This window comes from Drosophila subpulchrella, chromosome 2L, assembly GCF_014743375.2.
Source record: "Drosophila subpulchrella strain 33 F10 #4 breed RU33 chromosome 2L, RU_Dsub_v1.1 Primary Assembly, whole genome shotgun sequence".
NCBI classification, from domain to species: domain Eukaryota; kingdom Metazoa; phylum Arthropoda; class Insecta; order Diptera; family Drosophilidae; genus Drosophila; species Drosophila subpulchrella.
The window spans coordinates 25,069,903-25,188,431 of record NC_050610.1 but is presented as its reverse complement, the minus strand read 5'-3'; the positions used below and the strand labels follow the sequence as shown (position 1 = coordinate 25,188,431).

General features: G+C 43.6%; 21 protein-coding genes across 32 annotated transcripts; 11 read left to right on the top strand and 10 right to left on the bottom strand.

Annotated features, from left to right (window-relative positions):
* The first annotated feature begins 19,609 nt into the window (after nt 1-19,609).
* Nucleotides 19,610-20,629, top strand: LOC119547566. Its single transcript, XM_037854467.1, has 4 exons — nt 19,610-19,795; nt 19,847-20,059; nt 20,127-20,241; nt 20,409-20,629. The coding sequence occupies exons 1-4, from the start codon at nt 19,683-19,685 to the stop codon at nt 20,583-20,585; spliced, it is 618 nt and encodes a 205-aa protein (XP_037710395.1). The 5' UTR covers nt 19,610-19,682; the 3' UTR covers nt 20,586-20,629.
* Nucleotides 20,630-20,819: 190 nt separating this feature from the next.
* Nucleotides 20,820-22,587, top strand: LOC119547854 (probable ATP-dependent RNA helicase DDX28). The gene is made up of 2 exons (XM_037854885.1): nt 20,820-21,727; nt 21,789-22,587. Exons 1-2 carry the CDS (start codon nt 20,858-20,860, stop codon nt 22,536-22,538), a joined length of 1,620 nt encoding a protein of 539 aa, XP_037710813.1. The 5' UTR covers nt 20,820-20,857; the 3' UTR covers nt 22,539-22,587.
* On the bottom strand, nt 22,577-25,155 carry LOC119547853. Its single transcript, XM_037854883.1, has 5 exons — nt 24,731-25,155; nt 24,528-24,674; nt 23,502-24,471; nt 23,211-23,444; nt 22,577-23,153 (listed from the first exon to the last, which is right to left on the bottom strand). Exons 1-5 carry the CDS (start codon nt 25,085-25,087, stop codon nt 22,717-22,719), a joined length of 2,145 nt encoding a protein of 714 aa, XP_037710811.1. The 5' UTR covers nt 25,088-25,155; the 3' UTR covers nt 22,577-22,716.
* An 81-nt stretch (nt 25,156-25,236) lies between these two features.
* Nucleotides 25,237-27,458, top strand: LOC119547838 (peroxisome assembly protein 12). The gene has a single exon (XM_037854868.1). The coding sequence runs from the start codon at nt 25,313-25,315 to the stop codon at nt 26,204-26,206; it is 894 nt and encodes a 297-aa protein (XP_037710796.1). The 5' UTR covers nt 25,237-25,312; the 3' UTR covers nt 26,207-27,458.
* LOC119547840 (post-GPI attachment to proteins factor 2) lies at nt 26,249-27,164 on the bottom strand. Its single transcript, XM_037854869.1, has 2 exons — nt 26,472-27,164; nt 26,249-26,415 (listed from the first exon to the last, which is right to left on the bottom strand). The coding sequence occupies exons 1-2, from the start codon at nt 27,124-27,126 to the stop codon at nt 26,279-26,281; spliced, it is 792 nt and encodes a 263-aa protein (XP_037710797.1). The 5' UTR covers nt 27,127-27,164; the 3' UTR covers nt 26,249-26,278.
* Nucleotides 27,288-28,853, bottom strand: LOC119547841 (post-GPI attachment to proteins factor 2). The gene is made up of 2 exons (XM_037854870.1): nt 28,031-28,853; nt 27,288-27,891 (listed from the first exon to the last, which is right to left on the bottom strand). Exons 1-2 carry the CDS (start codon nt 28,659-28,661, stop codon nt 27,755-27,757), a joined length of 768 nt encoding a protein of 255 aa, XP_037710798.1. The 5' UTR covers nt 28,662-28,853; the 3' UTR covers nt 27,288-27,754.
* Nucleotides 28,854-29,405: 552 nt separating this feature from the next.
* LOC119546663 (cleavage and polyadenylation specificity factor subunit 4) lies at nt 29,406-30,675 on the top strand. The gene has a single exon (XM_037853122.1). It carries the CDS (start codon nt 29,507-29,509, stop codon nt 30,422-30,424), a length of 918 nt encoding a protein of 305 aa, XP_037709050.1. The 5' UTR covers nt 29,406-29,506; the 3' UTR covers nt 30,425-30,675.
* Nucleotides 30,676-31,369: 694 nt separating this feature from the next.
* LOC119546953 (integral membrane protein 2B) lies at nt 31,370-34,759 on the top strand. Of its 2 annotated transcripts, XR_005219201.1 has the most exons (4): nt 31,370-31,602; nt 33,230-33,941; nt 33,997-34,551; nt 34,604-34,650. XR_005219201.1 is itself a non-coding variant. In XM_037853592.1 (3 exons), the coding sequence occupies exons 1-3, from the start codon at nt 31,495-31,497 to the stop codon at nt 34,134-34,136; spliced, it is 960 nt and encodes a 319-aa protein (XP_037709520.1). In that variant the 5' UTR covers nt 31,370-31,494; the 3' UTR covers nt 34,137-34,759. The 2 variants fall into 2 exon arrangements, 1 of the variants encoding a protein (XP_037709520.1); XM_037853592.1 differs by having other exon boundaries at nt 33,997-34,759.
* Nucleotides 34,753-36,281, bottom strand: LOC119546952 (RCC1-like G exchanging factor-like protein). The gene has a single exon (XM_037853591.1). It carries the CDS (start codon nt 36,214-36,216, stop codon nt 34,852-34,854), a length of 1,365 nt encoding a protein of 454 aa, XP_037709519.1. The 5' UTR covers nt 36,217-36,281; the 3' UTR covers nt 34,753-34,851.
* Nucleotides 36,282-36,388: 107 nt separating this feature from the next.
* Nucleotides 36,389-44,429, top strand: LOC119546919 (cytoplasmic protein NCK1). Of its 2 annotated transcripts, none has more exons than XM_037853549.1 (6): nt 36,389-36,924; nt 40,564-41,081; nt 41,556-41,760; nt 42,181-42,526; nt 42,594-43,049; nt 43,354-44,429. In XM_037853549.1, exons 2-6 carry the CDS (start codon nt 40,643-40,645, stop codon nt 43,561-43,563), a joined length of 1,656 nt encoding a protein of 551 aa, XP_037709477.1. In that variant the 5' UTR covers nt 36,389-36,924; nt 40,564-40,642; the 3' UTR covers nt 43,564-44,429. The 2 variants fall into 2 exon arrangements, with proteins under 2 accessions (XP_037709477.1, XP_037709478.1); XM_037853550.1 differs by having other exon boundaries at nt 40,401-41,081.
* An 859-nt stretch (nt 44,430-45,288) lies between these two features.
* LOC119546579 (arf-GAP domain and FG repeat-containing protein 1) lies at nt 45,289-65,929 on the bottom strand. Of its 3 annotated transcripts, none has more exons than XM_037852983.1 (6): nt 65,428-65,929; nt 48,661-49,499; nt 47,682-48,146; nt 47,331-47,522; nt 46,953-47,260; nt 45,289-46,379 (listed from the first exon to the last, which is right to left on the bottom strand). In XM_037852983.1, the coding sequence occupies exons 1-6, from the start codon at nt 65,595-65,597 to the stop codon at nt 46,341-46,343; spliced, it is 2,013 nt and encodes a 670-aa protein (XP_037708911.1). In that variant the 5' UTR covers nt 65,598-65,929; the 3' UTR covers nt 45,289-46,340. The 3 variants fall into 3 exon arrangements, with proteins under 3 accessions (XP_037708911.1, XP_037708910.1, XP_037708912.1); XM_037852982.1 differs by lacking the exon at nt 65,428-65,929 and adding an exon at nt 56,123-56,230; XM_037852984.1 differs by lacking the exon at nt 47,682-48,146 and having other exon boundaries at nt 65,428-65,740.
* Nucleotides 65,930-66,952: 1,023 nt separating this feature from the next.
* LOC119546877 (WW domain-binding protein 4) lies at nt 66,953-68,305 on the bottom strand. The gene is made up of 4 exons (XM_037853485.1): nt 68,215-68,305; nt 68,079-68,151; nt 67,301-68,025; nt 66,953-67,244 (listed from the first exon to the last, which is right to left on the bottom strand). Coding segments are annotated over exons 1-4 (1,017 nt in total). The 5' UTR covers nt 68,217-68,305; the 3' UTR covers nt 66,953-67,027.
* Nucleotides 68,306-68,616: 311 nt separating this feature from the next.
* LOC119548394 (probable serine hydrolase) lies at nt 68,617-70,655 on the top strand. Its single transcript, XM_037855620.1, has 3 exons — nt 68,617-68,822; nt 68,990-69,076; nt 69,636-70,655. Exons 1-3 carry the CDS (start codon nt 68,753-68,755, stop codon nt 70,472-70,474), a joined length of 996 nt encoding a protein of 331 aa, XP_037711548.1. The 5' UTR covers nt 68,617-68,752; the 3' UTR covers nt 70,475-70,655.
* A 1,413-nt stretch (nt 70,656-72,068) lies between these two features.
* LOC119547805 lies at nt 72,069-72,748 on the top strand. The gene is made up of 3 exons (XM_037854822.1): nt 72,069-72,248; nt 72,303-72,423; nt 72,482-72,748. Exons 1-3 carry the CDS (start codon nt 72,175-72,177, stop codon nt 72,704-72,706), a joined length of 420 nt encoding a protein of 139 aa, XP_037710750.1. The 5' UTR covers nt 72,069-72,174; the 3' UTR covers nt 72,707-72,748.
* Nucleotides 72,749-77,245: 4,497 nt separating this feature from the next.
* LOC119547171 lies at nt 77,246-79,577 on the top strand. The gene is made up of 3 exons (XM_037853901.1): nt 77,246-77,548; nt 78,188-78,781; nt 79,157-79,577. The coding sequence occupies exons 1-3, from the start codon at nt 77,460-77,462 to the stop codon at nt 79,422-79,424; spliced, it is 951 nt and encodes a 316-aa protein (XP_037709829.1). The 5' UTR covers nt 77,246-77,459; the 3' UTR covers nt 79,425-79,577.
* A 101-nt stretch (nt 79,578-79,678) lies between these two features.
* Nucleotides 79,679-87,536, bottom strand: LOC119547169 (epidermal growth factor receptor kinase substrate 8-like protein 2). Of its 5 annotated transcripts, none has more exons than XM_037853898.1 (6): nt 87,450-87,536; nt 82,797-83,190; nt 82,586-82,729; nt 80,419-82,026; nt 80,182-80,358; nt 79,679-80,121 (listed from the first exon to the last, which is right to left on the bottom strand). In XM_037853898.1, the coding sequence occupies exons 2-6, from the start codon at nt 83,139-83,141 to the stop codon at nt 80,029-80,031; spliced, it is 2,367 nt and encodes a 788-aa protein (XP_037709826.1). In that variant the 5' UTR covers nt 83,142-83,190; nt 87,450-87,536; the 3' UTR covers nt 79,679-80,028. The 5 variants fall into 5 exon arrangements, with proteins under 5 accessions (XP_037709826.1, XP_037709827.1, XP_037709825.1 ...); XM_037853899.1 differs by having other exon boundaries at nt 87,398-87,533; XM_037853897.1 differs by having other exon boundaries at nt 87,221-87,529.
* A 310-nt stretch (nt 87,537-87,846) lies between these two features.
* LOC119548509 (KRR1 small subunit processome component homolog) lies at nt 87,847-89,177 on the bottom strand. Its single transcript, XM_037855796.1, has one exon. The coding sequence runs from the start codon at nt 89,114-89,116 to the stop codon at nt 88,079-88,081; it is 1,038 nt and encodes a 345-aa protein (XP_037711724.1). The 5' UTR covers nt 89,117-89,177; the 3' UTR covers nt 87,847-88,078.
* A 232-nt stretch (nt 89,178-89,409) lies between these two features.
* Nucleotides 89,410-90,525, bottom strand: LOC119546297 (metallo-beta-lactamase domain-containing protein 1). 3 transcript variants are annotated; one of them, XM_037852484.1, is made up of 2 exons: nt 90,446-90,525; nt 89,410-90,222 (listed from the first exon to the last, which is right to left on the bottom strand). In XM_037852484.1, the coding sequence occupies exon 2, from the start codon at nt 90,140-90,142 to the stop codon at nt 89,543-89,545; it is 600 nt and encodes a 199-aa protein (XP_037708412.1). In that variant the 5' UTR covers nt 90,143-90,222; nt 90,446-90,525; the 3' UTR covers nt 89,410-89,542. The 3 variants fall into 3 exon arrangements, with proteins under 3 accessions (XP_037708412.1, XP_037708410.1, XP_037708411.1); XM_037852482.1 differs by having other exon boundaries at nt 89,410-90,181; nt 90,446-90,514; XM_037852483.1 differs by lacking the exon at nt 90,446-90,525 and having other exon boundaries at nt 89,410-90,284.
* A 127-nt stretch (nt 90,526-90,652) lies between these two features.
* On the top strand, nt 90,653-97,454 carry LOC119546296 (serine/threonine-protein phosphatase 1 regulatory subunit 10). Of its 2 annotated transcripts, none has more exons than XM_037852480.1 (6): nt 90,653-90,755; nt 91,567-91,801; nt 91,878-91,975; nt 92,041-92,315; nt 92,442-93,785; nt 95,362-97,454. In XM_037852480.1, exons 2-6 carry the CDS (start codon nt 91,799-91,801, stop codon nt 97,074-97,076), a joined length of 3,435 nt encoding a protein of 1,144 aa, XP_037708408.1. In that variant the 5' UTR covers nt 90,653-90,755; nt 91,567-91,798; the 3' UTR covers nt 97,077-97,454. The 2 variants fall into 2 exon arrangements, with proteins under 2 accessions (XP_037708408.1, XP_037708409.1); XM_037852481.1 differs by lacking the exon at nt 90,653-90,755 and adding an exon at nt 91,294-91,500.
* Nucleotides 97,455-97,946: 492 nt separating this feature from the next.
* LOC119547118 (peptidyl-prolyl cis-trans isomerase, rhodopsin-specific isozyme) lies at nt 97,947-99,965 on the top strand. The gene is made up of 2 exons (XM_037853828.1): nt 97,947-98,507; nt 99,049-99,965. Exons 1-2 carry the CDS (start codon nt 98,001-98,003, stop codon nt 99,250-99,252), a joined length of 711 nt encoding a protein of 236 aa, XP_037709756.1. The 5' UTR covers nt 97,947-98,000; the 3' UTR covers nt 99,253-99,965.
* On the bottom strand, nt 99,287-107,634 carry LOC119547117. The gene is made up of 15 exons (XM_037853827.1): nt 107,443-107,634; nt 107,261-107,385; nt 106,777-106,987; nt 106,591-106,723; nt 106,259-106,395; nt 105,550-106,203; nt 105,164-105,365; nt 104,724-105,103; nt 104,120-104,673; nt 103,728-104,027; nt 103,048-103,659; nt 101,689-102,735; nt 100,254-101,224; nt 99,486-99,867; nt 99,287-99,426 (listed from the first exon to the last, which is right to left on the bottom strand). Exons 1-15 carry the CDS (start codon nt 107,585-107,587, stop codon nt 99,373-99,375), a joined length of 5,907 nt encoding a protein of 1,968 aa, XP_037709755.1. The 5' UTR covers nt 107,588-107,634; the 3' UTR covers nt 99,287-99,372.
* Between the last annotated feature and the right edge of the window lie 10,895 nt (nt 107,635-118,529).

Below are 118,529 nucleotides of genomic sequence, written 5' to 3'. Positions count from 1 at the left end.
AATTAGCGTGCAGTTCCTTAAACCCTGTAATTGCACACAATTAGGACGGTGCAGCGTATGGCAAATACCCACTATTAATATTTAAATTGTGAAGTCAGATATACTATACTATAATAAGTAACGAAAATCCCTAGTGCTTTAAATTCACTTATTAAAGTGTCTAGAAGTAGGCAGCGAAAATACTACGATGTCTTTTGGAATAAATTCACAAACTGTTGCATACTTTTAGACACCTTTCAAAGCACCGCCAATTACTCAAAGTGCATAAACATTAAACACAATTACCCCATTAAATTGAGAATAAACTGAAATCTGAAAAGTTTTACTTGCAAACTTAAAATCTTTACAGAGTAATTCCACAACCCAACACTACTATATTCGTATCTTAAAATACCAAAACGAAACAATACAGTTTAAAATCTGTATTTTTAAAAGATTATTGCCTTCCTGTTGGATTTATTGACATGCAATTTACGAGAAACATGTTTCTGTATTTTCAGGCTTACAATTCTGTTCGTATTTATGCAGGGAAATCGGCTATCTCATGTTCAAGATAAGCACTCAAAATTTAACCATTTTTCCGAATATCAAAACGGAGGATGAACTAAATAGGATTTAGAGTGGCAGTGTTGAATTTTACAATACAATTTGTAGTCAAAATAGAAAATGCTATTTGAGTTAAAGTGGAGGCAGAAATATTGTCAATGATGTCAATGAATCAAATTGTGTGCTCCAAAATGCAGGTAAAATAAAACACGCTCTGAATATTTTCACAGGCGCAAAAGATGCGCTTTGAGATTAGTTTTTGCTCAGTGCTCGAAATTCATAAATAAATTCGACCAATTGAAGGGGTAGTGCAGTGGAAAAACACCAGAAGCAAACTTTCAAAGAAAAATACAATGAAATATTTCAGCAGTAATTGGGGAAATTGATTTTTTGGTAGAATAACGACTAGAAAATACTCTGTTTCTGTCAGAGAAACATTGGAAAATCATTAGAAATCATGCATATATTACTTTGAAATACAACCACAGGTAAGTTTTTAAGTTGAGCACGCTTACAAGCATTTCAAACCAGACGAAGATGGATCTAATCAGACCGGAAGTGTGCCAAAGTCAGTACTGCCCTTTAACCCCTTTTTGGCTGCCGTCGAACAACCTTTATTTAAAAATGCAACAAGCAACGTCGAACACTTTTTGTTTCTGATTCGCAGCACAAATCGATAGAAGCAAGCAAAAAGTGTTTGCAGGCCAAAAAAAGGGTGGAGGGGGTGAAAAGGGGAAAAAACTGGCAGCCAAAAATGCCAAACAAATTGATTGGAATCGAAAACGAAACGCAAACGAAAACGATTCGAATGATTGACTGGCTGACTGACTGACTGACTGATGGATCGACGAACGGATGGACAAAATATGATGGCTTATGGAGATGATGGTGGTGTCGCTCCTGTCCCAGTGAAATGTAACCAAAAAGGGCGACTTTGATTGCCCACGTTCGAGGCTCACCTTCAATTTGGTGCACGAAAAGCATTTTAGCCCGGAATTTAATTTGATTGCACGGCTCATGAGTGTGCGAATGAATAAAACGGACAAATGGTCAAATGAACAAACGAATGAATGCCATTCGCCATCCGCTGTTTTTTGACGAATGCAATTACGCAACGGGCTGCAATGCAAATTTGTGCAGCGCCTCCAATTGTTGTTTTCGCTGCTCAGTCATCGAAAATGCATTTGGCATTATTTGCTGGCCGCCGCCCGGAGGAGACTTCCGCCACCATTCAAATCGAATATCGCCTCGCATAGAGCTGAATCGGGCGGAATCGGGCTGAATGGCATCGAATTGAATGCACGGACGTCTCATCCGCAGCGCCCTCCGCTCCTCCGCCCCTCGGACGCTCTTCCGGTACACTAAAAAGCAATTGGGGTGCATTTGGAACACACATTTAAGAAATATTTATCGAGGGGGTAACTAAAATCATCCGAAGTATCTAATAGTATGCAACAATATTTTAAGAATCTTAAAAAGTATTTCATTGCATACTTTCAGGCACCTCTTTAAATGATTTTAAAACGTTTCTTGTTTCAAAACTTTATCATTGTTATATTAAATATTTAATATTCTCTAATCCATTTGTCTCCTAGTCTTTCTCGAAGTGCAGTTCACAATGACAACGGAGGCGAAGGCAAACCCGCAGCTCACAATGCAACTCATGCAATCGACGATTCGACAACTCGACGTGTTTATTCACTGCATTTCCTGTTGATATTCAACAAATGTCAGAGCGCACCTCCATTGCCCCTCTAGTTCGCCGAGTTTCTGGAGGAAACAGGAAGCGCATTTGCAGTGCTTTGCCAGGACATCCCGCCGAGAAAGGGAGGAAGTTCGAGGGGGAAAAGTGGGAAAAGCCTGAGGCGACGCATTGATTTTTGCATTCATCGTTGGCAATTGCATGTTGCCTTGCCACACCAATCTGTAGACCACTTCAAAAAACCCATCTAAAGAGTCTTTTGCCTTTAAAGGTACACTCAGATTTGCTCAATATATTTAAAGCAGCCAAATGCCGAGTATTTACTGGCCTGGAAAGCGCTTTCGGACTGAACTGACCTGGAAAAATCGGTAAAAACTCCTTTTTCAGTACCTCTTTCTTTAAGTCGCAGTCTTTTATTTTTCTGTAAGTATAAAGAGCCTTAATTTCATTATTAAATTATGTTTGGCATAGTGGTCTCACAACTTTCCCAAAAAAAAAATTTAACCTGTTCCAAATTACTTAATAAATATGAAAAACAATTATATTTGAATTTGGAATCTGAAATTGCATTTTCAAGTATTTTTGTGTCATATTACCTATATCAAGTGCCTAAGAATAAATTCAAAAATAGAATGGTAGTGTTTCAGACATAGTTTTTGGTTTATAAATTAGCTAAAAGTGCTGTTAGAATGCTACATTAAATTAAATAGTACCCCAAACATACTCAAATACCGTGTATAATTGTTGACCCAACCAGGAGCAGGCAGCTGCTTTCCCTTTCTGCGCCAACCAAGGCCAATTCCGTTGCGTTCGAAGAAGAATTTAATTTTCATAAATATTTCTCATTCCTGGCAGTCGGAGTTTTAAGCTGCTGTTGCAGTTGTCGTCATCGCCATCGTCGTCGTCGTCGCCTTGCTTTGTGTGGTTTGGTTTCCCTCCGGTTCCGTGGATCCCTGGTTCTCCGGTTCCTTTGGACTCGAAAGCCCGGGTTCTCCGCACAAACATGTGCCGCCCCTCAGGCGGTGCCACGCCCACTGCAAGTGCGTCAATACGGAACAAAAAAAGTATAAAAAAAATACAACAATCGTGGTGTGGTGGGAGTGAGTGGGGTAAAACATAAAAAATTTAAACTAAAAATGTTTTATGCATGGGCAAACCACAACAAAGCGCGTAAATGTCATTTCCTTTTGACTAAAAGGATACTTTGAAATTGAAATTGTGGTATTTTTTACACACACACACCCCGCACACACACAGCTGCACTCTCACCGGGGGGCAGGACCGGCCAGGAGTCCTGCGAGTCCTGCTCCAGGCAAAAAACACGTCAGCAATGCCTTTGTAATAGTTATAGGGTGGTATATGGTATATGCCATATAGTTCCTCCCCCAATTCAGTGCTGTTTCTGTTCTGTTCTGTTTTGCCGGTTGCATTGTGCGGCCATCGAGCGATTTGAGTGGTCTGCTCATGTGAGCAGCCATCAATGGGTTAAAGCAAGTGGTTTCGGCTGGGCATGGGTTAACACAAGTGGCTTTTTTGGCCAAGGACACAGAGAGACAAGTGGCGAACTGGAAAACACGCTCCAGCAAATTCGACACAACTCAGGGCTATCTCTTTACATATATGCAAATTATACTAGACACTTAACTGGCAGATGAGTTTGCAGTTATTGAGAAATAAAATGTAGAAATTTGGTAAATTTGTGTTACAATTTATCAGTAATGGTTGAGATATCATGGGATTTATATCCCTTTGCCCCCCGTAAGCTTAAGCAAAATGTAGTAGGGGGTAGCACTACACTACACACTAATTTAGGATTATTTACTGTATCATAAACTTAGATATCTTAAACTTAAGCTGGATAAATAAAATTTAAGTTGTGATTTTAGTATTTTTATATTTTTAAACCTTATAAAATAAACGACCCTTAAAAATTAACCCAATGACAAAACACCACCCGTTTTTGTCCTGTGTAAGGACATTACTGGTCGAGCCAGGAAATGTCTCAATACCAGCAACTGTGTGGCAAAAGGACTGGCAATGGTGATAGCCAATGTGCAATATTGTTCAAATAGCATACTTTGCGGCTAATTACGCCTGACAAATAGAGGGCGGAATAGAAGGCGGCACAAACGAAGCCTCCGGGCTAGAACTGTTGTTCACACCACTGCACAGTGCTTACCAAAAGTGGCTGACTTTTCCATTTGAGAGGATTCTGTGGAGGGGATTCGGCGGCTTTGCAGCAGGCTTTTATTGCACACTTTCGTAGAAGGGGCTTTCAATTATGTAGAAGGTTACGTGCCTCAGAAAAATGAGCTCAGTTCGCATTGTCCAAATTGCATTTTATTAAAGCTTGTCAAAGGTTTCGTAAAAGAACTAAATGTTTTATTTTTTGAATACAATATTTATATATATTTTTATTTTAAATATAATATTTTCACTTAAGCAATATTGTAATTTTTAATCTCTTAAAAATCGGGAAGTTCGGAAATATGATTTTGCTGCATACTTTTAGACACTTTTAAAGCTTGGCATACAACAGATTGATATAAAATTTTTGAAAAGTCCTTAAAAACATTTTTTAAGACTTTGAAAAGGATTGTAGTGTCATTTACATTCCACAATCCCAAAAATGGAATTTCTGATTGCATTTTGATGATTGAGTCATAAGTTCAGTGATTTCTGTGGCACTTTAGAATTATAATTTAGGAACAATTCGCAAAGAACAAAACGTGTTTGAACCCTGTTTGATTTTCAACCAGGACTTCCCATCCTCCCAGCCATCCACTTATCGACCACTGTGCCGTGAGCTTCGAAAGTCGAGGAAGCAGCTCCGTGGAGGAGGAGCTGTGGCATCGGAGCATTGTGCCTGTGACAACGAGCGACTAAACATCACAATTGAGTGCAAAACGGTCGGGGAAAGGGGACAAGAGAAAGGGGGTGCGGTGGAGAATGCATTTTCCGACTGGCTGCGCAGCACTCACAGGAAAACAGGGGAAAACTTGTCGCTGGCAGGGCGAAGAGTGCCAATTATCGGCATTTTGCATTCGGAATTTGTGGCCAAGGCAGGCGAGGCATGAATTATTATGCCGAAAAACTTTCGAGAGACAGAACTCTTGCATTGGCATTGAGTTGGATTTGGTTTTCGCACTTGGCCCGCCTCTCATCTACTTGGTCCACAAAATCCCCGAAAGCTACTCCTGAAATATTCATGCGTGTGCCGACAATTATGCCCAAATCCCGGGAAAAGAGGGGTACCTAATGCAAATGCACCACAAAAACTGGGCAAATTCAAAGGCAACTGTGCATTGTTTGTACTTCTTCGACACGCCCTTTCCCAGCACTCAAAAAAATATTAAATGCTGGTGTGGATATAATGGGTTTATACCGATGGAAATATTAAATAATATAGCAGTTTGCTTACACAATAACATTAATTTTTCATGGGTAAGACTAAATACAATAGCTTTTGTTCTTTCTGTTTTTTGTTTGGTCTTAAAGAGAAAATAATTTACAATGCTTTGCCATTGCATTACGTATATGCCATGTACTAATAGTGACACATTTATTTTATCAGCAAAATTTATAATATTTTTAACATATCTTGCTTCTTGGCATAAAATATGTATTAATAAACACTGTTTCCCGTTTTACTCCACTGTTTTTAGTCAAAGTATTAAACATTTAAAAAGCGTTAACATGACATTATGTATACGCCACGTGATATTAGAGATACTGCCTTTCAGAACTTTTAGTTCATAATCAAAATGTATCATCAGCAAATGTATAAGATTAAATAAAATTGAAGCCTCTCTGGATTAATAGATTTGTATTATTTCTGTTTCTTATTCTATGTTTATTAAAATAAAATAGCTTTAACTTTCGCAAATATTCCCAAGGTCACAAATCCAAACTTTTTGTAAACAGCCAATGTTTTAAAGCTAAGACCCACCAAGTTTCTCAGAAGATTGCACCTGAGCCCTTTTAACTGTTGATAGGCTAATATTTGTCTCTGTGCATCTGCATCTGCCGGCGTTTCTGGGTTCCTGGGGAGGGTAATTTGCGGTTAGCCTTATAAATTGGTCCGACCGCAACACGCACATAAAAGCGAGCACACAGAGACAGAAATCAACCATTCGCCGCAGGCTGTGCGCGAAGAAAGCGGGAAAAGCGGGGAAAGTGGGGAAAGGCGAGGCAAAACTTTTACGAGCCTCGCAATGAGCGTCCAAAAGTTTGCTTTACGACAATTATGGTGACCAGGGGAATGGCGGGGGGTGAAGTGCGTTTTGGGGACGACAAAGTTCAATTACGGTCAACAAATTGTTTCGCAATTTGAAAACACATTTTCATAGTTTTTCCTGGCCGCCAGCTTCAGGGAAATGAGGGAAAGCCCCCTCCCTTTTTAAAGCCCGCTTACAGCCGCAAAGTATGCAATGGAAAAGCACGCACCAGATTTTAATCGTGATTTGCGCATATTGCGTAAAATTGAATTTTCAAGTAACCGAAAAGTTGCCTCAAGAGTCTCAAGTGGGCGGCATTAGGGGGCGGAGGGGGGAGGGGCGTGGCCAGGAGATTTCTCAATTCAAGTTTCCAAATGAGTGTGTGCACGGCGAAGATGACAACGTGATTTTACACTGCAGCAATGAGATATGATACAATTATTTTGAATTTAGATTTTATATACTTTTTTTGGCCCATTATATAGATTTTATTAAACATATTTTGAAGTAACTCAGGTCTAAAAGAATGCAGAAAAAAAAAACCTTGGTCTTTTGTAACAAATCTGACGAGCTGCCGGACTTCAAAAATAATGTAGCATACTTTTAGACACCTTGATAAGTAATTCTAAAGTATTAAGTATAAGAAAAAAGACTTTAAGTAAACAGAAAAGCATATAATAGGTATTACCTTCAATTTCACCTTACTTTGCTTTCGAAAATACCATAAGCAATGAAATTACCACTATAATCACATCCTGGTTCCGAAATCACGTTTCCATCTCCGAATGACAGTTGCAGTTGGTCGAGCACTCATGGCTCTGATGTGTTTACATGTTGTGCCAGCTGGCCATCCAGAAGTCTACCAATTCGTTTGAATCCTTGCCGCATCCTTGCGTCCTTGCATCCTTGCGTCCTTTCCCTACGCCACTCAGAATGGTCGAAACTCACTATTTGCCCGGACTTAATTGTGGACAGACTGCGGGGAATCCCGGGGAGCTGACCAACAGGGAAACAGGCAAGCTTACATCACTAAATCCTGGCGTGCTGTGGAATAATCTTGAAGTTCCCTCGTTGCCATCCTCCTTTTTTAGCTGCTTCAAGTAGATGCAACTATTTCTCTTTTCTTCTCCGGGCCATTCTGTTTCCTTTGCTGTTGTTCTGGCATTATTATTTTTAGAGAACACGTTTTTAATTTCATTTGAAATTCATGAGCTGCATCTTCTCGCGTTTCGAGCGAAAAGCAGAAGGCAAAGAACCCTTAAAGCTGCAATTGAATTCGCGACGAGACGTCGAATAGCTTTATTCCGGTCTGGCGCAAAATTCAATTTGGGGCAGCTCTTTTAATACGCGGCGTCTTAGGCATTGTTTCCCATTTCCATTCTCCAGCTCCTAAGCGGCTTTCCTCGACCTTCGACCTTCAGGTGGCTCTAGGCTCCAGGCCCTGAATTCCGTCTCTGGTTTCTCGTATTGCCCAGCAGAAAGGCGCTTTTAATTTAATATTCATAAGCAGCAGTTAATGAAAAACACTTGAAGTCATCACAGGGTCGGCCAAAGGGGGCGGGACATGTGTGACGGAACCAGCAATATCTGGCGATATTGCCCTGTAACGTATATAATAAAATGTCAAATATGTTTGACGCAATTTAACCGCACGGCCCCGAACATCCCAAACACACCCAACTTGCCACTCGACGACGCTTAAGGACCCTCAGGTTATCAGGAGGTGGAAGGGGGCTGGTGACAGGGGACCAGGACGACAAGAATATCGCTGAATGGGTCTGCGACAACGTCGATATGGCCGACGTGGCAGGTAAAACGGCAATTCCCGGCTTCAGTTACCCATTGCAGCTGCCCGGGAAACGGAGCACTTCAGCTGATGCTTCCGATACCGTACAGTCTGCACCCTAAAAGGTATTTAGGTAAGCGACCTTTTTCTTTGAACTTTAATAAAATAATATTTAACTATAATATAAAACATATATATAATGCGTATTAAAATACCTTTAAAGGTGTCTAAAAGTATGCAACATTATATTTCGGATCTGGATTGCATTGCTGTATTATTTACTGCATACTTCTAGGCACCTTGATAATTGATAATTAACCTTTTTTTTAACTTTAATAAAATGTTTTACTAAAATATAGAATACATATACGTAATGTTAAAATAACTTTAAAGGTGTCTAAAAGTATGTAACATAATATTTCGGATCTGGAGTACATTGATGTTTTATTTACTGCATACTTTTAACACCTTGATAATTGATATTTAATGAGTTTTTATTAAATTGTCTTTAAATCTGTAAGTGGGTATGTGGTGAAATACAATTTCTTTGAATATTTATTATAAACAACGTTTTTAGCTTGTTAAACTTAAAGTTTGATAGATTTCTGATTATTACAGCCAATAAACAACCATTTTATTTAGCAACCACACCTAATAAAAATATGATTAGAAAATTTAAATGAATTATTCGCATATTATAATGGGTACCTCAACATCCCTTAACCCACAGCAACCTGGCCTGGTATCGCTTTCGCTGTTATTGTTATTAGCATAAAATGTGTACGTGAGCGTGGCTCCGACTGAAGGCCAATCTTAAAGAGCCACACTAACCCAATCACAGCCAAAAAAGGGAGGGAAAATGGGGGCCAAGTCAATCTATCGATTTTTCAGCAGCACATTTTTCACCTTCCAATCGAAGACAAAGGCGATGCACGCCATTTGTTGCGGCCGCAATGAGATATAGCCCAGATATCTGGGGAAAAGGACATTGCAGGCTGCCCGAGAAGGGGAGAAAGGGCCAGGAGAAAGTCGGAGAAAGGTGAGGAGCAGACCTTGTCCCTCCGGCCGTTCAGTCATCCAGCCAAGCAGCAAAACAGTCAATAAAAGTCCACTTACATTTCTGCCGACATCTCAATTATTTTCCTTTCTCTCACACACACGAAAAATGGAGAGGGAAATCCTTCACCTGGTGGAACACCTTTGAAGGCCTCTACGGGTCCGATTTTCCCTCTATGCATTCGTGTCTGCCTGAGACACCTACAAGTTCTCCTCAACGTTGATAATTCAAATTAAATTTCAGCAAAGAGGGGGCTTCATAAATACTTCACAAATTCCTTGGGGAGCTCATAATTTGAGGTGGCAAAGGATAAAGCACTATAATTGATTAATTAGCAGCAGAAATTGATGGGAAATCATAATGGGTGTTTAAAAGAAAATTACATAAATTTATAATGGCACTCCAAAGCTGGGATAATGTGCATTTAAGACCGCTAATTGCTTAGTTTCGTGATTTAATAAGAAAAATTTACCTGAAACATGGCAAAGCATAAAACGCTTTAATAAGCTTTTAAAAGAAAATATCATACATATTTAATGGGATTCCAAATGCGGGATAATGCGCGTTAAGAACCGCAAAATATTTAGTTTGACTATTTAAGCCAGGCGAGTCACAAAAACGACTTGTTGCCCGACAATAATGACTCGGGTAAACGCTCGAAAAATCAAACATTGCCATAAAATGGGTAAATGAATCGGGGATAACGAGAGGAAATGGAAAAGGGGAAAGGAGACGAGAAATGGGGCAAAATGGATCCCCCGAGGAGCTCCAATTAAGCAAGGGAAAATGGCCAAACATTACGGCGAAATCGCTTTATTTTTGAAGTTGTTCGAAAACACTCGAAATGAACAAACCCATTTGAGCAACTTAAGATGATTACGGTCCGTTTTTGAGACGGGAAAACGACAATGCCGAACAATTCATTTGGCGAGCGGATTTCTCTCGCCTCGCTGGGGATAAAGGGAAACGGAGCAGGCGGATTTCGAGACGGAGGATTAAGGAGCCGGATGAAGGAGGAGAATCCCGTCAAGCTGGCATAATCTGCGCTTCGCTTGCTTATTTGCATAAAATAATTGAAAGGCGAAATTTAAAAGAATCAACAAAGGCGCCAAAGCCGGGAAAACAGGGTAAAACAGAGGGAAAACGAGAAAAGCGAGAAACGCACTCGAGAAAATCCCCAGAAAAAGGAGAGCAGCCGAAGCGAGAATTTTCGAACAAAGGAGCACGGTCAAGTGAGCCGGACTGCACCTTCGAGTGCACTAATTACGCCGGATGCAAGGCCTCCGGATAACCGGGCTTACACAGGGAGAAATAGAGGGTCCTGGACTATGGAATTCGGAAAAATCATTTATCAAAGTTCCCAAAAGTTTTTTTGCTTAGGGTCTGTAAGTATGCAGAGGAAAATATATTGTAGCAGTCTTTCTGGCTTAATCAAAAAAATTTATTGTTGTATACCTAAAGACACCTTTATAAGTCCGTAATAATTTGTGCCATGAATTTAAAATCTCTACAGATTTAAGGGGCTCTCCTGAGGGTTACATTTTGTAAACAATATCGCCAGTGCTGTACTATCATCATCACCATCTTTCTTATACCCACAATGGTGGGATCCCAGGATCCGTTTTGTTTTCTGTTTGTATAATTGGGTTCGCCCCGCGAGAACTTTGTTTGCTCTCAATGGGAATCGCGATTGTTGCTTTTCTGTTGATTGACTAATTGCCCCGGAGGATGGCGAATTCCTGGAGGAGCAGCCTAGCAAGTGTCGTGGCAAATCATCCACTTATTCAATTTGCCAACGATGCGAATTCGATTCGATTATATGTGACGGTGCCCCCAGTGACTGCGATTCCGATGGCGATTCCGATTCTGGTTGTGCCGTGCAATTAGTTGCAAAGAGGCACTTCGAACTCGGGAAGGGGGAAATTCAATTGCCGATGCAATCTTCGTCGACCAATTGAATGGAATTAAATCCAGCATACTGGGCCAATAATAATAACCCGACTACACGTGTCCATCCAACGCTCGTTATGTCCATCGATGCTCATAATTGAGTTAACTCCGTTCGTCCTTCGTCCTTCGTCCTCCGTCCGTCGTGGATGAAAGTGGGTGGTGCAATCACTGCACCACCGCCCACCGCTTTTCACTCCATGGTGTCGTTTAATTGACAGCGACGTATTTAAATGGAATGCCCATCCGATGATGGACAACGGATGGAGACGTCGTCGTGGAGCACGGAATCTGATTTTATTGCGACGTTAAAAGCTCCTTAGCCAGCTGGATTTTAAATGTTTGAACAGTGATGCTATCCGGGGATGGATAAATGGCTTTAACGAGGGCTTTCTAAAACTATTAACACTTTAACAATTACTTAAAATTATAGATCTTTGTGGATAAGAGCCAAAAAACCTGAAAGGCTTTTAATTAACTTATGAAGGTGTCTATAAGTATGCAGTGAAAAATACATTTTTGAATTCAATATTGAGTTGCATACTTAAGTACACTTCTATAAGTGACATAAGAATATTTTTAAAAACGTAGCACTATTAAATTTATAGTGATTTCTTGATTATCTTATTTCAAAATTCTAAAATACTTATTTTAGCAATTTTCAGCATTTGATTTGTGGGCAACACTGATGCCGCCTGCTTGACAATTGTCGTTTCATCAGCTTAATTGAATCTGCGCCCAACACTATAGTGGGATGGATGACATCCGGCGAATCGGGACGGAGGTGGGGTGGGTACAGGTAAAACTGGTGTCAGGTGTGGCGGAGTATTGCTTACTCAGCCAGCGGAGCAGGGAAGCGGATGCCTTTGTAATTTAAATTCCCTGTCGGGATTGCTGAGGCGGCACCTCCGCGGGGAACTTTCACCAAAATAAGCGCCAGGTAAACGACATAACGCATACTTTTTAATTATGCAAAGAGCCGGAGAGCGGAGGCAACTGATTGATTGTCGACAAGCTCCGGCTGCTAACGTAACAATTGATGGCGACCGTGGCGGTGAAAGTGATGCTGACTGGGCTGGCTTTCTCCTACCACTCCTTACTCTCCTCCCACTCTCACCTCCTCAAGCGTAAATCTGGCCAAGCCCGCTAATGGCTTCCAATCCGCCGGATTCCCCGGACTCCCCGGCTCCAAAGGAACTATCGATGTCGCGGACTTTTCCATGAACGTCAACAGGAGCCATTAAACTTATTGGAGGACTCGCCTCCTCCTCCTCCAGAAGCTTCTCTGCAGAATCCTTAAGCTCTTTTTGCACAAATGCGAGTCTTTAAAATACTTTAACAATGTGTTGAGGCAAACACGATTCACTAGCAGGAAATGGACGGAAGTCCATCTCGTAAAAGCTTTGCCAACGTATCAATATTTTACAATTTATCTCTGGGAAAACTTTTCGTTAACAGTCTATGGCTTTAATTCCAACTAAAATTTAGGAAAATATATTGGATATCTGAAAGTTACGGGAAATGAAATTTATCATTAAATTCCGTGATATAAATTCTGAAAATAATTGAGTTTTATCATTAAACAGAAAGCTAAAATTCCACGTAACAAATGAGTTTTTGCTACTAATCGACAGTGACGCGTTCATTGGCTTTTATTTAGAGTTGGCTCCAGTTGTCCAATCCTATCTGTAAATCCGACATCACGGGGAGTTTTAAACTTTAATTTTCATTCAATTCACTCAAATTTCACGGTGAATGCTATCGAACGGAATTCGATTTGCCACAAGGACTGCGTCAGCTCCTGCCATCCCCCCAACCTCCCTCCATTCATTGCCTTTTCCGGCAACTGCTGACAAGTTTCGAATTTCCTGGCGCTTCAATAATAATAACCAGCACTCCATCTCGCCGGGACACGGAAAAAGGAGGTGATGCATGGCCTCCAGCTAAGAACCCACTCCCTTTCGGGTTTCCCGATACGATCCCAGAACTAGACGCGAACCGCCTTGGCTTCCTAAGTCCGCACACATCGCTGCACATTTATTTCCGGCAAATTAGGCTCAGCACGGAGCCCGGAGACCCACGGAATCCCACGCCCTCGGAAGCACGGACAATCCATAGCAGTTTTTCCATCTTGCGAGCCAACTTGACGTTGCTCATACGCCCCGTCGACCCATCCGAACGACCCCGAACAACAACCAACCGTTGTCAGTGCGAAAACATGAAAATGATAACGGACAATTTATTGAAGCGCTCAGATATGTTTGTGTGTACATACCAGCGGTCAGGGACTTCGAACCATGGACTTCGGGGGTTCCTCAAAAGTGGCCAACCCAGAATGTACCCACGCAATTCCAGAAATTCCATAAAATGTTAAGATACGGCCAGCCAAATGCGAAAGCCCATGATTATTATGATTTGTCGATTCCCGTTTGCATTGCCTCCTTTTCCGCCCCCACATTTGGGGAGTCAAGGCAACACTTGCCTTGCACCGAAAAAAAATATAATATTTTCAGCTGGAGAACCTTTGAACTCATTGAAGCCAAAAACTTAATTCTGCACTCTTTTTAGATAGATCACCAGATCTAGTGCAATGCACAAGTAAAAGTCCAACATTTGATTTTGGAAGGCTTCAAAGAAATGTTTTTGCTTATCATATTTAATTACCATTACCTACAAACTTACAATGATTTTGTTAAAAATTCCTTAGCGTTTTGAATTCTCTTTTAGAGGTGTCTAAAAGTATACATTAAAATAAGGAACAGTCTGACGTACTTAAATGATATGGTTGCATACATTTTGGAACCCGCTAATAATATGTAATTTTCTCCTCTGTATTTCGAAGGCCTAAACACATTCCATTATCCACACACACACTATCCGCCGTCGCAAGTCAAATCCCAGCTATTTCAGCTTGACAAATATGCATCGCTCTTGAAAGTGAAGCTATTTTGCATGTATTTGATTTCCTCGCCGTCTGGAGGGGAATCCCCCTTCAGTTTGGACGGGGCTACCAACCTTCAGGCGTTGTTTTCTTTTTTTGGCAGCTGCCTCGTGAAGGTCGGAGTTCCCAGGACCCCGACTTCAACAGCTTAGCAGCCCGTGTCAATGGCTCAGTGCGTGAGAATTTGTTGCCCTGCGAGCTTAGGGGGTGGAAAACGGGGGAAAGTGACAGGTGGCGGCGCTCACCTGAGCCACATACATCACTGGGAACCCCCCAAGCCATGTTTAGTAGACAGTTTTATTTACGCTGATGGCCATAAATATTTGAATTACAATATAATATTTAAGCCCAAAGCCAAGGCTCCCTTGCCAGAGAGCTAGAGAGCTAGGGGTGAAAGATTTATGGCTGCCGCAAATCTACGCCAGCCACTTAATGCATTTTAATTTATTAAGCTGTCAATCTGCCGGAGCGGAACAGTCCCACATCCGCGTCCATATCCGCCTATCCATCCGCACAGGTGTGTCCCAGCAGGTGAGGATGGGATTTGGCCGGCGAAGAGTTATGCGATTTCTCCTGGACACGAATGGAATCCAAGTTAACTGCATTAACCAAAGGGCAGAGGTGGAGGAGCTACAAGTTCGATTTGGGAGGGAAGGCGACACAGAAAAAAATATTCGCAAGTAAGACATTTATGATTTCGAGGGTCAAACTGAAATCAGACTTGTACGACTTATAAAGGTGCCTTAAAGTATGCTACATTACACATAAGTCACTCATTCATTTGTAAAGACAGCACCTTTTCCTTGCATGCTGTTGAATACCTTAATGTTTTATTTAAATATCTTACTTTTTAAAACCTTTATTGTTCTGATATAATAATATTAATAAAACATTTTTTTTCAAGAAGGTTTCACGGATGTTTGTAAGGCACTTATAAAGGAGTCTAAAAGTATGCTACATTCATTCATTTGTAAAGACACCTTTTCATTGCATACCTATAAACAATAATAATTTAATTTTTTATAATCCTTCATTGTTCAGATGTGATAATATTAATGGGATAGATTTTTTTTAAGAAGGTTGTACGGAAGGGTAAGTGTGCACAAAAGACATTCATTCATTTGTAAAGATGACACTTTTTTTCTTGCATACTTATTGAAACCTTTATATATTTACATTCTAGTAAGACCTGTTCCATATCACTCCAGCTTTTCTCTCTGTGCAGGTCGGGAGTTGAGAGCCCGTGTCGTTGCTTGCCAGTCACTTGTCGCCTGTCACCCGTCAGTCTTGAGTCTCCATGTCGTCGGTCGCTGGAAGTCGTGTGCCAAATGACCAATTTCAATTAGAGATGCAGAGCCGGAACATCGGGGCTTACAACAAAACACGAGCACACCGCACGCACAGTTTAAGTATCCTTGAGGCTGCTACACAGAGAACCCAAGTGATCCAACTAATTGAAATTCTTTTTCAGCCTTTAAAGCCTGACTAATAAATAGGTTTTCCCATCAATGGGCAGTTAAACATTTTTAAATTGTACAGACGTATTATTCCTTTTTTCGAAAAATTCCCATCAAAATATCTGCTGGCCTCAAACATTTTCAACAGCTTTAAACGAATGTGATTTCCTGCTTTCAATTTGCTATTTATGGTACACAATGGGGAGTAAATGGAATTTTTGCAGTGCAGCCACACACTCAACAACCTGCTGGCTGTTTAAATATGAGCAACAGATTAAAACTTAATTTAAAGTTGACCCAGCCGGGTTTCGTGTTTCCACTTCAAGTTTAATTAATATGTTAAGCCCGTAAAAGCCGCATCGGTAAACTAACCCATCAGCCGTCTTTCGTGTCCTGTGTTTGTTTGTGTTTCTTTTACCCTGCCCCTTCGCAAAGGATACCCTCCTCCAGAAGCTTGAGCAAACAAAAGGTTTTGGGTGGCACATAGCACATACCATATAGCGAATAAAATCCACCCGAGACACAGAAGACGAAGCATCTTCAACGACGGCTTACATGTGTAGCCGAAACTCAGTATGAATACCAATTGTATGGCGGTACTTTCGGCCATTGTACTTACATTTCATCTGCTGGTGCAGTGTTAATCCGCAAAAATCGGTAGAACTGCGGCTGCCATATCCAGATATATGTAGATATGGCTATAGCTGTGGTTTCATCCATTGTTCTAATGCGTGCTTAAAGCGCATTTCCAGCATTTCAAACTCGTCTGCACGCATGAGTGCCTACAGCTGCGGTCACATAAATATGTGATTATAGTTAAACAGTCGGCTATTGCCCATCGATTCCCAGGGTACATTCCAGTTCAATAGTTCTAATTAGTGGAATAACTAATATGTTGATTAACCAATATGTTATTAATCCCCTGACATCAGACATTGTATGAAATGTATCGAAAAATATTCATGCTTTATTTTGCTTAAGTGGGGTGATTTAAATATATGGTGTTGTTGCTTAATAGTTAAACATATACTTTACAAACCAATTTATTTTTTAATTTTTTAAAACTTAATTTCTGGAATTATTTTTATAAATTATCTACAGCTATCAACGGAGAAAACACACTGCTAAGATAACGGTTTTACTAAAAAAATCTAAGCACAAATACCGAAACTCGGATACAATATATCTCTATTTGTGTGGCCTCTGCTGTGGCCTTAGCATCTGAATGCAGCATCAAAAACAAGAACAAAGCACAAAGCGCCACTCGACAAATGCGCTGTAATTTGAGGCGACAAGTATGCAGTGAAAATTTTAAATGCATTTCACGCACTGCGGCTGACGCACCACCACCACTCCACATCCCCCAAATGATCCCCACTAATATTCCCCACTAACCCCGGTAAATCCCAGAATGGTCCTCCAATCCTGTCACGCCCGCAAGTGTCGCAAAGTGATGGCTGTCGCCGACAGGCAGTGTCCACTGTGGCACACGGAGAAAAAAAGATCAATACCAACTGGATATTTACATTTTGCTTATCTTTCTTTTATGTAAATAAACTTTAATCAAGATAGACCATAAAATGTGGCAAAGTCTAAAAAATAGACGATAAAATTGTACATCTTTTTGAATATGCAAATATTGAAAATTAACTTTTTTATGAAAAGCACTTACAATAAAAACCAAAGAACAAATTGTAGTCAGAAATATTATTCAATACTTAAACCATTTAATTGGTCACTGTTTCCTTAAATTATTTCTCCCAGTGCAGATGGCGTTGACGAGATTGGAGTTAGGCTGCAGTGTCCATTGTTTCACCCTTTAATGGCCTCGCTTATCGGCAAAATGGAGCAGCAATTAGAGCCGAGTGATTTATCTGATTTGAAACAGGGGAAACCCAGAACAGGACGTCACGCCACTTTTTGATTAGTAAAATGAAACTCGGATAACTTTTCGGCAGACTCACGTCAAATATAAAACTTTCTTTCTTTTCGATTAGGCCACGCCATAGAAATTTAAATAAATAATGTAGGTAGCATTTAACTTTTCTTGGAGTTGTTGAAGAAAATAAATGTTACAGGTCCAACTAGAAATAAATCTTTTTGCACAGTTTTCTTGTCTAATTTCCCATTAGTTTCATTTGTAAATAATTAAATAAATAATTTTGTAGTACAAAGAAAATGTATCTTAAACAATCTCCACTTTAGTAGTATTTCGTACAAGGCAAACGAAAAGCTCTGGGCAACATATATAGTTATTTAAATTAGAATAATTCTGAATTCAGAAAAGTATGCAAAACTTTTTCTTAGAATTTAAGACTTATTTGCATACCAGCCAGTCGCACCACAAAAAGTCAACATTTTCAAGTTCTTCACACCATGTGCCCGAGTATAAGAATATTAAAATCGCATTTTGCTTGAGGTGTTCGCTTTATAAAGCCATTAGGAACTATCCGGGGGTCGAGGGCGGGGTCTGGGTTTTCTGAAAAGTCCGCATGTGTCGGCCGGCATTTTAACACTTTAATCATTGAAATGCAAATTCAGAGCCGAGTTTTAGCAAGACATGCGTCAGGCAGAGTAGCACATGTATGTTAACACGGCCACCGACTGGCACGCCCCCGAAATCTGGAGAGGACAGCTCAGGATTCTGGACGGGATTTAGCATATTTGAGGGCCAGGCTACACGGGCAGAATATTTAATATCATAGGATGGTCAATTTGATCACTTTACGCATCATTTTGATTAGATACGTTGGAAACATCACTGTAGATTTAAAATCTCGCATGAAAGTGCCTAAAAGTATGCATCAATAAATATTAAACCTGGTCGAGAGACCTGGGTATTTTTTATTGCATACTTTTATACACCTTTAGAAGTAAACTCAAGACTATGATTTTTGTTGCAGATATCATGATTTTTTTTCTGTGCAGGGTAGCACATTTCGAATTCAGCCTACTCCACAGATGAGTTCCTTTTCGGCTCCGAAAATAATGGAAATGCAGGACCCGGCGAGCGAATAAATTAACCTGGATCGCATTTATATTCGGAAGTAGTGGCACGACGATGCTCAAACCTGAATTGCGCGCGGAACGCTTCCTTTATTGCACGTAAATAAAGTCATAAAGTCATCATTACAACCGCGCCAACAAGGAGCACAATAAAGGAGCACAAAGGACGAACTTTTGTGGCCGCGATATAAATTCGCAAATGTGCACAAATTACTCAAAACATATTAAAAACTGCGTCCCCGCCTCAACAATTTGGGCAAAACGTTGCACAAATTAAAAACCCTTCGAAAGAGCGGAGATAAAAGGAAATTCCATTGTGACAAGTTTTCCCGATGTGGGAAAAGCGCAGTACAACTTTTCCTGAAAACTCGAAAGTGGAGTTCTATTGAGTGCCGCAAGACGATGGCAACAAGTTTGCCTTGCCGATAGGACATGTGAAAAGTTTGGTAATTTAGTTGGTGAAATAATCTTTGAATTCGGCACTAGAAATAAATAATAACAAACTTAGGATATTTTGAAGGTGCACGAATAGTATAGTAACTTATATTATTATTAATTAAGAAACCATTTTAAAAATATACATTACTCATCCGGCATGTTGGTTTTATGGGTATTAACTGTGTTTTTTTCCAGATATTCCGCTCAAAGTTGTTTAAACAATAACAAATTTTGTATTATTAAACCATTCTATTTTGCATCTTTAGATATGGTATGTACTGAATATAATAATCATAAGATATTGATGGGAACTGAAAAGTAAGAAATTTAGACTTGAAAGTTCGTACCCTTGATAATAATATCTTATTTAGATTTAGTTGTTTTAACTATGGAAATTTGAAATATATATTTAGTTTAGCCTTTTTCCCGCTAAACTAGCTACTTTAGAGCCCTTTCTCCATATCTACAAACATATTTATGTAGGGGTTGGTATTCTCAAGATAGCTCTAAATGGTCACATATGCTTGTTGGTAAAAATTTTTAAACAAAATAGTTTAGATCAATTTCTTGGGATAGTAGGAAAGTATGGATCACGTGGGTGAGGATACCGAATCCGCCTTCAGGCGCCACCAAGCGATCGTTCCCCAGGTGAAGCGGGCCTACGAAGAAGTCATTGCACAGATATTTGCGGATTTGAGGTAGGCAAGGAGGTTGATACCGAAATGGACTGAAGATCAACTAGTGTTTAGTCCCTCAGATCTAGACTCCTGTGCCGCCATTCTCGAGGAGCACGAGTCCTCAAGCCTGGACACCGAACAGATGGTGAACACCGCCCAAAAGGTCATGACGAAGATCGTCAACGAGGTAAACCAATGCTTCTTCGCAGGCAACGATGTGGACACCAAGCTGACCACTTTGGAGATGCTTAAGGAGCACTTCGCATCCCACAAGGGCAAGGAGTGGTGGGTAGACAGAGTATAGCGTGGTGGTGAAGAACCCCTTTTCAAGGATTTTATTTTAAACCCCCAGGAACTTTAATAGTGTGTCCCCTGAAGAACTCACTCGCCCGCTGCGCATGAACAGTTTGGATTTGAGTATTCGTTTCATGGAGAGACAGCTAAAGACCCAGGAAAAGGAACTTGAGGTATTACTACCTAGTTTAAAGAACATTTAGATACTTAGGTTTATATCAGGATTTGGAAAATACAAAAAATATTTCATGATTAAAGTATCAAAACAGTAACACATAATACTTATGAAATATCAAACAGAATTGAAGAATTTAAATGCAATATATATTTTGTATTCCAGATTGCTATGGCCAAAAGCATGGAAAATCGACAGCGTATTCAAGATGTGCAGGCTGAGCGAGTGAAAGTGGGACACTTAATAAAGGAGAGGATGGCTCAGTACCAGGAAATAAAGCCACAATTAACCGAGATAGAACGGTCCATAAATAACTTGCATATGCCACCACCGGAAGTTTAATTTAATTTTATAAATAAAGATTGTTTGCCATTATTTAAAATAAATGTTACGACACGAATGGTTATATTTTAAGAGATATTTAAAGATAACTAAAGTTTGCAAGCTACCATATATTAAGATATGATAAATAGGCAAGCCCCTGATTAAATTAATTTTAAAGTTCCCGCCACATGTGCAGCATTTCCCAAAATGTGTTTTCCAACACTTGCGATTTCAAAACAGCTGACTCGCCGGCAAATAAAAACATTGGGTAATATATTCCGATCCGAGCCATGCTGAACCTATCCGTGGTGCTCCGGGTGCAATCCTCCCGACAGACGGCTTCCTTTGCCACCGCGGTGGCGGTGAAGACGCAAACGAAACCACCAAAGGCGAAACCAACGAAGAACGAGTCAAAAAACCCGCGGGATCAGCCCCTAATCTCCTGCAGAAGAAGTCAGTTCAATTTAACCCAATACGAACGAACGGATGCCAAGTTCGGAAGTCTATCACTGGCCTCCAAGGGCTGGCTGCACAACAAATCCAAGGGAGACTTCTTCATCCTGAATGCCAGCGTGCAAGGCGAGGAACTCCAGCAGGAAATGCAGGCCATCGATGAGTTCCTTGCCGCCACAGGACTCCAGCTTCATCCGCAACTCCTGGAGAACCTGCAAGGCGAACTGGGCATCAAACTGGTGACGGGAATCCAGAAGCAGGGAATACCCATTGTCCACGGGAAGGAGCACTGCCTGATTGCCGCTGAAACTGGGTGCGGCAAGACCCTCACTTATCTACTGCCCATCCTGGACAAACTGCTCCAAAGGGAATCACTTCCCGATCGAAAACTCAACACTCCCCGAGTCTTGATTCTCACTCCGGGAAGAGAACTTGCCACCCAAATAGCTGGAGTCACGGAGAAGCTCATCCAAGGCACCAATCTGAAGGTGCAATCTCTACTTGGAGGCAACACCAAGCAGCTGATGATGAATCCGCAGTTCGAGGAGGTGGACATACTGGTGGCCACCTTGGGAGCGCTCAGCAAACTGGTGACCACAGGCATCTACCGCATGGAGCAGGTTCGCCACCTGGTTCTAGACGAAGCGGACACCCTGCTGGATGACACATTCACGGATAAGCTGACGTACTTCCTCAGGAGATTTCCCGTAAGTCTTCGATAAGGTTTTCATAGGAAGATTTTTTAATGACCCCTCTCTTCTTCCACAGTTCCATCTGGTGCAAAAGGAGGATGCTGGCACCCAGCTAATCCTGGCTTCGGCCACCATGCCCACGAACACCAGGGAGATCCTGCACAAAGTCATCGATGTGGACACCATCCGAGAGGTCGTGAGTCCACACCTGCACCGCTTGATGCCCCATGTGACGCAAAAGTTCCTGCGCATGTCGAAGGCCGATCGTCCCGCCACAATCCTGTCGCTCGTCAAGCAGGATGTCGCCAAGCGCCGGCCACTAATTGTGTTCAGCAACAAGTCCACCACCAGTGACTATGTCTCCATCTTCCTGAACAACAGCGGGGTGAACTGCTTAAACCTGAACGGGGATATGCTGATGAAGATCCGGCTGGGCCGCTTCGAGCAGTTCCAGAATGGGCACTGCGACGTGCTCTCCACCACCGACGTGGGAAGTCGTGGGCTGGACACCACCCGGGCACGACATGTGGTCAACTTTGACTTCCCACTCCACGTTTCTGACTACATCCATCGGTGTGGCAGGATCGGGCGAGTGGGCAACATGGACAAGGCGCTGGTCACCAATCTGATATCCTCGCGCCGCGAAATCGACGTCGTCCAGCGGATTGAGCACGCAGCTCGAACGGGTGGACTGCTGCCGGATGTAAATGCCAACATCCGGAACATCATCAACAAGCGAATTGTGGCCGAGATGAAGAAGGCTGGAGTACCAGTTCCGGTCTTGGGATCAGGAAATGGTCATCAAGGTCAGGAAGAAGCATTTTAGTCTTTTATTCTTTATGTATTAAGAGTAAAGTTTTGTTTTCTAAAGTAAATGTAACAACTTAATTATTTCTGGAGCAAGTGGACTAAGGAAATCTAAAGTGAAAGATTAGTTTTATTGAGATCCCCAGGTATGCTCCTGGACCCCCTAGGACTTATAATAATATTTCTCTCAGCCTCGTTCAGATTCTCAGGTAGTGATAGCCACTGATGGGCGGAAACCTTTTCACGTTGGTCAGGGGCTTAAAGAGCTTTCGTTTGGCAATGAGGATGTCTGAGCTGGCTCCACCAGCCGCACCACCGTTCGCTGTCGACGAGGGAGAGTCCACGGAATGGGGAACACTGGAAACCTTCGGCTTCAGCAGCATTGGCCTGCAGCCGGCGAACTTGAAGCGGATGTTGCCCGCGCAGTTCAGCTGGAGATTGGGTGACTGGAGTTTGGGGAAAGCCTCGCGGAGAGTGGGCTTCGGTTTGAGTGCCTTGCTAGGATCGTCGCCATGACACATGGCTGCTGCGAGAGTGCTCCACTCCAGCCGACGCACTCCTGGCACTGATTCTATTCTGTAAGCGGGCGGCTTAACCCGCACATACCGCCTGGTTACCATCTTCTCGAAGGCTCCTTTAATTATTTCAAATTACTAAAGAGATCTTACTGGATCATCCAGGTTTTTCTTACTTGCATAGTGCACCATGAAGGGTTGCAGAGCTCCCCCGCATCCGTGCTCCAGCCATTCATAAAGATAAAGATCATCACGTCCGCCCAGAAAGATGGCAGCCGGCGCAAGGTCCTGCCACAGGCTATCCGGGATTTCCTCGACGCGTAGTTTGTAGATGTAGGGAATAAACTCCCGGAAGGCATATTCCCCCAGGGCGATTAACCCTCGCACTGCCCTGCTGATGTATTTAAAGTCTACATAGAGGAATCGAAAAATTAAAAACAAACTAAAACATGGTCAGTATTGTTTACCCCTCTCACTGCAAACATCGCGACCCTCGAAGAATCTCGCCAGACGCCTTTTGATCAGGAAGAGGCACTCTGCCTGCAGGTAACCACTTTGGGATGCCAACTGCCCGATTGTTTCACACAGCTCATCTACCAGGGCATTGCCTACTGGAGTGGCAAAGTAGGTGGACAGATGTTCGGTCTCCTCCTGGGGATTCCGCTCCTCCTCCTCCGTTTGCAGCTTGTAGATGGTGTGTTCCATTGTGTTTTCACTCGGAAACATCTGCGGATCCTGTTCCTGCTTATCTACTTCCATGACTTCCGGATTATCTGGAATGGGAGCCTGCTCCGGTTCAATCTTGAGTGGCTCCTCGAACTCCATTTTGATGCTGGTCGTTTGACCTGGATCTGGGTCCTCGGGTGGAGCCTTGATGGTCTCGTAGGGTGCCATCAGCTGACTGACGAGCACCTCCGCCAAGTTGAAGTACTCCGGCCGACAGGCATTGTGATTGGCAGTGGGGTTGTAGTTGCAGGCACGGAGCAATCGCCAGCACCGCTGGCTCAATTGATCCTGCTGCTTGAAGGCCAGCAGCTGGACCATCTTGCTCACAATAACCCGGTAGATGGAGCCCATCAGGGGCGTCTGAAAGGCGTGGCAGATGGCAGCCGACTGGGATTTGCTGTCCGCAAAGAGGGCAGCCGTCACCAGGCTCTGAACGCACTGCCTTAGTTGATCCGTGTGCTTATCCTCCACTGGGCAGATGCTCTGAAAGTCCGCATCGTCCGGAGAGCAGAGATTGATTTCCTTCTGAAACTCAGCGCTCAGCTCGAAGATCTTGTCTGAGTGGAAGTAAAAGCTGCCGTCGTAGTCGATGCGGTCCCAGTCGCTGTCCATGGCTCCCAGCATAGGCGGCACATCAGCATCCTTGAGCACCTCGTTCACCAGATCGTAAGTCACCACTCCACCCGAGTGGCGGGAGTAGATTTTCACGTTCTAGGGGGAATAGAGAGGTTAGAGAGGTAAAGGAGAATTCATTGTGACTGGCATACATTGATCAGCTCCCAGACTTTGTAGGAGGCATCCTCCGCCAGCTGGGCGCACACGTCCTGGGACAGTTCCACATCCGTCTGGTCATGCTGCTCCCAAAAGATCTTAATGCTGCGCGGATCGAAGCCGGCATAACTCTTCTGATGGCCCTGCAGTAAAGGGGAGTATTAGCAAAGCAAGATTAGACTTTAGGGTAACCCCGTACCATTCGACTGGAGTTTCCGGAGGCTTCTGCTCCCGCGATTCCGCCTACATTTCCATGGCCACCGCCTCCTGCCACCGCAAATGAGGCATCAAACATGTTATAGTTGCCCATACTGGAAGTCGGCGTCGTGGGCGTTGTAACCATGTTCAGGTGGGTGGGCGTGGCCGGTAAGCTGCCCAGTGCCACGCCCCCGCCCACAGTGGAGGCGGAAGAACCAGAAGCGGATGTCGAAATGGAGTTCTTGCCAGCCAGCTCCAGTTTCGCTGTCTTGGAACGCGACTTGGTGGACTTCTTGCTGACCTTGCTGTGCGATGACTTGTTCAGCTCCTCGGGATTGCCGGCGCCAGAGGTTTTCATTGTTTCGCTTCAATATTATGCATAAATGTAAACAAATCCAGCAAAAACCAAAACAATTTTTGCAATAGAGATATCGATAGTGGCGATTACTAGCCAGGCCAGTTTTTTAAATTTGGCTTCTTTCAAGCCAAAAACCGATAACAACGAGGACTGATAAGAACAACAGCACAGTTCAAAACTATTTATTTATCCCGACTTTTTTTAATGTAATTAGTCCACTAAAAAATGGCTGAAGCCGCGAATGTGCGTCAGAACCTGCAGAATGTGCCGTCAATCTTCGAGATCTCGGCGGCGGAGACGCTGGACAATCTGATTTACCCGGCGCTGAGCAAGATCTTTGACTACTTTGGATTGCGGCTGGACTTTAAACTCTGGGGGAGCTTGAGGATCCAGGAAGAGCTATCGCCGCTGCTGACCTGGCTGCTGCAGTACTTGTACCTGCGGAAGAGGGCCTCCTCCTTCGGGGAGAGCTTCTACGGACTGCAGAGGACGGCCACGGAAACGGGGGATCTGCTGAACCGGCGGCAGCAGTTCGCATCCGCCACACTGTTGACCTTCGTTCCCTACGTGGAGAGGAAGCTGAGGAGCAGGATCGCCAGGCACGAGGACACAAATCCCTGGGAGCAGCGATTGCTCAGCTCCTTTCACGCCTTCCATGCCGCCAAGGCGGTGCACACATTCCTCTACCTGGTCAAGTACGCCTCCAACCACTCGCCCATCTTCCGGGCCTTGGGCCTGACCCTGCGCTATCCCAGCGAGCCTCCCAAGGAGGATCAGTGGACCTATCTGGTGCTCAAAATGCTCGAGGTGCTGGCCTTCTTTCTGCAGTTCGTGCAATGGTGGTACTCCAACGACCAGCGGCGCAAAGTGGGTGGCACCCTGGTCAATCCGGAGGCGATGCCCGAGAAGGAGCTGCCCAAGGAGGTCCAGAAGACCCTGCCCAAACGGGGAGAGTGCCCCGTTTGCCTGCTGCCCATCCAGACGCCCACTGCCTGCTCCGTTTCCGGCTACGTCTTCTGCTGGAAGTGCATCGTCAGCCACATGAAGGAGCACGGCAGCTGTCCAGTCACCCAGTATCCCATCAGCCTGGATGACCTGGTGCGCATCTACGAGACGTAGTATTAGCCCTTTTTGTTATCTTTTATGTGGTATTGTTCTGTTTAATACATTTTATAAGGAATCAATAACTGTTTAGATCTCGCTGAGAAAGAAGCCCAGTCGCTGATCGTAGCATATGTAGACGTGGTAAAAGTCAAAGTAGGCCAGGCACAGATAAATGCAGAAGCACTCGCAGGAGACGAACTCGCCCATGCCGAATATGGAGTAGGCTGTAGGGGATTCCTGGATTAAAGATATGAACCACTGCCTCCATTGGTCAACTCACCCAAGGGAAGGCAAAACTTCTGGTGCACGTAGTAAAAGAACCACATGATCACCACGGACACGTAGTAGGTGAGGACCAAACCACTCTTTAACCTGTAGGAGAGCTCCTCCTGCAGCTGCCTATTCCTGTCGCGCATATAATACTTGGCGCACACAAAGGACCCTCCCATGTAGACGGCACACGACACAAACAGGGACAAAGCGATGGATATGTGCAGCAATGAGTCGCCATCCGCCTGGGCAAAGGTGCCCCACAGCAACATGCTGGTGCTATTAACCGCTAAGAAGATGGCCATCAGGCAACCAAAGCTCCGCACCGGCTTGGGCAGAGTCCTCCGGTTGAAGCGGAACTGCAGCCAGGCACTTGCTATGAGGAAGGGGAACTCCAGCCAGCAGACCAAAGCCCAAATTGTGTGTTGCGACTTGGCAGCCGCCGACGTGGTGGGGAAAAAGTTGAAGGCATGGCAGGATGTATAAGTAGTCGACTTGAAGTCCGTGCTAATAGCCATCACCAGGTTGTAAGCCATGCAAAGAGGCACCTGCAAAAGGCCCAGGGCAAGGAGGGGACCTACCGTAATACGAAAATGGCGCCTCTCTTGAAAATCCTTCAAGGAGCATGGCAACAGCTTGGTTTGATCCTCGACGAAGTGCTTCATTTCAGGACAAGCAAACTCTCGGAAATGTCAGCGATTTTTTCACAAGGTAAAACACTCAGAAATTGACAATTTGAACTAAGAATCAAAATCTGTATAACTCCAAAAATGTAGTTTTCATTATTGCATAAATATTAAGGTGATAAAAATCGTTTACAAAATAATTTAATAATTTAAAAAATTGCGGAGTTATTTTATTATTAAAAATTTCAAAGTCGGCATTGATCGGAATTCAAATAAATACAATTTTATGCTTACAAAATACTAGAACCATAGAGCCAATTGCAAATCGAGTGTGTATAAATATAACCTTATTAAAGTCTTGTTCTTAATTAGAGCGTGTGTATAAATAATGCGTTACATAATCATGGAACTCGGTTCGAATTTACCTAAATCCTTCAGACACTTTAAATCTTACGTAAAATCGTGTTAAAGCCCTAACTAAAAGCGTGTGTATGCATCAGATCCGGTCATACTGAATCGTTTCCTGTCGGAATCCCTCGGAAGCAGTTTCCTTCTGGTAAAATTAAGTAAACTTTGAGCTTAAGCTAATACCGCGTATGTACAGAGTACTCGGGTAGGACTGGCTGGATGATATGGCGGCGCTGGCGGGGATAGATCTTTAATTTGTCTAGATTTGTGATAGGTAAAGGCCGTGCTTGGCATCGCAGACCACGTTGAGGGCGTAAAAGTCCCAGTAGGAGGTCATGTGGAAGCCCATGTTGGTTAGCACCACGATGTACTCGAACAACGCGAAGAAGGTGTAGACTGCAGAAATAAAAGTTGATTAATAACTGTATAATAGGATTATCTTATTAGGATATAAATTTTCTATAGATGTACTTCAAGGAACATCTATTTAGAACTCAATCTTTATAAAGTCGGATCCTAGAATCCATCCACTCACCTCCCGCCTCGCAATGTGAGTTGTGCCGCACGAAGCAGTACCCTGCCAGTCCAAAGGCCACCACATTCACCAGGAAGAGGTTCCTCTTGTACCGCAGTGACTTCTCCTCGTGCGGCAAAAGCACGGTTTTCCGGATATTTCTGTTCAGCAGATAGGACATCAGCATATAGCACTCCGAGCAGGCGATAAACACCACAAAGGCGTTCCTGTGAGTCTCATAGTGATCCGCAGAGGTCCAGAAAGATAGGCAGAAAAGGGCCAGATCCTCCACGACATTCAGGAAGCAGGCCAGGATGCCCAGCAACCTCCTGCTCCGGCGGATATGTTCGCGGTAGTGCTCCAGGTAGATTTTGGCCACCGCCAAACGGAGTGGTAAATGCAGGAAGATGGCCAGCCTCCAAACGGTTTTCTGGGGCTCATAGTTCCCTATGGCCGCCGAGACGGAGGGCAGATAGTTGGTCACATCGCAGTGGGTGTAGGTGCTCCTGACGAAGTCAAAGGTCAGCGACCAAATCACGCAGAAGAAGAATCCTCCCAGGGGCAAGCTGAGAGCCACCAGTGCCAATCTTGCGAAGGGTAGTCGGAAAAAGACGCTTTTGGGATCGCTAAAACGCTCGTAAGTGGGCAGCATTTGACCTTTGGAGTGGGTGGACGTTGTGGGTGGTAGGTTGGGTGGTTCCTTCAACTAAGCTCGCTCCTCATTTTCCGGTTCCTCGCTCCCAAGTTGACTAATCTTAGTTTTTTACGCGGATTGCTTACGTTTTAAACATTGCGAAAAGAAGTTGTAAACAAGTGATCGATACCAGCTGACTATCGACCGCTGGCGGGGGTGGATGTTGATTATCGAATTTACCTGAATTTACTTCTTAAATTTATTTAGCGGAAAGTATAGCTCTTATATAACTGATTATCTGGCATTTGGCTAGTCCAAATGCAGATAGCCCATTTTATCATCAACACTAACTAGGCGTATACTTAATTTCATTGCCACAATGTAACCGCCAACAGTGCTGGCCAAAAGCGATTGATTAAAGTAGCTAAATAGCTAACATTTTTTTAAATGGCTAAATTTTAAGTCAATTAAAAACTACGATAATGTTAAGTTTTAAATAAGTTTATATAAAAAATTATTTTTGTTTAAGAGACAAATACAATATTTAAGCAGTAATATATTAAATATTTTATGGGTACATTGGTTGTTGGTGTTCAGCTTGTTCATAGTATCTCCGATTAACATTTTTTAATAGATGATTTTGCAGTTATTAATTTAGCTTGTTTTAAATTTTCAAAAAAATAGCTATACTAAACTTGGCTATAAAACAGCCAAATGGCCGCCCGTGCCACTGCCACCCGGCAAGCTATCGATATCGATAACGCCGGCTGCGCACTAGAACAACAAAACACGCGCAAAAAAAGAGAAACTGCATTGTTTACTAGAATTTAAAGCGAATCCGAGAATCCCAGAATTCGGCAGAGATGGACATCCTCCTGGCCAACGTGAGCGGGCTGCAGTTCAAGGCGGAGCGGGACCTGATCGAGCAGGTGGGCGCGATCCCGCTGCCCTTCTACGGCATGGACAAGTCCATCGCGGCGGTCTGCAACTTCATCACCCGGAACGGCCAGGAGTGCGACAAGGGGAGCGCCTGTCCCTTCCGGCACATCCGCGGCGACAGGACGATCGTGTGCAAGCACTGGCTGCGCGGACTCTGCAAGAAGGGCGACCAGTGCGAGTTCCTGCACGAGTACGACATGACCAAGATGCCCGAGTGCTACTTCTACTCGCGCTTCAATGCCTGCCACAACAAGGAGTGCCCCTTCCTGCACATCGACCCGCAGAGCAAGGTCAAGGACTGTCCGTGGTACAAGAGGGGCTTCTGCCGCCATGGGCCGCACTGCAGGCACCAGCATCTCCGGCGAGTCCTGTGCATGGACTACCTGGCCGGCTTCTGTCCCGAGGGACCGTCCTGCAAGCACATGCATCCGCACTTCGAGCTGCCCCCGCTGGCGGAACTGGGCAAGGATCAGCTGCACAAGAAGCTGCCCACGTGCCACTACTGCGGCGAGCTGGGACACAAGGCCAACTCGTGCAAGCAGTACGTGGGCAGTCTGGAGCACCGCAACAACATCAACGCCATGGACCACTCGGGCGGACACTCCGGTGGACACTCAGGCGGTCACTCGGGCGGGCATTCGGGCTACTCCGGCCACTCCGAGGGCAACGACAACGACAACCCACCGAGTCACCACAGTCAGCCGCACGGACCCGGTTTCGTCAAGGTGCCCACGCCGCTGGAGGAGATCACCTGCTACAAGTGCGGGCACAAGGGACACTACGCCAACAAGTGTCCCAAGGGCCATCTCGCCTTCCTCTCCAACCAGCATAGTCATAAGTAGGATGCGCTGCTCTGTATGATTAGATATGATTAAGAGTGCAGAAATAAAGGTCGAAATGTGGTTCACATGGCCCACTGAATGGCCCGGAGATCGCAAGGTCCCAGCTGCCGCAGGTGAACGTTTTGATTATTTTCAGATTAGAGAGTATGCTAGGAAAGCCGGCTCGCATTTTCCGAAAATGTCTCATAAACTGCCAGTAGAACGTATTTTGTTATCAGCGAAATAAACTTCCATAAGAATCTAAACAAATATTTGTCAGTCTTGTTTTAAATAACTTTTGGAATATATTTGGAAAGCAATTGGTTTTAGAAAGAAGTATAACATGACCACTTATTAAATATTAAATATCTTAAGTCTTTATCATTATTAGGGAGTTAAGTAAAAATTCAGTCAATACAGGAATATATAGATCATTTGTGAATTTCTGAATATCATTTTATATAGTTTTTTTAAATATTTTATTAATGCAAGAAGACTATTAAAAGGCCAAAATATGAGAATCTGATAAAATTATTTTATTTTTACCATACTCAACCTATAACATATTTCCCAATTTGATACTTAACATTTTTTAACTTTCAAGTTGTGGTAGATCTCACAAACCTTGTGTTTATAACAAATTATTCCAAAAGATAATAATAGCTTAAGAAAATTTAATTAAAATGTGTATCAAAAGAAAAGTGCTATTAATATCTCGGCATCATTATTCCAAAACAACTATCGGGGGTCTATAAATACATAACATTATTACTTTTAAGAAAGTGTCATATTATAGACTTTTTTGACATATGGATCCATATTTTTCATCCTTAACTTCAGTTAACTAGTTTCATTTTTTAATTTAGTTTTTGGCGGGCACAACGGTCTATCCGAGTTCCCCACCAGTTCCGCATCGATACATCTGGGCAACGGTATTCCAACTGCCGAGAAACGGGCACACTGGACGATTGACGATTGTCTGGATCGAGATTTCAGTTCGTCAACAATTGCGCACTAAATTTTCCGTTAAAACAAACAAAGTCGACCGTGTGGAGGCATCGAAAAAGGAGAATAAACAGCCAAGAGCAGCCATGACAATTCTGGGAAAGTTGCGGGGGGAGATCACGGACCAGGAGAAGGTTCCGCTGCCGATGAACCTGAACGACGAGGCGCTGATGCACCATGGCTCCCTAATCGCAGTGAGTTTGCTTGCATACTTGCATCCCAGAGATGTGGCCTTATTTTGCGCAATCGTTGCGGGGGGTGTCCTTGCGGGGTGTCCATGATGTCAACCCCCCCTCGACATGTCCATGTCCGTCGTCCTTCGGCCCCGAGAGCCACAAGTTTCGTGATGCGAGTGGGCGGTGCTGGGCGGCAGGTGACTCAGATTCGGAGTCCGAAATCAGAAATCCGAAATACAGCCTCAGCAGCTCGGCCTGCAGGCCATCGATTTTTCGCGCTGGAATTCCCGCACTCCCTGGCGTCCTTGTGCCCCCGCCCGCGTCCCCAATCCCCTCCTGCGAGTGACGTGTGCCCATTCACTTTCCTGGGCTCTCCCCGTCAACCGTCAAGGACTAGCTCGCTGCCTGAGGTCAGCGGTGGGGCTGGTCTTCCTGTTGCTGGTGGAGATTGGCCCTGACAGCTGGGGAAACCCAATTCCAGCTGCCTCTGCTCTTTGGCCCCGCACAGTGACCTCGATAAGTGTGTACACTGTACAGTGTGGGTATCCGAAGAAAGTCGTGCCTTATCAGGTGGCCAGTCATAAACACCCCGTCCATTCCGAGTTCTTAACATATTCCACTATACTATATGCCTTTATCGGGTGGCCACGATTATGCACAGTCAGCCATCACCTGCATTCAACGGAGTTTCTTTAGTCTATATTGCAGTTTTGACTTGCGCTTCTAGTAAATACCCAATTTTAAATAGGGACCTTAACTATTATTAATGGATTTTTTATTTTTATATTTTATCTAGTAGATAATTTATACCTCAAAAATAAATTTTTTTTTTGGTATATCTAAGCAATATTTTTTAAAAATTAAAGTTTCTCAAGCAGTTTTTGGGTAATATGTTTAGATTTTAAAGAGCCCACATTTTTATAGGTTTTATGTTCTCACCCAATAATAGTTTTCATTTATAATTTTATATTTAAAACCCAGTTTATGCAAAACTGAAAACAAATATTTTCTTTTGACCTTTTATCCAGTAACCTAGTAAGGTCCACTCTAATCTGCATGCAAATGCTTTCAATTGATTAAACGGTTGCAAGGGGAACTTTTTTTGACCCGACAAAGTAATCTCTTGCTAAAGGCGTAGTTTCGCAATGAATATGGATTAGACAGAGGGATGCAGTTTGGATTGCATTAGTCATAGGACTGCAAAATACCATTTTGCGATGAACAGACAGAAAAGTTAAAGTGCAAAGCTAGTCTTTAATTTTTTATTATTCAGCAAATTCAATTTTTATGTCCCCCTATTTACAACTGAGTCAGTTATTTTTTTGTTTTTTTTTTCTACGACTTATCGCTCTTTTTATGACTCCTAACTGGAACAAAAAATGTAGTTATATATGTTGATAAGAAACAAAGATAGCACAACAACAGCCAATCTAAGAATAGTTAATGTAATTGCTATACATCGACATTCTGATAGTATTTACTTATCCAATTTTAAGGATCATTGTAACAATTATTTTTATTATAAACACCCTTTCTGCCCAAAAACGTATCATTCTTGATAGATCTGTTAACTAACAACCTACCTTTAATTGCATTTCCCTCGTTTTAAAATCGCCTTATTTAAAACCCCATTTCCCGCCCACAGCCCAAGGTCGTCTACAGCGACAATGAAGCGGATGCGGAATCGATGGTCTTTAACCGGCCGCAGCACCATTGCCTCAAGTCCTTTCTGCTGTTCCTGATCGCCGTGGTCGTGATGCTCCTGGGCGTCCTGGGCGGATGGACCCTCTACCGGGTGTACGCTCCCTCGCACGGCAGCATGCGTTACCATGCCCTCTGCGAGATTCCCTATCCGGAGGACTCGATGGAGATGGCGCGGGTATATCCTCGCAGCGAAGGACCCTTCTCCCTGAACTGGCGCTCGCTGCTGCCCGAGTTCGGACCCTCAATGCCGAACAGTGGATCCCTCGAGGACAACTACTTCCGCGAGGACATCGAACTGGATGGCGACAGCGACGAGGAGGGCTACGCCCGCGTGGATGTGCCAGACTTCAAGGATGGACGCCGGGGTCGCTTCATGCACGACTTCAAGGAGAACCAGTCGGCCATCATTGACACCACCACCGGCAGGTGCTTCATCATGCCGCTGGACCGGGACACCACCCTGCCGCCCACCAGCTTCGTGGATCTCATGAAGAAGATGAGCACTGGCTACTACAACATCGACACGGAGCGCGTGCGGCGCCAGATGCGCGTGGTCACGCCCCGCATCACCGATCTCTCGCTCATCTCGGAGCGCATTGCCAACGAGTGCTACGACATGAAGGTCTACATGATGGAGAAGTTCATCTCGGGGGGTGAGTACTTCCTGGCTTACTGATACGCCCTGTACTATGTCCATTTCCATTGCAGTCTCGAAGAGATCGGCCGATCCACTGCCCGATGCCGGCAAGTACGCCCAGTTCATGGGCAAGGGCGTCATCGAGTACGACCTGGCCAACATTGCCGAGGTGGAGGCCTACGAGGCCAACGAGGCCAACCAACAGGCCTGAGCAGCTCGATGGTTCGGCGGAGGAGGATCGATCTTTTAAGCTACAACACCCCATATGAATACACAACCTAAACAAATTATTACTTAGAATCGATTTATACATTTAGCGAAGCGAGCGAATCGAGGAGATCTGTTCGGCGAGCCATGCCTAGATCTGGTTACCACTGGTTAGCAGGACACACACCCCAATCCGGGTGGATATATCATCATTGGCCAAGCGAGTTTAGCGAATCATAGACCATAGACCTAGTAAAGAAGCGTAACGAACATGTACCTAGAACGCAATCAAAAGCGATCGACGAAATTGTGACAAATACGAGCAATGTATTAGCCTCGAGTGCGGAATGAAAACGGACGAGTTGAGATTGGATTGGATTAGGTATCGGTACACACCCAGACACACTGCGGCATTCCAAGTACATATTTTATATATATGCTCTTTAACTATTCTAACAAATTAATGTATAGAACGGATTCAGATCGAAGCTATTTACTTGCCGACCGAAAACTAAAACCAAAAACCAACCGGAAAACTATCAGCATGCGTCGCGAGACAGAAACAAATTAATCTAAATGTTCTTTAAAACTACTTAAATGTATTAAACGCGAATTTGTGATCTTTAAGAGTTTTCTTTTTAATGGCTGGGCCTTAAGAATACTAGACTAGAATGTACTTTACATTAAATTGAATGATTTGCTAGTTAAAACAGCCTAATCTAGAAGTAGGACTTGCACAGAGCAATGGTGTGGTCCACGCCGTAGGCCACTTTGGTGACCTTTCCGTTGATGGCCGCCTTGAAGGGGAAGAACTGATCCTTCTTGTGTCCCAAGCCCAGGTGGCCGAATCGGTTTTTGCCCCACATGAAGAGATCTCCATCCGAGTTGACGGCGCCCATGTGAAAGACGCCGCATCCGATGGACACCACTGTCGTCGCGTTGCTGAAGTCATTCCGACCGAAAAGCGGGGGCAGTAGATGCTGCGGCTTGGATGTCTGCTCCACAAAGGGCCCGAAGCCAAGGATGCCAAAGCCCCAGGTGTACACCAGGCCCTGGTCATTGAGAGCCATGCAAAAGGAGCCGCCGGCAGCCACATCCTTTATTTTGCCAATGGATTTGGTTAGCTTCAGAGCTCTGGGGGTGTTTATTTGGGTCGCGGCGTGCTCAGAGTCGTCCAGCTGTCCGTACTCCGAGTTGCCCCAACCGAAGGCATCGCCTGCTTCGTTGAGGGCCAACACGCAGTCCGAGGAGCAACTAAGTCTCACAATCTTTTCCTTTTCTATATCGCCTCCGATCAGGGTTATTTGTCCAGCTGTGTGGTAGTTTCCCTGTCCTGTTTGGCCATCCGCACCCCAGCCACAGGTGTAAACGCGTCCGTTTTTCGTGAGAAACATGCTGTGGTCCTGGCCGCACTCCACATGGACCACTTGGTCCTCCTTGCCGCAGATGTCCTCCTGGGAGATCCTGTGGATCAGGGCACTCTTGCTGTAGCGCTCCTCCTCGATGATGGAGCGCCCGCACTGGCCGTATGAGTTGTTTCCCAGCGTGAAGATGGTTCCGTTCTGGGTGAGGACCACCAGATGAGCCCTGCCCGCCGACATGCTCTTCACCTGCATGTCCTCGTCGGTCTCTCCCTGCACCCTTGGTAGCTTGATGGCCGTGGGGTAGATGATCACATCCAGGTTGGCGGGGTCATTGGGATGCCCCTTCACCTGGAAGCCCAGTTGTGAATCTGTGTTCAGCCCGCTTCCGAAGAGAGTCTCCCCATCGTCTCTCTTCACGGCGTAGGCTGTGAAGCCGTAGCCGGCGGCCACATCCCGGATATCGTTGTTGTTGGAGAACTGCAGCCGGGTGGGGTGGTGCACCATCTCCGTGTAGCGCTCCTTGGCCTTCTTCACGCTGGTCTGGAGCCCCAAGGCGCCGGTCTCCTGGAATCCCCACACGTAAACGCGGTACTCGTGGTTGTCCGTGGTCTTCGGCGAGTACTCCTTGATCTTCGACTTGTCCTGCGCCAGGACACTCCTCTTGGTCTTGGCGGTGTAGGATCTGCTGATGCCTAGGGCAATTCCCCGGGTTTTAAGCATTTTGAAGGCTAAAAACCATGTAATCCAAAATCACAACAAATAACGACGAAATCGATATCGATAAAACGGAAAAACGATATCTTCAACCAGTGCTGCAAAGTGCTAGGGACACACATCTGCTTGCACCACCTGGCAACCCTGCTCCTTAACCAATCGGTGTTACGGAAAAGAAGTATCGCAATCGAAATCGAAATCGGACGGGACGAGAAAGAAACGGCTCCGGCAAAATCGTTATAAATTAATTAATAAACCGCAAATCAGCGCTGCAAAAGTGTGCAAAACACCCGCTAATTAACGTAATAACGCTTGCGGTGCTTAGGAGCCTGGAAAATCGTTAGTTTGCCAGGACTTGTGTGTTTTTCCATTCGCCGCAGCAGCATATGTACACACACACACGCGCACCCCCGCCCAACACACACACATACACGACTAGGTGTATTAAAATTAAAGTTGTGTTTTCGAGTGTGTGTAAAGTGCAATAGCCCAGTGGAAAGTGGAAGTGAAATAGAGTGCGTTCCAGTTCCAGGCAAGGAGTTCCCTTCCAGGAGTTGAGTGTCTTAACCCATGTCTGCCCCGATTGCCATTGCCAAGGATTGCTAAGGGTTAAGGCTCGAGGATAAGGACACGGATAGGGATACGGATAAGGAGTGCCAGGATAAGAGATCCAGGAGGAATATAGGAGTTGCCAGTCCCATCGCTTCGTCTCCGGTAGGTACACACAAAATATTCGGCTGCTCCTTTTAGCTCCTGTTTGTGCCACTCTCCGGGTCTCTCTCTTCGCTCTCTCTCTCGTCCTGCGCGCTCTCTCCGTCCACCACCCCAGTGGGTGGCGCTGCCGGGCTGCAACCCTTAACCCTCGCCTCCCCATCACCTTTTTTCGGGTAACCATGGTCGTGTGTTTACCGCTAACTGTGCCACCAGCTGTCAGTGCTGCAGAGTACCTAAAAGGTGTAGTACCTGGTATTCTCTAGCTAATATCAATTTGATTACAATTGTACTGTATTTACCTTGCCTAAAATAAACCCGTAACATAGAATTCCTTTATATTTAGCAATATAATTTGGAAAATGAGTACACATATCTTTTTGAATTCCACATTTCTATTAAATAGGAAATGATACACAAGTTCTATAAAATATTTTGTGTACCTAGCTAATAACATGGTTTTTTACCTTACTAAGATCTAGGGATATTACCTAGGTACCTTATTTTGCCAAAACCTCTCCCAGGTACCAAAAGCGAGTACTCTCAGCAGCACTGACCATCCTTTTGCAGGACGAGAAGTCCACCCTCTCGCTGCCAAAAAGCCACCACCTCGCAGGGATTTTGCGCAGCATCTCTGCGAGGAATCTAATCGAAACGAACCGAAACGGCCGGCAAATGTCGCAGACTCCCTCGGCAACAAAGCCCAAAAAATACGAAAAACAAAACCGAAACCGAAATCCCAATCCCATTCCCATTCCCCAGCCGAAAGCATCTACTTAATCAACCTGGGAGTGAAGTTGCAGCCCACTGAATGAGTGATCTTATGTAAACAGGCTGCCCCTTGCCTCCCACGCCCCCAGATAAGACTGCCCCACTTTCAGTTCCTCCTGCCTGTCCCCATCATCCCATCACCCCAACTCATAACTCAATGTTATAGACCCAAATGCTCCCATTTCGGGGGGCCACCAATCTGCTTGTGATGGCTTCCAGAGGGTCTAGTGGCTACACTCCCTCGTCTGGAACCGATCTTCAAGCAATACAATGGAGGGGAAACCAAACTTTCCGCCTCATAAACTCGTAGGCTTGCCTGTCCCCCAACAGCACGTGCAACTCTTTCTTTTCCCCGACGAAAGACGAATTGTTGTCAAGAAAACAATGAACCAGTGCACAGCGAAAAACCTCGATACTATCATAAGTATTTATAACACATGAGTCACTTTAATTGTTTTTTGGAAGTCACACCAAACATTTATGCAGTCAGCGGAATTCTTTGAAAACAAATGTAGAAGTATATTTTCCATACTTTTATCTGAAATTGTTTACATCATGTTTCTTGATAATAGCATCATAATTAATCTTATCAGGTTGGATCCAGTTCATAGCATATGAATAACATATGTTTATTTGATAGGAATGACTTAATCTTATCAGTTAAATTCAAGATCATATCATAGAAATAACTTTTGTAAAATTGGAATGATGTGTATACGCATGAATTATAAGTTTTAGAGATATCCTAATGAGATCTAACATTGATCAGATCAGATTAATTCAAGATCTTGTCGAATATGGATAGTAAGACATAGACATAAGATTTAAAGAAACAATGATCATATCAGTTCTTTTAGGAGCAAATAACCTACTTTCTTAAAGTTCCCATCAAGCGAATACCCCAGATTCGATTGAAATCACTGTTCCCCCGATTTCGCTGACTTTTATCAGCAGTGTAATGTCAATGTCTCGGCTGTTGGGCTTATGCAAGCGCAAACAATAACAAAACAATCGGCAGGCAAAGAAAATCCACATCCAAATCCAACGGTGGTGCATTTCAGTTCATTGGCAGCCAGCCAGCCAAGCGTTTCATGTTTACCAAGGCCCAAACCCAAACCCATCCCATCCGAACCGCCCCCTTATCACTCGAGCATTTGCACAAACATAATCTTTTTTGGGTTCTTTCTCCGTTGCCATCTGGGTTCGGTTACGGTTACGGTTTCACTCCCCGCTTTCTCCTCTGAAAAACAGAAAAGAGCAAGGAAAACAATAACTCAAGCAATATCTGACAGTGAAACGCTTTGCGACAAGTTCTGGGCTTCCACTTATATAGGGAATTTTCTCGTATCTCGGGCAGTGGCAAAAACCATTGACTAATCGATGGCAAAATAAACAATAACACTTGTTATCACCATGCACTTATGACGAAATTTCATACAGGAAGTATAAGAATAAATATTATATTAACAAAGACCAATGCAATAACCTACAGAAGTTATGAGCTTTTTAACTTGGTATTTATTTGTATAAAACAGTTTATATAATAGAAAATCTGATAGGGTTTTCAGTGATCTGTATTATGCTCATATATCTTATATCACACGGAGTATCTGATTATTTTGACAAAGCAGAATATTTATAGAGATGTTTCCATTTTACGAAACAACCATCTCATATGATACGGTTTTCTGTACAAAAGTAATGGCCGTTTTTAATTGATATTTCTTGGTATTATAATCTCAAAATATTATATAGCTTTCGTTAGCATTTTCTGCTGACTCAGATTCTCGCTTATGATCTAACAATCTGGGAAAAGTGAAACCAAAAGTGGCTCAGCGTCAAAGTCTCGGCTTGGCCGACACTTATTGATTTTTAATTACCCCGAGACAAGATGGCCCTTGGCTATGACATTGACTTTGCTCTCTGCTGGCCTGCGCCGACCTGGCCAACGAACCCGTGGGCCGCTCTAGAGATCTCTGGCCGGAACAGCCTTCTCCGCCGCCTTATGTCACTCGATAAATCTCGGCTAAGTAGCCGATTTCCCAATTCCGCCTCCAATTCCTGTTTGTGACTCATTGCGGTCGATTGGCTCAGTTGGTTTCTGTGTATTTCTTGGCCAGAGATTTTGGGTCTTGGGTTCTCCAGCCTCTGTGCACACACAATCGAATCAATAGCCGATGGATACCCATTCGCTGGCCCGGCAATTGGATTCAATTGAGTGGAGTCAGGCGGAGGCAGCAACTTTCACTTGCACAGATTTTAATTGCCCCACAACTGGACTGGCCCGATCCCTCGGTTCCCCCTCAGACCCCTGCCAACCCCCATTATCATCATCATCATCACGATCATCACACAAACACTCCACTCATTCATCTTCATCGCCGGCTCGCTGACCCCAAAAACCAACATTCATCTCTCGGCTAATTTTTGAGTTGAGTTTGAGTTTCCTATTTGGTATTCGGTATTTGATATTTCGTGTTTGAGTACTTGCATTGTATGTTTTTTGAGCTAATCATTTTCACGCTTCTTAGCTTCTTCAGTGCTAAACAATTAAGCCTAATTTGCATATATCATTTTTCTTTCTTTCTATCTTTCTTTCATTCATTTTGCGTTATTGCGTTGCTTATGCTTACGTTTGCCACGCCTACGCTTCCGCCCACGCTCACGCCCATGCCTCCGCCCCCTGAAAAAAAAACCACGCCCCCTAGCAACTATGCATTGGCTAGGGGCGATTTGCAGCCAGCTTAGAGCGCCAGCGAGCAACTGCAGCAACACATAACCAAAACAACCATCAACCTCCTCATCAACTTGAACTTCAACTCCAAACCAAGTCCACCAACACTGAGCCACCCCAACGCCTCTTGCCTCCAGGAGCAGCGCCAGGAGCACCAGGGCAGTCCCAGCTGGAGGAGCAGGAATCCCCCCGCGGCGGAGGAGCAGCCAGTCTGGAATGTTGGAACACCCCCAGCGGTTCGTGCGCAACATCCCCGACTCCTCAGCCAGTTCGCAGCAGTATCCGCAGCAGCAGCAGCAGCACCAGCATCCGCCCCAGCTGCCGCAGCACCAGAATCTGAATCTCAACCAGAACCAGAACCAGAATCAGATATACCAGTACCGTCCCCAGGTGCCCGTGCCCGTGCCCGGCTCGCCTGCCCACCACCAGCGCCACTCGTCGCTCTCCCAGCAACAGCAGCTGCACCACCACCGCACCCTGTCCACCGCCTCCTCCTGCAGCGCCCAGCACAAAAGTGTGACCTTCGGCCAGCCAGCGCTCGACTGCGGCGGCAACGGCAGCGGAAGCGCCAACGGAAGCGGTAGCGGCAACTCTTCCAGTGGCAGTGCCGCCGGCAACGCTGGAACCCAACCAATGGCGGGCAACATGAAGCACGGTGAGCAACTGCACCAAGATAGCTTGGCAGCGGGAAGAGCATGTTAAAACTAGGATCATTCTTATTTTAAAAGGTAGTTGAAAACGGTGCAGGGGCAGACAGACTTGAACGCTGCACCGTTTTCAACCAGTTTGTGCTGAAGAATTCGCGTTACTTTTATGAAAAAATTAACTATTCTGAAGAATTCGCGTTATTTTTTTCTGTAATTAAGGTTAGAACATGTTTAAATTCCTGTGATTCTAGGAAAAGTTACTTTTCAAACTGTGCGAACTGTGTACTTTTCTTAAAATCAAACCGTTAAAAACCGATCTAGAATCTAAAGAATTCGCGTTCCATTTTTGTTCATTACTTGAGCGCAAAAGATGTTTATATTCCTATGATTCTAGGCCATTGTGCTTTTCTTGCTGTGTGTACTTTATACCCTCCCAAAAACTATCGAACCAAACTAACATTATTAACTTTTCCCGCCCCCAGGCAAATCTCAGGAAGACGTCTGCTACGTGGTAGCCAAGTACGACTATGCGGCGCAGGGTGCCCAGGAGCTGGATCTGCGCAAGAACGAGCGCTATCTGCTGCTGGACGACTCGAAGCACTGGTGGCGCGTCCAGAACAGCCGCAATCAGTCCGGCTACGTGCCCAGCAACTATGTGAAGAAGGAGAAGCCCTCGCTCTTCGACAGGTGCGTCAGCTTCCTGGCCCGACTAAACCTAAGCGTTCTTCTTGCTCTGATTTCAGCAGAATTAAGCCCTCTATATCTGTATCTGAAACTGTATCTGTATCTGTACCTGTAGCCGTAGATGTATCCGTATCGCGTTCGAATCCCCGCCTCCTCCTTTTGCTTTGGTTATCGTAATTTAACTTTGAACTGCTTTCGGCTTTTGTATTTTGTATTTTGAAACAAATAAATTCGTTTTGATTTCGTTGTCTGTCGAGCCCCTGCCCCTGAAAACTTATAGCCCCACTAACACCCCCCAAAACAAACTAGGTCTAGTCTAACCCACCTCAGAATCCCCCAGAGAAATCTAACCAAATTCAAATCATTATCTTAAGCCGTCTTTTTTCTGACAACCAATATCTTTGATCTCTGATCCCCGTGCAGCATTAAGAAGAAGGTGAAAAAGGGCTCCGGATCGAAGACGCTGCCCAATTGCTCGCCCTCGCGACAAATCGAGAGTCCAACCATGTCGCGCCGACTGCCCCCCGATCCCGCCGAGGCCATCGGCACTGCTGTGGTCAAGTACAACTACCAGGCCCAGCAGCCCGATGAGCTGTCGCTGACCAAGGGTACGCGGATCCTCATCCTGGAGAAGTCCAACGACGGCTGGTGGCGTGGGCAGAGCGGCAACTCCGTCGGCTGGTTCCCCAGCAACTACACAACGGAGGATTGTGATAACGACGGCGAGATCCACACCTACGCCATGGCCGAGAACGTGCTCGATATTGTGGTGAGTATGGGAGGATGACTAGCTCAAGATTCCATAAGCTAATAATATTGTGTTCCCATCAACACAGGTCGCTTTGTACAGCTTCACGTCGAACAACGACCAGGAGCTGTCCTTCGAGAAGGGCGATCGGCTGGAGATCGTGGATCGGCCCGCCTCCGATCCGGACTGGTACAAAGCTCGCAACAATCAGGGCCAAGTCGGTTTAGTTCCACGCAATTATCTCCAAGAGTTGAACGACTACCTGGCCACGCCCTATCGCAACACGAGTGCCAGCGCCGGCAACGGAAATGGAGGAGGCAGCAATGGCGGAGCAGGCGGCGCAGGTGGAGGCGGAAACGACTCCATGGAGCGACGCAACGAGGGCAATAAGCCGGCGGCGCAGTCCTCCGGCCAGCCTATTGAGCGGCCCAATCTGGCGGGCAAGTCGTGGTACTATGGAGCCATCACCCGGAGCCAATGCGACACGGTGCTTAATGGCCATGGGCACGATGGCGACTTCCTCATCAGAGACAGTGAGACTAACGTGAGTGGAATCCACGATTGGGCTGTCACAACATAACTAGAGCTTTCCCTTTCGCAACTTATATTTCAAGCATTTGTTATTTGAATTGCCATATAAATCGTTAGAGAAATGTAAACTAATGTACGATTGCTACAAGAAAATGTTTAACTATAAAATGTTTATGAGGCACTCACGCGGTTTTTTTTGTGACAAAGGTAGAGCCATAGGCCATAAATCAAGAAAAGTCTATAAGATATGTTGTGGTAGTTTCCTTTCCAGCTGACTATTAAAACAAAATATATTAACATATATCCATTCCTTGCAGATGGGCGACTACTCGGTTTCGTTGAAGGCCCCCGGGCGCAACAAGCACTTCCGCGTGCACGTGGAGCAGAACATGTACTGCATCGGGCAGCGGAAGTTCCACTCGCTGGACCAACTGGTCGACCACTACCAAAGAGCGCCCATCTACACAAACAAGCAGGGCGAGAAGCTGTATCTGGTGCGGTCGCTGCCGAAGGCCAATGGGACGTAAGCAGGGTCCAGGACCAGGGCGGCGGAATCTCAGCACCCATATTACCCGTATTCAAGCAACACACATATGCAACACAAAGATATACCAAGGCTAACTTGTAGGCAGCTCAGCTCAGCGCGACGTGTAGTTCAATGTAGTTCGGTTCCGTTCGTTTCCGTTCGGTTCGGTTGGGATCTTCAATTATGGACTCAGTTTTGGATTAGATCAGATCAGACCAGCGTGTGTATATAGATCGGTTGGTTCGACGCGACCCGTACATATAGCCGCGGACAGAGGACCTTTTTGTACTTTTATATCATTGAATTAACTAAATTACCGCTTAATTATCGCATTGGCTATGTTAACGAGGAACAGTAAACGATAAACTAAAGAACTCATCATCGCATTCGATTCGATTTGAGCAATTCTAGATGTCAACATGCAATACATTTACATATTTACATACCATACATGTGCACATATTATACTATATTCTAAAGCAAAGTTGTAGCAAACTTATGTACACAGAGAGGAGAGTAAGAGTCCGCTTTTAATCAGAATCAGAATCAGAACACTCGAACATGTAATATGAGATATGATATATGATATTTGATATGATACGATGTCTATTATCCACGCGCTAACCGTAAGCATACTGTGTACGATCGTAACCAATCCGCAAGATATCGATTTCGTGTATGTACATACATAGGTGAGGCATCCTGATCCTGGATCCAGGACACTCAACCCACACAGCCAGAGTGAGGAATACGCTCCTACAGTCATTTTTGTTATTTATCCATTAACTTATCGACTACGATATAACCACGCAGACCGCAAAACAAATACAATTGATATCTCCGGGCGGAGTCCTGCCCCGCGCATAATTATACACATAATCTAATCGTTTGCTGGCGTGGCGGAGGAGGGAACGGGGCGGCGACTTATACGCGTATAAGCCATACTGTACAGTTGATGCAATGCTAACCTAGGCACTCTTTCATCTCTAGATATACGTGTACTCTTATTTACGATTACGATTACGATAGTAGAACGCAGCGATTCCAGCTTTAACTTTTGTTTTGAATTATTGCTATTATTTGTTTTTCTACGTTTACGATTTATTATTACCTTATGATTATTATTTTGTTTTTATTTAGCTCTAGGAAAGTAATTAGCGAAGGAACGAAACGAAACGATAGGAAGGAGTGGCTGCCAGTTAAATGACTTTCGACTTTTCTTTCATACGCGAATTTTTAAATTATAAATCTATATTATACGAGTACGTAACATAACTTAAATAATTTATAGTAATTTAAACAATTGCTAAACCAACTAGTACTAAAGACGAAGAGAACAAACTAGAAATTATACCGAAACGGAAATGAATAAAAATACATTCAAATAAAACATAGAGCGCTTGCATTTTGTACTTACCCATTTGGATATTGAAAACTTTGAAATGTTTTTGAATAGCATAGCATACTTTTTGGAATCCATTTGGAGTCTTAGGATCGTCTTATTTTAAAAAAGGGTAATCTTACATCTCAAAGATCGATTTTAAATATCTGATCGTTATTTTTCTGACCTGTCAAAATTTAGTAAGTCGGTTGTTACTTGGTTACTTAACTCTATCCTAAAAGTATGCCAGTAATTCATTCATTTTTTGAAATTTTCCGTTGTTTCGACAACGAAAACTCAGAAGTTCAGGGGAAAGCTACAGCAGGAATAAGAAGAAAACAGTGATAGCGATCTTATTTGTTTTTATTGAAATTTTCGTAGTTTAAATAACTTTAAGGCTTCGATAATGTTTGACACGTTAAGGCTAAAAATGGAAAAATTCTTGCTTCTTATCTGGACATGGACATGTGAGCAGTGAATTGAGTCATGGATTCGGGGTTCGATGGATGGATGGGTGGGGCAAAGGGACTGGTGACAATGGAGGTATTACACGGGGCTTACAATCAGACAGTATATGTACAAATGTCTGCCGTGGGTGTGGGGTGTAGGGTGTGAGGTGTGGGTGCAACCAAACGAGGTTTGACTCGCGAGTTGAGCAATCTATCTGCACGGCCGATATCGCACGTACTAATATATAAACTTAGCACACGGAAAGCAGACGATTAGCAATGAAAACAAGAAGCAATTACACAATTCATTAGGTACAAAAGCATAGTTGTATATATCTGTATCTGTATCTGTAATCTGTATCCGTATGTATAGTAGTACGTTATAATATATAGTTTATAATCTTATTAAGGCCACACAATCAATAACTGACAGAGTTCTTATCCGCAACGAAAGTGCTAAATGGGACAAAGACATTTACGAGGACAGACAAAGCAAATAACAGAATCTGGGCCAACTGCATCCTGCACTAGGATTGGGATTAGTAGCTATGTTAGTAAGTGGATGATGGGCGCGCTTAGTACAAGTAGAGAGTTCTAGGGCAAACGGCAAATACAAACATCCGTATCCGTAAACGTTAGAGTAGAGTTACCATGTAAAAGAATATATCAACGCCCCAGCCCGCTGCCGCTGTGCGCCGCCCCTCTCCAGGATTAGCGTCAGCGTGGCGGAGCCCTTCGGGGTGTACATATTTGAGCTATGTACACAGAGACTGTGCTCCGGCGTGTATTATGTATATATAGATTAACGCTATTGTTCGTAAAATGGACTAATTTCGGTTCGGCTCCTCCGCTTCTGCTGCTGCTGATGCTTCTGCTCTTTGTTCGCTGGTGGCTGGTGGCTCAGCGCCTCTGCCAAGTGGCGAGTGGCGAATTCTCCCGGCTCGAGTCTCATAAGAATGGATTGTTGGTGTTCATGGCGCCGCTGGCCTGTGAATGAAAATCAAGAAAGGGAGTCTTTAGCAAACATCGATCCGGACCCAACCAGTCCTGGCTGGTAATCCAACGACTACCGTCTACCGTCTACTGTCTACTGTCTGGATTTAATGTGGCTAGGGAACGTGAGAATCAGACAAACGTGCAAATGATTGCTTGTTTGCTTGATTAATATTTATTAAAGAGAATTACGCAGCTCTGGGATATTGTTTATCACTATGGGTTGAATCACGTACACAATTGTTAATTAGAGAAATTGGTAAGTGATATGTATCTTCTATATAACGTATAAGATTCTCAAATTAATCTTGTAAGCACTTAAACTTTTAAAGATGAGCACCATACAAGATTTCAAATTAAATTTCAAAAAGAGATCGAAACAAAATATTCTATACAAGAGATCAAATTTTAGCGCGAATTCTTTAGCATAATTTTAAAACTTTTCCGATAAACCCGTTATTTACTTCTCTTTCAACACAAAACTAGTTGGTTTCGTATAAAAAGGGTTTCCCTGCCGACACTTCTGCTTTTATCGAACTAATCCACGCAGTCGGTCGTCATACTCACTGCAAACGGATTGTTGGCCATCACCGGAGCGGGTTGCATGCTGCCAAATCCGCAGCCGTTGGGCAGGCCCTGTGAGACGGCGAACCCGTTGTTGTTGAAGTTGAAAAAGCTCTGTTGCTGGTGCTGCTGCTGCTGGAGGAGATGGTGGCCCATCTGCTGCTGGGGACTGCTGCCGTAGGCATTTGGTATGAGCGTCAACTGGCCATAGAGATTCTGCTGCTGCTGCTGCTGTTGCTGCTGGAATGGATTCACCACATGGCTGCTGAGCTGCTGCTGGCCCTTGAAGGGATTTGGATTGTTGTTGAGGGCTGAAAAGATAAGAGCCCAATTAGCGAGGCTCAAAAAAAGGGAAGGACTCTGTGGGGGGGGGGGACTCACCACCAAAGGCATCTGTGGCCTGGCCGTTGCCATTAGTGGGCGTGGGTGCCTCCGGGGCAGATTCGCTGGCCTTCAGCTCCCTCAGCTGCTCGTCGAGATCCTTGAGAGCAGCATATCGATCCTCACTGGGCGCCATCGCTGCACTTCCGCCTTTGGGCGGACTTGTCGCATGGCCGTTCTGCAAGGGCGCACCTGTAAAACAAGAAGACCAGTTAATAATCTTGCTAGGACTACATTTCTTTAGTAAAAACCAAACACAAACTTAACACAGCATCAATAAAAAGAGCGAGCCAAATGCAACAGAAACCATAACAGAAAACTCAACTCAACTCAAGGCAATTAAGAACTTACTCCACGTAAAGAAATCATGGAAATTGGCATTTAAAATATCCATCTCATGATCTTCCACCTGAGGCTCTTCTTGGGAACTGTTTGATATGGAGCTGAACAACAAATACGAATAGGAGGGCTTCTCTGGAGGATGCGGATGCTGCTCCTCATTGCTTAAGTAGGGCAGGAAGGGATTCGAGGGGGAAAGGGGCGGAGTGCTATTGAAAAAGGAGTAGCTCAGCTCCTGCTGTTGGGATGGTTGGGACTCCTCATCCTGCTCCTCTATTCGCATCTCCTCCTGCCAGAAGTTCCACGCCAGCTCTGGTTCCTCTTGGACGGTTGGCAGTGGTGATGATACAGCGGGAACTTGAGCAGGCACTGGAACCGGAGGAGCTGGCCCTGGTGGCGACTCATCGCAGTCGTCGAAGGGATCGTGGAAGCCCCGCCTGCTCCAGTCGCTGATCCAATCGTGGAAAGTTGGTGGAGCTGGATTCAGCCAAACAGTGAGTTATTAGAGAGTGGATACGAACGGGGACTTCTTTGTGTAGGGTGCTCGAAGAGGAAGGCGAGCGAAGCTGCAGGATCTTTCGGGAAGCCAAAGCTAGTTTGCATTGCTGATAATTCAAGCCGCGGGTGCAGGAGCAAAGGGGCTGTCTTTTTGAGCCAGCCTCTTATTTACAAACCAATGGATCTTGGTACTTAAGAAATTTTTTTTGAAATAATCCTATATGCTGATGCGTTATGATGTGATATATGTATGAAATATACTCGCTGAATAATTAATTAAAATCAATATTCCAAAATAAAATCAAATAGTATACTGAAAACTAGCATCTTTCCCATATAAATCTTTACAATATGAATACTATAATTGAGTCACATTCTAAATAAACTAATGCCTTTTCTTGAAAAGAGCTATATGAACTGAAGATCGATTCAACAAAGGATTAAAAGACCCATTGAATGGTGAGGAAATCCTGCTCTCGAGATGGACACTTACCCACTGCATTGAAGATGGGTGCATGATCAAAGTCGGCAAAGTTCTCAGCACCCTGGTGACCATTTCCGTTTCCATTGAGGAGCTGCTGCTGCAGTTGCTGTTGCTGCTGCTGGAGATGGGCTGCCCGGAGGGGCTGCACCTTGGCGTAGCCATTGCTGGAGCCCACCGAGGAGACGGAGGACACCGCCGGCGATCCCGTCGAGCGCGCTGATGTGGCATCGAAGATGTTGGCCGAGCCAAAGTCGGCCACGAAGTCGGAGTCCGCACCGAAGCCATTGCTGGCACAACTGCTGGTGTCCGAGAGAGCTCCCGTGGATGTGGAGCCGGCGCTGTTGAGGCTGCTCAATCCTCCAGTCAGACCAAAGGCATCGTGATTGTTGTTTTGGCTGTTGTTGTTGTGATGATGATGATGATGGTGTGGTCGGCTGATCGAGGAGGAGGAGTTTACCGAGGAGCTGTTGCTGGATGAGTTGCCCATTTTCTGCAATCCATTGGCCGAGGTCCTCTGGGCAGCCGGAGGCGTCAGATGGATGCTGGCATAGCCATTGTGGTGGCCATTCTGAATGTGATTCGTTACCGGAACGGATGACTTCAGGTTGACCGCATTGGCCAGGGACTTCAGAGGACTGGCCGGCTCCAGGTAGTACCTCTTCCGCTCGTACTTGTCCATCATCAGCTCACGCTGCTCCTGCTGGTGGACAGCCCGCTTGGGATCCCACAATCCCAGCCAGGTCTTGGCACACAGCTCGTTGCCGTGGGTGCGCAGGAAGTCGATCTCGTCCTGTGTGAATGTGGCCATCGATATGGATTTCACCCGATGTGGTGGCGTTAGACCGCGTCTGCAATGGAAGATATAATAGATTATTATAAGAAACATATATTTTCTATTTAATGTGGATACATTTATCATACTATAAGAACATGAAGAAAAGCATTCAGAAAAGTTACTCTTCGATAAATTATTACTATAACTATTACTTTGTAAGGTAAATTGGAAACTACAGTCTTAAGTGGTGTAATTGTAAATAAAGACTGCCACTTTATTTAAGCTACTGCCCAGCTGCTTAATTCCACAAAGTAATTCTTCTCTATTTTGGAAATTGCTCAAGATTTACCCACTCGGTCGCCCATTTGTGGTCAGGTGGCGAAGATGGTGGTGGTTGCTTGACCCACTTGTACCCACCAGAATGACCCGTCAAATGGGCGTTCAATTTCAGTTAATTGCGCAAATTAATTGCGCTGGCCTTGGGGCCGAAAGCAATTGGAGCACTTTGGAGTGCCCAGAACGGCATGAAAAATGAAACCCATAAACAAACCGAAGAGGCGCTCTGGCCTGCCTTGGTGGAGAGTTTTCCAGCAAATTTTACCCCACAACGATGGCTAATTTCGGTTTTTCACGAATTTCCCGAACGAAACGAGTACACACGGGCACAACAGCAACAAAAACTTGGCCACAACATGGCAACAGCAACGGCAAAAGGCTGAAAAACAACACCAAAAGTGGCAAAAGTGGCAGAAGAGGGCCAAATATGCATTGCAGGGGGAAGTGGAAACTGGACGTTTCACATGAACGCTTCGCTGGCTCCAGTTGGTTGTAGGTTGTTGCTAGCTGGTTAACTGGTTGCCGCATGGAAGAGATAGAACCAGAGGTACCGGTCTAGAGAACAGGAGATACCCTGCACTCTTCGGCAGGTAACTTACTTTCGAAGAACATTGTGAAAAGCAAAACGTGAATTCTTTAGAGACAGAGGATTGATTACGAATAAGAAACTATATAAGCGAATTCTTCAGAACAAGAGGGTTAGCAAAATATTTATGGATTAATCCCTGTTAATTCCTGAAGAATTTGCGTTTTCATTATTTTAAAATAATTTGATGGTGATGATGCACTCTATAGTAGATAACATACTGTCGAAGCATATTATAAAAAGCAAAACGTGAATTCTTTAGAGAAAGAGGATTGATTACGAATAACAAACTATAAAAGCGAATTCTTCAGAACAAGAGGGTTAGCGAAATGGTTTAATCCTTGATATTTCCTGAAGAATTCGCGTTTTAATTATTTTCAAATATTTTGATTAGATCTTTAAGTAAATGAACCAGTATAACCCCTCCCCATATAGGGTATCAAAACCGGCAGGCTGATGTGGCACATGCAGCGAAACTTCTAGAAGCTGCTGATTGCTGGCTAATGACATTACAGCCATCTGAGCCCAGGGAATGACGTCCTTTGTCATCTCATCTCGACCCTTCCCGTGTTTCTTATGCAATTGTGACTCAATTTGAGGACGGTAAATGGATGCCCACTGTTGAGAAAATAGCGGAGGAGGAAAAGCGGAAGTCTTTGTGTGTCGTCTCACCAGAAAACAATCAACTCTCACTTAAGTGGGACTCTCAGTGGAGTGGATCGAAGTGAATTGAAAAGAAGTGGAGTGGCGGGGCCTGGATTAGAGGGGCTCCACCTCCCACAACGGCTGACCCGTGACCAACGGAGCAGAGCTGAGCAGCTGAGGACGACTTCCGCCGGCGGCTAAATGATCTGTGAAGCTGCAACTCCGCAGCGGAAATCAACAGGAGGTTGTCTGACCTTACACGGCTTGTAAGCCATCTCAAAACAGAAAGGCCATCGGTACACAGGCAAAAAAACGAGATAATCTGCAACTAAGTTTGAGACCACTTCAAAGTTACACATTGAAAGACCAGGTTCGAATACCGCCTTGGATTGAACATTGTATTAATTCTACATTCCAATATCTGGTACAAAGTGGTTTGTAAAACCATTAAATTAATCATCATAAACTTGACTGCGGAATATCTTATCAGAGCACAATTGAAATTACCATTAGTCACTATCTTAAATCTGTTAAACCAAAATGCGTAATACGAGATATGATGACCACATATGAAGTACTTGAAATGATTACGCTATGCTTGAAATCACTCAAACCTCCCGTCTTAAACAGAAAAGGTTTCAATGAATAAAACCAGTAGTCTTGAAATATATAATCCTCAAAGAATGAACTCAATCTTTGCTCTTTCTGATTGAATAAAACACTTTAATCCTTTTGAAATACAAAGCTAAGAAGTGCAGGCCACAGGAAAAGCAAGTAGCTGTGAAACACTAAACCAGTGAACGAATATCGCTGTTAAATACAGATTTGCCTGCATAATTTATTCCGTTTTAATCCTATTAAAATATCAACTTGGCATTTGCCGGATTAAGGCGAGAGCAATAAGTAGTACGTGATGTTTTTTTGTGTGTGGCAAACACCACTCAAGTGGTGCCCAGTTTTCCGAGTGGCCACATCCACAAGAGCACGCACAGGCAGTTCGTTAGGGGGTTGGAGGAGGCGGAGGAGGAGGTGGTTGTGGACGGGGATGTGGCTGCAGTGGCAGTGGCAGCTGCAAGTGGCAACAACAGAGACCAAGGCAGAATCATGCGCCATGTGGCAGTGGCTATTTTTGAAATCCAGCCACGGCGGAGAAAGTGAAAGTTGCCTCCACACAAAATGTGGAAACAGTGGCGGCATTAGAGGCACTCACTCGGCCACGCCCACCGTTTATGGCGTGCATTTGAAGAGGGCAAAAAGTGGGTGGGGGTAATTGACAATCACAGCAGTAATGACTACAAATTTCCATGCAGCTGAGGCTTTTGTTAATGCGAAAAAAAACCAATAAGCGCGGAGAGGTGGGAAGCAGAAGGTGCTATTGCTGGCCCACCCCCTTCAAATGCGGTTCTGGGAAATAAATCACTTAGAATGCGCCAGCTGGAAAAATATATTAGTGCCAATATATGCTTTCGTTCAGCTGCCAAACAGATTTGACTGCTGATGAGGGAGAATGGCTCCCACGAGAAATATATGTCTCAATTCATTAGGTTCAACAGGAAATAGCATACCTAAAAGATAGGATATCATAGGGTTTTAGGGGTTTTTAAGTGTTCCACACAAGGTTTCCAAGCATTAGACTTGTTTACTGCTCAAAGAATGATCTGGAATTTCGAACTGTTTAAACAGGATGCACGAAATCGTTTATCTAGGTCTCAGTTGTCAATTTCTGAGAGCAAACTCAAAGCCCCTTTGCGTTGTGTTCAATATTAGCATTGCGATGCTAATTGTTATACGAACCGAACCCGGCATTCGAGTGCTCCATCGGTACACACTACTCATCGACGCCACCAGAGGAACCCTCCTCCAGCCACATCTGCATGCTGAAAGAACGAGAATGGCAGAGAGCCATGCTAATTGGGAGTCAACAAAGCAGCGCTGAATCTCACAACTGGAATCGGAAAACTGTGTCACACCTCACGGGTCATGGCAGTTCAAAGGGCAAAGGGCAAGGGGGAATGGGTATGTCACTTCTTCCTTTTTCCATCTTTGCATATTAACAGGACTTTTTTTAAGGTAAGTATCATTCATAAGCCTCTAATCCTAATTTAATTAATAGATGACACTATAAAATATTTATGTTAATAAAATTTATATGTTACTTTAGATTTAAAATACATTTTGTGGATGAGTATTGTAAAATCATTTATAAGTAAGCACCTACGATTTATTCCGGAATTTCGGTTTTTGTTTTCAGAATTTTATGGCAAACTGTACTTGCTGCACCTTGACCTCTCTTTTATAGTAATATATATACACTTATATTGAATAAAAAGAAAAGATGATGAAATGAAAAAACCCCAGTTAGATTAATGGAATCATACTTTGAAGAGTAAATAGACTCAAAAGTTTAGTTGACAACCAATAAGTTAACTTGCAAGATTAGACATATCTGTTGTCTTTACAAAAGGCCAGCAAATAACTTACTTGCTTCGACTGTAATGGGAACTTAAAAGGCGGCGATTTCAAGGATGCATTTAAGCTAATAGACTGTGAATTGTTTGAGACTTTATGGACTATTTCGGGGAAGGTTAGCACAGGTTTACTTATGCTGAGCTCAGGCTGACCCCCTTCTTTACGACACCCTCATATGAGAATATATCTCCGTCTCCGCCGGATGAGATGGGCTTGGGCATGGGTATGGGTACGGGTATGGGTCCAGCGATCTGAGATCTCGAATCTCGCATCTCGGCGGTTTCGGTTTCGCTTCGTGCTTGGCACAAGTGGATACAACGAAAATTAAAACAAACACAGAGACAACTCAAAAACAGAGACAGACACTGTAGCGACTGTAGTGCAGATAAACAAAAAGCTTAGCTTACAATCACTCACACTCTGGCCTTTTTCATTTTCGCTACAAAAGTGCAAAACTCGTTTTTTGCGCACTCAGCGTGAAAAAAATAAATTCAACTCAGCTGAGCTGAGCACCAAGCTTCCCTCCTCTCAAACAAAAACAAAAGTAAAACTCGTTGCGGCAGAAAAATACCCCATACCATTATGCATAGAAGTAAAAATACAATGAGTACAGAGTCGAAATACAAAGCAAATCCGATTCAAAATCGGAATCGGAATCGGACCTACCACATAACGTTTAGCTTTAGTTTAGAGAGCTCGGGGAATCGTTGAGCAAAAGCAAAATCAGCGAAAATAGAGAAAAGTAAACAACCCACAATTATGACAATAAATAACAACTTAAATATGTATACCTATGGACAGCGCCTCACATATGAACTTTTGATTTCGGGTGAATTTGTTTCGAAGTGGGGGATACCCTCGCCTTTTTTGATAAGAATGATACACATATGGACTACGCCATTCCTGTGATTATCAATAACGTGAATATTAAACTAACAAACAATCAGTGATTATTTTTATTGACGTCTCGTCTGACACATTCCCCGACAACTATAATTGTTTTTTGGTTTGAGTATAATATTAGCTTTATTTGCTTATTCAGAGGCAACATGTATTCAATATATATTCATGGAGAGTATTTTGGTCCCCTTACTAGACCTTGATATCTTCATTCTATGATGTTTTGACTTTTAAGATAAATAATTAAATTGTTGCCCCTTTTTCTAACATTTAATATATGTATTTATTCCCCAGTTCCATTCGTTTTTATGATGGTTTAGCCATTATCTTTGCTGCACAGCAAGTTTAGGATTAACATTCACTTCGCCTCGTCGAGGGTATGCAAATATAAATGCGAAACAAAAAACAGAGACTGAAGCAAAAAGAAAAACAAAAGCATCTACGCAATTTCTCGAGTATAAATACCATTTCTTTTTCATTCCCCATGAGTCACGGATCCCAGACAGTCGGGGGGTTCAAGAGCGGTGCCAATTTCAGCATAAATATGTATGTCAGTATACACAGAGAGAAAAACTGATGTCACAAAAGTGATATTTTCAAAAAAATATAAGTATTTTGTAACAGATTAAAACATTGTGTAACTTTGAATTTTAATATCATTGACAAGAAAAAGAGTATGGTAGGGTAGCAGTGGTCTTCGAACATGCAAACATTAACCTTGCATCGAAATATTTTTTATTTAATAAAATAATTTATTTTTTTTACCCAATAAATGTTCTATAGAGCAATTAACATTTTTATTAGCTTAACAAATGTGGTATAGAACATTTAATTGATGTCCATTTTGTTTTCACCTTAAATTTCCAAAGAACTTCAGAGATATAAAAAAAATATTATTATTATTAGCTCTAGGATTCGAACCTGTGAATACTAATCTGATGTATATCTGTTTTTTCTGTGCAAGGGGAGCTCATTCACTCTGGGGCTGGGAAAAGCAATTAGTCAATTTCCAAAGAACCCCAGAGACGGGGAGACCTTGCCCCAAGACATGACTCGTTGCTACGGCGACCGAAAGAGGAGAAAAGATCTCGGTGAGATAAAAAGATTGACGCTGGGGCCACTGGAGCAGTTATTACAGTTAGTTATGACCACTCCAAAGGAGCTAATTTAATTTTTAGAGCTCCACTCTCTAAGCCAAACACTTTCTAGGTTCACATTGTGGTCCAGTTTCTAACGACTTCGGGCGGAGCCCCACTGCCTTGAAAGCCCCTTTACGAAATAGCCCAAAATGGGTGGCCATTATCATGCCAATAAAATCAATAACACTATAACCATCAACACATACTGAATCCAATTATTACGAGCTCCATTCAGAAATTGAAAACAAGACAATTTATCATTTTGGTTTTTATCAATTTGTTGGAATTTACTTTTTTAAATCACTTTAATGCTTTTTGGGGACATAGCGAAAACAATTTATTTAAAACTATTAAATCATTGTAATCATTTCAGCACAATTGAAATAGCTGAACCATAAATCTTAATTGATTTATATTAATATTTCGCTAGAGAGAACACAATTTTTCACTCCACATTTAAGGCTTTACACTTTTCACTGCAGTTCCTAGATTGTGGTAATCTAACCTGGTGAAATTAGCACATTTGTAAATCAATATATATTAAGTTTGATTTAAAAGGCGCTTCAATTTATTATTTTCCTATGGCAGGACCTTGATTTAATTGGCCCTAGGCCAACTTACTGCGTATGAAGTTCCTATTTGGAGACTGTTTTAATCAGAGACCTCTGCCAGAGGGATTGGGAATGCGACTGCTGACTGTTGAGTGACTTGTGATGAGCTCGGAACTCGACTGTCGCCACCAACATGATCGCCAGTTGGAGAAGTCCGGCAAAAATGCGTTTCAGACGAAGCGGAATTCATGCAAATTGCGGCGACAAGTGCGATAAGTGGGAGTCAAGGGGCCTACGTACCAGGAATCGGAAACCGTATAGGGAATATATTGATAACGCCCCAAAACATTTGAATCCTCCCTCTAATACCCCCAAAATAAAATGACAGTGATATGTGGTTAATGAGATACTTCGTAGTCATGCTTCAAAAAGGTTTTTTACGAAAAGTACCCACTAGGCTTTACTATTATAAGAAAATTCATTAAATCTCAAGATCTGGGATCAGTTGAATCGTACAAAGCGTTGCAAAATTTATTCAATGAGCTTTTTTAACCTTGATCGATAATTATAACTCCCTAATTAAACGACAAATTAAGCTTGGCTGGGCTTTGTCTTCCCAACTGCTGAGTGGCCTCTTTGTTCGATCTTGATTCCAAAGTTTCTTTCAACTCTTAAGGAAAATCACCATAAAGAGCCATAAAGCACGCACGTAGCCGCGTTGAGACTGATTGGCATTGATATTGACCTCAAGATAAAGAAGTGCCATCGATGAATCAGCGGAGAGAAAATAAAGACGAGCCGCCGCTTTGTGGGTGGCGTCCCTGGAATTACACTGAAAGTCAATCTTTGTCTTGGGATTACGCTTAGCCAGCAAAGTGGATGCTCATCCAGAGCTAAAAATAAAAATGCCGCCTGGTTTCAATTTCAAAACCGCAGCCAAGTGACATTCAAGGCGGAAAAACGAAGGCGACGGGATCGAGACACAAAGCCTGGGCATTGAATCGCACATGTTCAAACACAGTGGACTCTGACTAATTAGAACCAAGGAATTTGGAGTGTTTATCCCCTCAAGTGATTTATTTTATGATACCATTTAAACAAAAACCGCAGTATATTACGTGAATTGTTCATTGAGCATTTTCTAAATATTTAAGCCGTTAATAAATATTATTAAGTAACAATATTTCTTAGAAACCCTTCTTTTTGACACCTTTTACTCACACACAAACAGCTTTTTATTACTATTTAGTATAATTAAATAATAATTAATAATTGATCTAGAAATGTCTTGTCTTCAATTACTTATTAGATAACAGAAATGATCAATTGAAAATCGACATCTATGGTTCAATTAGACAGCGCCCACTGTACTTGCAAGGGGGCTGGCTCTATGAGTTTGAGGTGAGAGTGTCTGTTTGGCAAATAAATGAAAATTGCCGCTAACTTTGATTCCATTTCGCCACCCTTCCTCCCGACAAGTGCGACACTGACCTCGACTGGACAAACACTCTAAGTGAGCCAAGGCTCCAAGTCAAAGTCGAACGGAAGGCAAAAGTCCGGACTAGACACGTTCTTTCCAGCTGCATCCCGCTCTACCTCTACGGCGATCCCACGGTCAAGAGCTCTACACGGAGAAAAAACATGAGCTCTATGTCAATTTGATATTCGCAAGTCAAATATAAGAGACAAATCAACATAATATTCCTTCCTTATCATTACACCTCAAAAATAGGAGAACAATGACCTCTTATCTTGAAGACTTCATATTCTTGTTCACAAAATAGGTTCCAAACAAATAACACTTGAGAATTACTATTATAGAGAAACACAGTTCATAATTGTATTAAACCTCAATATCTTGGATGATTTCTTTCGTATTATTAGGATTATCGTTATCGTTCTATTTGAACTACAAATTATTCAAAACATTTTTTTGATTTTTTTTGAAAACTTATAAAGATAATGTGTACGATCATAAAATTAATAATCATACTTAAGTTTTTCTTTCTGTTCAGGGGAAATTACAATTCAAGGTCGTTGCGGCTATAGAAAGCTCGCTACTAGATATTATAGCTTAGCCTAGCGATAAAGCCGCAGACCAGCGATCCGTCACTTTTTCACTCAACCCGAGAACGTTTCCCCGACTTAAAGAGCTCAGAGTGCAAAAAGCTCGCTTATTCATAACGCCGCGAGTTCCCAGGCGGGAAAAAACACGAAAACGGGTAGAACTTTTTGCTAGAAAATCGCTGACCCACTCCGAATGCAGAATGTTGCTGTCCAGCTGTGGAGCGTTTTAATTACAAAGTTATGCTAAGCTGAAAAAGCAACAGAACAACTGCAAACATTTCCGACAGACGTTGCAGTTTTTATGCCCCGCTCTTTTGGTGGCGTTACTCAATTAGGCCAGGCCAAATGGAAGGAGAGTCCCACGCATTCAGAAACCGATTCCCGTTCTGGTTCTTCCCTCCTCTCTATATATGCCCCCGATCCCCAGAGATGCAATGCGCTATGTGGGCGCCACAAAACGAGTCCGAGCCTGCTGCTTTTATCCCATGCAACTCTGGTATTTCTTTGCGACTCTGTGTGGATGCACTGGGAAAAATAGATTAAATACTAAAAATCTAGGAAATCTTTAAAGCGACTTTATGCCAAAACACTACCAATTAAATTAGGGTTTACCAACTGAGAAAGATTAAACAAATTTTAAAAAATGTTTATTAAGTTTTTGATTCAACAGGACACGTTTCCATACAATGGAACCTAATATTAAAAAACTACAGTGCCGTGTTATATCTCAATGAAGTCATCGGTATCTGCAGTATTTTATCGCTGAGCTACCCCAAATATGGACATAGCATAAATTAATAGAAATGGTTGTTTTTATTAGTGCAAGCTTGTGTCAGTTTTGGCGCAGAGTGGTCGCCTTTTGGCATTCGCTGACAGTTGTCGCGTTTGTCGCACAATATAAATTAAACTTGGCAGCGGGAGAAGGGAAGGGAGATGGAGGAGGGGCCTTTGAATGAGGACTCTCCAGTTGGGCCCTATGAATATTTTAATAATGTCATCGTCTGAGCCAGGCTGCAAATTGCCCGAAGAGCCTTGAGCTCTTCTTTTGGTGGCCGTGGGATGGCGAATGAAAAATGCAAAAGGACCTCCATTGAGCCATTCATTCGGCCGGAAAGAAATTTCTCGGACAAAGCCGCGTGGGCAGCAGGCTTATGGCATCTCCTCCGCTGGATTTTACAGTGGTGGCCACAAATCTTATCATTTTATGACTAAAATATATATATATTATAGATATTTTTTTTTATTAGTGGAAAGTGTGATATGAAAACCATTTGCAGTACGGGGTTTCTTCCCCTAGTTCCCAGCTATATGTAACCATATGGTCAGAGTTCACAACAGGACATCTAGAAAAGGGCAATGTAGGGTCGCAGCAGGCTCCGGCTGACGATGTGCCTCCCAGTGGGAAAATGGGGATGCGGGCCGAACAGAAACCATAAATCTCCGTGTGGGCAGGCGCCTTCTGCTCGCTCCCATTCCATATAGCTATCTCTTTCTGTGACCCTCCTTCGCACTATGACCCTCTCTCTCTCTTTTAACACCCCATACACTTGTAAAAATATTATACAAAAGAGTCACATTGGTTTTTACAAATAATATGCTTAAATGCCAAATTTAATTTGAACTTCATAATAAAGAAAAAAAATGTATCTATCTAAATAAGTAATATTTAAATCTAGTTATAAATAGTTTGTAATCTTTACTATTCCTCCTTCATAATTTTAAGTTTTTTGAGTGTAGCTGGCACTTTTAATTGGCCCCTTCTCCCCAGCTGTTTGATCTCTTTTTGGGGGAGGGAATGGCGCCTCGTGGGCCAAACTGGAGCACCTCCCCCTCGCCGATCCAATCCCCACCCACATGTTTCCGCATTTGAATTGCACTCACATCTGAAAATTGAAAATTCAGAATCGAGAGCCAAATCGCTCGGCGTTTGCGCCTCTGCATTATTAATAGAACTGAAATCTTTATTTCAAGGCGAGCGCCAAAACAAACAGAGGAGTCGTCGGGGGGTTTAGGGGGTGATAAAGGCGGTGGTAGAAACAACATCAGCCAAACAAAGGAACCAACAGCAATTACAACAACGACACCTTCTAAGAGTGTTTGTGCCTGCCTTTGAATCAAAACTGCGCAGTAATTGCCGGGTCACCCACACCCCTCTTCCCCAACCCCTTTTTATATTCCTATGTCTATTAAACCCCACCCCCTCCCCCGGGTTCCTCTTTCCTTTCTTCAAAACTCATAAGCGATTCACAAACATTTCCTCAAATGCTAAACGAGTTAGGAGCGGATTCAGTTCAATTCCACTCGCTTTGATTCCAGGAACTCAAATCAAAGCGAATACAGTGAAACTAAAAACCAGCAAATATCAAGTTTTATCTCCATCGTATCTAATGTCATTTATTTAGTTTTTATAGCGTTTTTTAATGTCAATGAAGTCATCTTATCTTATCACGTTGATCCAGAATTATATCATAACACTTTTGTAATTTTACATTTTTCCCCCACTCAAATATTATTACGAAAGATTATAAAAAATGTAGTTACAAATAATATTATATTTACATGATTTACAATGTAAACAATTGTTTTAAAGCCTGAACTTTAGCCCTTTTCATTTTCATTGCAAATTAATTTTTAATAGCCCAAAAGTAAATGCATCTACGAAGTACAATAGATGACAGATACTTTAACTGGTAGCTCAGATACCTCGATGAATTACCTTTTTTATCCGCGTTGAAAACATTTCGCATTTTGAATATTTAAGTGTAAAGACAAAATACACAAGCGGGAGTGCTGTACAGTGTACAAAAGCACACACATTTGGCCTCTTGTTATTTATATTTAATTGCTCTTACGCTTTGCCTTTGGGTTGCTTATCTTTTAGTTTGTTCGTTTGTTGTCTTGGCTTTTTCCGTTTTTCGGTGGATAGAGAGGCCGAAATAAAGGGGCCAAACAGCTGACACCGCATGGTGAAAGTGTGCCCCGCCCCTCGTCTCTTTGCCCCTTTTTTGGGGCTGTCAAAGGCAGACATGTTTATGTTGTTTCATAATCGGAAATTTACATATGAGCCGCAGAACGGGCCAAACTAAAACTAAAAAGAGAGAAAGACGTGCTCTGAGCTTTTTGTGAGCTCCACTCGAAGGCAGTTGGCCCAGTTCGACTGCAACTGCAATGCCAATGCGGCGGGGACTGGGGATCGGGGATCGGAAACCGGGAGGGGTCCGCTCCACAGCTCACTTGCCCGCTGACGCATGTACCTACAACATGACTGTATAGGTACACCGATAAAAAATAGCCAAACAAATAAATATCATGGTTCACTTGACATTGTATATAAACAGTGTTAAATTGATAATGAAAAATGCAATTTTTTGTTTTCATGCTTAAATTAAAGGGTTTTGTAGCGGGTTACTTCCCATAAACCCTTACACTATTTAAAAAAATGGCCATGAGGTTCAAATCCCATTGCCAACACAAAGAAACTGATGACGTTCTCATCCGAGTTGAAAATGTTCTTGGAAATAGAACGACATTTTTAAGTTGAAAATGTTTTTATTTTGCTCGAATCAAGTTTTATTTGCGCTATTTAAGTACATTGTATGTACAAATAAACTTTTAGTGTATACTTATCAAAAAGTTGTTAAAAAAATTCAATTTAACTTTTCTCCTCTCACCATTTTGTTCTTATATTGATACCAAAATGGACGTACACGGTTTTTAAGAAGGAATGTTCTCAATTCAAGAAAAATGTTCTCAATTCAAGAACAATGTTCTCAATTCAAGTAGAATGTTCTTGGATAGTTTTCTCTGTGAACCTTTTCTGTTACTTGAAAGTTCTGTAATCAAATTATAATACTAATATTTTGTTGCCTATGTCAAACTAATAATATTTACACCCTCTTTTTTCTGTGTACCTATAGCACGACTATAGCTATAGCCATAGACTCTCCGACAGATAGAAGCGCACAAACACCCGACAACCGACTGCAAACATACAACCAGGGACACAGAAATAGCTTAAACATAAAGTTAGTTTAACTAATGTAGAAACAAATGCATTGCAGACAAGAAATAAAGTACAATTTTAATGGGACTTAACAGTCACAGTCTTATCTCCAAAAATATGAGACCTTCGTACATAGAACTTGTTTATTAAAATATAAAGCAAATTATTTCGTGATGATATACAACATTTGAGCAGTGAGTCACATCTTGTCCAGGAAATCACACATCATAAAGATTATTAGCTTGAGGGAAGTAAACTGACTTGCTTTGAAAGATAAACAATTTGGACATTAATAATACGTACTTGTAATATGTAATCGTTTTAGAAAGATGGACAGAAAACAGGAAACACATATTTTAAGACTTGAAATAGTAAACAAGTTTGGCAAAACAAGCAATATGATTATTGTTTATTTAGTAATTTTGAATCATAGTTGAAACATCAACATGATTAAATGAAATTCCTTAGCGAGTAGAACAATTTCACAGCAAGCAAACTAGTGGGCATCTGTTCCAGCGAATAGAGCAATCCACTGGGTATTTACCATTTTTCGCCCGAACTCGCACTGATTCACATGGCTCGGTTATTTAATAATTGAATAATACCTACGCCATTAAGTCGGTAACTTCATATTTAAATGGCCGTGGCTGTGGTGTAGTTAGTGCTCTTGCTTTGTGTGCGATGGGAATGATGACGAAGCCTGAGAAAGTGGCTCACCATGGCTGCTCTGCTCCCAATGCCCGTTTGCTTTCGCCTTATCTAATCAACAAGTTTCTTGACTTTTATGAGCCAGCACAAGCTTTGAACTCTGCCAAAGCCAAAGTCACAGAAAAAGACCAAAAAGACCCAAAAGCGGAGCAGCAGATGGCGGCGACTGCTGCTTGATTGAGGTGCAACAATTTGTCTGCAATTGGAGGCACAGCAGCCACTGCGGCCCAAAAATACATTCGAGTGAGTGCCTGGCAAAAGCTGTTGGACGGGTTTTCCCCGCCGCCACTCCTCCTCCTCCCCGGACATTCCCATTCTCAAAACCCACTCCCATTCTCATCAGCCATCGGCCCCTCATTCCTGAACCGCTTCCTCCATTAAAGCGCTCCAAGTGGCCGGCCGGTCTGCAGCGGATTCCAATATCCAAAGGCGGGCTGAACATGCACAGCCATTTCTTCATGGAGTCGGTTTCATTTGGTATTCCCTGCACTCCCTTGTCGCAGTCGCAGTCGCAAGTCGAAGTTCCAGTCTCATTTTCAGCCAGGAAGTTCGTTGTCGCCTGCTGTCGCCCCTGCCACGCCCCTTCCTTCGTCGAGGCCCCTATTATGCTGCAGTACCTTTCCACACCCCTTCGGCTGCACAGGGAGAAAATAGTTGAGGCTGGGCTTTAACAGATAGAAACGTATCTGTTCCTTCAGACATTTTGAAACGAAAGCAATTCTGAATGCAATAATATATGATATCCGGTTTGAAGGACCAAAAAATAGCTCTTTCCTTATACTTTAAGAACCCTATAGCCCGAATCATACTTAAAACAACTTTTAAAACAATCGACTCAACTCAATATAAAGAAATATTAATCAAGTATTGTTAAAACGTATCCGGCTTGAAGGACCAAATGTTACTTTTTCTTAATTGATCAAAAACCCTATTACTCCATATAAATACAATGAAAACAAATGTTAATAAAACATTATTTAAATTTACCCCCCTTGAGAACCAAAGTTACCTCCAATTATGTTCACCAACCTTTTTAATCGATTCTCGCAGTGCAATCGTTTTGTGTCCCCGGCATTTATGCGGCTTTTCATTTACATGCCAACATTTGTTTCCCTTGGCAGTTGGCAACGAGGCTTGAGGCTTGAGGATTGAGGATGGAGGACCGAAGGCTAAGGAGCGGGCAATGAGTCATCGAAGGAGGAGTCGGGGAATGCAGAAGGCGGCTGGCAGAATGCATCGCAGTTGGCCACTTGCAACCTGGTTCCGATGATAGAGATAACTCAATGGAGGAGCCCGCATGCCGTCCAATTGAGAGTCCACAAAATCTGGGGCACCGGTCGTGGGAGACTGGGATTTTGGACCTGGGCCAGGCGGAAGTTTAAGAGCAATCATGTAATGTGCTTGATCCGGAAATGCGTAAATCAAATAAAATGCAGCGCCGGAGGAGTGGTAATATATGACCCCAATTTAGCCATAGTGCGCACAAATCAAACCCAATTTGGCAAATTACTTCAAGGGGTAAAGAGTGGAAAGTGGGCGGAGCTGGGCGCGCCAAGGACACCCACAACTCAGCCGCCAGGTGGGCGGCCCTCGAAACTGTCACTAGAAAACACAAAGCACGAATAGAAAGCGCCGCCGGCGAAGACAACACAATTTCGTTTGGCGCGATGTCGCGCAATTGAAAGTTTTGTCTTCGATTTGCATTTCGAAAAGGAAAGGAAACCAAATTGTGCGAAATTGTTCGAAATTGTTCGGGGAATTGCTTTCGCTTTCACACAAAATACAAAATAATAATGGGGAGACGGGATCGGACATTGCATCGAGCGAAAATTATCGGTCACTCCACTCGGCGACCGATCGAAAACGAACGTCAAGCGAGTTCAAATTGGCCGGGTTCAAGTGAAGATAAGGGGCTTTTTCAAGAAAGGTCCACAGATTGGCTTCCGATTTTTCTGAATTTCCAATCCTATTTTTAGGCGGTCGACGGGAATCTATGTATTTTTTGTGAGATACTCGATTCCGCCGAAATCTAAAAGTTTATAATGGAATTCCCGGGGGTTAACCATTTGGGAAATCTCACCCAAGGAAACGCTTTCGATAAGAATATACCAGTGAATACCACTGAGTGCCATTCATAACAAAGATTATCAATATCAATTGTGGTTTTAGGACATATGTATAGATTTTGAGAATCGTTTATCAAGGATTAAAGGAGACATATTTAAGTAGACCTCTAAATCCAAGATTAAGATTACTTAATCTATGTTTTCTTTTAAAGGTTTAAAACAAATATTAATAGGATTACCTATTTACTACTCTCAAGATAGACGATAACGATTATAATAAGACAAGAAAACTAGAAAACACATCAGGTAAACTCTGTGAGTATACAAAGACCCCAAGGCTAGCAAGGTCTCTTCCAGAACAGAAAACAAAAACTCTGTAAAACATTTTGACACCCAATAACGTCTCACATGGGATTATATTTGTTCTGCCTAGAAATAAATCATATATGATGTATCTTTTAGAATATAGACCACCCTACAAGGCGACTAATGCGGAAAATGTCAGTTTCCTGGAACTAAGAGGATACTCACAGGACTCCGGAGCAGCGGGTGCAGACAAAGGATCCGATGGTCATGTTCACGTAGGTCGGTCCCTTTTGCCCGCAATCGAAGCACTGCCGGTTGCCCCCCGACCCGCTGGCCACCAGTTCCCGCAGGGCGAGCAGGTACTTGTCGTCCTGTTTCTTTCGCACCACCGCCATTGCTGCCGTCTCTGTTGCTCCTTGCGCCGCCGGTGCTTCCTTTTGTACCGCTTCCGGTACTATTGTTGTCGTTGCGATGAGCGGTTTGACGGAGGGTCCGCTACCTGCGCGCTCCTCCTCGGAATCCTCCTCTTCCTGGTCCTGATCCGTGCCCGCTAGCTGCTCTGTGTCCGAGGGCAGCCGCTCCTGGGGGTCAGGGGGTGGGAGTGGGTGGTGGTGGGTGGACCGCTCGGCCGTGTAGGGCGCGAAGGGGGCGACGGCGGTGCGGTAGGAGGAGGCGGCGTGGGGCGCGGAGCTGTTGTAAGCGTAGACGAACTGAATCTTGCCTGATTTTCCTTATATTTTTAAAAAACCTTTATTGTTATCGGAGATTGGCTATCGTACGTTCGAATTGACGTGAATCTCCGTTCAGTACAATCGAGATAGTGTATCGGAATGGATCGGTATTATCGTTTATTGTCTATCGTAAGCGTGTGTCCTTTTTAAGATCGATATTGTTTATCGTTTTTCGTAACTGACGTAACTCTCTTTCCGCTCTCTCTTCTCCCCCTTTTACGCAATTTTCGGCTTGACCTTTCCTCTCCTTCGCCTCACACACACACCGCTCTGCACACAAATCACAGGTGTGTGCGTGTGCCGTAATCTATCGAAAACCACTTTTTCGATTGCCCGTGTTATTGTTTACTTTTCACTTCTTCGGTTGGCAAACTTTTTGTCAGGTCAGGCTGAAGATTTTTGCTTTAATTCAATTTATTTACACTGAATGCCGCTGAAATTGCCACACAGATTTCAATTGAAATTTCGACGCTGCGATTGCAGTCGCCACTTTTGCTGCTTCCCCTGCTTCTTGTTTGCCTGCAGCGCGGAATTAAAAACACGAATGGAGAACGAACGGCGGACAGCGAAAGAAAAACGAAACCAAACAACAAAACGCGCAGGAAAATAGCGCGATTCAACTTCAATGGAATTCCGACGCAAATTTCGACCGCTCGCCTACAACAACAACAGCAGAGTGACCGTTGGTGGAGAGGTGGAAAAAACCACAGGTCGTTTGCTGAAATGCACTAAAAAAGAACGACAAACTACAACCTAAATTTGCCACCCTTAAGCAGGGACATAAACCTGTAACGTTATCGAAATAGTCGTTAGTGCTATCGTTTTTTGAAAATTATTTTAAAATGTATATGTAAGCCGGTAATTGGGTAGAGATAATAGTATCATTTAACTCCTATTTAATTTTTCACTATAAAAGGCAAAAAAGGATTAAATGGATTAGTCTCATGGATTATACATAGCAGTTATTTTGTTTATTATTTTAAAATAAATGTATAGATTGAGCTACAGATGCACTGTTTTATGCAAAAGCCTTACTAATTTTAATATCTAACTTTGTTACTTAGTTGGTAACATATATAAACTGCATTAAGTACCTAATCATCCACGCGTTGGCGGCTATTTCCCTTCTTAACAAACTTCCTTTTGAACGTGGCAGGTGCACTGGCGGCTGTCTCCGCATCCAGACCGCCTATCGTCTTCTCCTTGAATCGCTTGGCCGGAGGTTCGGGCTCACTAGGAGTTGAAATCACGGGGGCAGCAGTGTAGTAATCCGTTTGGGGCAGCTGCCAGTCAATGGGTTGCTCAGGTGCTCTATAAAAAAGGATTTCATTAGGGAATTCCACATGTACATGTTTAAATATCCCCACTTGACCACCACTGTCTGCCACTGGCCGATCTCCTTGGTGGCCGCCTCCTCCTCCGTTTTGAACGTCTGGCGCCGCTCCTCCTTTTGCTTCTTCTCCTTGGGATTGTCTGGCTTCCGGAAGGCCTTCATCTTCTCGCGATTCACCCGCGCCACCTCCTCATCCGCATTGGCACGAAACTTGAGGGACTCCTGGGCCTGGGAGATCTCCTGCTGATCGATGGCCAGCTGGTTAATGCGCTCGTACTCCTCGTAGGACAGATAGCCCTCCTTGGGGGGCTTCCAAACGGATTCGTTGGTCTTGACGTTCCAGTAGTAGGTGTGTCCCTCGTCCGACTTGCCCTCCACCCAAAGGGAGGCTTCCGGCGCGGCTGCTTCAGCGGCCACCTTGCCAGGAGCCACGCGCCTTTGGTCCTCTTCATCATCGGAGAGTCCCTCGAGGCGCATGGGGTCTACTTGGCGGGATCTTCCAGCGGAGGAGGTCCCGCCACCGGAAGAGGAGGAGGAGGCGGTGGCCCTCATCACCGTGTTGATGGACCTCGCGGTCATGTCCCCACGGGAATGCACATCCTGGGCGTATGACCTCATGGCCGCCTCCTCCATTTTCCGGATATCCGCGTCCATTTTCTGGCGCTCCCGCTCTGATTTCTCGCTGCTGCGACTGATGTCCGTGATCCTTTTGGCCACATTCAGCTTGTGCCGCTTGCCACTCTCGTGGAAGGCGACGCTCTAGGGGATGGGGGGTCATTTAAGTACTTAAATTCAAGGATCTATCAACTCACCGCCTTGTTGTCGCTCAGCCAGCATTTGCAAAAATCGCAGAATTTCCGCTCGTTGGATTTCCAGAACTCCGTCCTGATGGGATTTCAAATTAGTAAAGGTTTAGCTTATGAGGGGGGCATAAATTTCTAAACTTACATGTTGATTTGTTGGGTAAATTGAACGATTTGGTGGAAATAATATTAAAATTGCACGCAATTGTAAATATAAACAATATGACGGAGTTGCCACACAGTTAAAATGAGCTGTGCTCGTAAGTGTGATGCCTCCTTTGGTATTTTATAGCTAAATTTGGTATTTCTTGGTACCGCTCAAAAGATAATTCAAAATATCACACTTTATAAATCATATTTGTTATTCCCATTTGAAAATTTCTATTAATATCTGTTAAAAACTATGTTGGCTATTTGTTTAATATTACGTTCATATTTAGGTGCCTTAATATATGACTATTTTTAACCAATTCTCATAGTACCAGCACTTCACCATAGCTTCCTAGCTTTTTTCCCCCCACACCGCCAGCTCTTTTGAAACTTCCCACATTCGGGGTAAACTGTTGGAATTTTGGTTGGTCGTTAGTCTCTCTCGGAGATTCCTCCAAAACAGTTGTCCGTCTGAAGCCCCAGTCTATCTGATTACGGAATCGCACAGCCCATTTCCGCACTACAACCTTGCCATGGGCCAGACACGCGTGGCGACAACACCAACGGCGCAATCTGCGGAGGCGACGCTTTCCCCAGACACAAGTGAGTAACGAAGAGGAGGAGGTCATGGTCAGGTCACCAGTTCGCACACTTTTCGCACCTGAGTCCGAAGTCTCCGCTGGCTTGGTTGCGTCCCACCTGGACGATTTCACCAGCCATGGTTTCGTCACAACTCGGCTTTATTTGAGTTTGGATTCCACTTTTTTCAGATGGTCAGGAGCAGGAGGCGCCTCAGCTGCTGGGCGAGGACAGCTGGGAGGAGTTCTCCATCGATGTTCCGTGGGGAACCGTTGAGGGTGAGTCATCAAGGCGCCAGTTTCCTTATCAACAGCATCGGCCCATTCATGACAAGCTGACGTGATTTTTATTGTGGTGCAGCTACACGAAAAGAAAACACTATTTTGAATAGTTTTAGTGGAACTAAAAACTAAAAAACATATTTTTTTAAAGTTAAAATTAAACAATTTTTTAAACAAATATTTATTTTATAATTATACAATACTCTTTCATTGTTTAATTTTAAGCAACAGTTTCACTATAATTCCAAAAAACTTAAAAAAGTTTAAAATAATGATTAATACAATTTGAAAACGTCATCCTATCCTTTATCCTTATGATAAAAAACGTTTTATTTATGTATGAATTGTTTATAAAAGCGAACATCTTTTTTTAAAATAACAAAGTAATTAAAGTTAGGGTTAATATAAGAAATTAGTTGAGGTAAGAATATAACATCGCAGAGCTTAAACTTGACCCAAGTAGTACAACAAAACATTAAGTTACAAGTTTAAGTAGATATATGTTGAAGATACATATGTATTTCCTCCAGTGCATTAATCGATTTTCCGTTTCCAGGCAAGTGGTGGGGCTCCAAGGAGCAGCAGCCCATCATCGCCCTGCATGGCTGGCAGGACAACTGCGGCAGCTTCGACCGGCTGTGCCCCCTGCTGCCGGCGGACACCTCCGTCCTGGCCATCGACCTGCCCGGCCACGGGAAGTCCTCGCACTATCCGCAGGGCATGCAGTACTTCATCTTCTGGGACGGCATTTGCCTGATCCGCCGCATAGTGCGCAAGTACAACTGGAAGAACGTCAGCCTGCTGGGCCATTCGCTGGGCGGAGCTCTGACCTTCATGTACGCGGCCAGCTTCCCCACCGAGGTGGACAAGCTGATCAACATCGACATTGCGGGTCCCACGGTGCGAAGCACTCAGAGAATGGCGCAGGGCACGGGCAAGGCGCTGGACAAGTTCTTGGACTACGAGTCTCTGCCGGAGAGCAAGCAGCCCTGCTACTCGTACGACGAGATGATCAAGCTGGTGCTGGACGCCTACGATGGCTCCGTGGATGAGCCCTCCGTGCGGGTGCTGATGAACCGGGGAATGCGGCACAATCCCAGCAAGGATGGCTATCTGTTTGCCCGGGACCTGCGGCTGAAGGTCAGCCTGCTGGGCATGTTCACCGCGGAGCAGACGTTGGCCTACGCCCGCCAGATTCGCTGCCAGGTGCTCAACATTCGGGGAACTCCCGGCATGAAGTTCGAGTCGCCACAGGTCTATGCGGATGTGATTGCCGCGCTGAGGGAAAACGCCGGCAAGGTGGTGTACGTCGAGGTGCCCGGCACCCACCATCTCCATCTGGTCACCCCGGAGCGGGTGGCGCCCCATATCAATCAATTTCTGAAGGAAGCGTGAGATTCTGTCGAGGGTTGAGTAGGAAATTACTTAAGTAGAAGGCTAGATAGAGAATACTGTGTGTATATAGTTAGTATATTCCATCCCATATGTGATGTGTCAGTGAACAAAGGTATGTGCCCGCTCTGCGTGGATATAAATGTTATGGTAAATAATAAACACAAATTTTTGATCAAAATAAGTACTGACTTTTCGTCACAACCAACGGCTTTTGCCTCTTGGACTTTGATCGGCGAGAAAGCTGTCTGGCATGGTGCCATCAAAACCGTCTTTATGACTACTATTCTCTTTCGAGCAAGTCATTATTAAAATGAAATTTGCACCACCAAGGCAACCACTTTTATTTGAGTGCTTGGCCAGTCATCATTAGAATTCAGTATAACACAAGCCCCTTTTTAGTCATAAAACTTATGCCAGATAGTGTTCCTATTACTCGAGAACTATGTGATATCTCTTTTTGATTTGTTTCTTATCTTCTGCTCGGATTCAGACTGTTTCTAAACCTTGGAATGGGCATATGGATATTATTTAAAGACCTTTAAGGGTTTATAAGATGTTTGAACATTTAATTAGGTTTCGTTTGCAAAAATCCTATCAAAAACTTGGGATCGTCGAGACTTTTTTATCTGATTATAAGGTGTTTTTTGAAGAGCTTTTATCCGGAAGGTATTAGGGTCCGGAAAGATTGCACCTTAAAAAAATATATTTGCTTCAGCTAGATAAGCATATTAGCACCAAGAGGACTATATGAGGAGACATGTATCTTTTTGCAGCGGATATTACAGCTTGAGTTTTTTTATATCTTAATTGAAAATATGTGTAGTTTCACTGGACACAAGAGTAAGGCCTTTATTATTGGGGGTGTATTTGACATAATCAAAATCGATTTATCGCCAAAAGGTGTATTTGCAAACATAATAAATCACATAGAGATAAGCTATCGCACTTTTCGATGCAATTACTGTCTCATTTTTATGATCATACAGATAACATGAGTTTGCTAACAACCAATTATTAAGCACACATATGGAAGTGTTGGCATTGTTTGTCCCCTTTTTTTAACACTTAAATTTGTTAAAATATATATAAAAAACTAAATAGATTTTTGCTTTTCATTTATTACTTTTCTAGGGTAAGCCCTACTAAATCGGTGGAACTTAATTAGACAAGACAACCCACTCAGACCCTGATTCTCACGAAAATCGGCAATTGTCCTTAAAGGCAAATAAAATGGATGATCCAATAAAGAGATGTGGTTCCCCAACCACCTATTGAAAAATATAAGAAATTAAAGGGTAAAGTAATAATGCAAAATGGTGAAACATATCCACGGTGCTGTGGAACAAATGTGGTCTTAGCTTCCGAGGACGGAAAATCTATAACCCTAAGGTTTGTTTTCTCAGTAATTTTTTCTATCGACTATAATTAATTTATATATTTTAGGTTATTAATATGATTTTACAATGCACATTAAAACAACACACTTTAATTGACATTACAAAATATGGGTTTCTCAAGGGTTAACGCTAACGTTACCTTTTTCCATCGCTGTGGTAACACTATCAACTTAGGTTGCTTTGGCTGTCACAACGAATTTCAAGCCACCTGGCAGCACCTGCTAACAGCCAAAACAAATGACCGTTGCGTGGCAACTCGTTTGTTTAGGGTTTTGTTTACTTATCCTTTGACAAGGACACACAATGGACCTGATCAAGGAGATTAATGACAAATACCTGGCCCTAGAGGCGGAGATAGACCAAAAATTGGAGAAGGTGTAGGTTATTCTATAAAAGCCGACAAGAATCTCTAAGATATATGGGTTTTTCAGGCAAGCTGAGGAACTGAAACTGGAACGTCAGAACGAAAAGCTGGCCGATACTTCTATCACCGCTGCTCCCAGGGTTTTGTCCTACGAAGAGGCCCTATTGAGAAACACGAACACCCTGAAGGTAATCTTTCCTATAATCCAATATATATGATATAGTATGATAAATATAACACTTCCAGGCTTTGGAAATAGCAAAAGCCCGCCTGAGATCACGTTCCACGTACTCTCCCGTAGAGAAACTCCTCCAAAAAGCCCTGCAGAACTACCGAAAAGAACTGGAGAGCCTGCAGGAGGTCAGTGATAAGCCGGAGGATAAGGAAACCCCAGAAGAGGATGAGGACAACCTGTACGATCTGGTCATGCAGAATGTAATCGAGGCCAAGAAGCAGCAGACCGATCTATAGGATATTTCTCTGGAACCCGAGCCGTTGGCATGGCCATATATGATGTAGATGTATATATTGTTCACAAGTGCGACATTGTCAAGCTGAATAAACACGGTCCAAATGTACACATTTGCTGGAAATTCAATTGAGAATGGGAATGTCGGGGAAAAAATGGGGTGTATGCTCACTTTCTGTTCCCACTTCAAACAATGATCGAAATGGAGCAAACACTGGATGACGAAATGGAACCGAAACGAGCCACCTTGTTGCCATCCCAATCACCTAAGTGATCGACTCGACGGCTTGTTCTCACCCTCGACTTTATCACTGTAGATGAAAATATATCTGCCAAGGCGAGAAGATATCTGCTAGAGTCGTAGGTAACATCATAGCAAACACATTTACCTAATTAGTTGGCCATATAACCACTTGGACATCCCCAAATCGGTCCAGAACCAGAGCGAACCCAAGGAAGCCCTGGCAATCAACTTTAGTAATAAATCAATTAATGACACTCCGTCTCGTGCAAACTTCAAAGAAAATTATGGCTTTTCTCGGCATGTTCGCTGTCTTCTGATAAGGGCGGTGGCGATAAGGAAGGTGGGGCGAAACGGACAGGGGCTCTGGAACAGATCGCTCCAGCAAATAGAGTCCAAGTTGTCACTTGTCAGAGGCACACTCTTAAGTACAGTTGGGGTCAAAATAGTAACACCGAAGTGGGGATTTCAATAAAGCGAAATGTATAGTTAGCACGTTTTAGTATATTTGTTAAGGATTTTTCTAATTACAAATGTAAAAAATAATGTAATTCTAAGTTTTTTTGGAATTACGAGTAATAACTTAAAGCCTTTTGAATTATCCCTAAATAAATAAAGAACTCTTCTACTCTTCTAGTTATAAAATTGTCAGTGTTTTCAAATAATGAAGGCTTGGCTATTGATATTACTGATATAAGGCAATACCAGAACATCCTTAAATATGGTTTGATATTGTTGAAATCTTTGCTATCGATATAACTGATAAAAGCCACACTTATTTTTCCAGTATTACGATAGAAATCTTAATATTAACCCTATACTATTTAAAGTTTTAGATACTCTAGTAATATTAGATGAAAGACCAAGGTTGGCTACTTTCCAATGCATTTGCACAATCAAAACAAAAAAGAAAGATCCCTATAGGAACGCCTATAGCTGTGAGGTGGTTTCAATGGATGCGCCTGGCGGGGTCGCAGGTAAAGGGAGCTGGCGGGGACCCTCACCTGTTCGCACTACCTGTACTGATAACGCCAGCCACGACAGAATCTATTGAGACAAATTGTGGGGCGACATTTCCATTTCCACTGGCATTTCCATTTCCATTTCGTTTTCTTTTCAGCTTTTCAGCTACGTTGACAGTCGCGTTTAATGGCCAATACAAAGACAGCACGCAGCACGCTCAGGTGTGTGTGCTATGCTATCTACAAAATATCACCCACTTTCTGCTCCAGTTCAATATTTCATATTTATTTGTGTTTTCTGTTGTTGCCCCTGCCTTTTTCGGCTCTCCCTCTCCCACTCTCTATCGCTCCTTCGCACTCGCACAGGTGTACAGGTGAGATATGGGTAGCGATCGACGATACTATACTACTTCGTGGGCCCCGATTCTTCATCGGGAGCTGGCGTTTTAAACTTCACCGTCAAATCCGACGTTTCAGTTACGTTCCGAAACGCGACAAGTGCATATAGTGCCGCCACCGATCCGTTCCGAACTGATCCGTTCCTGTCTGGAGAAAGATAAGGTGTATAAAGTGTATATAGTGCCTACGTGTAACTACTCCTTCACAGAATCATCAGAATCCCAGGGCAGCGAATTACTTGGGCCAAGGGAATGCAAACTGTGATCGCTAGAAGTTTGTTCGTTTGGCTTAAGTTATTTTCATGTCCGATTAAAACGCCACGTGGTGGAGATCGTATCGGTTCTATATTCGTATAGTATATCTCTTCAGAACCCCCCTAACGCAAGGAAGTTAAGTTTTGGCCTGGAACTAAAGCGGTTATCAATGGATATCCGAAGTGAACTAATGAGTTGGCCACGCTTGGAGATCCTACATGAGTACGTCATCAGGTGAGGATCGGCGATAAGCGCTTCTCGGAATCCCTATCAATCTTTCACTGATCATAGGTGATGATAAAACCCACTAGTGATACTGAAGAGCAACGTGATTCGCTCCGCCCCCAAAAAGCAGACGCCACCTTAAGTGGTGAAGCCGGTTGATTAACGATCGCCGCCATATTCGGCTTCCGTTTGGGTTTCGGATTCTGATTCGGTTCGGGGTTCGGGTTGGAGTCGTTTCTACTTGGTGCGCTGGCATGGACTCTCGGTGGCCGTAAAACCCATTATCACTATATTGGTTGTACGATTTGCGGATCCGTCGCCAGACCCGACCGTAAAATCTGATTTCTGTAGACGTGTCGTCGCTCGCCCCAAACCGATTCGATACGGCTAGGGAAAATGACTGGGGAACGAGATAAGAATTCTGGAGAGGCACGGAGAGAAAAATTAATATGATACATTGGTCAATTTGTAGGTTTCTTTTATCATCTTAGAGCAGATACCTGGTTATTAATAAGAAAGGTGGAAATATAATATAGTTTTAAAGGACAAGGTTATATGTAAAAATACCAAAGTAGTATGATAGTTACAGATCATTATCGATACAATTTCTGATACTTTTCTATATAAGAAAGATCTATCCTCGGTTTTAAGTTCGTATTTTGTTGACCACCGAGTTATTATCTCTAAATATATATATTTTTTCTGTGCGGTGTGGTAAAAAAGGGTTTCGAGGGGCACAAACGTGGCAATCTATAAGGTAAAAAGCTAACCGAAACCGAAACTGATAATTGTGCAACGTACACAAGCCTTGCTCGCAATGCTCCACTTGCTTTCGGGTTATCAGTTGGAGTGACAAGCGGAAATTAAAGTTGAAATCGACACGATTACTTCATTAGTTCTGTTTGGAGAACGCTGAACAAGTGGGCGTGTGTCGTTGGGGCGGGGCCTGGTAGGAGGTCAGAGGTCAGGCAGGAGTTGACAAGGTCGCCGCGGATGTTTATATTCGGCTGTCGGATTGCCGATTGATAGATTGGATTGTCAGTGGCCATAACTAACCAATTAGCGATTTGCCATTCGTAGCAGGCAAAGCCAGGCACATCCTTGGGTGGTTGGAGTGGGCTAGGTGGGTCAGGAGATGCCTCGAGGGGTAGGTGCTCCAAGGTGAAACGCAATCAGAAATAAGTGAGCCCAGCCAAGTCGAGTTAGGCTGAAGACTTGGACCCAATTCGATCAGGTGCAAGCGACAGAAACAGAAGGATACAAGACAAACAGAGGCCACGTTTTCGAAGGGGGAGTACAGTAAAGCCTCTAATGACTAAATAGTTTCAGCAAGAACCTCCAAAGGAGTTGACTGACATCGTCCTAGTTCAGTTTAATACGTTTCGAATTTGCATTTTTCAGTATCAATTTAACACTATGGTATTCAATTCTTCTTGTTTTTTCACATATCTCCTAAGAGCTGACCTCTTTAGGCACCTTCCACTGTTCTAGGATGAGTGGAGCCCTGAGGAGATGTCATTGGTTTGGACGTGGACGAAAGCGAAAGGTGTAGACGCAGACAGAGACGGAGACAGAACTTCAGCGAATATGCCAAGGTACGTCAAAAGAAATGAATTACCCGGACTGGAATCTCGGGGAAGGAGGGGCGGGACTGGAAAAGTGCTCCAGGCCGAGGAGAGACCCCGGTTCAGCCCCCAAGTCGCACTTTACTGCAAATGCAAAAACTTTAGACAGGGAATCAATTGTTGTTACCTTGTTTTATTTCGCCCAAGACACGCAACAACAATGGAACCGTCAAAAGGGAGAGGTTAAGATGGAGAACACGGCGAGAAGAAAAAAGCAGGGACTTAGATGTAACTTCTTGAATCAAAGAGGATTATAATAACATGTTATATATAAGAAAGGCATTAAGAAGGTATCCTTAAGGCATAGGTAAAAAAAACCATCTGGATATCAAACTACTATATTTCGATTTCCGTGGTTTTATTGTCAGTAGTTCTCGTAGTTACAAGGGCAATAAAATTTATGAATGAAAATAAATTTTTTGATAACCATTGCTTTGAGTTAGGATCATAAATATTTTATCTACAATACTCCTTTCAATTACCTTACTTACCGAAAAGCATGGATTGATATTTGGTGTTTTATGTAATATATACCATCATATCTTTTTTTACCTTCTCAAATCGATTTGTATCCAGTTTGGCTCAGTGCAGCGAGTAACTAGCAACAAATGGGCAGTCGGCAGTTGGGGGCGTGACAGCAACCGTGAAAAGAACTCGAGGATGACAGTTATGGGTTACAAAGGCAAGGATTGAATCAAATAAATAAACGCGCAAGGTTCTCGTCATGAGCGCTGGGTCTCACTGGGTCGGATATATTCGGGGGTTGCCTGGGGATTTATATGGGATTCGATTGAACGGGTTGAGCTTCGGCTGGCGGATGGGACTGGGGGTAACCTTACCACGTCCACGTCCATGTCAAGTTTGCATGCGGCTGCAGGTAATTCCTCATTTCACCCGCCTTTACATAATCACAACAAATGAACGAGGAAAGGCGACGGATGGCGAATCTATTAGCATAAGGGCGCATAAAACGGCGCCGTAGGATCCGGCTGGATTCCACTAAGGATACGGATTCGTCGAGTCAGTTGCAGTGGAACCGTGGAGCCGCGATGAACGTTTGGAAAGCAAAGGTCCTAACGGAAGTTCCCTTCGGGCATGTCCTCATCGTCAGTGGACGCGTCAAGCCCCATCCGAATAAGTAATGCATTTTTGTTTTGGATACTCAGTACTCTAAGAACTAAAACTATTTTTAAAAACCCCTTCGACTAGTTTAAAATGTTGATATGAGTATAATTTTTACGGTTTTCTTAATTACTTAGAATATTAAACAAGCTAACCTATATATCACAGAATAAGCCAATACGCCCTTATAAATAACCGATTGTTGACAAACCAATCAAGTTCTAATGCAAACATAAGTGGTTAGCGATAAAATAATAAAATTCCTATGGGAGTATAAACCAATAAATCGAATAAAAATCGCGAGCAAACTTCTAGTAAAAATCGCAAATTAGCGACTATTTATTTGTTGTTTGTTTCCTAAATCCTACTTCTAAATAGAGTTTAAGTTTTAGTTAAGTTTTTTGAAGATGGTGCAGAACGGATTTGTATTATCCGGCTGTATATTGACAAGATGTAGTATAAAACAGGGTTTCGTTTACCGAATCCGTAAATTATAAAAATATCTATATCTATAAGTAGTGGTTATAAAAAATACTAAATAATCATTGACATAGACTTTAAAAAATACCTTTGAGTACCGAGTATATAAAAGTCCATGATTGACATCGCATTTATAATATTTGGTACTAAAACAACCCTGTCGATTTACGAACAGAATTTCCTTAGACCTCACGGACAATGTGAGCGCGCAGAACGAGAGCGAAACGGTGTTCCTGAAGATCGAGGCCAACTTCCGCGAGGGCCAGATCATTCGCAGCATGTTCCAGCCGGGAGAGGGATGGCAGCAGGAGGAGATCTCGAAGAACTGGAAGTGCGACGGCCCGAAGAATCCACTGCAGCCAGGTCAGAGCTTCACCTTCCGGGTGGCAGTACTTCAGCGATGCTTCGAGATCTATGTAAACGATCAGTTGTACGGATCCTTTGAGTTCGTCAAGTTCCCCAAGCAAATCAACTATGTGCGGGCCTACGGGGATTTCGAGAAGATCACCCAGTTCCATCACCGCATGCTCTTTCCGCTCGTCTTCCCGAGAACCCTGATGTGTCCGGATAAGGTGGCCTTCCAGAGCGACGTGCCCAGACGATATGAAACCGGGACCGTGGTGGCCATGGAGTGCATCGCCAAGGGGCCTCCGACCACGGAGTTCTCCATCTGTTTCCAGTGCAACGACACCGGGAGGACGGTGCTCCGCTTCCATGTGAACTTTAATCGGACAACGGTTTCACGCAGTTACCAGAGGGAAGATAACAGGTAGAATAATGTCAGGGGAACCCCCTTTTATATAATTTATAAAAAAAAACATATACGGTCCAATTTTCCAATGTCATGTTATCTTTTGTCATTGTGTTTAATGGCTGTTTCCCAAAACTGTAGTTTCCCAATAGAGGGTTAAGTTTTATCTTAGGTTTAATAGTTAAAACAAAAAGATCACCTACTCCTTTATCAAGGTAGTCATACCGCATTTTTCACATTATTGCCTATTTACAGTATCGGTATAGATATGTTGTTCCTAAAATGTACATCACATTGAGAAAACTTTCTCTAAAATTGACAAACCTTAACCTGACATTGAGAAATCGTCCATAAATAACTTCCTCTAAACAAATCCCTTCTTTCTTTTCGCAGCTTTGCCCTAAGTGACGAGGAGACCGAGGGTGAGTTTCCATTCGTGCGAGGAAAACTCTTCAAGATCGCCTTTGGACTGGGGGATCGTGCCTTCCTGATCGCCGTGAACGGGCAGTACTTTACCTACTACAACTTCCCCGGTCGTCCCTTCTCCATCTCCACCCTAAAGTGTTTCACCAACGAAGTGGGCGATTTTGCCGTGAGAAGCATGGAATACCATTCCGATTCCCCGCTTCTGGCCCGCGTGGAGAAGCTGTCCATAATCTAGTCGAAAGGGATACCTGGGTTCTTCCAAGATCTATTCGAATTTTCGTAGAATGCTCTTTGTTCAATCGTTGGCTTTGATCACTACAGCACCAGTTAACTTCTTCTTGTGAGCATCCAAATAAAGCAAAGCAGCTCGTCCAATCTAAGTTTATAGGATTATCTACAGCATCTGTGCTCCCCAGAAATATTCCTTAGATATCCTTACATAGTCATTGCCCTCTGGAAACATATGTCATATGTTACAATCGATCACAATCAAGGGATCCTTTGGATATAATTTTATTAAAACAAATTATTGCCGTCGCCTCCCCTTCTTCTTCGTCTAGATCAGCATCAGCTTAAGCATCCGCATCCTCATCCGCATCAGCAGGAGCCACATGCTGCTCCACCGCTCCCGCGTGGAGCTCCACTTAGGTTAGTCTTAAGGTTAGTTCTAGTTTGCACTCTCCTGCGAGCGAGTGCAAAGTATCGGAGCTAATCCGATTGGTTAGTGACCAGGATCAGGATTAGCATCCTAGACGGGACTGCTGGTGTCTGTCTCTCTCTAACGCTAGATTCTCACTACGGATTATGTGTGTATGTGTATATGGTGATCTATATGGATCCTAGAAGTAGCGGAACTCGCCCTTCTTGCCCAGATGCTTGCTGCGCATCATGTCGGTGGGGTCCGGTGATCGCTGCTCCAAGCCGGGATTTTCCTGGGTGGAAGAAAACCAATTAGTATGCCTATCGAGGTGAGGAGTTCCAAGGATACCCACCCCTGATCGCGATTTGTTGGCCGAGATTGGAGGACCCGCCGGCGGCTGTTGTTGCCCGTAGAACTGGGCGCCATCTCCATCGCCGAAATTAAAGGGGGCGACGATCGTGTGGGGCACATGGGCCACCTGGCCACGCATGTTGCGCGCCTTCCACCACTTTCGGGTGTCGTCAAGGATCTGGAAGATATAACAAAGGGTTACTAGATGGAACCAACTTTATCCACTTTATAGACCCACCTCCAAGTACTCCCCTCGCATTACGCTGAGCTCCTTATCATTGTTGGCGGTGCGTGGATAGGTGACCAGCACTATCTTCGCTCCCGTCGCCTGCAGGTCCTCCAGCCAGGACTCGAGCATCTGGTCGTCGCTGACATTCGGTGGACCCCTTCCGCCTCCGCCACCCAACTCAGAGGACGGCCCTGGACCAGCTCCTCCACCGACTCCGTAGCCATTGCCTCCTCGAGATTCCCTCGTATGCAGATTCTGCAGACCAGCTGTGATGGCGCTGAGGGTGGGTCCTGGTCCTCCTGGTCCATGACCATGTCCATGCCCCGCCGCTCCGCCGCCCCTTCCCTCAATCGAGTCGAAGGAGAGCTCGCTGCGGGTGTTAAAGTCGGAGGCGCTGATGGCTCCCGCCCGATCTCTATCGCGCTCCCTCTCCCGCTCCCTCAGGCCAACGTCATTGCCGTGGTGGATGGTGTACTTCTCGATGCCCATGGCCATGTTCATCCCGTTCCCCGAGTCGTAGTCGTCGTATCCTCCGCCTCCTCCTCCGCCTCGACCATTTAGTACAGATCCCGCCTGGACCTCGAGCCTCCGCTTGCTCACATGAGCGGGTGGGGAGTTTGGTGGCGGTTCCAGCTCATCGTTGATCAAGTAGTCCGGTGACCAGCCGTCGAGGAAAACGGGATGGTAGGATCCCACATCGTCCTTCCACTGATCCCGCGGTATAACCCAGGCATCGCCCAGGGAGCGCCACAGCTCCGTCTCCTTGCTGGTCACACAGTTGATGAGCAGGTTGATGGCCTCCCTGGTTAGCAGGGGATTCACCACGCGCGCCGGCAGCTGCGACTCGTAGTACGTGTCGCTGGAGGCCTCCACAATCAGGGCCAGCGGCGTGAAGAGGAAGTGCACCAGCTCGGGGGCGTTGGGGTCGTGGATGTGCGCCTTCAGCTTGGCCAGCAGGTTGAACGACAGCTTGAACTTGGCGAAGATGTCCACGAACTCCTTCTCGTGCGGCGGCCGTGTCCGCAGGGTGAGCAGTCCCTCGCCCGGATCCCTCTTCTTGGACTTCCGGTTGCGACGACGCCGCTCCAGTTCCCGGGAAGCGGCAGCCGCGTGCTGCAGCCGTGCTATGAACTTCTCGATGTCGTCGAAGCAGTGATTCAGCACGGCCACATCCCGCTCGTACTTTTCGCTGGACGTGGAGCTGGTCTCGTCGCGCTCCGCTGCTCCACCGCCTCCAATCCCGCCGTGCTCCGAGTCCGTCTCCCCGCTGATGTGGGCCACATCCACATCGCCCGGGACACCCACGCCGGCCCGCATTCCGTACTGCTCCATGCTGCTCCTTTGGTGCATGTGGTGGTGGCTCTCGTTTCGCTCACGGTCTCGATCCCGATCCCGCTCCCGCTCGCGCTCCACCCGCTGCTCCCTGTGCTGCTGGTGCAGCTCCACCCGGCTGTGCGAGGAGGACGAGGACGTCTTGCTCATCATCATGGCCATGCTGGAGGCGCCGCCTCCGCCTCCCGACTGTGTGGGCGTGGCACCGCGCTGCTGCGTGATCATCTTGCCGCTCCGCAGCTGCTTTAAGTCCTCCACCAGGTGAACGGCGGACACGCTTTGTGACTGTAAAGGATAGTCAAAGGATCAGTATATATTATACTAGTTTAATCTTAAGTTAGCTTGACATAAATAAATACATTTATTATATCATATTTTAATTACTAACACCAAATTCTCACAAAGCGTAAGGAAAATCCAAGGATCAGAAAATATATACTTGTTTAATCTCATTTATTTTGAAATCTAATTCTGATATAAACTTTTTACTCATGCACATGATATTCTCACAAAGCTTTAATCATCAAATTTTAATTTACTGTGATTAAGTGCATGTCACCAGTATTTAACTGTGTCTTGATTAAATATATGACAACCCAGCAGTGACAATCTTAAGTAAAGGTGTATAAAAATAACAATGTTCAACTGAGATTAATCGTTATGTAAAGAAGCTACTGCATGATGATGATACATTTAAATAAAATGAGATATTTGCAATTGGAACTTGAGAATAGACATTATCTGTTCAGAAAGCTTTAGGTAGTAATCAATTAGTTTCCAAAAACCATTAAACTTCCTATTGTTTTTTATAATGTCATTATTATTTTTGTATAATCGTCCTCACCTGGAATATGTGCATCTCGGAGCGGGAACCACCGCCTCCGGACACGATAAAGACCAGAATGTTGTTGTACAGCTCCATGGCGTCATTGGAGGTGAAGGCGGTGGGTTCCTGGACCAATGAAGCGGGGAATCTTTCGATGATGTTCTGAAAGAGAAAGAGTGAAAGGTTATTATAAATAACCAAGAGATAGTACAGAAGATCCCCGGCTTACCCCCGTTTCGTAGTCCATGATGAGCACCCACTGGTAGTCCAGGCAGAGCTGCATCTTCTGCGACCAAATACCTGTGGTCTTCTCCAGCTGCAACAGGCGACGCATTCCGTCCGCCGGGTAGACAATGCCCGACTCCTTGTTCACCGTGAAGGTGGCCAGGTGTTCCAGCAGGTAGGTGGGCTTGTCATGCAAGTCGCTTTCCAGCCGCTCCCGCTCCTCGCCGCCTCCACTGCGATCATCTCCGGAGTAGTCTCCACCTCCGCCGCCTCCATGGGCACCGCCTCCTCTTAAACTTCCGCTACTATTTCCGGCACTCCCGCCTCCATTTGAGTGGTGGTTCACCATGGTGTCTTCTAATTCCCGAGCAGGCTTCGAACGACGCCTGAAACTCCGTCTGAAATAGAGAAATTTAAATGCTTGGGGTTAAAAGTAATTTAAGGCAATTCAAAATAATAATATTATTGCCAGTATTAAATATTTCAAACATTTTAATAACAAAAGCATGAGATCTAAAGGAATCAGTGTAAATTACCGTTTAAACGATGACGCAAGGTGTTTTAACATCACGAATATAATTATATGGTAAGCAGTTTAAGATACCTTTTCTACACCTTCGAATCTAATTATCAACGTAAATATAAACACAATTAATTTTATTTAAATGTGGTACCCATTACAGATAATTTGAACTGTATATTTTATAATATTATGTCATTTGTTGTACAAAATTAGATAATAATATTTGGACTATTGGAAGTATTTCCTAAAAACATGATTAACTTGAATAGAACACAATGGAATAGAATTTTCATAATATGAAAGAGTCTCTCATCGAGACATGGCTTTCAGGGGTGTGGTAGCCCATAGAAGTCTTCGTTCCCAATTTGGTCCCTCAAGAGCTTGATGAAGGTGATTGCTGGCTTTGTAATGTATCTAACAATGTGTGTTAAATAATTATTTTGCATTTATTTCTTGCTGCTGAGATTCAGTTAGTCCCTCTGCATCTCAAGACCCCCTGAAGCCCCAAAATCCCTCTAAGCCCCTTCTGATATTGCGCAGCCAATCGTCTCTGACTCAGACCGCATTCCACACAGCCACTAACGCTAGCACACATACACTCCAAAACGATCCGCACATGGCCGCAATTATTCTCAAACTTTAACATTTCGTTGTTGGCTTAGATCAGCATTGGAATTCAAAAATCGCGACTTCCCCGGGTTCTCCTCCTAACTGATTGTCTCCACTTAGACTGCACAGAAAACAATATTAAGATAGTTTCCAAGGCCTAGTAGAAACTATTTCTCTGAAGAATAAATAATAATATTCAATATTGTTTAGCCTTTAAAGTTGTTTTGTTTCTAAAAAACATATGATACAAAATTAAATGTATTTGAATGTACATAATGGCAAAGAAGGGATAAGAAATTTGAAATTAATTTTTTTAATTTTAAATGTTTTGTTGAACTTTTTTCTTTGTAACGTCAGGCTAGAAAAGATTATTATTCTAATATCAAAAACTGGCTAGAAACTGACTCAATTTTTTTCTGTGCAGTAAATGAACACACCTGCAAAAAGCACACACACGTGAAACTGAGATTTGCAAACACACTTTTACTCTCTCCTTCTCTTTCTAACAGAAACACCAGACACTATATCTCAACCGCTCCCTCGACTCAAGTGACAGCAACAACTTTTTCGCTGTTTTAGGCTGGGCTCAGACGCCGACTGCGCAGTCGACGCTGGCAGCGCTGTCGCATACCAATCTACACCAAAAAAAACTGACAAAGACCAATTCAATATTTCAAAAAATCGTAATTTTTAATGAGTTATTTAGAGGTATACATTTACAAATTTTTGGATTTTTTTATAATTATAATATTTTACTATAAAGTCAGATTTATTATTTTTTGGGATAAATGTATTTAATTTAAACACAAATCCTATTACTATTTAAAATTAAAGACTACTTAAAATTAAATATAGAATACTTTTCGATGCTTTTTGATAGTATTATATCAATTTAATATCCATATTTTTTTACTGTGTACCCATCTAGCAGGGGTGCAGGGTCATCGGGCAAGGAGGGGGAGGGGGTTTTATGTACTTGCAACAGGTGAAAGAGAAATTCGTGGAGGGGGTCAGCCAGAGTGCACTATCTCCACACGATCTGGCCCAAAATGAAATCGCAGTAAACAAGCGAAATGCAAATAAAAAAGAAAACACTGACCCACTACACCCCTGGAAATGTTTATTGTTTTTGTTATGTTGCGCCGCTGTGTTATATTTTTCGTGTTTTATTTTGACTACAAGCCCCAAATTGCATCACACTTGTGGAATTTGACAGATTTGTATTTTCGCTCTTTAGTTTACAGCAGCTTAGAGGCCAGTGACGAAACGCGATAAGCATAATCGCACTTGGGCAACTGCGAAATTGTAGGGCTTGCATAAATCCAGTTTTGGATAAAGTACCCAGTCTTGGGGGATTAGATAAGCGAAAATAAATTGGAAAGCTATGATTTCAAATAATAATATTTGGAATGCCACCCTAAAATGACAAAGCCGAGCTTCAGAAACTAAAATCTATCAATTGTATACAAAAAACTAGATTTTAAAAATATTTTACACCAAATTGAGAATAAAACATTACTCATACGCAATGTTGCCTTTGATCTATGTGGCGTAGAGTTTGGGTTAAAGCATTTATTTATTTTGTATCTCTAACCATTATATATTTATTTCAACGAAATTAATAAGTCAAGAAGATTGGAAATAGAAAGACTATTTGGTTGCACTAAACTCTAACTGGCATACGTGTCGTATGAGAGATTTTTAGTTATTGCCTAAATATTTAAATAAAATTTGATATTTTATGAATTGACCTTTACTTAATTTAAGGGCGAGAACAAAATGTTAGTTTCTAAAAAAATTCCTTATCAAGAAAAGTATAAAATATAAAAATATTGATGGATTTCTTTAAAACCTAAGGGGTCCACACTATAAACATCCAGGTGTACCCCTAAAAAAATGGTATTTTAAGCAACACACTACTTCCCTTGAGGTGAAGATAATTAATTGGACCCTGATAACCATGAGATGGGTATTAATGTCTCAAATAATTCAGACAGCTGGATTTAGATAAAAAATGCGGCGGGCGGTTCACTTGCTTTTTATCTCGCATACTTTTCGGTTTACGAAGCAAATGGCAAAACAACAAATAACAATAGTTGTTTTTGCTGTTCTTTGGGTGGAAACCCGCTTGTGGGGCGGGGGAGCGAGGGAAGGGGATGGCGAGACATCGACACCCCGATCTGCACTATTGCCGTCCCCCTCGAGCGCATGCGCGGCAGGTAAACTGACGTCTCTGGCTCTGTCAGTGCTGGTGTGTGTGTGTGCGGCTTGAAAAGGTATTTGTCCCCGTGTCTACCTCCCTCTCTCCGCCACCCACCCCCTCCACTCCCCTCGCCTGTTGCTGCAACTTTAGTTTTTGACCGACCGCATTTTTTAAGCTTTCTTTTCCACCTGTTTTCCGTTTTCCTCTCTCACTTTGCACTGTTGATATTTCACGAGTCTCTCGCACACACACTCATTCGCCTCTAAGCCGCACTCACACAGGTGAGGCTTCACAGTAATGTGCGTGCGTGGATAGACAGGGCTCACTCGAAAAAGTGAACTTATATGAAATAAATATTTTATTTTTATGGAGAGGAGAAAACTGTTTAACTTGATTAACGTAGCTAATATCAATATCATTGAAAACAAATATTAAATATTGTTTGCTATTGTATCATAGTTAATTTACCAATTTTTTAGAGAATGGTAGAAAACCTTTGTCACAACTTTCCTTTCAACTTTGTATAACCAAATTCCAAACCTTACTTAATTTGGAATGAAAATTATTAAGATTTTCACCGCTTAGACTCGAAGTTAAACATTCATAAGTTCACACCTCAAGAATTCACTATTTACAGGTAGCACTGTATGTACAAAAGTGGGAGCGGCGGCAGGTTTCGTATTGATTTTCAATGCTTTTGTTCAATTCATTCACTAATTCACAGACACAGGCCCAATTCGCTATGTACACTATTCTAATTGACCGCATTTTCCGGTGATATGTGTGATAAATACGAATCTACTCCCTTTACACACCACGCACACACACTCACTGCCCAGGTATCGATATCTCGTTAGCATTTCGATATCATCCTCTCACCTGGCACATTCTTTTTCTAATTAGCACGAATCCGAATCTCTGTCACGTTCGCTTGGCATTTTAACTGGTTTTTGGGTTTATTTTACGTTTTTGGTTTTAGTTTTTAGTCGTTACGCTGCGATCACTGGAGCATTGTTTTAATTTTAATTTCAAACATTAAAAGTAACTGTAGTTCAGCACTTAATCCGCTCTTCCTCTTCCTCCTCCTTTTTACCTGTCTTCGCCGTTCGTTCCGTCCTTTTCTAACCGTCGCCTTTGGTGTAATGCTTTCTCGCTCCTCTTCGATTTTTATTTTTAAGACGGCTTTCTTTTGCTCCGTTCTTTTTGATTCTCACAAACCGTTTTTCTTTTTTTTTTTTTTGTTGGTGTCGCTTGTGGAAAATATACGTACAAATAACAATAACCCCGCAACTTCGTTGTTGTTGCTGTGGCTTTTCAGTCACCTTTTTGTTGTTGTTGTTTTTGTCAAACGCACGCGAGCGTCATCCGCTTTCTAGCCGCGTTTAGTACATGTCAGTACGGTACCTGGAATCGTACTAACTTGGCTCATTCGGCTATAAGGCCTTTCGGTTGTTTGTGTATTTTTTCAAGCCCACTTGTTGAGAGAGAGAGAGAGTGAGAGCGGGAGAGAGATCTCTCTTTACAGTTGGGGACAAAATAGTAGCAAATATTTTTATTATTATTAACAAACTTAAATGAAAAGGAACTAATGTGATATTATGGTCCTTATAATTTTCCCGCATTGAGAACGATTTTAAAAAATGTAATTGAAATTGAATTTTTTAAAGCAAAAGGTTAGAATTCAATAATGCAAAGCTCATATTAAACACAAATTAAATATGAAAAATCAACACCAATTTTTTTAAGTACATTTAAAAGTGAAAATAGTTTTTCTGAGGTAAATCTCGAAATTATGTGGTGGAACAAAGGAAAACAAAAATACTATAACAATTGTTAGAACAATCTTTTGCAGTCCATTGTAAACATTATCTTCGATTTCAATTTATATATCCTTGCTCACAAAATCGTCGTTATTGAATAAACCTATGGCTAATTAAAACTATGAAAACTATCAGCTCCTTGCTTTCTTGTTGGCCTTGATCAGCTTGGCCTTGAGGGCCTTCACGTCCACCTTGCTGGAGGCGGCGGCGGCATCCTCCTTCTTCCGACTCGAAGATGCAGACTCCTCCGTGGGCGGCACAAAGTCCTTGTTGCGGCGCTCGTCCTGTCGCTTGGCCGCCTCCTTCTGCTTCTCGGTGCGCTCCTGGTTCCGCTTGGCCTGCTTCTGCTCCTGGTTGAGGAAGTACTCTCCGCTGGCCAGCTGCTTGTCCACCTTGCTCTCCGGCTGGCTGGGCGGGAATGGAGTGTACTCCTTCTTCTGCTTCTTCACCTTCGGCTGCTTGCGTTTGCTGATGTTCTTGTTCTTGAACTTGGGCAGGAACCTGGACCAATCCTCGTTGGCCAGGCGGGGATCCTTCATCAGCTCGCGCTTGATCATCAGGGCCTTGATGTTGTATATGGGATGCACATTGTTCATAGTCTCCAGGACAATGTCCCGCACCTGCTGGAGGCCCTTGTACGGACCCAAGGCGGAGACGGTGTTTCCTTGGACCAGAACATAGCAGTCGGTGAGCAGTTCGATGGACTTCAGGGTGGCTCCGTTGGGCCCAATCAAACGCTGGCGCCGCTTGACGAACTTCTCCTTCTTGTGGACCAGGTTGCCGATTTTGATGATGTCGCACCCAATGTCATCCTGCAGGACCCGCTTGGCCTGCTCGAAGGGCACACTCCTGGCCATCAGCTTGATCATGTCCCTCGCCTTGATGATGATGTAGGGGTCCCAGGTCTTGCGACTGGTCTTCACCACCATGCTGCCTTCCATCAGGTCCAGTTCAGCCTTCAGGTGGTGCTCCTCCAGGCACTGCTCCACCAGGGGCCAGACCTCCTTGAGATATCGCTCCCGGTATTTGGGGAACAGCGTGGCGAAGGAGCTCTCCTCCACCATGCCGTGCGGATTGTCCTCCTGCTTGAAGGTCGGGATCTTCATGGCCCACGCATTGTCCACCGGTTCCGTGCTGATTTTGGTCTCCTCCGCTTCGCTGTCGCTCATTATTTCGGTTTTTTTGGTGGAAATTGCTCCACACGTAAAAATACTTGCACGCTTGTTTTGGCAGTGCTGCCAGATCGACGGGAAAGAGAGTGCGACCCAATCACAGTTGCAGGTATATCAGTATTTTTCGGGCTTAGTATTTTTCATACCCTGTAATCAGTATTTAAGCGCCCTAAAAAATTTTGATAATTTGAATCCTTTTTCTTATATACATCCTTACTTTATGACATCCCAATAGATAAAATGTACTTGTTAATTTATATTCAATTGTTTAAGGAATACCCTAAATAAAATTGAAATTTAAAGCCTGTAGCCTAATACTCAGATTGGCTAACAGATTTATTTGCCATAGAAGCTACCATTGAATGGAAAACTATGTTTTTCTGCACATCGAGCTATATACATATCTTTCTAAAATATACAAAGTTATGCACTAAGGTCAGCGTCTTTCTTCAGCTGGGAACGCATTGTTTCTACAACCGCAAACATAGGACCATGGCCGGGAACAATAAAGTCGCACAGATGGGCCATTTTACAGCGCTCCTGCCGCTGAAGCTTTTCACTCTCGCTTCCCGCATCCATCCAAATGCTCTCATCGTCTATGTCCTCGCGTCGCTCGAAGAGATCTCCGGTGATTCCGACCCGTCCTCCCAGCTGGGAGTTGTCAACAATCACGGAAACGCAGCTGTGGGTGTGTCCTGGCGTTCGCCTAACAACAACCTCGGCATTCGAGTCTAGCGTTAGTTCCGCGTCCTGTTTCCCACTGGGAAAGAGATCCCAGTAGAGGTCGCGATGCGAGGCACACGCGCCAACCAAATGCATCCGTGCCTTCTGGAACAGGTAGTTGCATCCAATGTGGTCGGAGTGCCCGTGGGAGCAGACTACGACTTGAATGTCCTCGACGCCCAGGCCGTGATTGCCCAACAACGACCGCAGGAGCTCTCCATCCCAGGCCGTCATTGTGTCCACTATGATGTTGGTGCCATCCCTGCAGCGGACCAGTGTGCAGGTGCAGTTAGCCCTCATGGCGGTCTCGTCTCCATCATCTTCGTGGGAGTATCCGTCCTGAAGAACGATTACATGATTACGCTGTCCATGATCAAAAGCTGCCATTTAAATGTTTAGGATAGAAAAACAGATTTACTAGAAGACGTCGTCGAACCTTGATTTTTGAAGAGTGACCGAAGTTTCCAAAAATCACTGGCAATGCATGTAGCTTGGTCTTACTGTCAACCATTGGGTTTGTTTTGTTGACAAACAAACTTAAGCAATTTAAAAAAGGACGAAAACAAAAGCTGGGATTAGGCGTCCTTTTTTATCTACACTCACCTCCTGCAGGCGTTTTGTGTTTTGCCTTTCATTTATAATTTTTCGTTCCCACATAGCTTCTGATCCAATATACCGAAAGTTTAAATTGCTTGTTTCTTGCGCGGGTTCTAACGGCGTTCATCGGTATTCACTGACGAAATCTGGTATTTTCTGGTATTTTTAGCTCATCTGGTTTTTGGTTTTTCTAAGAAAGTGAAAGGCCGATATTTTTCACCTGCCAAGAAAAGGTCACACGATTTTGTACATCTGAAGCGCACGCAGGAATTTTCGGAGAAAGAAAAATCATCGCAAATAAAATATTAAACAAATTGTAAGGCCGATAAACAATTGTTCATATATATAAATATTTTCTGGTAGGCTTATTAACTTTTATTCGACCAAAGTGTCTGCGCATACAGTCGCTGTACCACGAATTTTGGGGCGTGGACGTGAACTAAATCGGCACAAAGCCAATTAATTAGCACCAAACAAAGAAAATCAATACCCAGTGGCCGACGTTGTTGTAATTGTAATGAAAACGCATTTTCTAGCATTTCAGTTTCGAATATAATTGTTATTACGCATTTGTGAAAAATTGTGAAAATCAAAATGGCGTCATTTTCGTGTGCGTGGCAGGGCGCTGCCAACCTGCTTGAAGAAAGGAAAAACTGAGTAGCTTTCACTTTTAACTCGTCGCAAAAGTCAACTTGGGCTGTACTAAAAGAAAACCAGAGAGACATTCGTGTTATAATCGTCCAAGCAAACGCATGTTTTTAAAAAGGAATTTTAAATTTATTTTATTTTTTGCATTTTTGGAGAGTGGACAGCGCGCAGGGCTGCACCGCCTTATCGATTACCGATAACCGCGAGCCGCAGCACACGTCCGCATTTCTCAGTGAAAAAAAAAGAATCGCAACGCAAACACGTTTTTCTGCTGATCTGCAAAAATATAAAAGACAATTCTGCGAGGGGATTATTGGTTCACTGCCAGTTTTCACAATAAAAGAAGAAAGAAATCTCGCACTTTGTGGTGCCTGCGGTTGGAATTTGATTTATCTTCGTTTCGAAAGTGAATTGTAGGGCATTACAGTAGTTGTATATCGATAAAGACGTTCTCAGACTGGTGTTTTCTGCCATTTTAGATACTTTTGGAAGGCTTGCAAAAGCGAATTCTGATGGAATTACGTAATCAGTGGAAATTTAGTATCCATTAAGTTACGCACACCAACAAAGACGAGCGTCGCTACACGCACGCACGCACCAATACACACACACTCGGCCGCGTATGGTCATACCTGCAAGCGTGGGACAGAGACGGCAATAGGGCGAACAGCGTTGCCACACCCGTTTCAAACCCCCGACAAACAAAGAAAAATGGTAAGTTTTTAAATCAAAAATATCAAGCGTGGCTCCTTTTAATCAAAGTGTTTTATTTAAAATCGTATTTTATTAGCCTCGCATAGTGCCATTGCAATTGCTGAGGTGCCTGCGGGTGCTCTTGGACAACAATGGTGGAATTTTGAGCGCAGCTGAGGTGAAACGCATTTCGGGGTAAGTTCACCACCCGCAAAAGCGCCCCCTGCCGGCACTTGCTAATATCTAGTTTCTCCCCACAGTCTGATGGCCAAGTATTCAAAAAAACTCGTTTCAAAATGTGTATATGTACAAATACTAAAATCCACAAAGACAGAGCTATTGGGCGACTTCATGGCCGTGGGCGGTTGGTCGCTGGTCTATACCTGGCTGAACGATGCCATCCGGGCGATGAACTGGCCGCTGGTGCAGGAGATCCTGGAACTGCTGCTCCTTTCGCCAGTGGACGTCAACCGGCTGAAGATAAACTCGGCGCCCATTTTGGTCAAGGGTCTTTGCAAGGATGGCGGCAACGAAGGTAAGTTTTGAGTCTGCTCTTTCCTTTTCAATCTTGTTTAGTCTGCTTAGTCATGTCGAACCTTGTTTTTGCACGGATATCTTTGCCTGGGGATTACTAATAGCCTTTTTCGACCCCGTTTTCCAGGTGTACGCATTCTGGCCAAACGTTTGGTGGAACAGTGGCTGAAGATCGTGACTGAGAACACTAGCGTGATGGTCCAGCCTGCTGCGACACAGAATGCAGCCACTCCGGCGCCTCAGGCTTCTGCTCCAGCTGCCTCCGGCCCCGGCGCAGCTACAGTTCCGGACTCTGCCTCCTCTTCAGATAGCACGGACAGTGCCGGCGCACCCGTGACGTATACCATCACCTCGGCGGCCAACAGCAGCAACTCCAACAGCATTACCATCAAGTGGAAGCCGGTGGTGGACAAGCCAGATGGCGAAGACGACGAGACGAACTCCGCAGCAGCCCAAAAAGTCAAGAACGATGAGCAGCAGCAGGAAGATGCCTCCTCTGCCACCCAAGCATTAGCCGATGTCAGTCTGGGGAAAAAGTCCAGTTTAGATGATAGTAGTTCAGCGGCAGAGGTTAAGTCCGGGGAGGACGTTGATAATAAGAAGCATAAGAGCGCCAAAAGCGACAAGAGTAAACGGTCCGAGAAGGAGCGCGAAAAGGATAGGAAGAAGGAGAGTTCCTCGAGTCACAGGTCCTCCTCATCTAGCCATAAGTCGTCCTCTTCGTCGTCGTCCTCCTCCTCTTCGAAGAGTAGCTCCTCAAAGAGCTCCTCCTCTTCTTCCTCCTCCTCCCATCGCAGTTCCAGCGATAAGTACCGCGATAAGGACAAGGCTCGCTCTAGTTCCGGTTCCTCCAGTTCGAGCAAGGACCGGGAGCGCAGCAGCGGTTCGTCCTCCTCTTCCTCGAATAAACACAAGTCCTCAAAGTCTTCCTCATCATCGTCGTCGTCGAGCTCTGGTTCTAGTTCGTCCAAAGATCGCAAGGACAAGTCGTCGTCCTCGACTTCGTCAACGTCCTCATCCTCGAAGCAGGAGAAGGACAAAGACAATAAGCTAATGCCTCCGCCAGCAGTGGCACCTGCTAACACTTCCCCATCTGCCACTGCTGCGTCTAAGGAGAGTGAGGCACAGAAGCCCAGATCCATACCCATCATGTCCAGAAAGGCCTCGATTTCCATTGAGATTCGCCGGGACACTGAAAAGACGGCCACCGTGAAAACGTATCAGTCCAAATTCAGATCGCATGGCCTGACGGAGGAGGCGCCGCCCCCGCCATCGCGCAAGGGTCTGAAAAAGCCCACATCGTCGACGGTTCCCGCCGCACCTGCTCTGTTGGCCATACCGCCGCCTATGAAGCGTCCCTCGCCGCCGCCCAGGGACTCGCCCACCGAGAAGAAGGCCAAGATCGACATGAACAACATCGCGGGACATGTGGAGCGGCCTGGAGCCGCCAAGCTGATTGCGCCCAAGAAGAGTAAGCGTGCTATTTTGAGAAACCCTACTAATGCTCTCTCCTTTCTACTTTACTCCACAGCCCGAAGACTTTGGTGGTTTTTGCTTTTGTGTTCGAACGGAGTCGAAAATCTCGACCTCCGCCGTATTATTTGTTGATCTCACTTCTCTCCTCAAGGTGTTTAATTTTGCTTGGGGCGGGTCTTAAATTATAGTGCAGAAGTGGGGCTTCCTTAGTGGCTACCTTGCATTTTTATGTATGTATGAATTGTTTGCGATTCGAGTGGTGGTGATATCCCAGGATCGAGATTGAATTGTAAGGTACCCGTGTTTACCCCTGGATGACGACGGATGATGTCGAGCCCCGGAATCTCAGGCACTGCGCATGCGCTGAGACCGAAAACGCAAAGAAATCTGGGGCACAGACGATGCCGCCGACGCCGCAGCCGCCGCCGCTTGGTGTTAAGTATCCAAAACTGAAATCTTGAACGTATTTAGCTTAGCTTAGCTATAAGGTATGTAGATTCACTTGGCCTAAGCAGCCCTCCTAAAAACTTACCAATAAAAATACGGTTTCCTCTAGAAAAATACGATTTTTCTATTGAATAAAAAAATGCATTGAGCGCAAAAGAAACTAAAACGAAAATATTGACTTGAGCTGGCGGTTCTAGAAGTTTGGAAGGTTGATCACCACCCCGTGGGCATGAATCCCAGCTGCTTCGCTTTGGCCTCGATTTTGCTGTCGTGCGTCACCGAGGGTCGCCACAGTGGTATTCCTCGTTAGATAAGGGAATCCCCCGTCTACCCTCTCCTACATGGTAGTGCACCATCGCGTGGATGCGTCACTTCGGCGGAGAGCTCCCAAGTGCGCGTTATCTGATCGCTGTTATATTTGGTTCCTTTTAAAGATTAGTTTATAGTAAACTTGTTCTTTTAGTATATGAGTTTATTTAATATACCAATAAATATTCACATTAAATTTTCAAATTAAAGATATTTGTAATCTATAGATTCCACTTGACACTTGCTTTGTAATAATAAAATCCACGCTTTTTAAAAGTTGAAGTCTTAATTACTATAAACACTTCGATTAAAATTTGTTCAATTTTATTTTAACATTTAAAAAACATTCTTATATTTCTTTAAGTTGAGATAATTGGAAAAATTCAATATGTGAAATCAATTTATCCTTGATCTCCAATTAATTTCAATTAAATAACTGCCTTAATAAATATAAGATGGATTAAATAAAGTTATCTTACACAAACTTTATAAACAAAAACCGTACTCAAAAAATGTCACTTGGTATCAAACGAAAATTGGTGAACTGTAATAATAAAAGCTCGTTTTTTGTATATTCTAGGGTTCAATTAGCTTTTCGATGTTTACTCTAGTAAAGACCCCTATTAGCATAGCTATTTTGTGGAATATTTAGTGGGAGGTTAGACCATTATTACTTTGAGCTCAATTTGATTACTTTCCCTAACTTCCAGCAAAAGCAAAAACCACCAACTGGGCGACCACTTAAGGAAGAGTATTATAACACCCATATTAACCAATTACTAGAGCAATTACTTATAATTCCCTATTCATTCCAGTTTCAACCCTGGTGGAGACCAATCTGTTCTCGGATGCACTGGCCGCATCCATCGAGCCCAAGAAAGTGGTAAAGCGCAAGCGCCCAGCGTCAGCGAATTCTCCCACGGACAAGGATGCGCCGCTGGCTCCGCTCAAATTTTATCAGGACACGCTAGACGAGTCGAAGGGCGAGGAGAAGTCGGACGACAGCAGCAAGGAGAACGACGATGCTCGCTCCGCCTCACCTGGCAAGGACACAGATGCCGATGACGACGACATCCCTTTGAAACGGGTCAAGGAGGACATCGAACAGAAGGTGCAAAAGGAGAAGGCTGCGGCCGGTGGAGAAGCCGGCGAAGCGGATAACACCTCTGAAAACGCCGAGGATGTGCCTGAGGAGCCAAAGAAACCAGGACCCGGCTGCGGACCTGATGGACCCCCTGGTGTCCTAATGCTCCACAGGCGCAAGGGCCCCAAAAAGAAGCTCACCTGGCAGCCGGAGGATAAACTCACCCAGATCCGGTACTTCGAGGTCGATCGGTCGGAGCGCGTGAACGTGATGAAGCAGACCTTCCTGGAAATGAAGAACTTGGAGCGTTTCAGCGAGCGCGATGCGCTGACGATTGCTCGTCGAGGATTTGATGACACCATGGAGCCGCAAATGGAATGGCGACCTCTGATCGAAGTCGACAATGTGCCCGATCACCCGAATGGAAATCTCTCCAAGCAGCGACAGGTGCAGATGGACAGAGAGGCTACCACGCTGAGGGCTCTGTACTTCTCGCCGGACATGATTCCCGACAGTGCTGCTGAGGCGGAACTGGAACCGCATTTTGCCCATGACATTCCCGTAATACCCATGGATGATCTCACAGGGAATCCGGATGCGGTCAATGACTATAGTACCTTGGCGTGGCCAGAGCCCAAGGGATATGCCCCCAGCACAGGAGCCACTAATGGCGGATCGGATATGGGCTTCAATGACAACATGATGCCGGGCCTCGGTGCCGGTCCAAATATGATGCAAAATCCATTCGATCCCTTCATGGGACGTATGCCAGCGCCCGCGGGCATGCCGCCTGCACCCAATCTAATGCCCAACCAGGTGCCCAACGGACCGCCGCAAATCTGGCAGAATCAAATGGGACCGGGAATCGTTCCGCAAGGTGTACCGCCTATGATGAACGGTCCCGGTGGTCCTGGCATGGACATGAACAACATGCCACCGCAGAATTTCATGGGCAATCAGTTTGGCAGTCCAGTGCCACCATTCGGAAACGGCCCACCTGCATTCAATCAGTACCCGCCCATGATGATGAATGGCCCGGGACCAGGACCACCGGGAATGGGACCCAATGGACCCGTGATGGGACCCAATGGACCCGTGATGGGACCCAATGGGCCCGTGATGGGACCCAATGGTCCGATGATGAACGGGCCACCCAATGGGCCCATGATGAACGGTCCACCCAATGGAATGGGCCCCGGACCCATGCAAAACGGCGGAGGACCGAGGATTAACAACAACAGAAACAAAAACAATGGAGGCAACTGGCGCAGCGGTGGGAACAACTTCCAGGACAACTCCGGAGGCAACTGGCGGTCAGCAGGATCTGGCCCCAACCGAGGAGGTGGCGGAGGCGGTGGCAACACCGGCATCTGCAAGCAATTCATGCGGGGCCACTGCAACATGGGCAAGAACTGCAAGTACGTGCATCCGCAGAAAAAGCGGTAGGACTTGCCCGAATCTTCTGCGGAAGATTCAGCTGTATAGATCTCAGACGCACAAAGGAGGAACTGACCACGGAATCAAGTCCCCACACGAAGATTGTAGCCAGGTTAGCCGCTGTTAGTTAGTTAATCTAAGTGTGTATATATGTATTCGGTATAGTTTTGTGTAGAGGCAGCGTATCCCTAAGTTATTTAGTCTAAGATTTCGCTTTAGTCGTCCTCTTCCCCACGAGGCAGCATATTGTTGCTGTGTACTTATACTGAAGGCTCTATTCGAATTGTATGCCCCTAGCTAACTTCAGATTTATTCAGATTATTCATACAGTTACGTATTTATAAGTTTATAATTATATAATTAAAGACCAAGTCATATGATGAAAAACCAGTGTAGTTATTATTTAAACGAAAAAGAGGGGAACCGAATTTATTAATACCCTGGCAGAAAGTGTTATTTTGTTGATTTTTGATTACATTTACTCATACATGAATAATGCATCAGATATAGATACATTATTTAAAAATGTCCTATACAAGCATTAGTGATTTTAATCTTCCCCGAAATAGTTTACTTAGTTTCATAGATACAATACTAAGTATCATATAAGTATATTTAATACTTTCGAAATCTAAATAGTTACTTAAAATTTTAAAATCACATTAATATTTAATCTCTTTAAAATCTTAAATTCTGGTTTAAAAACAAGACACTCTCTGCCGGGTATAAAAAATCGATTTGTTTTCAGGGGGTATGCCATCATCATGCGGTGCTTGCACTTAACCTGGAACTTCTGGGGCTTCCGTTTCCAGCCCCGCGACCCAGAATTCACTGTGTCCACATTCTCTAATTTCCACAATCCGAGTCTTCGTTTCAGTTCTGTTTATTTCATCAGCGCGTTAGGACCACCGGAGATCCCAAGACTGCGCGACTATGAAGCTCCTCAGTGTGATAATCCTCTGCAGCTACTTTTTGGCCGTTGTCAGTGGGCTGAGCTTCACGGTGACGTCGCGGATATACATGGATGTGAAGCACAACAAGAAGCCGGTGGGCAGGATTACCTTTGGCCTGTTCGGGAAGCTGGCTCCCAAGACGGTGGCCAATTTCCGGCACATATGTCTGCGCGGCATCAACGGAACCAGCTACGTGGGATCGCGTTTCCATCGCGTGGTGGAACGCTTTCTCGTCCAAGGCGGCGACATTCTCAATGGCGATGGAACTGGCTCCATTAGCATCTACGGAGAGTACTTCCCGGACGAGGACAAGGCCTTGGAAGTGGAGCACAACAGACCGGGCTACTTGGGCATGGCCAATCGCGGTGCGGATACCAATGGCTGCCAGTTCTATGTGACAACCGTGGGCGCAAAGTGGCTGGATGGAAAGCACACCGTTTTTGGCAAGGTGCTGGAAGGAATGGAAACCATCTACGCTATCGAGGATGTGAGTATATTTTAAAGTGTAATTAAATAAGAATTATTTTTAGGGTTGAACTTTGAGAAAAGATATGATGCATTTTATATTTGAAATATAAAATGTTTTTTTTCCCTATTTAGTATTAGAAAGTCTGAGATAAAATTGTGGTTGTAAATATGATACGATATTAAAATTTCCTGCATTATATTGATTAATTATTGTTAAAAGCAAATTATAAATTAATTTTGTCCAAGACAAAATGGGAAATACTTATTAGAACATCAGATTAAATTATCCTATCCTTTCCAAAATAAAACAAAAAGATTGAAAACTTCATAAATTTATAAATTCCTCAGAGCTTGGCCATAAATATGGTATTTACACTTAAGAAAGTATATTTGTATACATTGTTAAAATATTTTTTAGTAGACGTACTTAAAAGTTCTGGATAATTAATGTTGTACTTGGTATAATGATAAGGGTACTCTGTTCGATCGGCGAATAAAATACCTACTAACCATACAAAATGTAAAGTGTGACACCCTTTCTAATTATTTTTCCATATTAGGTGAAAACAGACACGGATGACTTCCCCGTGGAGCCAGTGGTGATCTCAAACTGCGGCGAAATCCCCACGGAACAGTTTGAATTCTACCCGGACGACTTCAACATTCTCGGCTGGATCAAAGCGGCTGGTCTGCCCGTGATCAGTTCCTTCTGCGTGCTGCTCATCTTCCACTACTTTTTCCGCCAGCTCAATATGTATTGCTGAGGGCTTTTGCTTTTACACAAAGTATAAGCTTTATTACTGCACATACGTCTAAGAAGCCCACCCATCCACTCACTTTAAACAAAAACCCACAATAAATACATATAAAATTTCAAGATGTGCCTAGGAAACGATGACGCCTTTTAGTAGGACAGGAAGAGTCGGACCCATGTGCAACTGTGGATTATAAGATGGAATTAAATAGATAGAATCAGTCCCAAGCCCAAGTTACTCACATCGATGAACAGGTAGTCCTCCACCAGCTGATCCTTCGCATAGAAACGTGACTCAGGCTTAAAGAATCCGACCATGGTCACGTCCACTCCGGAATAGTTGGACAGGCAGCCCGAGAAGATCTTGGCCAGGGTGAAATGGTGCTTGTGATCCGGATAAACGGAGGGATTCAGGCTGTTGTAGTACTCCTCGATCAGGCGCCGGTCCTTTGGCGCCAGATCTCGCTGGTGCTTCACCATCTTGTCCAGGTCGAAGGAGTGGGCATGCTTCAGCTTGGGATCCTGCTCCGCGTCTAGCAGGCGTTCAAGCATATTCCTGTACTTTTCTTTGAAGTACTCCAGTGCCGTGCACTTCTCAGCCCAGAAGGAGAATTTTTTATCGGCACTAAGGGATTGGTTTATTTGTGTTTATGTATACGGTTTACCATTTGATTTTCAGATACCAACATATTTCTATTAAATAAGATATTCAAATTTAAAATATTTATATGTATTTATTTATATATATGTATATATATTTATTTATATATATATATATTTACTAGGTAGATAAATTCATACTGTAAAGATAGGTGTAACTTAAAAAAAGGTATCACTATAAAAGAAGATACAAATCAGGAAGCGAAACTAGAAAATGGAAATTATTTATAAGTGAGTACTTAAAGCGGTATAGTTATAAATATACTAATATAATATATAGCCTTTTTTATAACTTGCAGAATTTTTATAGTTTTACTGCTTTATGTGGCAATTATCCCATCAAATACTTACTGCTTGGCATCCGTGACGTTAAAGTCCACATATAAGCCCGGAATCCTAACTGCCGTGCGTGCTGCTGCGATGAGTTTCCCGGGTCCGAAGAAGTGCAGCTTCAGCTGGAATCGTCGCACGGTGTTCCTGTTCAAGGAACCCAGGTCCAGGACGTAGCCGTGCTGCTCGCAAGGAATGGGTTGAACAGTGAAGTGCTTGACCATCGCCGGCTGCTTGAGTCCTGGAGCTTTGTGCATCTTTTGGTAGGTGTGATAGACCTGCTGATGCAACGCATACAGCTCGGGCTTCAACCGCAGCCGCTTTAAATACCTCTCCGCCAGGATCAGTTGTCTCAAGACAGTGGCGTGCGGCAGTTCCTGGTTGTTATTCACCATCACGTAGGTGTGAACCATACGGAAGAGTTGCAGGTCGTGAAGGTCTTTCCGGTCGGAGGACATTTCAGAATCGGTGGACGACAGCAAGGAAAAGTCCTCGCTTACGGAGACCTTGTCCTCCACTTGGTTCTCCTCCTCGCCTGCTGCTGGTTTTGGCTCTTCATCCACCTCTGTGATGGAGCGGAAGATCTCGTAGTGGTAAATCTTCTGTAGCATTCGGTACTCCTCCTCCACCTCCAGAGGATCCAAAGGAGTCATGGGCAGTGGAGATGCCATTTCCAGCATGGGCATCACGCCCTGTCCCCGCAGGCAAAAATAGTTGGAGTCACTGTTGTTGATCATCGCTCCGAAGGAGTGCTTAAAACTCTCGCTGAATCCGAGGATGCCCTTCACCCGAATTTGATCCGCTCCAAGTGGCCCCAGGCTCAGCATATCGCTGGTCGTCATTTTGCAGTAGCCATCCACCAAACGCTTTTCGTGTGGTTGCTCCTTGGAAGACTTCGGAGGCGGGGTCTTCACCTCGACAACAACTAGCTGGAGCGGATACTTGGTCACGTTGGTGACACGCACCGTCGTATCAAAGGACTCGTACCAGGGCTAAAAGATGTAAATAACGATAATTATTTGAGACCAGCATTGGAAATACTTTAAAAATTATAATCGTATCATAGTTCACAAATTGTAGAAATGTTTTGAAAAATTTGATTTGTAATATTTGGATTTTGTTGCTAAGGACCTTCTCCAGAAGATCCTAGCAGAACCTTATAATAGTATAAAATATTAAAAATGTTGTATTGCAGTACCATACTTAGATGGAATTTCATTTTTTAAAGACTTCCCTAAATTCAACTGCAGAATAATTTAATATTACAAAACATTTTACAATAAGATAAACTGTTTGTGTTACTCCGAAGATTTTTGGAAATTGTTATTGTTGAAAAATACGAAATCTATAAGTATTATTGATGCACTAAAGAATTCGCGATTTAAAAAGTGATTAATATAGGTAATTATGATGTTATTTATATTGTTATTTATTGCAATACTCATCATGTACCCACCTTAATTCCCATGTAGATGCTGTCCTTGTGAAACTTGATCTTTTGCGGCAGATTGACCAGCGTGACGGTGAACCGCTGGCTTCGTCCACCCAGCAGGGTCAACTCAAAGATGGACCGCATCTCGTGGCTCCGCCGGATGTGCGGCAGGTGGAGCTTGCACTCCAGATCCGCGTTCTCCACGATGCCCCGCTTCTCGTAGAAGTAGATGTATCGACTGGCGAAGCAGTATTCAGAGGAGGCCTCAGACCACTGGTCGCTGGAGTCGAGGTGCAGGCGGTTGAGGATGTCCGAGATGGTTTCCCGCACCACGCTCGACGAGCTCTGATCCCTGTCCTCATCTTCAGGAGGGTCCTTTGGCGGGAAGAGCAATGGCCGGTGCCTTAAATCCATTTCGTTGATGACCTCGTCTAGGATCTCCAGAATGAAGTCGCCATTCTCCTCGAAACGTCGAAACTGGCAGCGGCACTCTTGGTATCTCTTGGTCATATTCGGCTGATCCTCGCAGCTGAAGTCGTACTCCAGCATGCGCAGAATCTCGGACAGGATGTCCGCTGCAATGCCATCCGGATCATCCTCGTCGCCAATAAAGACCTCAGTGGTGCCCAGACGCCTCCACTTGAACTCGGCTGGCATGCAGCCCTGGTTGACCAGGTTGATGCTACTATCGTACGGCTTGCCGCGATCGAAGAGGACCAGTTCTGGCTGCAGGATCACTACATCCGGCACCATTATGGCCACCCGGAGTGGCAATGACTTCAGTTGCCTGCCCATCGCCATCACATTGATTCGTCCCTCGATTTGGCGACAGAGGAGCGGTTTCAGAGCTCCTCTGTTGAGGATCACAAAGATCTCCTTTCGCTCCGCACCACCCAAACTGATCCGAATCTCTTTTTCGTAGGTGTGCTCGTAGAACTCCTTGATCCTGAAGGGACCCGTCACCTGGAGCGTAACCTCGTGGATGGGCGGCGAACAGGGATTCACCAGCAGTGGCGTTTCCACATAGGACCGCTCTTTAAGGGGCTCACAGCTCTTGTAGTTGAAGTTTAGCTGTAAGAATATAGTTGTTTACAGATGTTTTAGATAGATTTTTACATGCTTAGCTTAAAATGTTTATACAATTATTCAGAAATAAGACTACAGTCCCCACTATAATTAATATTGAATTACATAATTAAAACAAAACAATTAAAAATGCAAATGTGTTAGCATTTCTGGTTTGATCTCTGCGTTAAATCCAAGATTTTTAGGGAGCAGTTTTATATAAATATAATTTTTTACAGAATAAAAGAATATAAAATCGTTAAACATTTCGGTAACATTCCCAAAAGTATTAAAAATATAAATATATAATACACCCACCTGCTTGGGAATCCAAATCAGCTGACAGTCCACAAACTCCGCAGAGGCCCTGATCCTTATGATGTGCTTGCGCTGCGGGTACTTTTGGTCAATGACCTGCAGCAGGAAGTCGCCTGTGGCGTGACCCTCCGCATAGGAACTGGCCATGATCTCCAGTTGACTTTCGTAACTGGGTGACATGTAGAGGTTCTTCGGTTCCATGTCGAAGCGGGAGGTCAAGGCGTTGGTAGCGCACCCTGACGTGACATTGGCTCCTGGTCCATAGGTATTCAACCGGATGATGAGGATGCGGTAGGCGCGACGTCCCTTGTTGATCACCCGGATGGGAAAACGGTGCTGATAGAAGCCCTCCTGGAACTGCTCCTTGGTATCGGTGTACAGCAATCCTGCGTCGAAACCTTTACGGATATCGGGCTCAAAATACAGCGGAACCCCCTCCACCAGAAAAGTTATCGGGATCATCATCACATTGTCGAACTGCAGGTCAATATACAGGGTATTCTGGTACAGATCGGGATCCGTAAACAGCGACACCAGGGTGGTGTACATGCTCTGACCCGAGGGTGCCAAGGCTCCGCCTCTCAATGTCAGATACTGGTATTCTATATCTTTCTAACAGGAAGATTAAAAGGAAGTCATTTAAATAGAGTTAGGGTTTATGGAAAACTTCATACTCTTACCAGTCTCATACTGAGCTTGGTGTGCGTGGGCGTATAGTTGTCGATATAAAAGTGAACCACGCTCTTTTCGTAGACCTGTAGACGCTGGTGAACGTACATCGGCGTTACCCGGATCTCTGTGGGCAGAACATTGGCGAACAGGTGGAAGGCGTATGGCCGGTTGGCTCCCACGATCTTCACCAGACCCGATAGTCGCGTGCTTCCCAGGGAGCGGAAGGTCACCGCGCACTTGGCAGTTATTTCTGATCCGCCGTCTATAAAGAATTTCCAGGTGCCATCGCGAAAGACCATGTCGGTGGGCTGTATATAAATTATAGAGGTTAAGCATAATCCGGCACGAAGGACCAAATTTAAAATATATTTCATTTTCTTTGCGCTTTTCTGGTACTCACAATGACGTCGTAGTGAAGAAAGGCGCCTATAATAGATCGGTTGGAGAAGGTCATCTCAAAGTTGTAGTCCTCGCCAGCGTAAATGGTGCGATGTGAGAGGTCCACCAAGTTAGACCATATGATCTCGGGGACAACGCAGTTGTACTCAAACCAAAGCTTGGAGCAGAGGAACTCCGACTTGATAAGTGTTTTCATAATGGGGTGATCATCGCTGGAATCCAAAGAAGTCGCCACGGCGGGACAAATCCGCACGGACAGGGATCGATGAAAGTAGCCCACCTTGTTCGGCACCAAAAGGATGGTGATGCTACGTCCGGTGTTTGGACGTAGATATATAATCTCATTGTCGCAAAACACTTCCCGTGGATCGCTGGGCAGAGCGTTCCAGTCCATGAATATGTAGTTATTATGCTTGGTGAATACGGAAAAGTACTTGGTGTTGAGCAGACCCACTAGAGCCTCCTGGATCACACGACGATCCGTCTCCGACTTGTCGAAAATCTTCTGCTTTTTCAGGTTGGTTAGCAGATGGGCGGCCATCTGCGGAATGGGTTCTATGAAAGGAGTAGGGAAAATATTATATGATTCGAATTATAAGGCTCACCCATCACTTCCTCTTCAAACTCCAAGCTGTAGACGGACTCGCTTACCCTGGCGGACTGCATGGACAAAATTTCCGACTCGGTTGTTGTGAGGCGAATTTCCCTGTGCTCCTCCGGCTCCTGGTTCTGCAGATCTTCGTGCACTTGCTGCAGATGTCGTATGGGATCCCTCACTGTGATGGGCAGCATCTCCGTGGAGCTGCGTATATTGAGTACCAGCGGTGTTTCCTCACCATCTTCAGTGGGTTTCACCTGGAGCGTAATGGGCACAGCCAGGGGATTCATGAGCAGCATGTACCGTTTTTGGGGCACGGCAATCGGAACGCTACCGAACTCCACCAGTTGCGGGAAGGTGCGCAGCTGGACGGGCTGTCCTGTGCCCCTGGAGAAAATCGGTGTTATTAGAGTATAGTTATTGGAGAGCACTTATCCAGGTACTTACTTTATCAGTACTTTGTAGTGGGCCCCATTCTGCACCTTGAAGCGTACCGTGTTCTGGAAACGTGAGGGAAACAAGGAGTAAAAGGACACGTTGAAGATGCCACGGGTGCAAGGCTCCAGCAGGAAGCCTTCTGCAGGAGTCACGCGAATTCCGCATACTTCCGGTTCGGAGCAATCCTTGAAGACCACTTTGGCAGGAACATCTATTAAACAAATTGTTTATGAAAGGTATAAGTTAGTTAGAAATCCACCCTTGGTAACCTCGTTTGTATCCCAAAAGTGATGAAAAAAAGTCTATTTTGAGAAACAACTATCATCTATAAATAGGCTGTCTACTTATACATAGTATATTCCTAGTAATAATACAAATTTTTCAAACATCCTTACCATCCACATTGAGAACTTTGATCTGGGCGCAGTGCTCTTCGCCCAGGTAGATCTTTCTGAAGTCAATCACCTTCGGATGGAACTCCATGTCGATGCCACCGATTAACCCAGACAGGATAACATTATGCGATTCGATGCACTCCTCGGCGTCGCTGAAACAGAAAGTGATCTTAGTGCGCTGGAAGTACGGTGGCTCCACGTCGTCTGGAAACGGATTATTGGCATCATAGCTCGGCCGGAAGACCAACTTGATCTCCGTCGAAACCCCCGCCGAGATCCTGTTTGGTACGGCGAAGTCAAAGTGCTTGACTGCCTCCACGTCAATCCTGACATCCTGGACACTCGTTCGCTCCTCAAAGTCGTAGAGCAGTATGCTGTGCATGCTGACGGCGTCGTCGATCAGTTTGTTGGAGAGCCTCTCCTCCTTATCGAAGATATCGCTATCCTCTTGATTTACCGCTGCAGCCGGCTCCGGCTCCGGCTCCGAGTAAAACTGTCCAATGATTTGGACCTCGTGTTGACTCTCGTTGCACACGGTCACTAAACGCGTTTCCTCACGCGAAAACTTGGTCATCCCAAAGACCACACTCCCCATGTTAAGGTGGACCGCCATCGACTTGGGCGTGAAGACAAACATCACCGGTTTGGGAGGCACTGTGGATGGGGTGGCTATCATAATTTAACCGGCGGTTAAAGAACGGATACTTACACACTCCAAACTTAACGTTGAAAAATCCCCTGTAGACATTAAGCTTCTTTGGCTGGATGACTAGCAAAAGCTTTGCATAATCCTTCGGCGGAAGGATATCCTTATTGTTGTCAGTAATCTCCAGGCCCCGATTGGTGCTGGGAAGGGAGTATTATTAAGTACTTCTACAAATTATAATGCATTTTTTTTGGAACTAAGGAAGCAATATTACAAATACTTTTGAGCAAAATATTGCAAAATTGGTCCTTCGAGGCGGGTGTAAATTATCAAACTGTGAATTTTCTTTGGTTTTCGAATCTCTATCTTAGAGACTATTTTAGAGCATATCTCACTTTCTGTAACGCACTCGAACGCGATCTTTGGTGGGGTTGTAGATAATCATCTCGTAATGGGTCTTGTTTCCAGGCACACAGCTGGGGAAGGTGATTGTGTCGCTGATCGAGGGATACTTCAGCTTGTCCAGAACTGCAGGGAAGAACCATAAGAACAATGGATTAATTTTGATCGGAAGCGTATACCAACTATGGGCACTTGGAAGATGATGCTAGGGTGAAAGCACTCAACCAGGATGTGTCGTCGTCGATTGATATCTCTTTTGGAAGTGGCCCGTATCCAGATCTTAACCTCCAGAGACTCATCGGTGTCCAGGTAGCGATGTAGGTCCAGTTCCGCTATGGATACGGAAGTGTCTTCGGGACTATCGGTGGTAATATTGAGCAAGCGGGGGAACTGCGGTAAAAGTTTGAAGGAAATGTTTATGGGTAAAATGGTTTTAATTTAACTCTTTTATAAGAATACAACTGCTTTGATATATATATGTTCTTATACAGTAACAAGATCTTTTTAAATTTTTCTTTTATTTTCCTTTTATTTTCCAATATTTTTTTAAAAGGTTTTATAAGGTAACATTTTACAATTTAAATATATATTACTCCTGCCAATTGAGTTATAATTATAAATTCTAGTAAATAAAACTTAATTTAATTGCTTTTGCGAACTTACCAGTCCGGTATTTTTAATGTTGAGCGACAGCCCGTACGTGTTGTTGACCTTAAAGCACTTGTGGTGGATCATCATTCGCGGCGTAAAATGCAGCGTATCCACCATATTGGAATACTCACTGTAGTCTGCGAGATAGAAGGCAGCTCAAATACCCTGCAATAATAGATACCCTATAATCTTACATTCCCTGGCGATGCAACATTGAAATTGACGCCTTGATTTGCTATTGCGTGTTGGCGGTTTTAAGACTCGAGCCTTCGAGTTTATCCCAACCCTAGCCTCTGTTCCCGAGGGCAACCTCGAGGAATTCTGCTCCGATTGAGACATTCTGGCTTGTGTTCCCTAAATTTCGAAAGCTAAATAAAATATAGTTTATAGATTCAATTGAATTTGATACAAATTCAAAAGCCAGTGCTCACCACAGTCTGAGTACGATGTTTTTACAACAAGGTGGCAGCATTTCGGTTCACTATTCACCACAGTGGCGGTTTCATATTTGAATATTTGAAATGGTTTAGTTTTTAATTAAGTGGAAATGTGGTTTGTCTACAATTCACTGTGTTTTGTCTATGTATTGTTTTAAATTTGTATATAATATCTACCTCCCAATCAGTGGTTCGTTTCTTTTACTTGCTTTCCAAGAGCCGTTGTTTTGGCAAAACAATTTCAATTTGGCAAAGGCCAACACAGCATGAGCACCACAAAATGTCGAACGTGTTGCAGCCTCTTCTTTTTGCTTGACCTCAACCACAGTTTCATCGAAAAACCCATTTACACTGTGAGAACATTAAACTGTGGGAATAGAAAAACTAGAAAATTAAATGACTTAAAATAAATGTTATATAAAAATTATACATATTGATGTTATTTTTTTTTAAGCTAAAAAAAAGGGTTTAATATTATAGTTACTTCTAAAATAAAAAAAATTTATATGTATTTTTGAAACCTTTTAATACGTTTCTTTGATAAGGAAATGTGTTTTGTTTTTAATTTCACGTAATACGATTCATTTGAAATCGCGATATTCAAAAAAAAGTTTTAATAAAATAAGTCAAAAATAATATTATTTTTTATTTTAATAGTGATTATAGTTTGAATTCTGTGTCCAAATGGAAGCCTATGAACTAATATTTTTGTACCGTGCATAACCAAAGCAATCCCAACCGCAGAAGCTGCCAATGCACAACAAAGTCCGGCTGCTTGCCTTATCTATTTGCTGGTTCGTTCGAAGGCTGCTGCTCCTGCTCCTGCCGCCTTCTCCCCAATTCTGCACTTGGCAAAAGGACATTTCGTCCTTTTGTGCAAAATTAATGATATGGGCGAGTGTAGGAAAGGGCATTTGTGCGGTTGCGATGGCCTCCGCCATCCTATTGCCATTTTTATTGTCAACGGGGCCGCCCCGAAACTTGAGATAAAAATTTGCCGGAAAGCCAAGCGACCGCAAAACCGTACAAAGAAAATTGAAAGAAGGTCCAGTGGATGTGGCTGTGGCTGTGGATGTGGATGTGGACGTGGAATGTGGAATTTGCATGTGAGTTCCTCTGCATCCTATCCAATCCTCTTGGCCATTGTTTGCTGGCCCAGCCCACTTGTGTTATCGCCGGCAAAGCGCTTATAAATCACGGCACTTCACATGCAAGGATCCTCGGACCTCGGACCTTGGACATGGTCCTTGGACACACAGAAGATAACACATGACCAGCTGGATGGCCGAAAATTGCAGCATCCTTCAGTGGATTGGCAGGTCCGGACACCGAGAAAAAAATAGAGAGCTACACTTCATATATTTTCACAAGCACTTGTATTAGTTATACCATTTAACAATGTTAACTTGAAAGTGAGTAAGACAATTGATATGCAATTCGCCAAAAGGAGTATACTTTTATATTCTTCTTTTTATCAGTGTAGATCATTCCCGGAACATGTTACTTTGATGGAAAACAATTGCCAGGACCCACTGGCAGGACATCGCTCTCATCATGGTTGAATTGGCGCTTTTATTGAGTACAAATTGGATGCCATAATGATGACAAAGAACCAACGCCAACGCAGCTTTAAGTGCTCCCTGCTTTCCGTGGATGGCATTTTTATGACATCCAATCCGAGGTCTGCGACTGATTGCCTCACTGCATCCCCGCTGACCAGGAGGGCCCAAGGATCTGGCCACCTCAAGGATGTGGGGCCGTGGGAAAAAGGGTTTTTATTTGTCCGGCTTATGTGCTCCTTACGACTGTAAAGTGGCAATTCTTTAACAATTTATGTTGCCAAACCAAAGTCGAGTGTGTGCTGCAAATGGGAAATGGGAATGGTGGGTGGGTGGGTTTTCTGGCCAAGGGCTGCAACAGCTGACGGCACCCCCCTCTCAAACCCAACGCCCCTTCAAAAACCCCTGCCCATGTCGACGCTTTTTATTTTGTTGGTCCGTCGGCGGCTGTGAAATTTTCGTGAATTTATGAGCACTTGAGAGCAGGCGCCATCGCCAAAGGCAGCCCTATTCCCCCGCCCCCCTCTGCCCTTTCTCGCAGGGCGACTTTGTTGGCCTAATATAAATTTCAGCTTGAGCAACAACAGCTACAGTTTAAAAAATATATATTTTTTTATCTTTATCTTAATATTCATGCCCATAAATAAAAATGCAACATAAGATAAACCAAACCATGCAGAAAAAATCTTGTTTCTAAAGAAAACTTTTAATGTAAGAACAAATAATCAAATTAGATAACATTGTTATATTTATACCCGTTACTCGTAGAGTAAAAGGGTATACTAGATTCGTCGGAAAGTATGTAACAGGCAGAAGGAAGCGTTTCCGACCCCATAAAGTATATATATTCTTGGTCAGGATCACTAGCCGAGTCGATCTAGCCATGTCCGTCTGTCCGTCTGTCCGTCTGTCCGTCTGTCCGTCTGTCCGTCTGTCCGTCTGTCCGTCTGTCCGTCTGTCCGTCTGTCTGTCCGGATGAACGCTGAGATCTTGGAAACTATGAGAGCTAGGCTATTGAGATTTGGCGAGCAGATTCCTGAGCTTCTTACGCAGCGCAAGTTTGTTTCAGTAGAGTGCCACGCCCACTCTAACGCCCACAAACCGCCCAAAACTGTGGCTTCTACAGTTTTGATGCTAGAGTAAAAATTTAAACTGAAATGAATTGTTCTCATCAATACCTATCGATTGACCCAAAAAAGTTTGCCACGCCCACTCTAACGCCCACAAACCGCCCACAAACTTCAAAAAATCGTAAATATGAACGCGGATATCTCGGAAAATATCAAAGATAGAGTATTGGGATTTCAGATTTAGATTCCGTAGCCTTGTGCGCAGCGCAAGTTTGTTACGCAAATATGCCACGCCCACTCTAACGCCCACAAACCGCCCAAGCCTGTGGCGCCCACAATTTGTATGCTAGATTAAAAATTTTAACTGAAATGTATTGGTCTCGTCAATGCCTATCGATTGATCCAAAAAAAAATTTGCCACGCCTACCCTAACGCCCACAATGCTTAAATCTGTCTTCCGCCGGTAGGTGGCGCATTTAAATCTCGCTTTGCTGCTTGCATATCTCCATTTCCCTTTGGTCCCTTTAGCTGAGTAACGGGTATCTGATAGTCGAGGTACTCGACTATAGCGTTCTTCCTTGTTTTATCTTAATCTTTATGCGCCAAAAAATGTATACAAATTTAAAAATCAAATGTGAAGAAGGTCGATATTTTATTTTGTTAAAATGTCGTAAACGTAAAAGTTTGATTATACATTTATACATTTTTTTTTAAAACAAACTTGCCTTGATTATCAAGTGTTTGAAGAACAATCACATCTAAAATCTAAACAAATCATTTATAAAATTAAATAAATTTTTTTAATATATTTAAAAACTTTTTTGAGTGCATCGGGGATTGGTGCCCATGGAGTGGGATGCTCGGGCAACATTTTAATGCGCCACGCGGTATTTTTTGGTTTTTTCTCGCCCCATTCCTAAGTGGCAGCAAACGGGGCAATAAAATGGTCGCCGAATGTTATGAAAGGATTGCGGCAAGTGCGAGGGCTCGTAAATCGTAGGCCAGTAGCCCTTATAAAAATTAGTTTACGTGGCACATAATTTTGCATTAATTCCGCCTTGGAATGGCCCCACTTCGGGAAGAGGAGCGTGTGACCAGGGCATCGAGGATATTATTATGGCTTGCCAAAAAGAGCACTTTGCCACATTTTAAAGTGTCTGTCACATAAAGTGCTCACTGGGGGAAAAGCAGGGAAAACGAGAAAACAAAATGCAACAAAATATTTTGTTATGCTGCACACAGAAAAAACAACACGGGTTCGGAGCAGCAGGCAAACAAAAACAGAAACAAGAGGAAAAACAAATGCTTATAAAATGATAAGTTGCAGCTGGATGAGGACGTGAAGTCAAGTGAAATGCAGGAGCAGCAAGGACATCCTCTGGAGGCGAAGGCGGAAGAGGGGGGGGGGGGGGTGTTGGCAAAGGACCTGCCATCGACGATGTGTTGCGGAAATATTTTGTGTGAAATTATTGCGGCCAGAACGGAGACAGCCGGAGCAGACGGAAAAGGATACTCGGCTCGCAGGATACCCTTAAAATAAATAAACACTGGAAAACTGAGCCAAACAAAAAATATGTTGATTTCTTTGCATAATTTTATAGGCATGTTAACCATATAAATGTGAGAATACTATATTTATATTAAAAACAAAAGCATTAGTTGAATAATGATAGAGAATTACTAGAAATAAATACACTGGATTATTTAATTGAGTTTTCTTTTGTGTTTGAATATGTAACTTAATAAATAAAGAACTACATGGATAAAATATATTTTTAGTCAAAGGAATATTAAAGCAAGTTTTTAATTTGGGCTAGAAATACTCCTTAAAATAATAAAATATTTTTAATTATTATTTTAGGTGAAAACCTGGGAAAATAGCCACCAATCCTGTCAAGCTCACTGGTGGAAGACCGATTGCCTTGCCACAGCTCATTTACAAACCAATTTGCATCGCTTATCGGCAGCATGGGAGCGGTGGCGTATGCGCAATATTTGTGACATGGCCCGACGCCATCTAGCGGCCAACCGCAGCAGCAGCTAATTAGTGTGACAAATTGCTTAGTCAGGGGAGCGAGGATGCGGGGCGGAAGCCACATCCCTGGTGGCCACTGGCCACATCCCGCTCTGGCAGTCGGTCAGTTGATGTCGATGTCGATGGTCCGCTGCAGAATGAAAACTCATTAAAAATTTACAATTGATTGACTCGCACAATGTTCAAATGGGCGGGCATTTCCTGTGCCGAATGCCGAAATTTTGACAGTTCTCGTTCATTTCGGTCTGTAGTGGCCAGGGCTAAATGATGCACACAAACGCATCGAGTATCGAATGGCATATGGTCTCCCTTCAACTGGAGCAATTTATGCTAATGCTCGTTAGTGAAATCAAACAGCAACAGAGCAACAATTGTGTAAACAACAGGGCCGTAAAGCAAACTACTCGCACTACGTGCCAGGGCGACTGCAACTGCAACTGCATCTGTCGGATGCACAAAATATTGACGCATATATTGGCAGTGACAATTAATCTGCTAATTGCCAATTTAAGCACGTAAACCAAACACAGGCGGTGGCATCGACATGACCAGGGCGTGGCTACCGCATAGCCAGTGACAGATAGAGGCTATGCACGGGAAACAATCGGGTGTTAATAGGTATATAATAAGATTTAATAAAAATAATAGAAAGAATAACTGTTGTTGTCAGGCGGAACTCATATTATGTCTTTAAAAAAAGCAGTATCTGGTTTACTGTCCTCCACCAAAGCATTTGATTGGAGCTGATAGAGGTCACTTATAGCTATATCATTTCTTAGCATCAATATATATCAGTAAGAATATGTAGTACAAGTTTGTACTTTGTAGCTTTAAAGGTTTGGGCTCTGACTTGGTACCCTGCATTTTTAATGAGTGTTTTGTATATAAGAAGAAGGAGGATAAGAAAAAGTGCAAGGTTGAGTTAAATTGTATAATACTTTATACGAAGGGATCAGAAATATTAAGCCAGGCCATAATATATCCTTTAAAATCAAATAAACGTAGACAGAAGGTGAAACTGGTAGATATAGTGTTCAATATTCAACTACCAAGGTATTTTAATGATCATATTATGTATTATACACTGACGAATCTTATTGGATTGGAGGATATAGCACATTTAAATGACTTTAATCTCTCGGTGTACAGATAGGTAACAGGAACAGCCAATGGACCGTGTCGGGGTCACCGTTTATGGGCTGCCAGTGGGACGAAAACGGAGGCTGCGGACTGCAACTGCATCTGCAAGTGAATTTGATTTGCCGTCTGATTTATGCGTGCGACGCTCGAGTACTTTTGCGTAATTTGAGCTAATGAAAGTCAACAGAGGCGCAGGATGCAGGCTGCAGGATGTGGGATGTGGGAAGTGGGATGCAGGATCCAGAAGGCAGGACGAAGGACGCAGAACGCAGGGCCACAAGTGCGTATGAATAATCAGGCTTTAAAGCGAGCTCGTAAATAAATTAGTTTTGCTGTTGACACGACAAATTGATGTGTGGGTGGAGCAGAGGACGGCAGGGAAATGGAACTGGAAGTGCCAGAAGCCGGAATCCGTAATACTCCCCATCCGGATGCAGCACAATGGTGATCTAATGAGCACGCACTGCCTCCTTCCTTTGAGTTCTTTCAGCTCGGAATTTATTTTCCATTTTTTCCATTTCTGCAGCGCAGTTTCTTGCAAAACTTTCGCTTAGTTTGTCGGCCCTGGAATGGGATTGAAAAGGGGTTCGGCTTTTTTTCAAGGCGTGTCCCTTTCGACCCTGTCAACTAAATGCGCACCATTGTTGGCAGGACGACTTCGTCCTTCGTCTTGGGTCCTTCTCCAGCCTTCACCAGCCATGACGATTGTGTCGCAGCTCATTAAATCCAAGGCAGCAAGACAGCAAAAGCAAAAGCAAAAGGCAAGACGGCAAGCCACAAAAATCCCTTTGCACTCGCACAAAGAGCTTCATTGTCCACAGCCACATTCAAAATGCCATTAAAAGCATACTAAAATTAATTTGTAGCAATTAGTTGCAAATTGCTAGAAAGCAAGGCGGCCAAAGGATAAGAGCTGCCAGGCGCTTCTGTCCAGAGAGAAATGGCCCAGCATTTTTATGTGTTTTTGCTCATTTAGAGAGCTGTCTATGGCCATGCCAAGCAAAATCATAAAAACCCACTGCCAATTGCTTTTTTTCCCCGGCGAAGTAGTGGAGCATAAATAAATTCTCTGTTATTTTTGGCAATTATTTTCACATTCGACTACATCTCTTTGTGTTTGTGTATCTCTTGTGTCGAACTCATTTGTAATTTGCAGCTAGTTGGACCGAGAAATGCTCGAGAGCTCGGTGGAGCTTGGTAGAGCTTGGGTATATCAGACAGCTCAAGGCTAAAACAAATAGGGAAAAGCGGAGTTAACACACGGTTTTAGTACTCCATTTGAATTAATGCAGCATTTATGTTTTATCTGGATTTTTGAAGCTGCTTTAGATACCATGAGATGCTTTAAAAAGCATTCTTCGGATTATACTTTTCTACATATTTTGTTAAGATTAAAACTACATGTTAATCATATATTAAGAAAGTTAATTATTAATTATTATTTTAGCTTAAAATAGTTATGATTATATTAAATAATAAAAAAATAAATAGTAAAAATAAATCCCTTCATAAAATACCTCTGTTTATGCTGAAAATAACCAGATAGGTACTTAGGATCAAATAAAAATTGTGATATAAATAAATATGGAAAATAAGCATAGATAACATTTTAAGAATAAAGAGTGTCTATTTATCTTGCCATATATTTTGATCGTTTTTTGGGTACTTCCCATTCGATTATTGCCCAGAAAATTATTTCCATTTGTTGCTGTAGCTTTGACTGTGACGCCATTAATTAGCCCCCACCTCCAGAACTCCGATTCCCCAAACTCGCAACTCCACCTCCTGTTCCCCAAATCCAACTGGGATTCTCAGCCAGCGATAGACATCTCGGTGCCGCATTTGTCTTGAGAATGGAAGGGGAATACTGCATGACACATGTTGTCAGCAGGCTCATCTTTCTTTCTGCACAGGAAAAAACTATATAATTAATTTAAGCATATTTGAATATAAAGAATAGTCTGTAAACATAAAAAAATTGAGTTGATAGTATGATCAATATCATTGTGATATGTTGTGAATCACAATTGATTTGAAGATCTATCGGATACGCCATTAAACAAAATTATTTAGAGCTTACAAAACCTACTATACAATGGCAAGCCAAATAAAAAAGGAGGAAGGGGTTGTCAACCTGGTTCTGCTAATTATTGACAATATTAACATTAACATCTTGCTGATTTTTATGTGTGCATCGCATCTAGAGTGCCCCAACTACTCGCTCCGCTAATTGGAAAATGTCACAATTTATTTCATTTTTATGTTTAATTGGATTCTGCTGAACTGAAAGTTTACTTCGGAGGGATGAGGGCGTCGCCTAGGTACGATGCATGATAATTTTCTTAATTTGCGCGCCTTGATGAGCAGGAAAAGCGGGAAAATCGGGGGGAAAGTGATGCGGGGAAGTTGCTTGCGCTAGTGAGAAAACGAAACTTTTTCCATTTTGCTGATGGCATGTGTACGTGTAAAAGTTTTGCCCACAGCAGAGGAGAGATGCCTCCTGCCACAAGGACGAAGGACGACTCTTCAAAGGTGCAAATAAAGTAAATTATTAGATTCTTCTTCTGCTGCTTGTGGATTTCCGCTTCAATTACGGCCGCTGCTCTCGCATAAATTTCACTTGACAAACTTGCTCGTGATAGTTGGCAACCCTAACCCACACACACACACGCACACAAGCAGCCACACACTCACATTGACAAATTAAGGACATCCGCAGGGGGCGACATGTAATTGCTATTAGTTATACCCCAGCCAAGTTTAATGAGAGTTCAGCGTATAATCACAGCTGAAGTTGCTTCTCACTAAGCCATTTATTTGTTTTTAGATTGCTTTTAGAGTTATCCAAAGCTACAAAGAGAAGATCGGTCAATCAGTTAGAAGAAGAAAACAAATACTGGGTCACAAATCTTAAAATAAAATCATTAAATATTATCTAAAGACATCCTTCTTTAAAGTATGTTTTTATGTTAAATGCTTCGGCATTGGAGTTCAAGTTTATCAAGTTCAGATAAACAATAGATTTGAAGATTTAATCTACAAACCTATTGTGATATGCCTCTTTAAATTGGGGTTCCCAATTTATGGGTTCTTTGCTACACGTTTTTGGGCTACATATCTGCTGAAATCAAAACCTAACAAGGAAGAACGCTATAGTCGAGTACCTCGACTATCAGATACCCGTTACTCAGCTAAAGGGACCAAAGGTAAATGGAGATATGCAAGCAGCAAAGCGAGATTTAAATGCGCCACCTACCGGCGGAAGGCAGATTTAAGCATTGTGGGCGTTAGGGTAGGCGTGGCAAATTTTTTTTTGGATCAATCGATAGGTATTGACGAGACCAATACATTTCAGTTAAAATTTTTTATCTAGCATAAAAATTTTGAGCGCCACAGGCTTGGGCGGTTTGTGGGCGGTAGAGTGGGCGTGGCATATTCGCATAACAAACCTGCGCTGCGTACAAAGCTACGGAATCTAAATCTGAAATCCCAATACTCTATCTTTGATAGTTTCCGAGATATCCGCGTTCATATTTACGATTTTTTGAAGTTTGGGGGCGGTTTGTGGGCGATAAAGTGGGCGTGGCAAACTTTTTTTTAAGTCAATCGATAGGTATTGATGAGAACAATACATTTCAGTTAAAATTTTTATTCTAGCATCAAAACTGTAGGAGCCACAGTTTTGGGCGGTTTGTGGGCGTAAAAGTGGGCGTGGCACTCTACTGAAACAAACTTGCGCTGCGTAAGAAGCTCAGGAATCTGCACGCCAAATCTCCATAGCCTAGCTCTCATAGTTTCCAAGATCTCAGCGTTCATCCGGACAGACAGACGGACAGACGGACAGACGGACAGACGGACAGACGGACAGACGGACAGACGGACAGACGGACAGACGGACATGGCTAGATCGACTCGGTTAGTGATCCTGATCAAGAATATATATACTTTATGGGGTCGGAAACGCTTCCTTCTGCCTGTTACATACTTTCCGACGAATCTAGTATACCCTTTTACTCTACGAGTAACGGGTATAAAAATAACAAAAATCCATATATTAACAAAGATTACTATGGATGTAAAACACAAATTTTTAAAAGTATACTCTATGAAAAGTAGAGAACAAAACAACCAAAAGCAAATCTGCTTAATTTCTTCCACTTTTTCAAGTACAAGTTCTCGAAATCAAGAGTAAAGTGTGCTTAACTTGTTTCTCCGGAATCACATCGTTCTCAATCTCATATATTGAGAAACAGCAATCTCGAAAAAACTTCTTCTTGGTTGTGAAAAAAAGAGATAGATCAAAAAAGAGAGGGACTGTATATATATGTATATATAGTACCTTTACCTTTTAGAAATGAGGTTTAAGTGCATTATGTTTTTGGCCTACAAAAAGGATTTTTTGGTCATCTTCCAATAAGAAATACATTCAGTTCCTTTAAATTTCTTAAACTTGAAACCCCAGAATCTTTTGTAACACATGTATCCCCGGCATCCTTAATGAGTGCTTGAAATTGTGTGGCTTCTCATCGTCCTTGTTTAAGAGGATAACTTCATATGGATTTGGAATCAAAGGCGGCTTTAGGTATAATTTCTCAGGCATATAAATAAATCACGTTGTCTGCCAGATAAAAAGCTTTATTGGCTTCATTATGGCAACGGCATTCCATTCCTTTTGGGCTTAATGAGAAATGTATGCTGCACGGCCACGTTACGTATACGCCGCATAGGCGGTCGTCGCTTGTTGCTGCGTGTGTCCTTCGTCCTTCATCCTTCGTCTTACTTTCTTTGAGGAGTGCGCATAATAAATTTTCATTTTAATGACTTAACGCATTAAAACAAAAACAACAAGAGCCCGGGAAGATGATGAAGAATGCAGGGTGTTACAGGTGTTGTTCTGGTTGTGCTGTTTTTACAACCATTTTCTGAGCTCTTGTTTTTCTTCGCTTCATTTGTTACGCATTTTCCCCAGCTTCCCCCGAATTTTCCCACCTCCTGGATTTTCCATCGTTTGGACCCGAGAGGCGTCGCATAAATGTGTTG

Bases quoted from the DNA above. Each gene is read 5' to 3' on its own strand.
- LOC119547841 (XM_037854870.1), bottom strand. From the start codon at position 28,661: ATGCTGCCCACTTACGAGCGTTTTAGCGATCCCAAAAGCGTCTTTTTC. The intron at 27,892-28,030 runs GTGAGTGGATGG...TTATTTCTGCAG, and splicing joins CTCACATTGCGAGGCGGGAG to TCTACACCTTCTTCGCGTTG.
- LOC119547117 (XM_037853827.1), bottom strand. From the start codon at position 107,587: ATGTCTCAATCGGAGCAGAATTCCTCGAGGTTGCCCTCGGGAACAGAG. The intron at 104,674-104,723 runs GTGAGCCTTATA...CTCCTTTCATAG, and splicing joins GTTTGAAGAGGAAGTGATGG to AACCCATTCCGCAGATGGCC. The intron at 102,736-103,047 runs GTGGGTGTATTA...ATATTCTTACAG, and splicing joins TGATTTGGATTCCCAAGCAG to CTAAACTTCAACTACAAGAG.
- LOC119547169 (XM_037853896.1), bottom strand. From the start codon at position 83,360: ATGTTAAAACACCTTGCGTCATCGTTTAAACG. The intron at 80,359-80,418 runs GTGGGTCTATAA...TATATCTTCCAG, and splicing joins TGCGAGGGGAGTACTTGGAG to ATCCTTGACGACACCCGAAA. The intron at 80,122-80,181 runs GTGGGTATCCTT...TCTTCCACCCAG, and splicing joins CCAACAAATCGCGATCAGGG to GAAAATCCCGGCTTGGAGCA.
- LOC119548509 (XM_037855796.1), bottom strand. From the start codon at position 89,116: ATGAGCGACAGCGAAGCGGAGGAGACCAAAATCAGCACGGAACCGGTG.
- LOC119546877 (XM_037853485.1), bottom strand. The intron at 68,026-68,078 runs GTGAGTTGATAG...CCCATCCCCTAG, and splicing joins GGCTGAGCGACAACAAGGCG to AGCGTCGCCTTCCACGAGAG. The intron at 67,245-67,300 runs GTGGGGATATTT...CCTTTTTTATAG, and splicing joins TGGCAGACAGTGGTGGTCAA to AGCACCTGAGCAACCCATTG.
- LOC119546579 (XM_037852983.1), bottom strand. From the start codon at position 65,597: ATGGCGGTGGTGCGAAAGAAACAGGACGACAAGTACCTGCTCGCCCTG. The intron at 49,500-65,427 runs GTGAGTATCCTC...CTTCCATTGCAG, and splicing joins ACCCGCTGCTCCGGAGTCCT to ACGCGGTCTAACGCCACCAC. The intron at 47,261-47,330 runs GTGAGTCCCCCC...TTATCTTTTCAG, and splicing joins GGCCACAGATGCCTTTGGTG to CCCTCAACAACAATCCAAAT.
- LOC119547566 (XM_037854467.1), top strand. From the start codon at position 19,683: ATGGATCACGTGGGTGAGGATACCGAATCCGCCTTCAGGCGCCACCAA. The intron at 19,796-19,846 runs GTAGGCAAGGAG...ACTAGTGTTTAG, and splicing joins CAGATATTTGCGGATTTGAG to TCCCTCAGATCTAGACTCCT. The intron at 20,060-20,126 runs GTGGGTAGACAG...TTAAACCCCCAG, and splicing joins TCCCACAAGGGCAAGGAGTG to GAACTTTAATAGTGTGTCCC.
- LOC119546952 (XM_037853591.1), bottom strand. From the start codon at position 36,216: ATGCTTAAAACCCGGGGAATTGCCCTAGGCATCAGCAGATCCTACACC.
- LOC119546296 (XM_037852480.1), top strand. The intron at 91,976-92,040 runs GTAAGTTCACCA...TTCTCCCCACAG, and splicing joins GAGGTGAAACGCATTTCGGG to TCTGATGGCCAAGTATTCAA. The intron at 92,316-92,441 runs GTAAGTTTTGAG...CCCGTTTTCCAG, and splicing joins CAAGGATGGCGGCAACGAAG to GTGTACGCATTCTGGCCAAA.
- LOC119546297 (XM_037852482.1), bottom strand. From the start codon at position 90,499: ATGTGGGAACGAAAAATTATAAATGAAAGGCAAAACACAAAACGCCTG. The intron at 90,182-90,445 runs GTGAGTGTAGAT...ATCGTTCTTCAG, and splicing joins ACACAAAACGCCTGCAGGAG to GACGGATACTCCCACGAAGA.
- LOC119547805 (XM_037854822.1), top strand. From the start codon at position 72,175: ATGGACCTGATCAAGGAGATTAATGACAAATACCTGGCCCTAGAGGCG. The intron at 72,249-72,302 runs GTAGGTTATTCT...TGGGTTTTTCAG, and splicing joins GACCAAAAATTGGAGAAGGT to GCAAGCTGAGGAACTGAAAC. The intron at 72,424-72,481 runs GTAATCTTTCCT...TAACACTTCCAG, and splicing joins GAAACACGAACACCCTGAAG to GCTTTGGAAATAGCAAAAGC.
- LOC119546663 (XM_037853122.1), top strand. From the start codon at position 29,507: ATGGACATCCTCCTGGCCAACGTGAGCGGGCTGCAGTTCAAGGCGGAG.
- LOC119546919 (XM_037853549.1), top strand. From the start codon at position 40,643: ATGTTGGAACACCCCCAGCGGTTCGTGCGCAACATCCCCGACTCCTCA. The intron at 42,527-42,593 runs GTGAGTATGGGA...CCATCAACACAG, and splicing joins AGAACGTGCTCGATATTGTG to GTCGCTTTGTACAGCTTCAC. The intron at 43,050-43,353 runs GTGAGTGGAATC...CATTCCTTGCAG, and splicing joins TCAGAGACAGTGAGACTAAC to ATGGGCGACTACTCGGTTTC.
- LOC119547854 (XM_037854885.1), top strand. From the start codon at position 20,858: ATGCTGAACCTATCCGTGGTGCTCCGGGTGCAATCCTCCCGACAGACG. The intron at 21,728-21,788 runs GTAAGTCTTCGA...CTTCTTCCACAG, and splicing joins ACTTCCTCAGGAGATTTCCC to TTCCATCTGGTGCAAAAGGA.
- LOC119547171 (XM_037853901.1), top strand. From the start codon at position 77,460: ATGAACGTTTGGAAAGCAAAGGTCCTAACGGAAGTTCCCTTCGGGCAT. The intron at 77,549-78,187 runs GTAATGCATTTT...ATTTACGAACAG, and splicing joins GTCAAGCCCCATCCGAATAA to AATTTCCTTAGACCTCACGG. The intron at 78,782-79,156 runs GTAGAATAATGT...TTCTTTTCGCAG, and splicing joins TACCAGAGGGAAGATAACAG to CTTTGCCCTAAGTGACGAGG.
- LOC119546953 (XM_037853592.1), top strand. From the start codon at position 31,495: ATGACAATTCTGGGAAAGTTGCGGGGGGAGATCACGGACCAGGAGAAG. The intron at 31,603-33,229 runs GTGAGTTTGCTT...TCCCGCCCACAG, and splicing joins ACCATGGCTCCCTAATCGCA to CCCAAGGTCGTCTACAGCGA. The intron at 33,942-33,996 runs GTGAGTACTTCC...TTTCCATTGCAG, and splicing joins GGAGAAGTTCATCTCGGGGG to TCTCGAAGAGATCGGCCGAT.
- LOC119548394 (XM_037855620.1), top strand. From the start codon at position 68,753: ATGGGCCAGACACGCGTGGCGACAACACCAACGGCGCAATCTGCGGAG. The intron at 68,823-68,989 runs GTGAGTAACGAA...CACTTTTTTCAG, and splicing joins GACGCTTTCCCCAGACACAA to ATGGTCAGGAGCAGGAGGCG. The intron at 69,077-69,635 runs GTGAGTCATCAA...TTCCGTTTCCAG, and splicing joins TCCGTGGGGAACCGTTGAGG to GCAAGTGGTGGGGCTCCAAG.
- LOC119547840 (XM_037854869.1), bottom strand. From the start codon at position 27,126: ATGAAGCACTTCGTCGAGGATCAAACCAAGCTGTTGCCATGCTCCTTG. The intron at 26,416-26,471 runs GTGAGTTGACCA...AATCCCCTACAG, and splicing joins GAAGTTTTGCCTTCCCTTGG to CCTACTCCATATTCGGCATG.
- LOC119547853 (XM_037854883.1), bottom strand. From the start codon at position 25,087: ATGAAAACCTCTGGCGCCGGCAATCCCGAGGAGCTGAACAAGTCATCG. The intron at 24,675-24,730 runs GTACGGGGTTAC...CCTTTACTGCAG, and splicing joins CCGGAAACTCCAGTCGAATG to GGCCATCAGAAGAGTTATGC. The intron at 23,445-23,501 runs GTAAACAATACT...TCCTCTATGTAG, and splicing joins CGATGTTTGCAGTGAGAGGG to ACTTTAAATACATCAGCAGG.
- LOC119547118 (XM_037853828.1), top strand. From the start codon at position 98,001: ATGAAGCTCCTCAGTGTGATAATCCTCTGCAGCTACTTTTTGGCCGTT. The intron at 98,508-99,048 runs GTGAGTATATTT...TTTCCATATTAG, and splicing joins CCATCTACGCTATCGAGGAT to GTGAAAACAGACACGGATGA.
- LOC119547838 (XM_037854868.1), top strand. From the start codon at position 25,313: ATGGCTGAAGCCGCGAATGTGCGTCAGAACCTGCAGAATGTGCCGTCA.